Below are 144179 nucleotides of genomic sequence, written 5' to 3'. Positions count from 1 at the left end.
GGGGTGGGGTCTCCGCGTTGCCTTGGCGGACGAATAGGTACCGGCCCCGGCTCTCCCGGACGCTCCTAGCCCGAGTTACGGCATTTTATGTGCGCTGCAGTGGCAGGGGGTCCTCCACTGGGGGCGCCACCACTTTTGCATCCGTTCTGGAGCACCAGGAGTCGGTGGTCCCCGGGAATTCCCCGTGAGCAGCCCCGTTGGGGTGGTCATTTGGTCATTTTTGCACATTTGGTAATTTTTTACATCTGGGGGTCCCCCAGGGACCTGGGGGTCCCTGGGGCTCCGGGGGTCCTTGGAGGTTGTAGTTTGGCAGGCAAGGAGTGTGTGTGTAAAATCTGGCATGGATCGGGTCAACGGGTGCGGAGATATAAGCAGGGAAAAAGTGTGACGTGTGAGCACATTTGGTCATTTTTTACATCTGGGGGTCCCCCAGGGACCTGGGGGTCCCTGGGGCTCCGGGGGTCCTTAGAGGTTGTAGTTTGGCAGTCAAGGAGTGTGTGTGCAAAATTTGGCATGGATGGGGGCAACGGTTGTGGAGATATGAGCAGGGCAAAAGTGTGACTCACTGACTCACTGGAGGTATCTAACCTCTCCTAAAACTCTACATTAGTTCTTTCTCTCATGCTTTCACACAGTAACACATAAAAGCAATACTTGAGAATGACTCTTTTCAGTGTCTGTACTTATGTTTTAAAATAAAGTTGGCAGTTATTGTGACCTAGGTCGCATTTAGTATGAAAACATGCAGATCATGTCTGTCCGTCTGTCCGTGTCCTAATGTCACGCTCCACTCCTCATGCCACGTTCCATATATGGCCAAGATCCCAGATGTCATCAATATTAGGCCCATATCTGAGAATGCCCATTGCCCATATATGGACGTATAGTGTCAGTCTCATGAGAACCAGTGTGGTTGTCGCGACGCGAGTCACACTTGCAAACGAATTCCGTACTTTTCTCTATTATACCCATATGGAGATCCCTGATGTCATCAATATTAAGCCCATATCTGGGAATTCCCATAGAGGCTATATAGGCTATGGACATATTGTGTCAGTCTCTGTTGCTTCAGCTCGACCGGTCACTCCTCGCCCTGTCACCCATAGGGCGTCTTACTGGTTTTATGTTTCGATGTATGTTGCATTGTCGCCTATAGGTGTGTAATGGTGCATCGTGTGGTTTCACCTTTCTGCTGATAAAAGCCCTCTAGTGAGCAGCTACTACTGAAACAAAGAATGGTTATATATACATTTTTTTTATTTTAAAATAAAAAAAACATAATTCTGTCTCTTTTGAATAGCTTGTAGCCTATACATGATTATTGTGCAATTGACAGATTGTTAGTGACAGATTGATAGTATTGACATTCGTTCTCAGTTAATAAGGTAGGCCTATGTTTATAAATGGCAGTGGTACGGCCACTTGATCATGCATGTTTAAAATAAAAGCATGAATATATTAATCTATTATTATTGTAATAGCATATATTGAATGCACACTAACATCCTATGTTTATACACTTGAAACACAATTTTATACACAGGCCTAAATATAAAATATATTTTGTAGAAGACCCCTGGTCTACTCGTAATGGAGGTGTGCCTTTCTACAGTCTGGAAATATGTTTCCAGTCCAGACTGTCCAGTGGTTCTCAAACATCGTCATGATAAGGACCCCCCAATTAAATTGATAGGCCATGGCCATTGTGCTAGGGCCCCCTTAAGAGATTATTGTTAGACTAGACTAAATACATGATCCTGTAGGTGGCGAGGAAGCAGTGGAGTCAAGAAAGAGTGAAACCTATGATCATGTCATTCTCATACTTATTCTCATTGGGTTAACTTGCCCATGAATAATTAGTGAAATGAATTGCAGGGAGTGGATCCCCTGGAGTCTAGGACTATGTTCAATGACAAACCTGATTGCCATATCAAAATATTTGGAGAGAAATCTACACAGTATTCATTCAGTCTGTATTCATTTCAGTTGAAGGCTTGCGACACACACAGCCACACAAATGAGTATAGGATATTGAAATATTCAAAATGAATAATAGCTGCATGCATTTTGTAATTTCAAGGAAACACTTTGAGGAAGAAGCATTTCACACCACGAACCAAGTCGCAGCCATTTTGACCAGCAGGGGCCACCCATCACCACGTGATGAGGGGTATCCTCGCGTCACCAGGCTCTCCTCAGTACCCGTGGAAAGCATCGTTCCTATTTACTGCTCAGTGCTCAGATCCGGTCTAAGGTTAGGCTCTAGAGCCCGCCTACTACAGTGGTTTTCAACCAGTCCAGTGGTCCTTGAGGGGGTTCAAGGTGGTCCCCAGCTAAATGATGGAGAGTTGGTTGGTAACCAAATGGACCCTTATAGATCTTTAACTCTTGAGGGTGTAAAATGAACCTGGCACATTGCGAAAACACATAGACGCACGTACCGGTTCGGCGGTTCCGTATCCGCTCTAGACCGGATCTGCAAACCGCAGAGTGAGTTGAACGCGGTCTACGGCGAGAGGGAAGAAAGGAGAGGTGGAAAACGGAGCAATCGAACCGAGCGAGTCCGGAGAACAAGGAGCTTGTCGACATCATTCAACTCGCTTTGACTATCCTTGCTAACTTTAGCTACATGTGCCGCTGAGGACGAGGGGGGAAACCGCCGATCTCCGCCGCAACAACAATGCCGACAATTACCTTACCGCCCAAAGAGAATGCTCTCTTCAAGAGGATTCTGGTGAGATGTGACCTAACGTTGTGTAGCGGGCACGGTTAACGGTGTCCCGGTTTGAAGATCCATCGACGGCACACCGCTGCCTCGTTCTAGCACCACGGCTAGCCTAGCGGTAGCTTCCACCGTTAGCAAGATGGCATAATTGAATGAGTTAGCTAGTGTGTTTAGGCATGGTGATGTGCGCTGTCATTGTAACGGATAGCCCACTAATAGCGTCCGTGGCTTTGCTTTCTTTACTCCGGATTGCCTCCCCGCAAAGCCGGATATCGTGTGTTTTTGAGATTTATTTACACAAAATGCGGATAATGGTCAAACAACCACGGCACGCTATTGACATGGAGCCTCGGTTCCGTTAGCTAGGTTATTATGGCTAATTTATATAGGCTACTTCGTCGCACGAGGGCATCGCTCGACAAAATAACGTGATTTTCTACTGAAAAGACCTGAAATGCGGTGTTTTTTTCGAGCGACGCGCTGGTGAGATGGAAGTGGAAATGAAAAGGTGTGAAGGCCTCACGGGCTGCAGTTGTCAAACACAACCAACTGCACACTGACAAGTACAATGCCAATATAATTAAATTCACACACATCACTCTGTTGTTGGTGGTGGGAACTAAACTTTACTAAATTACATTTTTTTTTAAATGGAGTAAAAACAACGAAAGTGGTCCTAACTGCCGGTTTGTTTAGTGTTAAGTTCACAAGAGTCCACAATCGAGCATCACTGACACACAGCTCCCTAGCCAACTATTGCTAGCAAGTTGTAGTTAGCTGATTATAAGTAGCGTGATGTTAGCTAATGCAGTGGTTCTCAAACTTTGACATTCTAAGATCTCCCCTTAACGTTGACAGCTTACAAATGGAACCAAATGGACCCGTCACGGTTCCATTTGTACACTGTCAAAGTACAGACTTGTAAGGGTCAATTTAGACCCCCCATAAAGGAACTTAGTCCCTGAAATTCACTTTTGAGAACAACTGAGCTAATGTCGTTTCAAATCTTGACATGTCTTGGTAGAGAACACTGCCTGCACGTGTTCCGTGAAAGTCAACGACTTGTTTGACACCCGTGTTGCTCTACGGGGGTTTGTGTTGAAGCGAGGTGAAAGAGTAGAAGTACAGATGGGACTGTGTCAGCAAATTTGTGTGGCTAGAAATGTCAGCTGCACGGCTGCTTCAGGCCTGCCATGGTACTGCCCATCCCTCCCTGTTCAGTGTTTAAATCTTTGTGAAGCTCCCTCTGTTGTTTGCCATCTTATCCTTGACACAGTTTCAGTTTTAATGGAGAAATCTAATCTTCACAGTAGCGCCGCGATCTTTGATGGGCGTGGGGTAAACCTCAGTACAAGGTTAATTTCTCATTTTCACAGCAGGGGGAGGTCTTTAGCACCAGGCTTAAATCTGTCTGTGTCAGGTTGGTTGGGTGTCACTGTCTGCTCTGTCTTGCATTTCTGGCAGTTGGGACTCTGCATCATGAGTACAGTACAGTACAGTACTAGGCATCCATGAAGGTTTTAGAGATAAGAGCTCTATAGGCTTGGTGGTTGTTTTTGACCTTGTAGGTCTGACAGCAGTATGAACTAAAGTTGCTATAGCCTACTTGCAGCTCTTTTATACAGTCTTCTAGTAAAGTCAAAATATCATGAATGTGTTTAATACTGATTAGTTTACCCTTGTGCATTAGTTACCTGCTGCTGAGTAATTGGAAAATCAAATAATATGACATTCTTTCTGAATGAAAGCATGGACCACACCTCCCTTTATTTTTGCTTTTCCAGACAGGGAGACTAAATACACTCTTATTAGTTGGGCACTTCTCCAACAACTTCCTATTGGCAGTGGTGTCGGATGAGGTTCTTTTCTCTTTCACGGCAGGCAGTTGTATCCGAATAGTAACCAGTTGTTGAAAATGTATTGCCTTAAGCTTAATCCTTGTAATCCCTAGCTCCATTATAGGAATAGTATTTTCTGTCCTCTACTGTTAACTACACATCAACTCAACGCACTGGAATGGGTCAATTGATTAGTGACCATGAGTATGGAATAATGTACGTTTATGTTGTTGTACATGATGGGCACATTGGGCAGGAAGGCCTTTGCCCTTGTATTATAGAGCATTCCTTGAGCTTTTCTACGTCTAGTGCTAAGACAGACGACAGAGAACGGAAATACTGTTCACTTTCTGTGCTTTTGAACCAAGCGGTTGTTTCCCAACGGTTAACTGTTGCACCACAAGTCCCACTACTACACTGTTTGGCTTGCACTCCCCTCTCACTGTTGGTCAAGTTATTTTGGGTGAGGTGTAGAACATGCTGGATAAGCACAACTAGCGGTGGTGCTTGTTACTAAGGTTACATTTAAAAGTGTATTTGTGCCTCTGTGCATCATGCAATAGCCTTTTTTTTTTCTTTTTTTTGCATGGACAATTTAGATAGCTAATACTGCTTGGATCAGTCTGATCAAATGATTTTTCCATCTTTTCAAACTGTACAGGATGCTGATGGAACTGAATTGTTTTACATAGTTTGAAAACGTGCCATTTTCAAATTATGGCCAGCAGGCTAGGGCAGGCTTAGTTATCACTTGAGGTTTCCTTATTCCATACAGTGTAAGAGTATGGATTAGAAGTGGCATGGCACGTTCTGATTACTTTGTGTTGTAATGAATAATGAAGATAACATTTCATTCAGTATCAGGGTGCTCCGCAGATTAAGCCACATACCACTGACTAGTCATTTTGTTTGTAGCTCTAAACTTTACATTAACATCATGTGTTTATCCCAATCTGTCCACAGTCTTGCTTCTATTACTCCACTGCTGTCCAATAACGTAAAAATGAAGGATTTAAAATAATAATCATTCAGTATCACAACGTTAAAGTTTTTAAGTCTAGTGCTTTGGATTTGTTATTGCAGTTTGCACAAAAGGCATGGACCCAGTTTTTTCTCAGAAAATAGTCGATCTGGTATTATTAAAGGCCTAGGCAATGCCAATCAAGAGTCTACTCTTGGCAGCCTAATGTCACATCTGGATTGAAGCAAAAAAGAGAAGAACTGGCCAGAGAAAAACATATTTTCAAAAGCTTAAGTGGATAACAAGTGTTTCTGTAATGGTTGGGACTAGGACCGTAATCTCCTTTCACAGAGCAGAGGCTCATTACTTTGTCGACACATTGTTCTCCACACTCATCTTACTCGCTTGTAGTACCCGTTTTGTCTCTACGTATGGAGAGCAACAGCATCAAATCAGATGTTAAGGCTTCTCAGTGGCCATGCCATTGCATAGATAGCAACTTGACTGATTGAAGACTTTATTAGAAGTTTGCATTGGAAAAGCTACAGTTTCATGACAGTACATTTCACTGGTACAAGGTCAACTAAAAAACGCTGCAAGAAAGCTTTTGGGCTTGTTTCAATTGGGGTCCATTTTTTACTTATAACATAGAATGACAGACAAATAAAACACAGTACTAGTTTAAAGATGTATTTCCCTTTCCATACTGTAGCATAAAAAGTTGTACGACAATTGTACCCAATATTTATAAGTAACGTTATGTTTGTAAATGTGAGAGCTTATGTTTTAGGACCATTGTGTCAGCACTGCAGACCCTTGAAACTATCTGCCAGTTTCAATTAATTCTGCTTGAACAATTTGTTGAAGTTGTATTTAAAAAATCTCATTTATTTAACTGGGAAATGGGCAATGACATATTTCTGTCAAATTTGATAAATATTGTTTATCTTAAGGGCTGACATCGTTTTACTCTTCTATTGTCATCAGTGACATCTGTAGCAGGCCACTGAAATTCTATCTGCCGGCTAATTCCGCTGCAATCTCTCTCTCCAGCTCTCGCCCCGATAATACTATATCTCTCTGGGTAGGCACCGATCAGTTTTAATGGAGTGTAGAGAATGGTAGTGATTGTGCAACACTATACCGAATAATGGCTTTCAGACTACTAATGTGGAGGTAACACTTCTACAGCTCAGAGGTTTTAGACAGTAGTTTGCATGGTGTAGTATTTATTTAGCGCTTATTTGGGTCCTATGTATTATTATTATTTATTTTTGTATTTATGGTAATTCATGAACACAAATGCCTAAATGCACCAATTATTTTTTTTATGTTGCAGCAACATAATTCATGACTCATGCATACTAGAATCCCATGTTTGTACAGCACAATTGCGTTGTAAATGTGCTTTATAAATAAAGATGTATTTGATTTGATGTTAAAGCAGTTAGAGGACCAGGTTTGGGGATCCTGCTACATCATAAATCCAGATCATTTTTGCTTAATATTTTAAACCTTAATATTGTTTATCGGCCTTCTGGCCTTGTAGTTGGGGTGTCAACACTGAGATAAGTGTTTGGGTTTGGGTGTTAAATATACTGAAGAGGGAAGACTATAAAAGAGGTAGCCATTAGCCATTGTTTCCCTGCTTGACACTCTGCATGGAGTGTTGGATTGGGGGTAAGTCTTTGTGATATACTAGCATCATGTCCAGGGAGTGTACTTGTACATCAAGCTACCTCATGCTGATGAAACAGGAGTTAGGCTCCTCCTGACCTCCAGGCCACATGGCTGCCAAGGTTACTTATTGTTGTTAATCACTAAATATATAGATTTATGCTCATTGTTCTTACCGGTCGCGTATCTTTACCAATCGTATGCCATGTGGCCTCTGATATTAATGTGCCTCTTTCAGCCTAATGGATTGGGAGATGTACAATGTTCTGGTTATTAGTCTGGTTTTTAATAGTGAGGAATTGGAGGGAAAGGTGCAACAGCTGACCAAATAAGGAATTACATGCCAAGTTTAAAAGTTACATAAATTGTAATTATATAAATTGTAGTTATTTGTCATATTTGCCCTGTCCAATCTTTATTTTCAAATTCTAAAAGCCAAACAGAAATGTTTTTTTTTTAATTATTTTTTTATGTTCCAGTGTTGAATGAAAAAAAACAATTAAATTATTAATTGCAATTATTTAATGGCGATTAATCGTTAAGTAAAATGTATTTTATGATCGAACCTGCATCCTACTCCAAGAAGCTTAAAACATAGTCACCCTGATGAAGGTAGTGTTGCTGCAACATGTAGGTGTTTATGTTCTTGCCATAATGCAATAGCTGAAAAACAATTAAAAGCTTTTAAACCTTTTTTCCACAAGAGTGCCTTGGTATCATCCTTGTGTGCATCAATTCTGTCACCTAGTTGTACCCAAGAGCACCTTGTTGGAGATTTTTACACCAGCCAAACAGATGCGCTCCTTCTCTTTTTAGATTAAAAGATTAAAATATAGTCTTAGAAATATTTAAAGTTAAATCGGGTTTGATTCAGACAGCTTGCTGGCCTTTTTCTCTCCCCATGCTGGGTTTGGAATTAGTCGTACTACATGCTGTCATTAATGCTCCAACTGTTCTCTCTCTCATCCTTTTCTATTTTTTCTGAAATACCATTTCTTTCTTTGCTCTAATGTGCTTCCTCTCACTCTCTACACAGCGATGTTACGAACACAAACAGTACAGAAACGGACTCAAGTTCTGCAAACAGATCCTGTCCAACCCCAAGTTTGCTGAACATGGAGGTAAGGAATATGATGTAGGCCTGGTCTTAGCTCTGGTCCAGATCGTTAGCGAGTTCTCTCTATCGCTCTGCCAGGCACGGTGCTATTCCCATAGACAGAAACGTCTATTAACGTGCTCCAATTGTAGTATAAAATAAAGAATGTGATTTCGATACGCACTGAAACAAATTTATTTTATTAATGTTGAAAGTCTATTCTCTGCAGTGGGAAATGTCTCAGGACCCCACCTTTTGTGTAAAATCCACTTTTTGGGCAGAGGTTTTTCGGCACACAGCCAAGTATAAATTAGGCATTACGATGCCATCAAGGCCTGCCAAAATAAAAATTTGTGGATTTAGTCAACCGTAGATTTAGATTTAGTCTATTCGTGTAAAAGTTCGTGTAATATACAAAGTTCTCTGTAACTTTGTAAATAACCTTATACTGCTGTGCTGCCTCTGGGCAACTGATTCTCCCCCTTGGGATAATAAAGGTATCTATCATCTAATATTTAGTCAACTAAAACTAGACTGAAAGTAAAACATTTCAGATGACTACGATATCACTAACACTTTATTCAAAAGACCATGTCTAAACCTAAATCAAAATCTTTCGTCAAAATGAGAACCGCTCACTTTATAACTGTCCGTCTTTTCCTTCCTCTTTGTGCTCCCTTCCTCCCTGCAGAGACCCTGGCGATGAAGGGGTTAACTCTGAACTGTCTGGGGAAGAAGGAGGAGGCCTACGAGCTGGTGAGAAGAGGCCTACGCAATGACCTCAAGAGTCATGTCTGTATCCTTTCACAAAGTTGGTTTTCAGGGGTTCTTTTGGACACTAAGGCACATTATGTAGAATTTGCATGGCCTGGCTATATGGAGACAGTGGTAAGCGTTCCTACAGTACAACATGCACCTTTACGCAGGTGGGTGATGCAAATATGGACTGACATTTCCACCAGATAAAACCTTTGCAGTGTTATCTCATCCCAAAGTCTTAACACTTCTTGGTTTCTCATAGGCCTGGGCAATAGAATGATGTCGGTTTGCAGAGATACTTGGCATATATATTGACAAGTGATAATTGGCTGTGGATGTGGGGGAAATCATTTATACATTTTAACACGCTATGCCCTTCCAAAAAAACCTGAACGTTCACTGGCTTTATATGTCAAATACAGATTGCCAGCAACGTTAGATATTTGATACTTTTGGTCAGATCAGTGCATCAAATATAATGTATACATTGGATAAATCCATTGCATGAATATCACAGGTGCAGAGGCTATGTGAGCTGTTATGATTGACAAATATGTAGTGAGGTGCTGTGCTGAACAAAAGTTGATCCAAATTGCACTTCAGCCAATTCCTCCATATGTTTAACATTTGTCCAAAACGGCACCAGGTAATACTATTTGGAAATGCATCCTATTTAAGGAACGTCAAGAAGCAAGCCCATATGACAGCGATGCTACAGAGCAGTGCCCACAGATATAAAAAGCTAGATACCTCCTCCGCCGCTGCAGTTCATTAGCGCGACTGGTCAAACACCTCTGGCGGAAGTGCATAACTGTGGAACTGCGGAAGGCATTCTGCCCCTCCAATGGGAAAGAGGGAGTCCTGCCAGTCCTGCATCTGATTGGACTACCGAGCTTCCCATTCTGTGACGCACAAGGAAGCGTCCTTCAGAATTCCCAAGAGCCCCGCCTCAGAATTCTGGAGGCTTGCATAGAGTTATTGGGAGGCTTGCCAGGAGTCTTGGACCAGCACCCCCCAGCCGGAAGAGGCGTCTACCTTTCTATGTCTGTGGCAGTGCCAACCAAGGGTGCTAAGGAAAATTTGCAAAGTTGTTGCGCTACTTTTCAGCACCGGTATGATAATTAGTTTATTAAAACAGGTCAGCCCTGTCTTTTTAATGTTTGTAGTTGAATGTTTCCACACGGATACTACAAAATATGCGTTTCAACCATGATGTAGCTTGCTTTGAGCCTACTCCTTCCTAACAGTGTATACAGCTGACCACCTCAGAGATTTAAAAACCCTTGAAAACAATTGAATCCGTCCATGTTTATTCATTGCCATCCGATTGTATAGCAGATGAGTGTCTATGCTCCTCAACTCCTCCCCCAGGCTGGCATGTGTACGGCCTGCTACAGCGCTCCGACAAGAAGTACGACGAGGCCATCAAGTGTTACCGCAACGCCCTCAAGTGGGACAAGGACAACCTGCAGATCCTCCGTGACCTTTCCCTGCTCCAGATCCAGATGAGAGACCTGGAGGGTTACAGGGTGAGGACAGCAGATGGAGAGTAGATAAAAAGTAGTAAAAAAGTGCTTTCTCTGCCTAGGGCTGTCACGATTATGACATTTTACATGACGATTAATTGTCACTCAAATAATTTACGATTTGATTGTGTATTTGTCGTTGACAATTACATTTCTGTTTGGCTTTTAGGCTTTGAAGTTGAACATGGCAATCATGACACATAACTTAAATATCAAAAGAAATGACTGACTATTTGACAATTTTAGCCAAATAGCCGATCTACAAACCGATCTGAGCTTGTAGATCTGCTATTTCCACTACTTTTTGAAAGTGTTTGAAACTATATTAACATTTCTCAACATGAAATGGATGGACGATTATGACGATTATACAAAATAATTGCGATTAGACGATTATGTAATAATTGTGACAGCCCTACTCTCTGCCTACTGATATGTCTGGTGACATCTGAATTCAATGAATTGGCTAAAACTGAGTAGAAACAATCCAGAGATTTAGAAACTTAACAGCATCGCAGAGCCAGTGCAAATACTTAAGGGCGGGCACATCATATTGGAACGGTCTCTTATTGGGTTTCAATGGAGTGGGTGTAGGTCTGTTAGCGGTGTGGGTCTGTTGGTGCTTAGCGGTGTGGGTTCCTTTAGGGCTGTTGGTGCATATTCGAGGCTCAATTGATTTATTTGGCAGCCCTACAAACTGGCGGGGTTCAATCTGGTCCGCAGAATGATTTTGCGGAGAAGAAGAAAATAAAGATTTATTATGCATCTGAACGGCAGCTACTCATGTTCTCTTGCTGCAATCTCTCTTGTAGGGCTGTGACGATTGTGACATTTTAGGATTAATTGGCATACAGGTAATTGCAATTAACAATTTAATTGTGTTTTTGGCATTGAAAATTAGAGCATATATGAATAAACATTACATTTCTGTTTGCTTTTTAGGATTTGCAAACAAAATCCACAGGACAGACGTGACATAAGATGTAAAGAAATAAACACATTTAATTATAATACAAAATATTATTTTCCGTTACTTGGAAAATGTTTGAACATGTATTACGATTTTTCAACATGGAAATCATTATGAAGATTATGACCGTTATGCAAAAAAAAAGGTGATTATCTCAAATAATAGTGATCAGGCGATTATGTAATAATTGTGACAATTCTAACTTTCTACTGCTGTCTGTAGCCTGCTGCTGCACTGGCAGCTGGTGTGTAGCCGGGGAAACAATTGACAGCAGTTAACCACCCACTGTGTCACAACTCGTCTGCTCCCAACTGCCATCAACGCGGCTGGAGTAAATGTTGTTCGCCATTGTGGTGTTTGCCAGTGTGTTTAATGTTAATATGCAAGGCCGCAACGGAGTCGTTAGCGGAATACAACAGCATTCCTGCCTTTCAAATTAAATTAGGTCTGTGGGAGATGCAGCTATCCTGGAGTAACCCCGCTCATTTCCCCTCTTTGCAGTCTGTGCGTGTCGTGACCTAAAATGAGTTTAACACCCCTGTCCTCCTAGAGAGATGCAGGGTGAGGTGGGGACAGAGTGTGGAAGAAGGTGAGGGGGAGCAAGAGAAATTGGGGCTGAAGGAAAACGAACATAGGCCGATTTTGAAACGTGAGGTTCAAGGACAGAATTACTGAAAGCAAGTAGGCACTTCTAAAATACATTAGGCCTTGCAGCTCGGCTCCAGAGTGAGCAAAATATATCGTCGTCGTCAGGTGGAAACCTTGTATATCCAAAAACCTATGTATTTATCATTTTTAAAATGATTTAAACTAGTGAAAACAGCCGATCTACAAGCACAGTGTGCTGTTTTCACCACTTTTGTGTGATGGCCTTGTACGATGAAGCAGTGCTTTACTTTGCGAAGAAATGTACACATTTGAAACTTGGAGACACAAGGTTTCTGCCCGACAGTGACAATAAGCTATAGCGTAACGGCATGACCCACTCCCACACACCCACACAACACACGTTCTCTCTCTTGCGCTCTCACTTTGTCTTGCTCTTTCTGTCCCGCTCCACTCCCTGGCCCAGGGTATTGCAAGGCAGGGAGAGGGGACTGTATGGGGGATGTCATGTTGCAGTCGGCCTCCTCGATGTAGCACAGCTCTCCTGGGATACAGTCTTGGATTTCAGATACAGCTTTTTATGAGAAATTTCAAATGGAAAGATAAAAGACTAGCCTTGGAAGTATTAGAAACTGCCTCTGTGTGTGTGTGTACCTGCGCACTTTCCCCCCTCCTAGTCTCTCTCTGCCAGGTAACATCGAGACAATGAGTCAGCAAAAACACCCACCAGCTTCTTCCCCATGCCAGTGGTCCATTCTGCTTCTGCTTCCTTTTCTTCCCCCCTCATTCACATTTAAAATTTCGCAACTTTGCAAGAACTGGAACACACACGCATTATGCTAAATTGTCTGCTAGGTTTATTCTCTCTTTGTACATTGATCTGACGCAGGCCGTCTCCATCTCTCTCTCTCTCTCCAGGAGACACGGTATCAGCTACTGCAGCTGCGTCCGGCTCAGCGAGCCTCATGGATAGGCTACGCCATCGCCTACCACCTCCTGGAGGACTATGAGATGGCTGCCAAGATTATTGAAGAGTTCAGGAAAACGCAACAGGTTGGCTTCCGTCTTCCTGTCTGTTGAGTGAATTGTGACTGATTGGTTTCAAATAATGTAAATTGCATCTCTGAAATGCACATTATTGGTTGTCAGATGATGCAAACGGCTCACTTTCTTTCTACCTGGTTAGATCTGTCTCTGAGTGAGCCTCAATGTGAGGGGTGCAAAAGATAAGACATAGGCTTTAGTCTCTTTTTATTCACAGTTTTTCTTAATTAAACATCCTTTTTAGTGAAAAAGAAATGATGACAGATTCTTATGAGTTTCTTCTCACCAGCTCATGTACAGACATAAACATCTGGTGATCTAGCCGGGGGATCCAATTACAACTCCGTTTGATAGCAACAAGTCATCACATTGAAATAGGAAGTAGTTATGAGAGAAGCCATAGTCGGTAGGCATCTGTTAGGGTAATTTATTATGTCACTTTCTGAGGAAAAGCTCCATTGCCTTTAATCCACCTAACATCTAGTTTGATCACTATTTTAGGCTCGGTATACACACCGTTCAGCCACAGCCTTGTAAATATGGGCTCAATATGTTTGGTGTTAAAGTCAGTCTCAACTACAATAGAGCACTCTCTGGCCTGTTCCAGATAAGGCCAGCTTGTTTCCTGTCTTTATTATGCCATGCCTAAGTAATATATCAAGCTAGGCCAAGTAGGCCAACAACGCGCACACAGGAATAATGTGGTGCTGCCTTTTATTTACAATTTAGGACAATTTAGGTAGAATTTTATCCAATTGGTTCATTTGTTTATTTCTCTTGTTCTCCACTGTGACATCATTGATTATGCACTTAACTCTCTCTCTCTCTCTCTGTGTGTGTGTGTGTGTGTGTGTGTGTGTGTGTGTGTGTGTGTGTGTGTGTGTGTGTGTGTGTGTGTGTGTGTACTTTTGTGGTTGTGTCCAGACATCTCCAGACAAGGTGGACTATGAGTACAGCGAACTGCTGCTATACCAGAACCAGGTGCTGAGGGAGGCGGGTCTGTACAAGGAGGCCCTAGAGCATCTCACCAGCTATGAGAAACAGATCTGTGATAAACTGGCTGTGGAGGAGATGCGAGGTGGGTTTGTCTCTTGGATCAGCATGACTTGTATCCTGTGTGGCTCTGCAGGAAGCTAGCCGCCTATAAGAGGATTGGTATGTGTCCGTGTATGTGCCCGGATGCAATCTCGATAACTGCTGGATCAATCTGCCCCAAACCTTTTCTTCGCGTTTCATGTTTAATTTTATAATGGAAGTCACTGGCTGGCTCCATGAAGTCTGAGATTCACATTGGAGTCATGCTATTCCCATGTGGATCCTGAGTGACTTGAGATCCACATGATTAGATTTTTTGATTACTTGTACATTCATGTTTAATATAATTTCAGCCGTTTACGATGTCACACTACCCAATCTAAAGCAAAAAAATTGTGTGGGATTCATGGCACATTGAACACATTCCCATGACACCACATCACATCATCTCACCATTGGATACTTGCCGTCTCTGTAGGAGAGCTGCTGTTGGACCTGGAGCGTCTGGAGGAGGCCACCGAGGTCTACCAGCGCCTACAGGAAAGGAACCCAGAGAACTGGTCCTACTACCGCGGCCTGGAGAGGGCCTTAAAACCTGGTACCCCCAATTCAATGACACTTTTGTTTAGTTTCTTTGTTTCTATGTTTCCAAAATTGGCCAAATTAAAATAATTTAAATAATGCTCTTCAAAAGGCTTACTTGTTGTTCGTTCTTTTTTTCCTTTTTTAGGCAGCGTTGAGGAGAGACAGAAGATTTATGAGGATTCCTGGGAGAAGTTCCCCAGGGGTCTGGTTCCTCGAAGGCTGCCCCTCAATTTCCTGTCTGGTGCGTCCAGTCATATATTTACACTCTCCTAACTGAAGTTGGGCATTGTGTCTCTGTCATAGAAGTAGACTTGCGTTAGTCTTAATCTTTCAACTTTGAGGTTCTTGATTTCAGGTCATGAAAATCTGTTAATTAAAAGTCATACGGCTGCTCTATGGAAAGTTATCAACTCTTAAGGTGTTGAGCTAAAGCTCGTCTCCTTGTTTAAACAATATTGATCCACACAGCAATTCCCGATTACATAAATTCCAAATTAATTTGTAATTGAAGCAAGGCCAACATAGAGCCTGGGATTGTCAAAGCGGTACTTGAGAGGATGGTGTGAGAGACAACTTGAAATTGTACAGTGACATTACTGGTTCTAGAAATGTATCTTTTGTTTATGAAATATTTGTGAAAAATGGATGGCATCTTTTCCTTCTCTAGGTGAGAAGTTCCGTGAGGTTCTAGACCGGTATCTGAGGATGAACTTCAGTAAAGGCTGTCCACCTGTTTTCACCACCCTCAAGTCACTGTATCACGACAAAGAAAAGGTACTACTGCCAGGGATACCCTCTGAACATTATTTTCTCTTTCTGATCATTTGTCCTTGGCATCAAACACTAGGAAGGATTCTGGGCATTCAGAGCACACTCATAGACCTTAGACGAGCCAAGAATGTCATTACTGTGCACTTCATATAGTAGGATAACCTTGTTTGTGTCTCTCTGCAGGTGTCAATAATAGAAGAGTTAGTTGTTGGTTATGAAACATCGTTAAAATGCTGCAGAATGTTCAACCAGAATGGTGAGTGACACTTTTATTCACAATTATTATTATAAACTGTCTGTTGTATGGATACTGATGTGTTTTCTGTTTGGTTTTAGGTCACTGTGTGACATGTATTTAGACCAAAATAAGTATTGCTTCCTCCTTGTACCCAAAAACGTGTTATTGGCTCTCGTTTATCAATCAATCCTGGAATATGGTTGGCTTTTGCAGATGATGGAAAGGAGGAGCCACCAACCACATTGCTCTGGGTGCAGTACTTCCTGGCACAGCATTACGACATGGTTGATCAACAGACACTGGCCCTTGAATACATCAATACAGCCATCGAGAGCACGCCTACGCTCATTGAGCTATTCCTCATAAAAGCAAAGATATACAAGGTAGCGCATGAGTTCATGAATCATCACAAATATGAAGGACCATGCAGTAATGTTCCATGTTTACCCCGTTGACTAATACAGCAACTGGTATACATTAATTTACTTAAAAAAGCATGCCATAAGAATATTTATCTCATGCCATTTTGTTTAATTCAAACTTTCATATAATTTAAAAACCCACCATGATATTCTCAGTCATGGATTTATGATTTAATTCATGAAACCATCTTTTCTCCAGGGTCTATTTTTGACTACACTTTCAATTCACACGTCTACAGTAAAATGCAACAAAAACATCACATTAGCAAAAGTTGAACACCCTAACTCGTAGTCAAAGGGTTAAACATGCTATGCCAATGCTATGGTACTTTTAGCACGTGATTTGTATCAAGGCACAGTCCTATCAAGGCACAGTCCTATTAAAGTATTTAGTATTTAGACTTGGCATACCAGATATGGGAAAGCAGTGTTGGTGACTGAGCTGTTGACATTTGCCCAACTGCAGCATGCTGGGAACATTAAAGAGGCAGCCCAGTGGATGGACGAGGCCCAGGCTCTGGACACCGCTGACAGATTCATCAACTCAAAGTGTGCCAAGTACATGTTGAAGGCTGGGATGATCAAAGAGGCAGAGGAGATGTGCTCCAAATTTACACGGGTGAGCTGTGTGTGCGTTTGTATACTGTGTGGTCAAACACGCTGAATGAGATGTTATTTCTTAGTAGCCTCGCAACAGCCAGACTCTCCCAGGGGAGAGTCTGGGAGTCCTCCATAGACAACGCATTACGCAATGACGTAGTTACTCACTTTGACCGACAGGTCCAGTAAGTAGACACCAGCGCATCAAAACATCGTCGGCAGAACAGCAAATATGTCTTTTCCAGACATAAATTCCAAAGGTGCAAACTGTTGTTTGTTTTTAAGTTATGAGATGCCGTTGATTTCATATAAAACTTCGCTTAATGCAGCTTTTATTTGCGATTTGTGAACTCGCGTCGGACATGGGGTCCGCCATGTTTGTTTACAAAAAAAAAGCATGATCTTATCACACAAAGATTTAACGGCCCCCCTGTATTAACTCTGAGGACTCCCTAGGGGTCCCGGACCCCCTGTTGAAGATCCCTGTCTTAGTGCATTTTGGGGGAGGCCGTAGCCATGTGCACATCTGTGAACATCTGTGTCGGCTTTTGGCTCAACCCTTTTAGTTATGGTTGGGATATTGTGAGTATTTCCAATGACTGTGTAAACTTTACACAGTCATTGGAAATACTCAGGAAAAACAAAAGACATGATAGCCTCTGGTTTAAGGTGTAAAAGGCATGCATGTTCAAATAAGGTGACCAAACAAATCAGATGAGCTCCTCTTTGGAATGTATGTTTGAATGTGTCTTACTCCCCCTAGTGTAGGTTTGCAGCAGTGAACATGAATAAGTGCCTTAAAGAGTGTGCATTAACTCTTTCACTCTGTGTGTTTTCTCCAGGAGGGGGCATCAGCAGTAGAGAACCTGAATGAGATGCAGTGCATGTGGTTCCAGACTGAGTGTGCGCTATCCTACAAGTCCATGAACAAGTTTGGGGAGGCCCTCAAGAAATGCCATGAGATTGAGAGGGTGAGCTTTCTGTCATACTTTTATTTTTTAAGGTCCAAAATACACATTCTTTGTAAAAAACAGGTACATTTTTACACCCTCAAACGTACATTAACTGAGGATTTTACAGTGTATAATTGAGACGGATCATTGCCAATTACTCAGTCTCTTCTTCAGGTCTAATACTGTATATTTCAAAATACTTAAAATTCCTTCGCTTCTTCCACTATGATCCCACGTAGACACTCTGAAATCACAAAGTGTTTAAAATCAGGATTGTAAACAAACACACACACTCACAGCATGCAAATCCATCTCACGCCATCCACACCTCTCCTCTCCCTCCAGCATTTTGTGGAAATCACAGACGACCAGTTTGACTTCCACACCTACTGCATGCGGAAGATGACGCTGCGCTCGTACGTGGATCTGCTGAAGCTGGAGGACGTGCTGCGCATGCACCCCTTCTACTACAAGGCTGCCCACACCGCCATCAACATCTACCTGAGCCTCCATGACAACCCCCTCACTGACGATAACAAGGAGCTGCAGGCGGACACAGGTGAGGGTTTGGGTACTGCTGTGTGTGCCAGCCTTCTTTAAACCCATTAAGACCTGGACTTATTTTATACTTTAGCTATTTTTGAAAAATTGTGAAAATGTTTGAATATATATTTTTCAAAGCAAACTTCTGTAACTCAAATCTCTGCTTCTGGGAATCCCTGGAACAACATATTTTGAGATGGAGGTCTGCGGACAAATTCCTGTAATTTGGGGGTCCTTGACATGAAAACGTTTGAGTACCACTCATTTAGAAGGATTTAGAAGACCACCATTTTTCTAAAATAGTAGATCAACAAGCTCGCAGCACGTGCTGTGAGTTGTATATCTGCTATTTTTCAATAGTTAAAGCATAAAATAATGGTTAAAATCTAAAGCGACAAAGACATGTTCCCGGCCTTAATGGGTAAAAAGAAAATCTTACAAATGTATCCACTTAGATAAGGGACAGACTGCTTGATCGTTGAACTGCTGTTCCTGAGAGGTGATATTAACATGAACATAAATCCTGTTGGTCTTATCCAATGTATGTATCAAATATCCAATGTCGCTGGCATCCACAAAATCTATAACATTAACAGCTAAACAAACGGCTTGCTAAGGGGGAAATTATCTCTTTGTATTCGGCATACAGTATAAAGGCCCATTCCCACTGGGCCAGATAACAGATAAAAAAATCTCTTTCTCCAGATATTTTTCCATTCAAAGTGGATGGTAGATACAGATAAAAAGAATATTTGCCACATTTAAAAGTATTTGTGGCAAATATCTGTGGTAGATATCTTTTTTTATCTGTATCTACCATCCACTTTGAATGGAAAAATATCTGGAGAAAGAGATTTTTTTATCTATCTGGCCCAGTGGGAATAGGCCTTAAACCTGGTAAGTTTCACTTCCGTTTTTAATGCCTTGGTTTAAAAACATAAACACAAGACTTTGAGCTGAAACCATAGCTGATGTAGGAAGAGACATGTAGGAAACTATGCAGCATTGGAAAACATTTCCAGAAAGACACATTTCTATTTAACTTTATGAGGACACAGTTCTTCACCTTGTCATCTCTGTCTGTATAATGAGACAGTGAGATGGCTTTGTTCGCTGCATTCAAGTACTTCTAAAATCAGTTCAGTTGTTCTACATACAGTATGACACAGTTGCTGTGTCCAATGCTCCTTATTCCATTAAATAAACCATTATTTTCCTCTCTTTCTCCTTCCTAGCCAATCTTTCAGACAAGGAGTTGAAAAAGTTGCGGAACAAGCAGCGGCGAGCCCAGAAAAAGGCCCAGCTGGAGGAAGAGAAGAAGATTGCTGAGAAAGAGAAGCAGCTAAAGAACCAGAAGAAGAAGAAGGAAGATGATGATGAGGAGATCGGCGGCCCAAAGGAGGAACTCATTCCCGACAAACTGGCCAAGGTTTGTGTGATTGAAGTGAATAGTGTGTGTTTGTGTGTGTGGTGAATTAATATAAAAATATTCCAAGTTGTAGATGTTCCTGACAATGTTGCTGGTAGGTAGAGTATGTAAATTTGGTAACAACAGTACATCTAGGTCCTGTGATTGCCTCCCTCCTTGCTCTGTTTATCTTGTATGGTCATCTCACCTCCATAATGTGCTTGCAGGTAGAAAATCCACTGGAAGAAGCTGTCAAGTTCCTGACACCCCTCAAACATCTGGTCAAAGACAAAATAGACACACATCTTCTGGCCTTTGAGATCTACTTCAGGAAAGGTACACATAACCCTCTCTGATAATGACTATTTATTTTATCCGAGATCCATCTAGACATGTACCAGTCTGTTGATTATCTTCTGACCCTTTCTTCCATTTTGTCCTCCATCACACCACAAACTTTCCCTGCCTGTTCTTCAGGGAAGTTCCTGTTGATGCTCCAGTCAGTGAAGAGAGCATTTCCCCTAGACCCAGACCACCCGTGGCTCCACCAATGTCTAGTACGCTTCTTCAAAGCAGGTGAGGGTTGCATTGTACTGATGTTTATTTCAGTGTCAGGTGAAACGTGATGTTTATAAGATGACTTACAGCTAACATTTCAACAACAAACCCAAGTATCATACAACGTTCCACCTCCTTTCCATCTCTCCCCATCCTCACATTGCACAACATCTCTAATCATTTGTTCCACTCGTCCCTTCCATATTTCCTTCTTACCATTCTCATCCATTCCATATTCATCCAGTGTCGGAGAGTAGAGACTTGCCAGAGGCATTGGAGACAGTCCTGAAGCAGGAGATTGCGCGACTGTTCGGAGACAGCAACGCCAAGAGTTTCAACCAGGCCTTCCTCACTAAGCATGCTGACTCTATACCACACAGATTGGCTGGTAGGCCTCTGTCGTACACATGCAGATTTCACACATACTTTGATAAGAGAATGTCATCTGTACTGTTGTTGAGTTCATATTTTATTAATTGTTCTGTTTCTGTCTTTATTCCATCTGGCAGCTGCTAAGATGATGGTGTATCTGGACTCATCGACGGAAACGAAGGCTGCAGAACTGGCCACCGCGTTAGACGAGTCACTCAACAATAGAACCATACAAGTATGTGTGCTTGCTTAGCACTATGCAGTCTGACTGCCATTTCAATTACTCACAGTAATGACCTGATATGGCTATAATTCCAATGAAACATTCCAAGTAGAAGATATTGCATCATTTACTATTTACCCGATTGCTAATGAATCGGAATTTCAGGAAACTGGAGTATATTAAATGCCTATAATGTACATGGATGCCTGATGTCTTCTCATCCTTTCAGATCTGCACAGATGTCCTGGAGAATCTTCGGAACGGCACGTTGGGCGACAGTAAGGAGCGCATGGAGTCGTACCGTGCAGAGTGTCACAAGCTTTACCCTTATACATTAGCTTTCATGCCCCCCGGATATGAGGAAAACACAAAGATCGTCAACGGAGACCTCTCTGTGGAGACGGAGGAGCTAGCCAATGAGATGTGAGGTGCAGAGGTTGAGCAGCTGTGGAGAAGAAACGGAAGCAGGCCGAGCACAGAACCTTGGGAAAATGCCCGGTGGCCATTTTGTAGAGCACAGACACAAGAGAAGCAAAAGAGGAGTTTTTGTTCTTTGGCTGAGCTCCATATGGTCTGGCCTGGCATGGCTTGGCTCTGTCCCACATGGAGAAAATCAGGACTGTGTGTGTGTGCTTACGTGCGTGTGTGTGTGTGTGTGTGTGCGCGCGTGTGTGTGGAAGAGGGAAGGGGGGGAAGAGGAAGATGACATAATGGCCATTGTTTTTTTTTTATGACAAAATACTACGCTAAATTTGAAAATAAACTATTGTTATTGACAATAAACTGTTCTTAGAGACTAAGACAGTCGGACAAATGACAGTCCGTTTCCTTGGAGATAACGAACAACAATGACAGCAGCCACTTGGGGGTCTGGCTCCGTACTGCTCTGACGTGCACACGAACTGCAGCATCATGTGTTCTGACTAGCGTTCTCCAGGTTTTAAAACAAGAAAATGTACATTAAAAGAAAAGGGGATACGTCGTCACTGCAGAATGGAGATCTTAGCTGACTGGATCTCTGTCTGATCTGTAGGAAGCTAGATGCATACAAAAGACCCACATTTCAAACAAAGACAACACACATGGGTGTCTTTATCTTTAATTGCTGTAGCAAAGGTTCTGACACCCTCAGTTTTATCAGCATTCTAAAAGATTTCATCTGTGTGTGATAGTCGCACTGTAGAAAAGGTTGATTAACAAGATTTTCATCTATGGTACTCTGTTTTTTTCACAGATTACAGATTCTGTTTCAGATTTTGCTCATGCTTCCTTGCTGGCTCTAAAGTTTAAAATGTGGTAAAATATCCTAGCTCTGTGGTATTATTTTGGGGAGCCTTGCCTTGGAGCGTAAACATGTGTCTTAAATGCAGCACAGGTTAAACTGTAAAAGGTTGTATGTTGTGCTCAATTCCAATTATCCTGCGATTCCTAAACATGTTTTTTCTGTAGCTCTGAAAGAGTTGGGTAGCTCTAAGCAATACTGTAGACACCGTCTAGTCCATAAAGAAATGACAGGGCACATAAACTCATTATTGATGCTAATCATTTCTTGATCCACGTGTTTGGGAATAGATTGGGCCTCTGCAGAATGACTTGTATTATAATTGTCACTGTCATCAAATGGTTTCATCTGCATGAATTACCCAGGGCTTTTTCTAAGCAGTCGAAGTGGAAATGAGCCTCCACTACATCCTATTTGCGCCAAGAGAGCTCTTCTCGGCCAGTCAGAATAGTTTGTCAAAGGTCTGAGTTAGAGCCACCTGTTGCCCATGGTGACAGATGTTACAAGGTAAACAGCATAAGCATCAGGTTTGTCGGTTTTGCTTTTTTCTTTTCTCCACCTTCCAGTTTCTTTTCAGCTCTTTTGATCCCTGCTCTCCCTTTTTCCCCTCTAATTTGGGTTCTAATGTGAAAGATGGAATATGAGATGCTGATGTATATCTGAATTTTTGTATTAAAACTAAAAGGAATAATAGATTTTGGCATCAGTATTTCTCCAGTTTGGTTGGTAGTGAAGTCGCATACAAATTGTGCAACAGCTGACGTTTATTGGTGAAGAGCAGGAATTTATACTAAATTGGACTGGGTTTTGGTGACATGCAGTCTAGGAAACCATTCGGTAGAAACGTATTTGTTTTTGGGGCAATTTGTACTGTAGAAACTGTTTGGCTCCTCCCCATTCTTAGTCCACTTCCTCCCACCCAGGTGCTTCTGTTTATTCCTACTAACAACACTACATGTTTAGGACAGTGGTGTTGACTTGAGTGATTAGGTGCCTCTCGTGGTGCAGCTCAATAGCATACAGATGGTGAAGTCACCTGGCAATAAGAGCAGCCAATAGCAAATGGCTGTTCAGTGGCACTTAAATACCCTGATTTCACCAATTGATGTCAGGCTTCACATCCCCAAATGATATTCTTGTGGCAGCTAGGCTAGGGAGAGCTCAGGACCTGTCAATTGAGTAGTTAATGTCTTATTATTCAATTCACTTTCAATAGTTAATATTGCAATATAACATTAATGAATGACTATTGTTTAAATATCACCACTATAAATCCATTTCTCAGTTTTAGATTATTTAATTTAAACCATATCAAAGTAATCAAACGTCAAAATACAGGTTTCCTAATAGAATTATTTGCAATGTTAGACCATTTTAGAATTTTGATTCAATTAAATTAAAAATGCAGTTGTAATGTCTAAATCCCTTAAAGAGGCGAGAGCAATATACATAAAATATACTTTTGCTTCATACCGTGTTTTGGTGGTAATACAGTAGTATCATAGGCTACTTTGTTGCCCTATAGGCCTAACTATCTGAGATCTGACTGTAACCTATGTCAGGCAAGTTTTCTTCCAGTAGTATGATTCTACCTTAAAACTCTTGGGCTGGTTTATTTCTGGTCTGATCGTGCATCTGTTCTGTGTGTGTTTGGACACAATCTCCTCCCTCCATCAGCCCACCCCACCCACTTCCAGACTGTCAATGTGTCAAATGCAAATGAAGCCGCGGGGCCGTCAGGGGCCCAAACACCAAACAGTTGTTTGTTCAGTCTTTCTGTCTTGTCTGTCTGGCATCGGCAGTGTCTCAGACTGTCTGCACTCATTCAGCAGTGAGCATCAGTCGGATTCTCCTTTTGGGATGCTAGACATTATGAATGAAAAACCCGTGTAAAGAATACATACTGTCAAAGTAGTGCATTGTTCCGAGTCACGTAGCCTAGGCTACTTGTGGAACCTTGACATTGTAAATTGGGATCGATCTGTTTAACACGCCTAGAGTTCCTCCATTGTAACAAAGGGCAGCCATGGACTCATCGCTGGAGTTCTCGAACTCCCTGGGCAGCAGCATGTCATCGTTGCCAGCTCGGTGTCGGACCTTTAAAGTAATCGTGGTCGGAGACTCCGGCGTCGGGAAGACTTGCCTCTCACACCGCTTCTGTGCCGGAGAGTTCCCCAGCAGAACGGAGGCCACCATCGGCGTGGATTTTCGTGAGAGATCAGTCGATGTCGATGGGGAGAAAATTAAGGTAACGATCGAAACGGTTGTATATTACTCTTTAAAGCTCAACGCTCACCAAATCTTTGGATACAATATGCTTTACGCACGTTCGTGCGTAAAATAGATATACAGACATTACGCATCGCCGCATGTGTTGGTTTTACCGTTGTGGTCGATCGATCCGTTTATTTTGTGGGTGAAGTTTTTGGAGAAGTGGCACAATAAATTAAAAGAAACAGCCTGGTTGTGTTGCAGGCACGCCTACACTGGTAACATTATACAAATCATCAAATAATTTGTTACTGGAAAAGAAACCATCAGACCAAAAGACAAACAACTAACCTAATTAAGCACAGTAGAAAACAAAAACGCTACCCACTCCTACCAAGAAAGCACCCCTATAAAAACACAAGACTTAAACATTTACATTGTGTAACATTGGCCAGTCTTGCTGGAAGTGGAGAGAGGAAAGGAAACTCCACAGTAAGATTCTATGTTGATTCCAAACTATCTGGAAACCATTATTGCATTCCGACACGATCAGAGCAGAGCAGAGCACTATTCTATCATTTTTGGAGCGGTGAAACGCTCCCAATAGACAGGTATGTCCGTGGGTATGTGGCTGGCTGGCTGGCTGGCTGGGTGGGTGGGTGGGTGGCTGGCTGGCCCTGTCCGTAGCCTGGGCAATACCTTGAGTGGCCACACACAACACACTAGTTAAAGTTGTACTATGTAACTTTTTTTATAAAACAAATCTTAAAATTCTCCTAACTATTAAATCACAAAAGTTTTAGAAGATCCGCGCCGTGAATTTCAGCCTGTAAAGCCTTCTCTGTATGTAAACTGAGATCCTTGCCGTGGACCGGATCTCGCGCCAAAATTGCGTCATCACACTACCGGCCAATCACAGCGAGGGTTATACAACTGCCGGCCAATCACAGCGCATCTTGAAGTGGGGTCGCTATGGCAGCCATATTTGTTGTCGCCCGTTTGTACCATCCCTTCTCTAGGTAATTTCGCCTACCAGGCAGGGTGAAGGAGTCGTATCTCTGGAATTACTGAACGCACAGGAACAAGGGACCCCTTAAAAGATAGATCTCAGCGAGGTGGAGGCAGACGCGGGGGTCTGAAGGTACGAAAAACGTCCGAAAGACGCGGACGCGACCGCGGTTTGCTATAGGGCTAATGACCACTAGTTGGGCATCTTACACAGTATGGCTTTAAAGGAGGGGCGCTGTTTTGTGCAGGCCAGGCACACTCACCACTCACTCACAGGCACAGTTTACAGTTTACAGTTTAGGCATTTCACTCACTCACTCACATAGGGTACAGCTGCTCAAATTCACCGCTCCACTTCGAACCGAGGTTTGATTTTTATGGGATTAAAGGGATATTCCACTTTCAAAAAAACTTTTTGTCGTTGTATGGTCTAATCAGGCTTGTATGAACACCCTGAACAGTTTTTAATTTTCTTCATTCAGTATTTAGATATTTGATGTAAATGTTACTAGGCCCTCCGGCAGGCCCAGGCCCCAGGGCCCACACACACTCATTGTAACTTCAAACTCCATTTTAACCATGATAGATTAATTAAAAACACCCATTATTTTTTCTGGTGACTCATACTACCCTCCTAATACGTGAGCAGGCCGTGTTTTTTCCATAACGTTTTTCGTGTATTTTTAATAATTCTTTGGGAAAATGGAAACAATTAAATGCAATACAAATATATAAAAAATACATGAAAAACGTTATGGAAAAAACACGGTCTGCTCACGTATTAGGAGGGTAGTATGAGTCAGCAGAAAAAATAATGGGTGTTTTTAATGAATCTATCATGGTTAAAATGGAGTTTGAAGTTACAATGAGTGTGTGTGGGGAGAGGCCCTTGGCCTGGAGGGCCTGGTAACATTTACATCAAATATCTAAATACTGAATGAAGAAAATTAAACAAAAAGTTTTTTTGAAAGTGGAATATCCCTTTAAGTGCCTACCATTCGTGATTGTCAGTCAGGTATTTCCACGTTAGTTGACCAGTTCTTCTTTCCATGACATTGGATAACCACATGATAAAGGAAGCGTTAACTTGAATACTAAGGCTTTGTTTACAGGTTACAGTTAAAGTCGGAAGAATTTAAATCAGAATGTAAGAAAAGTTTCATTTTGTTGTTAGTAAAGGAAACAATATAAATCATTTTGTTAGTAGGCCTATACGTTTCTGTTTCCAACTCTACTGAACCATAATAATTAAATCATTTATACAATTACATGTTTTGCCATTTAGAGTGGGTTTGTGTCATGGTTTGCAAACAATCTATTCTATGGATTATGAAGGTCCAGTCACTCATCTGGATATAGGCTATAGTTGAATCATTAACAAATTAAGCTAAACATTCATACATAGACCTAGAGTAGGCCTACTTCTCTGCCAGTGTGTTTGTTACATTGAGTAAATTGGCTTTAATAGATTCGGGTGGATAATGATATATATTTTCTATTAAGCACAAGATAAGATCTCATAATAATCTCTTGTATTCCTTATTCCACAAGGAGTCCTGTTATAGACTTGTGACTTTCTAGAGGAGACTAAACAGTCATGGTTTTTGTGTTAGTCATGGTGTGTGTGTGTGGTTGGGGTGTCAGTGTTGCAATACTTCTTTTTTTACCCCCTGCCATATGCCTTCATATGTTTAACTTCCTCTCTGATTGTTTTGCTTGAAAACCTACTTTCTCTCCCTTTACCAATCCACTCATCACCCCTCAGCGCTAGATGTGACGAAGTGTCTATGTCCCTGGCTGAACTCCCCTAAGTTTGATTTTATCTATCCGATTTTATCTATATCTGTACCTTTTTTGGACTGATTTAGAATGTTTTTTTAGTTGAAACTGTGTTATTTTCGGAGATGACCGATTATTATTTTGGCCTTACTCTCTCTGTTTCTTTTACCCCACTCCTCCCCTTCCCCCATCAGCTCCAGTTGTGGGACACTGCTGGCCAGGAGCGCTTTCGCAAATCTATGATACAGCACTACTACCGTAATGTTCATGCTGTCCTCTTCGTCTATGATGTCGCCCATCCTGCCAGCTTCAGTGGCCTGTCAGCGTGGGTAGAAGAATGCAGGCAGAATTCTCTGGGCCAGGACATACCCAGGTAAATACAACGCCTCGCAAAGAGTGCCATGACAGAACATTTGTTTCTGGGGTCAACAGCAGGAACCTCAGCACATTACAGTTTCAGGGTGACGTCATCATAAGAAAAGACAAAATTGGCAGGATAAGAAATCATATTGGTTGTCTGTCTGAGCTTTATCATTTTAGCCAGGCGTAGGTGCGTGATTAAGAATTCAGAATAAAAAAAAAATGCTACACCATCTTAACTCTTTGAGTGCCAATCCCGAACTAGTTCGGCTTTATTAGCGTATCGTAGAGTGCCGATCCCGAACAAGTTCGGCTTTTTTTTTTTTTTTTTTTTTTTAAATTGAATTTTTTTTTTTTGAAATTTTGTTTTTGTTTTTTTGGACCCCATCAAATCTGGTGAACATGATTTCAATCGCGATTTTGCATGTTCCACCCCCATACAACCCCATCTAACATACAGGGCAGCCATTTTTGTTTACATTACATGTAAAACATAATGGCGATTATCTCAAGAATGCCTGAACGGATTTCCAATCGGATTTTTTTGTTTGAAAGCTGTGAACAAACTGCACAAATCCACTCCAATGCAATCCAGGATTGCATTGGATTTTTTAGAGCTCATTCTTCTCTGTTTTTTTCCCATGCATGAGGTGTGCAAGGTTTAATCATGGCTAAGTTGACGAAAATAAGGCTTCTAAAATGCTTGGTAGCCAATAGCTAACTTCAAGCTAACTTCATCCTCTTCCTGTACATGCACAAAGGAAAGTGTTCAGGCAAGTCATGGCTCCAGGGCTTGGGCATGCATTACCAGCATATCTCTATTATTCTCTGGTCACTGGGCGCCCTCTAGTGGTGATAGGCTGGCACTCAATGAGTTAAAACTTCAGAGAAAATTAGAGAAAAGATTAGAGAAAAGAAAAGATGGGTGTTAAAATGTTTTCATTTACTGCTTTCTATTGCATGCCCCCAGGTTGCAAATCAAAATCGTTAAAATCACTAAAATGATAGAAAGAAGTAAATGAAAACATTTTAACACTCATCTTTTCTTTATATCTAAAATATTGTTGTAAAAAAACAAAGTTGTCCTTTAAACTGATAATAGGCCGGGCATGTCCCCCAATATGTTCCCACCCTTTACTTGTTTTTTGTCCTCTCCCAGGTTCCTGGTGGGCAATAAGAGTGACCTTCGTGAGCACGGTGCTATTAGGTTGGATGGGCAGGTGAACTGGGAGTGGGCCCATACGTTTGCAGAGGCCCACGGCATGACACTGTTTGAGACTTCTGCCAAAAGCCCTCCAGACAGAGGGATGAACGGAAGAGGAGGGGACAAGAAGCCGATGCCATGCCATCAGGATAAGGTGGAGACCATTGTCATGGCTGTAGCTGCCAGGCTGGCTGCCAAGAGGAGGAGAACACCCTCAGTACTGTGCAGCAGAGCTTACAGCGGGTCTTTTAAATTACCAACAAAGAAGAAAGCAGAGAAAGACATGTGGGCCTGCACTTGCTGAGAATGATACCAGCGTACCCTTTCCCTTGAGTGAGTGAGAGTGTCTGTCTGACTGTGTGTGAGAGAGAGAGACTGTTTAGCTTGAACATACATACACAATGTACTGTGCATTCATTTATGACCAAATACAGCCATGAAGAATTTAACCCTTTTAAAGTTGAAATACATTTGATAATTGTTTTTGTACCTGAATAGCCAAATATAAAACCAATGTTCTTCATGGAACCATTTCAAATTTCCTTTCCTCTGATTCTACTTTGTATTTGTTAGAAATATTGTGTATATTTGTGATTTTATTGGTTGATGATGATCTGTGTCAAATAAAATAATGTTAATGTACTGTAACATGGCGGTAGGGATGGTTTTATCTGAAGCACCTTTCCTGTATCATGGGTGCCATCTTTTTTGCATGTCTGCTCGCAGTGGGAATCAAACCACAAACCTTAGCAGTGGTGGTATTTGGAATTTCATCATACTCTGGAAAGGTGGCTCCTTGCTGTTGCAGCCAGGTAGGTGCTGTTGTCTTAAGCATCATAGCACTCAATTTTTAAGTAATAATTTCGGTGGTTTGAAGAGTCATCCAGCCTCTTCAACTTTTCGAAGGCCGTTCAAATTCATAATCTGTATATACATACATACTGTACACATCCATCTAAGATTGCATACATAAAATGTGTTTCAGATAGTTTTTTATTATAGGGCATTTAGAAGCAGAGGCATAAACTGAGAGGTTAACATTCATTAACTCTAGCCAATAGCGATTTCTCGCTTAACAACCATGTCCAGATGATGGTTAACACATCAGAGCAGTCATCCTGCATACATTTTGTGCATGAGAAATGTGAGCACTGGAGAGTATATCACGTGTATTAATGGCTGTGTTTGTGTCTAACCGATGATTCAGGGGCCATCACATGACAGGCGCAAACTTGCCTTCTGCCTAATGTTCCACCCAGACAATGCCCTGGCAATACACCAGTACTAATGGCATGGTGTGTGTGCAGTGCACGTGTGAGGCTGCCGCGGCATGTTGGTGCAACATTCACCAGCCAGCTGGTAGATCTCTGCAGTCACATCTGTCACAGCTCTTTTTATTTACCTTCATTCTTTTAGTACAGAGAAGACTGACGACCCCCATCACAAAAGATTGTTTTAGTGTCAAGTATGGCAGCCAGTGGTTGTCAAGGACCCCCCCACATTAATATGTATTTAACTGTGGACTCCAATCTGAAAATACTTCGGCCCAGGAACCCCCATACAAGATTTGTGTTAAAACATTTTGAAAATATTTCACATTTCAATTTAATAAAGAAATAGCACATATAGCTCACAATGCTTTATTAACTTATTTTGCTGGGTAGCCTGGCCCTAACTGGGCTGGCCCGAGGCCCCATCTGGCCTTACTAATTAGCATGCATTTTACACCCTCCCCCCAATTTTAGCCCATATCTGGGAATGCCCATATATGGACATATTGTGTCAGTCTCGGCTTAGGGGGTGCCAAGCGGTGCCAAGCCTTCACCAGGGAGGCTAAAGCCCCCTCCAACCCCCCTGGAGCCGCCCCTGATGGCCACATTTTGTCCAACTTGAACAACCAGGTCTGTGCATTGTTTTGGTCAAAGTTGATGCTAATTAAAGCGCCCGTGCTCGCCCAGCAGTCTGCTGTCACCCAGGTGGATGCGTGCATGTGCCCATGTGTGCGTTCACAACTCGCCCTTAGGGCGTCTTACTGGTAATGTAACTATCTGGAATTTATATAGTGTTTTTCTAGGTACACTACATGATGTGTGATGGGGCCAGCGAGGGGAGAGGAGGGGAAAGGGAACAAGGAACAATACTTACTCAATTTAAAAATACTGTTCAAACAGTGATTCACTGGGGCCCAGTGTTGAGGGAACTGGGTAAGTTCCCTTGGTAAAAGAGTGACCCCAGCTGGAATGTAAGTGTAGGTGCCTGAATAGTTTAGAGTGCGTCTAAAAGTAAAACATAACAAAGTAGCTCCCCATCATGATTGGGATAATTTAGATATTCAGATATTTAACATAATGTACATGCACTTGTGAAATGTATTGCTTCTGAGCTAAACCTACAAAGTACCAGCCTACATTTCATAAAACAGGGTGTGTGTGATTAGGCCCACAGACAGACAGGTCGTTCAGGATATCAAGTAAAGCCGCCAGGGGTCTCTCTCTCATTCTTCTGATCTGTGTTTCTTGTTTCTAGATTCTCTCTCTCCCTCTCTCGTCGTTCATGCGCTACGTACGTACGGTCATATGTGAAAGTCACGTCAAGCACATGGATGTGAGTTTACAACCTATGGCGGTGGATTATGCAATCCAATGACAGTGTAGGTTGTAGGCTATTAAGCAACAATCTTCCAAAAGGTGCATGCAGTGCCTAAATCCACTTATGCTGTTAAACAGTGTTCAGACAACTCTTCCACTTGTTCTGTGTTGTTGTAGTCAGACAGACATGTATATGATATGTTGAATAAAGTGGCAAAACTGAGTTAATAAAGTTCCAGAGCTAAATTAATTGATCAAATGGAGAAGCTGCAGAAATGCATTTGAAGTCTTCAGATCTTATTAGAGAAGGGCCCCTAAACCCAGGCTCTTTATTGCATTGGTTCTCAAAGTGGGGTCCGGGGACCCCCAGGGATCCTTGAGGGTGTTCCAAGGGGTCCTCAGCTAAATGATGATAGTCCAAATGGACCTGGTTCCATTTGTAGGCTACATTCTCTGAGTAAAATTAACATTGCTTTTACAATAGATTCATTAGATTGGGGTCGTAGAAATGCCATTAAATGGGGGTCCGTAGCCTAATGCATGTCAAACTGGGGGTCCTTGAAATGAAAATGAGTTTCCATTGTCATGCACCCCCCCCCTCCTTTCCAAAGCCAAAGGACACATGTTATTCGCACACGTGGGACGTGACGTAACGCATGAAGGGGTGTGTGATGTGATCTCTCTGCAGTGAATGTGCTCACAAACACTAGATGCTCACCTCTTCAGTCATCTGGGAAGCCTGTCCGACGCACATCTTTCATTTATTGTTTGTAGGCTACTGTGACCTGATCCAAGATGTTCTGTAGACGGGCATGGCAGAAACTTGGGCCCCTGGCACGGTTGGCAGTCAAACCATCATCATGCAATGGTGAGTTACTGTCTCCCGTTGAGCTTTAGACTGTGTTTGGATATACACATTAAACCATCATAATTACTGTGCTAGGTTTGTGCAATGTGCACGTGCCCGTCAATTAGCTGTCCAGTTAGGCCTAGTTGTGCAAATCAGGTTACCCTGCCAATTAAGTTTACTTTTTTCTTTTCGTGGACTCACTGTCCCATTGTCCATGTCCAATAGTTCCTGTGCAATAAATTATAACGATTTTAACGTCCTGTTGTACAACGGGTAGTCGATCTAGTATTTATATTTACTGCATTGCCTTTGCTAAATGATAAAACCAGTGATAAAATGTACTTTTATCGCCATGTGGTCGGTTGTGAATGGCTTCCAACCTTTGTATGGGGGAGGTGTGTCTCTCTTTGGGAACACGCAGTTCTGCACAGTTTGTTATGGAACAGCGCATCGCAGCCACAAAGGAACAAAGATGAAACATTTATGTAACTGGTCTGCATCCAATACATTGGTAAAACATTTTGTATTTCTAACTAACTACGCTCTAAATGCGATTGTTGTCATTAGGGTCTGGCGATGGGGACAATAAGGAACAGGCCCGGCCCCTATACATTGAACAGAGGCGTTCGTAACATGAACTTGAGCGTCGAATGTGGTTGTCTGAAAGCATATGCATAGCGAGATTTCAGTACAAACCATATTTTTTATTCTTCTACAAAAACCAATTCAGAGCCAATTTATGTATTAACGTACATTTATACCTTTTCACATAGTTATGGCATGAAGGCTTTATTAAAATACATCGGCACACTCGGTCTAAAACATGTTACAGTCTGACTTCCAAAGTTTGGAATTGTAAACTTGTAGGTAGACACAGCATCATCTTTGTCTGCAGAGGCAGCTTGTAGTTTTGCTGACTTGACTTAAAGATAGTGGAGAGAAAGTAGTCAGGTGGTTCTGAGGCCTGGTTTGGGCCTTGTTGTCTGTCTGTAATGCACAGCAACATAGCCTGTAAGGAAACACTGGTAGCCTTTAGCCTACAAGGTGGGTGGGTTTTATGTGTGTGTACACTTGCATACCAATGGGAAAGAAAATGGCCTCTGTCCAGCAGAATGAACAGGCATAGCACTTGCATAACATAATATAGACAGTGGCACAGACACTGTCCATAGCCTATGGATAAGAGGGTCTAACTAACTTTGCAAATGCAAAGTTGTGCTGCCAGTCTGTAAATCATCATCCTGAATCCTGATGTTGCTATGCTATCTCACTGTAAGCACATACCAGTCCTCCATGCATGTGCATGGCTCTTGCATACATGTGCACAAACCAATGTCAAATCACCACACATGTTTGGCAGCCATCTTGGCTGTTTGTGTTATTTGGTGCCAAGCGTGCCCATTTATTTTTGACAGGCCTTAACTCCTATGCAGGGATTATCTGATTAGTTTATAAATACTTGGCTTGGTGATCCACATGCTGCTGTGTCATGGGTATTAGAAGAAGAGCTAAGGAGCATCCATGACTATGCACTATTCATCTCTGGTGGACATTACACTTGGATTTATAATGTTTGTAGTCTCTACAAGCTACATCGCATATCGTGAGCTTGTAGGCCTGCTATTTTTTTAAAGCCTTAGTATAAATTAGGGCCTAATTGGTTAATGGAGGTATTGTTATGCATGATAGTGAGGCCCTTAAATGAGAGGCCTTAAAGACATGTTTGGACAGATATTGCCTTTCAAACGAGAACGGTTACGTTTTATAATGCAATTATTATTATTTTATTATAGGGGGTCAGACCAGGTCTTTGGTTTCGGGACGAAAAGCTCCTTAAATTGTGAAAATACTCTAAAATAATCAGTGATATTGATTGAGCAAATTGGCCATTGGATACATGGTCAATACTTCTTATCTTTATATAGATAGGAAATGTGTGCTCTCAGAAAGGGCACGGGATGAAATGTGATTCCCTTAGCATGTGGACAGAGTAAAGAGAAGGAAAGGGGAGGGGTTGAGCGAAGGGGGAGGGAGGCTGGCTGCTGTACATTGTGTTCCCACACTGCTCTGACTAGGCTAGCCTAGCCGTTTAAAGGATATAATATGCCTATCATGAAATACACAGACCTGCATTACTGTGCGTGTAGGTAGGACGTTTTGTTAGCTTGAAAATCAGCTCTTGTCGGCAAGCAACACCGTCACACTACAGACGGTGTATAAATTAGGCTCAGTTCATGAGTTAACGCATCAATCACATATAGAAAATCACTGGAACTGGAACCACACTCCTCCCAACCTTTGCTTTGTAATAAAATGTTGAACTTGAACCCAGGTCACCAATTCTCTGTTCTCAACTGTGTACAGTATACATATATCTTTCTATCTGCAGGGAGCAATTCAGTTAAATATAACGGATGCAAGAACAGAGAGGGAGATGTATCTTGCTACAGAGAGTCCGGCAGTGTTCGGGAGGATGGTTTTATTTATGCCATCCCCTAATGCACCACTGGAAATCCTCTAAACACCACACACAATCCTTTTCCTGGAGGGCAGTCAGTGCACAAGTAGCACGTCACTACTGCTCTCTCTACCAAATCAACAGCCTATTTAAGCCTCTTAACAGCCTATTAAGCAATTGATGTACTTGGCAGATCCTTTGGTTTGTCATGTTAACTCTTACTGTATGTGATGAGTTAAGGTATGTTGTTGAAGATGCCAATAAATTAGCAAAAGGTCACATTCGATTACTCGGATCACACTTTTTAATGGACGATGTATTCTATTATGTCTCAATTGAAAGGTTTTGCGCACACATACACATTGTAAGGGTCAATATTGAAATTGCTCGATAAAATATGATAACGTGGATAAAATTCCATTGGGCAGCTACTTATATAAACAGTATTTAACATCACTGTTAAAATCCTAGACACAGGTCGGGAATTTATGCAATTGTGTTTAGTTTTGTCACTAGTACTACTGTACATATCTATCCAACCACTGCTAAATAACTAACTCTGTAGAGTCCTTTGTAATTTAAGGGAGAAAGGTACATTGTCACTGCAAGTTTGGGGACAATCTCCTGAACAAAACCATTACTTTTGACACCCCACACATTCTGATTTAAATATCTGAATGCTAATCTAAATTGTCTTGTACAATATAAGAACTCCCTTTGCCCTAACACATTTCCTCTTGTAATGTATCAATAATTTGAATTGCAAAGGGTCAACTACTATGGAAAATAAAATGAACGTGGGCAAATAAACACAATAATATATACAGTGTTAAATTAACACATGGGTGGTTTTGGTTCCATTTTACTCTGCGTTAAATAAGTAATGCAAATTATATATATATTTTTTCTAAAGGAACATTGTTTTTACCTTGAACATTGTTGTTCCTTCTCAGCAGTTCCTGTACGACAGATGGCTTATGGGATCCCAGGTGGAACCAACATGACATACGTTCTTCTGGGTGGAGGTGGTCTCACAGCTGCAGTGATCTACGTGAGTATCCCACTTAACCATCTCATTTTCTGTTTAATTTCCCAACTGGGGACCTCCATGTTTGTTTCATCGTTCGGTCTTCCTTCGAAATCGAAATCCCATACTAGCAGACAAATCCTTAAAGTAAAATACTCCTATTTTCTATTTAAAAGCATGTCCCTGTCCTATGAAACAATTAATATATGAATGGGCGTGGATGGCAGTTGTGGACATGCTGAATACTATCATAAGATAGAAAGACAGGCATCCCATAATTAATAAAGGGTGTGTGAAACCAAGAAGCTTTAAGGATCTGTTCTCAGATGACCTTCACACAATAGACCCACACTAGTAGTTGTCTCCCAAGCGCATCTTCCTTAGGGACTGGGCTGCCATTTTGTGCCTAAGCTGTGATCCCAGCTACATGCACCCCCTTGACTGGATGTGGTAACTGTTGTCCTGGAACAGACATTACCACAGTGTATGGAATGGAAGGCATATAAAAGAGCATTGTTGTGTTCTGAAGACACTGCTTGTTAGGATAGACCAGTGGTTCTCAAATTATGGGTTGAGAGTTGAGACCCAAAGTGGGGTTGCACATTGGCAACCAAAGAAAAAGAAGGGGGGGGGGGGGGGGGTTGATGGGGTCTCATAATATGGGGTTGTTGTATAAAATAGTTTGAGAACCCTTGGGAAACAAACATCTTTGTATTATACAAATTATACAAATGTCTCAAGAATCTGTTCTGCATGGATGCACAGTACATTGAATGTACACAAACGAGAGGAATTGGGTAAGCATGCAATGCAAGGTGGCTATGTTGAACTTCTGCTATGCCTTCCACAGGCCTACAAGACATTAAATGGTGACAGTGCTCCCAAAGAGGGTGAGTATTTGAACTACTGTAATGCATACAGCAACACAAGTTCGGGGCTCCACATGCACCCAAATATCTGACCAGTGCAACAAAAATAAATTGTTTTGCCAGTACTATACCTGGACAATAAATATCTTAATGTCATAATAAGATTTCAGGTGCACCCACATACATAGATATATGGGTGCATCTAAATTATTTGCTGGTGCGCCTTGAATGCTATTCGGTCACAGTTTAGTCTGAGAAACATCACATCATGTCTCCGTCCGGACGGACATCTGTCCATGTACGCTTTTAATGGTCTATGGGTTTGACACTCTGACATCATGCGCTGACATCACTGTAATGTCAGGGGAACCTCACTAACAGAATCCCTTTTATGCCTGTATATGGAGATCCTTGATGTCATCAATATTAAGCCCATATCTAACAGGACTTCATATGGGAATGCCCATATATGGATGAAGACAGCCCATATCTGTGTGGCTGGTTCTACAGACAGGGATCTCCATATAGGCATAAAGGGATTGTATGCATGGTGTCGGGCAGTTTTGCCTAAAACGTATTCGCCGAAACACATAATGGTCCTTTCGCCTGGCTCTTTCACCGTGGAGGCGAGTCTTTTCACTGCCGTTGAAGAGCCATTTCGCCATATAGACTACCCAGGTTTTGTTTTCATCATAACTTTTCATCACAACTTTACAGAGGTTCAGTACTGCTGTCAGACTGTCCATGTTTGCATATTATCCCTTTGTCATTAAATATTACAGTGACTGACAGTGGTGTTACCTGTCAATTTGACCATTATGCACTCCATAGTATCCAAAAACATTGATGTGCACTGCGCAAATAGGTCAAGTCCCGATATACATCATAGCATTTGATTTGGAAGACTATCAAGTGTGTAAAATATATAGGCTATGCAGCAAAATTGTTCTGGTGGGAGGCGTGCAGATCCAAACTTTCCGTGTCTGGTTCTGATGCGCTCTCCTCTGCTCTGTGCCAAATTCTGTCTGTCTGCCCACAGCGTGGCAGCCCGGCCAGGGCGCAGCAGCGCGTGTCATCGTTACCTAGTTAAAGACACCCGACATTTTAAGGACAATTAAGGCGAAATGGATTAAAAAAAAGACGGACCTAGAACATTTAGGCGAAATGGCTCTTCAACGGCGGTTCTTCAACGGCGGTGAAAAGACTATCTCCACGGCAAAAGTGCCAGGCGAAAGGACCAAATGTGTTTAGGTGAATACGTTTTAGGCGAAAGTGCTGGCGTATGGATGATATTAGATGTCATAGATGTCATAGGACTTTCACATAACGAATAACTGAGTAAGCATGTTTGGGGTCTCACAGCATATCTCCATATACAGTACATGGATCTCCATATATGGGTCCGATATACATCACTGGCCAGATAAAGGGCGAGGTCGCTGGTATATATATTAGACATTTATTTAGAGATGCACCGATCAGGTTTTTTGGGGCCGATACCGATCACCGATCAGCTGGAATCAATATCTGCCGATACCGATATTACCGATCGATCAAAGCACCGATATTACCACCGATATTACCGATCGATCACAGCGTGAAATCCATAAATTCTTCTATTGTGTCACTGTCGGAGCATTTATATATTTAATGATTCCTCTTACACAACATTGACATTGTATATATTAATTCAATTCAACTTTATATTTTAAGGTCATGATTTGATTCGATTCTCAATATGATATATTATCGTAAATCATTTTAGTCCTAGGAAAATTCCTCCTCAAGAAAAACAAAACAAAAAGGTTTTCTCATAAAGACAGTGGCAATATTGTCTATCCTTCATTATTTTCAAGGTTATTTGGCTATAATGGTTAATAGCAACAATAATAGGCCAAATAGGCCCTTAAGATTTTCTGTACACTATATACATATTTGGGGTCCTTGCTCTTGGCATGAAAATGTTTGAGAACCACTGTTCTTAAACAATATCAGACAACAACATTTCTGTTTGACTGACCTTCCCAGTTTTTTATTTTTATAGACCTGTTTGCTGGAAAAAACAGGATATGGCAACACTTTTTATAGACCTGTTTGCTTGTTTCTGTCGCAGAAACTAAATGGCAACGCGTCATCCTCCTTACATCTAGTGCTAACGGTTAGCACCTGTGGAAATGACTGTTTTAAACTATATAAGGGAACTACAAACGTTATCCTTAGATCGACAACAACTACCTCCAACTGTTGTCCTCCAATGACTTTGGAATTATGTTTTTTGGAATTAAGTTTAACATCAACGTTACAGCCTCTCTCTCTTCTCTCACGTCGCAGAGAGAGAGAGAGAGAGAGAGAGAGAGAGAGAGAGAGAGAGAGAGAGAGAGAGAGAGAGAGAGAGAGAGAGAGAGAGAGAGAGAGAGAGAGAGAGAGAGAGAGAGAGAGAGAGAGAGAGAGAGAGACGAGCGTAGCCTCGTTAACCCAAAGAGAGAGAGAGAGAGAGAGAGAGACGAGCGTAGCCTCGTTAACCCAAAGAGAGAGAGAGAGAGAGAGACACGAGCGGAGCCTCGTTAACCCAAAGAGAGAGAGAGAGAGACACGAGCGGAGCCTCGTTAACCCAACACAGCTGAAAACGCATTCATCTGATCACTCAAATCGTGGATTTTACTTTGAGAAGTCAACACCTACAAAGGTAGAAGTAGGCTACTATTCCAATGGTGTATCCAATATGTTTAAAACAAACAACTTTCATCTCACTCTGTCCCCCTTTCTTCGGTGCATGTCTGTGTGTGGTGTGGGAGGAGGGGGGGGATTAAGTGGCTCACAGACAGAAGTGAACATGGAGCCACACACACACACACACACACACACACACACACACACACACACACACACACACACACACACACACACACACACACACAAGAGAAGAGAGAACAGAGCTCTCCTTCGTCAGAAGCACGCATGCGCACGTGAATCGAACGTCAACGTCCCTTTTGCTTCAATCCCTTGATCGGCTCGCTTTGATCCAATTATGGAAACACCGATCAAAACCGATATGGCCTTGATCGGCCGATCTGATATCGGAACCGATCAATCGGTTCACCTCTACATTTATTCTATGAAAAGGTCAGTTTGGAGCCCTGAAACTGCTTATTGTAGCCTTCAATGACTCACAGTAACTAAATTAATACAAAAGGAAATGTCCGTAGGCGATAGGGATGCTCTCCCGTCCTTTATTTTATTTTTCAACCAAACAACGTTTCGCCTGGCAGGGCTTTATCAAGTTCCTTGATAAAGCCCACGTTGTTTGATTGAAAAATAAAATAAAAGACGAGAGAGCATCCTTATCGCGTGCGGACATTTCCTTTTATATTCATTTAGTTACTGTAAGTCATAACGTTTTTTTAGATCCAGCACTGTGTATAAAGCTGTGGGGATGTGCATATCCTAGTCTCTGGTCACAGTAACTAAACAGCATTTTAGTTGTAATTTTTGTCAGTTCTGTGCAGTTGTCAGCTAGTGGAGGAATGTCACACAAACCCCCATAATATTCAGTTCTCTAGCATAGCTGACTCGACTGCTGGCAGACGGGAATCTTGTTTGCATGGCTTTTGCCAAAGCATGGAGTAGCACAGAAAATCTGAGAATGGAACACATGCTTTGGCAGGGTTTGGCGGTGCCACCCAAATAATGAACATGGTAGAGTGGTCATTCTCAATGCATTAATCTGGCTTGTCCAGTCGGATTTCTGTCTGTTATTTTGTCTACAGAGGTACCCCGGGGGGATGGCTGTACGCCCAGACTAGCCAACTAGTCTGTTATAGGACTAAGCTTCTGCTTTCATTGGTTCACCTGGGTACAGTCCACTTACAGCTGGACAAAAAATAAAACTCGAAGCCTGTGGTAGTTTTGACTACCTGTGTTTATCACTCTGTGGAACTCGTGTTAACCTCAAATATCTACTTGCATTAATTTAAGTTGTATTTTTAAGATCCAAAGATGATTGTACACTATATTCTCTACTGATGAATGAAGACTGAATTTGGTTAACTTCTATCATTTGTTACTAAGCAAACATAATATATATGTGTATATATAAAATATATGATGTATTTATCTATGGTCATTTTTGGGGACAGCCCTGCAAAAATCCTGCTGTTTCATGCGATCAAATGGTGTTTCAAATCCTTGATTAAATTGCTTTCAAGCAATCACGGTAGCCCATCTAGAGTGTTATGATGACTAGGGTTTAAGAGTTTAGAGCATGGTATTAGTTGCTCATGGCAGGCAAAGTTGTTCAGGCCAGTTGTAAGTGAGAGGATTAAAAAGGTGGGGTATGTGTATGTCCTGTCCTGGGTCACCCAGGGTCACCAGTAGCTGATCACTGTGCATGGTGACTGACATGTTGCTTATATTGGTGCAAAAGCGAATCTTTGTTTTCACTTTCCCTAATCCGCCGTTTATCTTTGTCCACAATCGGCAGCTCCAGCAGCAGCGGCTGTCGTTGCCCCAGCTGAACCCGCCCCCGTGGAGGCCGTCGCAGAGTCTGTCGCCGCTCCTGTAGAAGCTGCTGCCCCAGCAGCAGAACCTGTAGCGGAGCCCGCTGCCGAGCCTGTCGCAGAGGCCGTCGCAGCCCCAGCTGCTGAAGAGCCCGCAGCTGCAGTGGAAGCACCAGCACCCGTCGCGGAGGAGGCCGCAGCACCCGCTGTGGTAGAGGCCGTCGCTGAGGAGGCCCCAGCACCCGTTGTTGAGGAGGCCGCAGCACCCGTTGCTGAGGCAGCGCCCGTTGCTGAGGCAGCGCCCGTTGCTGAGGCAGCGCCCGTTGCTGAGGTGGCCGCAGAACCCGTTGCGGTAGAGGCCGTCGCGGAGGTGGCTGCAGCACCCGCTGCTGAGGAGGCTGCTGCACCGGCAGTAGAGGCTGTCGCTGAGGTGGCGGCAGTGCCCGCTGTGGAGGAGGCCGCAGCACCTGTTGCAGTAGAGGCCGTTGCCGAGGCAGCTCCTGTTGCTGCTGTGGAAGAAGCCGCCGGTACGCCAGTAGTAGAGGAGGTCGCTCCACCTGCTGAGACGGCCCCTGCAGCCCCTGAGGCTGCCCCGGCCGCTGCTGAGGTGGCAGCATAAGGTTTCGAAAGTTCTAGGTTCACCCTGAGGGGAAGGGTATGGGTTAACTCTGGGTAACCCATACCCTCTCCTTTGGGCCTGGACAAAATGGATTGGTGACCCTATTTAAAGTCTCATGAAGTCCATTGCAAACACCATGGATGTTCACTCTGTTAACGCATACGAAATAGGGGGTCCTTCGTTCCAGTTTATTGGTTGACCTTAACCACAATCCACCCCACCCAGACAATATTACAACGTTTGACAATAAGTTGCAAAGTTAGACCGTGCTATTGTGGACAGTACTTCTGCTTAGTATTCAGTTCCTGCCAGTTCTTTTTTCTTTTTTACTATCCACAGTTGCATGGTAGAGTTGAATTTGGGGTATAAGGAGTAGATCTAAGGGATTGAACTAAGAGATGATGAATGTAAATAATGTTATCCTGATCCCTGAATATGAAACCAACTGTAAAAAGACAAAAATATGTTCTAAGTGCCCCTTAAATAAGGATGCAACTGCACCTTGCTCATTCACTTTTGTCTGAATGCTTTCGCTAGCTTTTCATGTAGCTGCTTGGTGTGTTAATAACTTTCAACAGATTTGAATAGTCTCAGCCAGGTCCACAACTCCTAGATTCAGATAGACATAAGGGAATGCCCAACAACTGTTTAGCACTAGAGAAGGATTATGGAGGTTATGCAAATATAATAATATATTGGATATGGTAGAGAGGATTGTGCTTGTTTCTGGCTTTTCCAGAGAGCTTATTGTGAAATGTGACCAAAGGTCTGCTAGATCCTCCCCTACTCTTGTCTCTTTGTCCTCAAAGGTGCTGTTCTTCCAACCTTTCCTAGAAATGAGAAGGATTAAGTGGTGGTCATAATTGGGCAGGTTCATGATGGTGACATTATTTTAAAAAATTATTTAAGTTATTATATACTACCTGCATTCCAGAAGTCAAGCAGCCCCTATTTGTTTTCTCGATGACATGGTCACCATCTTAATCCTTCTTTATTCCAGAATAGTGCTCCAGGTACAAGTCAGACCCCATTTCACAAGCACAAATTGAGGTTTCCCAATCTCAACACTGCGCTGAACCCATTTGCAAACTGATATCCAACCTGTGCTGAAGGAGGGGTGTGACTTGAACAAAACATCCTTACAAATACCAGTTGGTTGTGGCCAGTCTAAGCCGGTTTCAAACTAGTAAACATGCCTTACAGCTTGTGAATACTACATTCTAAACTTCATTGTTATAGATTAACATTGGTTTATGTTAAGGCTGCTTACAACATTCGGTTATAATCCACCTGATCAATACAAATGTATACAATATTTCTCATACAGTTGACAAATATTCACTTCGGTCAATGGTAGGTAATCATTTGTTTCCCTGTTCTTGACTAGCCTTTTCCTCAAAAACAAAGCCATTTTCTTTTTCTTATGAGCCGATACTGTTCTGGTGTGTCTTGATATTTTGTGTGAAATTAAGATGTTTATGACAACACTCTAGGAACCACATTCATGCACCTATATCTCCTGGCATTGGATGTTGTGTACTTATGTCACTGCTGTTGAGAAATGTGTGAGAATGTTTGAGAATCATAAGGGAAGTTGAAGTTCAATAAAGAGATTGTTATACATTTTGGTCCTATATTGCATTACTTTTCCTGACACACTTAAAATGTAATCTGGCATCTGGCTTTGTCTGCGCCCCCAAAAATGTCTGGATTCAGAAGCATACATCTGGCCTAGATATGGCATACATCTTGGCACAAACATCTTTCTTTTGAATTGGTTGAGAATAAATAACTTGTGTGAAGGTAGCAATCGTCACAATATTTACCACACCAAACTGGCAACTTTTCTTTGTAGGATCCCTCCTGCTCCATTCCTTAATGTGTATCTCTTGTTAAGATCACATTAATAGTTGCTTTAGAGATAGTGGATGTGTTTGACCCAAATCCTCAAATGTTATTTCCTATATAGTTTAGATGCTCCCTGGTGCCTTGTGGACAAAGCAATGCTCAAATTGATTGTAAAGTATGTCTCTTAGTCTGCACATTATTCTGTCCACCAGAGGGTACTGAATATGTGTCTAAGGTTTACTATGCTACTTTGAGTTGAATATGTTTGTCTTGATTATCATGTGTGTGCCTATTGGCCATTTTAACCCCTGAAATCAAATGAGGTTCACCTATATTGATAGGGTTGTGTTTTGGCCTGTATTAAGCTAGAGAGTTTAATGTTGGCTATGACTGTTAAATGTACAATATTTTGCCAGACAGAAGATAGCTGCCTGCAGGCATTAACCAGGTAAACAACCTACAAGATTGTGGGACCTGTTCAACAAGTTGAGGAAGTTAATTAAAAGCAAGCTGCAGGAACATTAATTATATTCATTGACTAGGATGTTAAATACAAGGGTAAGCCCTAAACATCTGTATTTCTATTAAGCTTTTTTGAAACATTTGTCATACAAGTATTTCCTAATTTTGCTTTTAATTGTTTGGAGTTTCTTCACACTCTTGGGTGTATGATAAAAGGGGAGGGGATTTTATGATCATGTCATTAAATCTGTTTTTTGACTCGGAGGCTTTCAGCTTTCAGAAAGTAACCAAAAATACACAGGGAAGGCAAATTTGCATATAACCCCAATCGGTGGTCTATTAGATTAATGTCAACTCCATAGACACATACAAAATAGAAAAAGTACAAAACTATGGCACCACCTCTTTAAGGATCCCATTAGTTTATGCTGTAGGAGAGACTATATTCTTCCAGGGGTACAGGAAAAAACATCAAAATACAAATCACAAAATGCAGTACAGCATGTTCAATGTTAGTCCCCATTGACTAACATTGAACATGTCCTGTCCTCTGAATGTTTCGCCAGTAGAAGGACTCAACATTTCTCCAGGGGCTATCATTGTATCAATACAATGTTTAGACTTTGTTCAAGGACTCAGGGATCATAAACTACTTATTCCTTCTGTACAATCCTATAATTCTCAATACCAAAATGACTATTTGTGAGTTTGTGGTAGAGGTCTGAAGGTAAGTGGAATGGTCAATTCAAGACGGCACAGCACTTCGCAAAGACTGTCACTTTCTAATAATACACTATACCCTGCGGTACTGTTACGTTATACATATTGTAACACTAACAGGTGCATGCTTTATTAACCTGCTGTATTTTGCTACACGTGGCAGATTATGCAATTAGAATGCATGGCCATTCTGCTAGAGAGCAAAAATTGGAAACGGAGAATAATAATATACCAATGGCATTATTTGCCTGATATAAGGCACAATAGATCAATATTAACTGCCCCATATCTCTGTTTTTTCTTCTAGAGTCTATATTGGATGCTGTCCAGCAAATGGAAGAAGATGGGAACAACCCTGAAGCCTCAGAATCAACAAAGGAGATTTTAGAAGCTGTTGCTGTTGCAATTGAAGAGGAGGAGGCACCTGTTGTTGATGTTCCTACAAAGGAAGAGGGTGACACAGCAAATGTAGTGGAGGTTCTAGCTTACAAAGCTGTGAATGCAGAAGGAGAGTCTGCAGCAGAGGAAGGAGTAGAACCTGAAGCTGAGGTTCCAGCTGTTAAGGATGGCACTGCACCAGTTGAGGAGGTTGCTTCTATCGAGGTTGCTTCTACTGAGGGTGCAACCATGGAAGAGGCTGCTCCCACTGAGGATGCTGCTGCAACTGAGAGTGGCCCTGGTGCTGAATCAGCAGTGCAGGAAGACAAAGCAGCAGTTGAAGCCCAAGCAGAGGAAGTACCAGAGGCTGAGGAAGCAGAACCAGATGTGGACATGACCCAGCAGGCAGTGGAATCAGAGGCATCAGTAGAAGCCATGCACAGCCACTCTGCATCCCTGGCAGAAGAGGAGGTGGCACCACCTTCTGCCTTGGCAGAAGAAGTACACAGAGAGGTCCAAATGGCCAGCGAGGGAGCCGATTTAGCAGATGTGTCCCCTGTGGAAGAACAAAGTAAGACCATAGTGGAACACTATGTGACTTGGGTGACTATTATTTGCTTGGGTGTTGTTGTATTCTCCTGTTTTGATGTAATCTAAAAATACTCAAACTAGTAGGCCTACAACAGAGAGACACTATAAGGCACAGAACGGCTACACAATGATTAGGCTACTTCATGTTCCATGCTTGACCATATTTGGCCCTGACTAGATATGACCTCTGCCTTATGTATGTCCACAGCAGAGTCAAATATGTCTCTCTGTTCAGCAAAAACCTGCTCAGTAAATGTAAAAGTAGCCTATACAGTGGAAAAGGAAAAGATTGAGTGATTACCATAGAGTGTAAGGGCCATTACACTGCAGATGATAGTCATCCCTAGAACTACATACATCCTTGAAACAAGCTCTATGATGTTCCACATGACAAGGCTAGTCATATTTAATATAAATTCAGCTTCTGGCTGTAATTGACTGAATGCTGTGGGTGGGTGGACAAGTCAATGTGAAGGCTTCATAAAACTTTAACATAAAGTCTATTCTATACTTATTCAAATTGTACGATAAGACGATATTATCCCCTAAAACTTTGAGTATGTAGGCCTAATACAGTATGTCAAACAAGGCTTGTATTTGTTTGCTTCGACCACAGAGACTATGGTGGTGGTGACAGCCCAGTCGTGAAATGATGACGGACAGATGTGCCTTCTGGAACTTTGATTTTCCATCCATCAAGTCAGGATGACCAATTCAGAGAACATTCAAAGAAGAATCAACAATACAAATAACTACATAATGTTCCTATTCCTTTCTTTGTCCATCCAATATGTATATCATAACAGGCTTTCTACGATTTCATATAGTACTGTACCTCCAACTTCATTGCAGTATTTGAAATGCATTCCATGAATGTACCGAACAGTACATGCCAATTTTGCCATGCTATTCATGACCAGAGATCCATAGTGGACGCCCTATATATGCTCCAAGGGGGCAAAGGAGATTAAGTCAAGTTCATGACCAGTTCAATGCAATGTAAGTTACTTGATAGGTGCTGTAAAATAGGTTTAGATAGGTGTTTACTTTTTATTTCTCTATATGTGAAAATACAAGGTGGATTTCATTGTTTTACATCATTCATAGGTGGATATTTGCTTACTCATATCACAAACTAAGACTTAAAAATAGTATCAAATATAATCTATTATGTATTGTTCAGCAGCCTGAGGGCCATGCCCAAGAGTATTGGTATAAGGCAAGGTATGTGTTTGAATTTATGTTGTGTGAAGAATAGTAGGCTATGTCTATATTTTGCAGGTTTTACAAAGAAACTAGTCCAAACTTGCTATATTCCTTATAATCTATAAACTACACAATAATACAATTCAGACTATGCATCAGTTATTTTGATAAATGCAGCCCAATGTTTGATGTTAAATAATTATAATGAGCCCTTGTTCATCAAATTTGTGAATCGTTGTACTATTGTCGGATAAGTAAAGAGGTATTTGAATAAATGCTTTTCTTTATTTTTTGAATCCATGATTGTGGTGCTCAAGTTTAATAGGTCTAACTCAATGGTTCTCAAATGGATTCTGTGGGTTCCTTTAGGGGGGGTCTAAATTGACCCATACAAGTCTGTAACTCTGACAGTGTACAAATGGAACCAAATGAACCCTCACGGGTTCATTTGGTTCCATTTGTACACTGTCAGAGTTAAGGAACGTTTGAGAAACACTGGTCTAACTAAATTTAAACCCAACAGTTTAGTGGCACTGGATCACTAGAGGTGCAGTGATTCAGTGAATAGGCCTATTCGTTTTTTGTCCATTAGGTGGAGACAAATACTTAATTCTTAGTGAACTTAATTTTCTTTGGGTCTCAACATTAACAGCTTTGAGAGAGACTGGGCCTGGGGGGGCGACATTTAACCTCAAAATGTCATAATTTGTGGAGCAGTGTTTAATAGTCTTCCTGATCAAGACTATCTCATGGATGTATTTAATCGAGTCTCGTGACTTTTGCTTGATTTGAAAGAGAAAGTCAGACTCGATAAATACATCTATGATAGTCTTGATCCAAGGCAAGGCCAGAACAAAAACAACAAAAGTGGCCAAGTGTGTGTAACCAAAACATATAACTTGTATTATTTAGGATTATACTCCATCGTACAAGGGTTGAAAACAAATAATCGTGTTGTACGCCGTGACGTCACGGGTGTCATTGGTAGAACAAGCAGCCAAGCAAGCAGCGAGTAGAGATGGGATTTATGGCTCTTTGAAGTGAGCTAGATCCCTCGGATCCGTTCATTTCAAAGAGCCGTTAAAAAGACTGGCTCAAAGACTGGCTAATTTTTTTTTTTTTTTTACTAGTTTAATACTTGATTATAATTACAAAGCACTTCAACCCTATATTGATTACATTTCGGCCATAAACTTTTCCACCATTTGAAAATAGCCGATCTACAAGCTCACAATGCGTCGCTTAGATCTGCTATTTTCAAATGTTTTCTCTACATTTTATTCATAAGAAATTGTGGAAATTGGAAAAAGTACAAAAAAGTAAAAAGTTTCTACTATTGGTAGATAAATAAATAAAATAAATAAATAAAACGTTTGTGCTTTTACTTGAGTACATTTTAATTCCGAACTTCTACTTAGCAGCAGAGTATTTCCACATTGCAGAAGCATTGATACTTTTACATGAGTAAATAAGAATTTGAGTAGCTACTTTTTCCACCACTGTGTTCATTAGTAAGGAACGGCTCCCTACTGCGAACCGGATCCCATCGTTAATTTTAAAGAGCCGTTCAAAAGACTCGATTCGTTCGCCAACGTCCCACTTCTAGCAGCGAGTAAAGTGACAAGTGTCTTTCACCTGGATCTAATGTGTGATAGTGGGGGACCTTTTTTTTTACTACTTTATTCACATATTAACGACGAGTTTATCCCTTGTTATAATAACAGAGGCAACGGGCGCGTTTGTAGACACGCCTTCCGTCATTACGAATGAAGAAAGAAGAGCAAAAGCAGCAGCTAGCGTTCAGTTAGCAGCCAGCTAGCTCTGTTAGCTTCAGGACTGACAACAAAACCTTACGGAGAGCTTACTGGATGTCACACACACATCACATCACATCACATAAACACATCACATACACACGCACATGTGTGTGTAGTATTCACATAAACAACTCAACGCACGTTAGCCAGCCCCGCTAACATCAACTCAACGGAAAACTAAAAGTTAAGTGCATCCACCCAGCCATCCATCATCTGGTGAAAAGAAGAGGTGGTGTAAGGTCAGGTGAGGAAAAACACAGTCATGTTTAATAGCGTTACAGTCATGTTAGTGTAACAGTAATGTTCATTTACCCCTAGGCCTAGTGTAGTATGTTGCACTGTAATGTTCATGCTCATGTCATGCAAACTGTTCACAATACTAAATACTTACGAGCTAATGCTCATAACTTACAGCAGTGGTTCTCACGCTTTGAAATGTGAAGGTCTCCCCTTAACTTTGACAGTGTACAAATGGACCCATTTGTACACTGTCAAAGTTACAGACTTGTAAGGGTCTAGACTCCCATAAAGGAACCTAGAGAGTCCCTGTCTGAAATCCACTTTGAGAACCACTGCCTTACAGTAGTGGTTCTCAAGCCTTTTCAAAGGACCCCCACTGCCCACATAATTATGTATTCATCTGCGGACCCCAATGCCCAATCTGAAAATATTTTGTGCCAGAGACCCCATACAAAATTAATGTTGTTATATTCCAAATTTGTCAAGATTATTATAATTTGTTTTATTTTTCCAAATAGACAATGTATGTAGTTGAAGTTGTTGTTCAACTGGTTTTGATGCTCTATTAACATGTTTTGCTGGGGACCCCCTGGAACCCCCCCAAGTACCCCTGGGGGTCCCTGGACCCCACTTTGAGAACCACTGTCTTACAGTAATCTTTTCCACATAACAACTCAAAGATATATTAATGACATAGTTCAATATTGAAAATGGGTGGTTCTCCCCTTTAATATGTTGCCATAATGTTAATGTTCATACAGACTAACATTCTTGTTAATAGCTAAGCCACTTTTGTTCAAGTGTTTGTTTGTCAAATGTGTCTGATACTCCTTTTGCCATAAGCTAGTATGAGTTGTTTTAGCAATTAAACAAAAGCCATTTCAGCTGGGAAGCAGCCAGATAGTTTGTGTGTTTTTGTCCGTATTTGCACTGTACGGTACTGTACATCCATCTAACATGATGTGAGTTGTTATTACATTACAGCTGGAGATTTATTGAGTGTGACTCTATTGTAGAAAAATGTATTGTGGCAATGCTGAACATGCGTGTAAGTGTATCATATGCCAAGCCAGCTGCCTTGATTTTCATTTGCGGTTGACCCACAGGCATACTGTTCAGGTCTAAGATAATATTGTCCCACTTTGTGTGGAAAAATTGTGCACGTTTGTACTGCTTTTCACCCTCCCTTATCCGTCTTTGTCTTCCCATTTAGTTAATTTTGTGTGTAATTGTTTGCAAATATTACATTAAACTATTAAATGCTATAACAACATTATGTGATATGACAGTGACTAAAATATGACCAAAGAGAAAGGTCAGGCCATTTATTTCTATTTTCTATATAAGAAGAATATATTTTGATGTATTTAATATAATAATGTTTGGCTCACTATAATCACTATATTATCCTCTTAGCCAAATTACTGTACTGTAAAGTGTTTCACTGGAGTTTTGCTGCTCTACAGCTGCTGCAGCATTGCTTGAATGTTTTTGTGTTTGAGTTAGAGAGAGAGAGAGAGAGAGAGAGAGAGAGAGAGAGAGAGAGAGAGAGAGAGAGAGAGAGAGAGAGAGAGAGAGAGAGAGAGAGAGAGAGAGAGGCCTGTAGGGCAAAGACAGGCACAGAACACGAGGGATGTGTTGCCATGGTGATGAGATGAAAGGCGGACCGGGGAGGTTGGAGAGAGTGTTGATAAAGACACAGAGGGAGTGTTAGGTTTACTTATCAAACAGTAGGGCGGTTGTTAATCGTGTGAGGAGTGGAAGAGAAGCAGAGGCTATTACTCAGAACACTGTAATTGAGATGGGGGATTAATGTCTCATTTTGTATAGCACAGAATTCCTATTTTAATCAGCCTGGTTCCTTGTGTTTGGTTTTGATTGAGACAGCATCACATTTTGATGGTAAGGACTCTGAGAAATCATTCGTGTTGATTAGACAGACATCCACTGTAGAACCTGAAATGTTCATTGCTACCATGTCACCACCACCTGTGTGTGTGTGTGTGTGTGTGTGCGTGCGTGCGTGCGAGTGCGTGTTAAGGGCCGGGCACAAGGCAGGGTGTTGTATCGTTAGCAACAGCTCTGGTCACTTAGAACAAAAGCTCTGCTGTTGAAGAATCATGTGATGGGGTGTGTGTGTATGTGTGTGTTTGAGTCAATGTGTGTGTGTGTGTGTGTGTGTGTGTGAGTGTGATTGTGAGTGTGTGTGTGTTCTACCCTTGTCATGTGATCTGGGGGCAGGGCTGGGGCTGTGAAGTGCTGAGTCGCTCTGAGAGGTTCCTTCCACGACCACATGGAACAGACAGAGAGACACGGTAGCATACAGACAGAGGCGTTAAGATGGATGGAACAGAGAAAGGTGACATGCCAGACAGATGGGATGAGAGAGTGAGAAAGAGAGAGAGGGACAAGTCTCGACTCGGAAGCATTCTCTGTCTACTGAACAGCCAGACTCTTGCATTTCTGTCATTCTTTCACTCTCCGCCTCTCTTCCATCCACTATTGTGGATTTTTAAACGGCAACCAAATGGAAGATGGAAGTCTACTTTGTGGATGTCACAGGCTCTTGATGGACAAGGCAGGTTTGGAAGGATCCTCTTGTGTTGGGGATTCCATGGAGGGAAAGCTGGCCTGTCGGAATGAATCTGCAGTATTCTGAGCGGTCATGAGACTGTGAGTCATTCACCGGTCGGAGTCATGATGGCTGTGTTGGAGTTGTGCGTCCCTTCCTTTTTGACCCCGGTAAGGTTAGAGTTACAGGCTGCTTCAGTTCAGTGTGTCCATTATTGATAAGCGTCAACGCAATCACTGGCGGCGCTTGGCCTCTTCGTTGCCGGGTTCTTCCTCTTGGAATCTGTAAAGTGGAACTAACTGTAAAAGTTGCTTGAGAGTTGTAAATGAAACTGAAAATGTCCAAAGTTTATTGTGAATGTTTAACTGCTTTCGTATTTCCAAGCTTTGCTTAACTTGTCAGCCACACACATGCAGTGTTCTAGTAGGTCCTGTAATACCAGTTTGTATGTATAACTTGCAAGTCTGGTTTTCAAGTAACAAAAGTTAAAAGATCCTGTTCTTGTGTTGTTGACCCATTTCTGTGTTCTTCGTGAACTATGCATAAGAATTCTAGGGGGATTGAATAAGTGTGTGTGTGTGTGTGTTCAGGGGTAAGTTGTTATTAAGATGAATCGAGTTAGTTGATTATAAAAAAGAAAAAAGCTAGATTCGTTGATATATACGAAAAGCTACTACTTGGCTATTTGATCAACCTGGTTATTGGTTCTAAATGCCAGGTTTGATATATTTTTGGTTAATTGTCCAGCCCTAGGCTATATATCATTATCTAGACGGGATACTAATTAAATAAATGAACATAATGAGAGAGAAAACATTTGCCCGCCATTAAGATGTTTAGAGAGGGATAGGTCAGACAATAGCAAGATTAGTAATTGACTGCCCCAAACCGATTAAAAAGGTTGGAATAGGAAGATCTAGTTGCACGACAGAATCGCTCGTTTACCAGTAATGTTAAAATGTTTTGGGCACTGCCACGTCTGCTGCAAGGTGCATTGAGTGATACTGTTTCTCTCTCTCTCACAAAGACGCACGCACGCGCGCGCACTCTCTCACTCACACACACACACACACACACACACACACACACACACACACACACACACACACACACACACACACACACACACACACACAACTGTTGTATTTGAAGCAGTCAAACAAAGCTGATAATGTAAGAGCAGAAAGAGAGGAAGTTGGCTGTATTTTCCTATGGTAGTGTACTTACTGTTAGTTTATTGTTTATTTTTTTGTAACTACAGTAGCTTCGGAAAATACAGTTCACTCAATGTTATGCTGCTAGCCCATTTAGACATGTTGCTACTAGCTATACGTTGATATAAGTTTCATGCAGGGAGCACGTCTGTCATTTTAGATGTTGCTGTATACTATAGTATACTATATAGTATTTATGTATCTCTGTAGCAGACACTAGCCTGGAAAGCAAATGGAACTGCCAGTGCAAAAAAGAAGGGAAAACAAACAATTGCGACCAAAGGTCGCAGTTTACCATGAGAAATATCACAGCTTGTCCGTGTGTAGACGTGTGTGTACACGTTCTACAGTCTATGGGTTGGTTCCCTTGACACATCACTGACATCACAGGTGATATCACAGGTGATAACACCTATGTAAAAGTCCATATATGGGTATTCCCCAGAATCCCTTTTATGCCCATATATGAAGATCCCTGATGTCATAGATATATATCACTGGCCAGATGGCCAAGACATGGCCCATATCTGTGTGGCTGGTTCAGATAAGGCATACAATGTATGCATGCATGGACACATAAAAGATATTGTATGTTGTGATGTCATGGGAACCACTCTAACAGAATCCCTTTTATGCCCATATATGGAGATCCCTGATGTCATCAATATTAAGCCCATATCTAACATGACTTCATATGGGAATGCCCATATATGAAGGATGACAGCCCATATCTGTGCGGCTGGTTCAGACAGGGATCTCCCTGTATGGGCATAAAAGGGATGTTCTATATACAGTACATGGATCCCCATATACTGTATGGGTAAATGGTCCGATTAACATCACTGGCCAGATATCCAAGAATTGGCACGACCTGGCGAGGTTGCATGTCGCCCTGAGGAGTCTTACTAGTAATAATAGCCCTCAGCAGATTTGGTCTGGTTCCATGCCATGACAGGCTAGACTGACATGATCAAGATGAGAAACAAAGTTTCGGCTATCAGCCTTCTTCAGTGTATCTGAAAAAAAAGAAAAAAAAGAAGCAACTCTTGCCATCGTGTGCGATCCATCCTCCTATGAATACATGTTGATCTAAAAGGACACTGCACCAGTCAAGTCAGAGCGCGGTGGTAACCAAAAAGTCTAGACTGACATGATGAAATAAAAAGCATTTGAGAGCATACAGCGTACTGGAAATTACATCCATTCATATAATTCATTAATAATCATAAAAAATCAATTGAATAACACAGCAAAACAATATAAATACTATAAATCTCTTGTCCTTTTTTCCAATAATTCTATATATATATATATGTTTTTAAATATAAATTAAATTTGTATGTAGACACGCAGTCTTCTTTTGGAACTGTACAGGCAGTGTGACGGGCACTGTTTAGACAATGTTAAAGAAATGGATGAAAAAAAAAAGAAAGATAGATAGATACCTTTATTATCCCAAGGGGGAAAATTTGTTGCCCAGAGGCAGCACAGCAGTATAAGGTTAACAAAGTTACAGAGAAGTATGAAAAAGATAAAAAGAAAAAACAAGAACAGAGTACAGTAAGTACAGTAAGAGCAAGGTACAACAGGAAAGGGAACGAATAATATATATACATAAAGTGTCTTAAAGCACGACTATCAAAATAATACAGTGCCCAAATCAAAGTGACCATAGGAGGCTAGCTGTCAGTGTGGGAGGATATGCCTGACATTGGGGTTGACAAATACCTTATGTCCACACTGAAACTCTGAAGTGACCTTTCATCTTCCAAATGGAGTGTACAGTTCATAGATCAATGTCTTCTTTGTTATGTTGTTGAATAATTTAACTTGGGAGCTCCATTGACTTTGATTCCATTGTCTGTACCAGGGGGCACCAGCTCCAGCCTAGCCTCGGAAACCCCAGGCTTTTATAAGTACCAAGTGAGGACATATTTCATTGGCAGTTAGCCGCATCGGATTCATAAAAAATGCACAATAGTCAACAACATTCAATGGACCAGAAAATGCTTGGGTTTACATTTACTTTATCTCAGAACTGAGCGAATTGTATCCAAAGTTTCACATTATGGTAAAATGTATGGGTGCATGCAACCTTTTGTGCTCTCCCGACATGACGGCACATCCACATTTTAAGAGGATGAAAAGGATAATCTGCTTCCTTCAAGTTGCTGCAGAATAGCAGGAGTTGGGACCCAGATAGATTGTGTTTCAGCGTTCTTTTATCTATTCTATTCAAATTACAGGGTTGGATTATTGAATCGGGATGTAGTGTGTTTGTGCAAGTCAGAGCAACAGGACTCCACAACTCTGCAGCGGGCCTATTATATGACATGAATGCAGATTGATGCAGATTTGATTCAGAACAGGTTTGGTGTACAGTATTTGTACAATGCCTCAAGAAGATAATATGTCAAAGGAGGGCAACCTGTCTGTATCTTTCTGTGGGAGGATGTAAGATTCTATATTTTATCACTATAAAAACACTCAAGATCATTATATTGTGGTGAATTTGCATTATTGGGATAATCACTCTCTCACTCTCTAGTCTAGGCCACAAGGCTAGCAGTAGGCCTACTGTTTGATGACAGAAAAATGCCAGGGGGACCTTGTGATTACATTTAAAGATTATTGTTTACGGTGAGCTAACCTCGCTCTGTTACCTGTGTACACTGCCAGAAGGCCAAAGAAATGCCTCCACAAAAAAAATGTCTCGGATTATGTCAGCCATATTGTTTTGGTGTCAGCGATGTAAACAATACTAGTCTGTATGCTCTTATCCTCCCCCTATCATGGAGAGTGGCCTTGAGTAGGATAGGGCCCATTTGTTATTTACAACTGTTGCTATGGCTGTAGCTGTCCCTCTTCCATTGGATACTGTACACTGCACGCTCATGTGTGTGACAGAGTTGGCTTCCTGTTGGAGCTCCAGCTTCCTGTCTTGGCAGACAGTTACTTCCTGCAGGCCAATGTCATGGAGTGAAGATATGAAGGGTTGTTTGGGGGGGTTAAAATAACTTGAACGAGGCCTTGGATTTGAGCAATAGGTTTACTACAGGACAACAAGGGAGGTTGTTGTATTGTCTAATTAAAAAGGAAGCTTAGAAGGTTGGAGAAATACAGCTATTACATTTCTTTCTCACAGTTCATTTGAAGCATCTTACCATTTGTTTTGCTGTTGAGGAATCAGAAGCCTACAAAAAGGAATGTCAATAAGATAAATGATGTCCACGACAATCATTATCTTAGCTTCATGCGGCATGGGCTTTCACTGTCAATGATATGCAGAATGAATGTGCAATTTGGTTGTCCCTCCTGTCTGGGGTTTCAATCAACAGTTGATCAAACTAATAAATGTAATCAATTATAAAAATAAATGATAATCGAAATACCGATATTATTGCCGATATTTTTCCCTGACACCATTGTACGACAAAGTATCAAACAGAGCTTAAATAGCTTAAAATAGAATAATTGATCTAGTTGACTATAAAAAAATTAAAGCACATTTTTCCTGTTGATTCGTTTACATTACATTTTTTTGGTCGCTAAAACGTATCAACTGTTGAATCCCTACTCCCGTCCTTTCTTTAGGGTAGACTGCTTACTGAGGAGGTGGAACCGCTCCCCCTCCCCTCCACCACAGAGTCGCTGTGGCGAGGCCCTGGCTGTGAGTGCTGCTCCCAGAGGAGCATGAGTCATGACGTCGGTGGTTCTGGTTGACAGCGGGGGCTCAGTGGTGGAATATGTCACCGCTGAGGAGGACTCAGGCCAGGTGACTGACACACACACACACACACACACACACACACACACACACACACACACACACACACACACACACACACACACACACACACACACTTGCTCATGGCAGTCATCACTTGCTCATGGCAGTCATTGTCGATGATGACTTCATATCTCAAAATTTGGGTGTACACCGAAATTTAGGGAAGTCTCGACATTTATCATTTCAACTTGACTTTGACGTTGGCGTAGAGTAGGATCAAATCTCACGTCAAGTCCAGAGGTGGTGTAAGTCCAGAGGTGGTGTAGGATTCATCCTACACCACTTTGTTCCATTGTAGACGTGCGGAGCAGCATTGTCTAACTATTTGACAGGCAATGGACACATGTATCCACTCGAAAATGTATATCCAACACAATAATAAATAATCCTGTGAAAATATAACATTTTATAAAAGCATATTATAGCCAGCTACATCATGGACATGCACACCGATTTTATTTCCAAGTTACAATGACAAGCAATTAAAATCTAGCAACATGGCAGCAATCTACTGTTAACTCTTCTAGTGCCAAAACCGAATAAATTCGGTTTATTAAAACGTATTAAGGAGTGCCAAAACCGAATAAATTCGTTTTTTTTTTTTTTTGAAAAAAAAATTTTTTTTTAATTTTTTTTTTGATTTTTTTTTTTTGGACCCCATCAAAACTAGTGAACATGATTTCAATCGCGATTTTGCATGTTCCAACCCCATACAACCCCATCTAACATACAGGGCAGCCATTTTTGTTTACATAACAACATAACATAATGGCTATTATCTCAAGAATGCCTGAACGGAATCGGATTTTTTTGTTTGAAAGCTGTGAACAAACTGCACAAAACCACAACAATGCAATCCAGGATTGCATTGGATTTTTTAGAGCTCATTCTTCTCTGTTTTTTTCCCATGCATGAGGTGTGCAAGGTTTAATTGTGGCTAAATTGCCGAAAATAGATCTTCTAAAATGCTTGGTAGCCAATAGCTAACTTCAAGCTAACTTCATCCTCTTCCTGTAAATGCACAAAGGAAAGTGTTCTGGCAAGTCATGGCTCCAGGGCTTGGGCATGCATTACCAGCATATCTCTATTATTCTCTGGCCACTGGGATGCCCTCTAGTGGTGATAGGCTGGCATTAAATGAGTTAAGTGCTTTAACAGTCTAAATCTTAAGATTGCAGACCTGGCTCAGAACAAGCACATTATAGCCTACGAACGCATGCGAGAGCATTTTCAGGACCAGCGCGGCGCCGCTGTGATCTTACATTACCGTGAGGCGTGAGCCTCCAATTTATACAGTGACGCGAGTCCTTTTAAATATGGATAAAACCCGAAGGTCCAAACCTGGCTGTGCCCAGCCCAGCGCATGCACGCTGCGGATGATTTATTTGGGGGTCCACGACCACGGCCCACCGGGGAGAAGACCAGCCTGTGCGGGAACGGTACATGATTGCAAGTTCAAGCACTCAAACGCGCATTGCGCTCGTCGCCGAAATTGGGTTAAATTAATATCCAAAACTTAACCGTGGGGTCTCTCAATTTATACAGTAGCTATACTGTACACTATGCTGGAGTTAATGATGAAACCCGGCGTGGCGAGTGTGCGAGTTCATGGCCATGGGATGCTTGTAAGTAACCAAATGAACGCGCTCTATTTGCGCACGGCACGGCACGGGTAGGCTATGGTTTAAATTAATATTCAAAAGTATTTGTGGCAGTGACTTGTGTCATTCATGTCGGCTGCAGTGCTATAGCCTCGTCAAAGATTGTACCGTTGGTTAATCCCACATTCCCACTGTCAAAGACTGCTGTGTAAACCAAAATGCTGCTGTTCCAAGTAGCCTATAGTTGCGTGAGTGGGTGTGTGTGTGCGTGCGTGCGTTATGTGTGTGTGGTCTGTGTGAGACGCGGACATGGTAGTGAACTTGAAGCGTGCGGAGTAAACTCTCTTCTATTGGCTTTCCTCTCGTTGTTAGGTCGTATTCAGGTTGTTCTAGTCGTAAAATCGGGGCGTTTCAAGAATAATTAAGGGTGTGTTATTTAAATTTCAGCCTGCGCATTTATCAACGCTGGGATCAAATGTACGCCAGGTGTGTCTGTTTAGGACGTGTTCGTAAATGCCACGCAAACATTGCCCTACGCAAAATTTTGTGAAAAAAATAGACCAGTTTTTACACTCCATTGATAAATGAGGGCCACTCACTCTCTCTCACACACACACACACACACACACACAAACACACACACACACACACACACACACACACACACACACACACACTGATTAAACTGTACCTTTGCACTAAATAATGCCTTCTCTCCTTCATCCCCCACCCCTTTACCCTCTTTACCAATACCTCATTCCGCCGTCGTCTCGCACATCGTCCTCCCCCCGCCACTCTGCGCGGCTCTCCCCGGCAGGAAGGAGAGTGTGATGTGGACTTAGAGTTAGAGGGGGAGGCAGAGGGGGAGTGTGAGGCTGAGGATGCCTATGAGGACTTGCAAGATGGAGAGGAGGTGGAGGAGTACGCACCGGTGATCGTAGACGAGGTACCCAGCACCAGCTTCTCCGCCCAGGTGTTGGTGTTTGATGATGAGGCATACCTGGTTCAGGATGTGGGCGACGAACAGGAAGTGGAGACCCAGGCAGAGGCAGGTGAGCGGGAATATCCTTCTTTTAATTCTATTCTATTCTTTTAATATGTCCCTGTACCTGCTGTGTTATGTAGTTTATCTTGGCTGGTACTGAACTTGTGACATTTATGGTTCATGCTCTGCTGAGATCCACAGTTCTGAGAGCAATGGATCTGTGAAGCTCTGGTACATGCTCATCCAGCAGATAAACACCTCGCATAAGTGAGACTGAGAGTGAAGGGCCATTCGCAACAAGCACTAAAACTATAAAGATATAGTTTTAAAAAGCGTTCTAATTCCAGACCTGCCAACCTTGGGATTTTTTTTTTGAGTACACAGCGCCTGCAGGACCCACGCCGCAAATGTTGCGGTTTTCCAGCACGAAAAGCACACTGCGTATATTTTGGGGGGTCCCACATACCTTTTTGGGTGGGACCTTTACAGTTATGTTAAAGAAATTTCACACCAGAAATGTAGCACATTACATTAATAATGGAGGCAAGATGTTATAACAACCTTTTAAATAAAAATGCCATTTGGTCCAGAGAAAAAGTAATATTACCAGACAAAACAGTAATGTTGCATTGGCAATATTGTTGACAAAATAACATATACTAACTGCACTCAGAGTTAGTTAACAATAGACTAGCAAAACAGTCTATCACCAGTGACTTTATGAATGAACATACATCAATATAATCATGTTATTCAAATTGCAAAATAGCTTTTCATTGTCAAGTAGGCTATTTACATAAACATGTGTCTTTGTTAAACATTATTAATTGAGCAGCCTAATTAAAATCACATTTCTGTGCATGATTTGCATGAAGTTGAAAGTTTCAACTCATGTAGGTTTCTATTCCATTCATTAATTGATATATAGGCCTACATAATGTAGGCTACATTGTGTATAGATCACATACAGCCTAATCTGTATATTCATTCATATAGGCTACAGGCTACTCATTGTTGATAGACCATTAATGTCTTCATATATTCACAGGTGATATAGCAAAACGCTCCCAAGTATAACACAGGCTTCATACACAACAAGCATCGGCAGGTTAGCTACTCAGTACTCACCCCACGGAGCTTTATAAATCTAATATCGCCGACGCCGTTATGTCTGAGCGATAGTCTGTCGCTATGAGACCAAAAGCAAACGCGTGATTTCTAAACCCACCAGGATTGAGTTAAGACCCGCCTCGCGGAAACGCGAGGACTTCCAGGAGTGGCTGAAATCCCTGCCTGACACACATGGAGGGTGGATAAAGTCAGAGGCATGAAGACTTGTACTTGAGAAAAGCCTGCATTTGCACAATGCACAGCTATTAATTTCTCACTACAGTGCTCAAAATAAACAGTGCTAAAAAAACTTGAAACTGACTGTGCTTAATAAAGGGAAAACTTTGTAACTTTGCTAAAGAGAAAAACGTACTGAGAAAGCTATTAATTTGTCACTACTGTGCTCAAAATAAAAACTCTTACTGATTACCAGTTAAATTGTTATGGTTTGGATATGGCTTTGGGCCTATTATGCTGCGTGTATTATTGTAATGGATCAGTAGGTAGTAGGTACTTTGCACTTGAGCGAGCAGCACTAACGTTCATGGGCACTTTCATACTTAAGATTATCAAGAGGAGGCGGGTCTTAAATCAATCCTGGTGGGTTTAGGAATCACGCAAAGCAAACAGACTCCGCGGCTCCGCCATTCAATTCTTCTGCCGAAAAAAACGAGCATAACTTCCGTTCTAGTGCTCCCCAGCGCCATGCGCCCCATTCACACACCATTCATGTGGTGCCTGGGAGGAACTACAATTCAATTCAAAGGAGCTTTATTGGCATGAGAAAATATACGTTTACATTGCCAAAGCAGGGAGCAAAACATTTCCACCTCAGTCTGAGCCACAACACATGTGCGCTAAATCGCGTAGTAATGAGAGTAATTAGCGTACATGCGTAGAGAGAGTTAAAAATGCGTGCTTTGTACGCAAAATGCGTGCAGGTTGGCAGGTCTGTAATTCAAATGGATAGTTATAGTTAGGGATGGCCAAATGGAGATTTTTTCTTAACCGATAACCGAAAGGCCTTATCAGTTAATTAACCGTTAACCGTTAAGGAAATGTGTTCAAAAATGCGCTATTTTTGCGATTTAAAAAAAAAGGAAAATACACCCGTTTTTCCCCATAATAAAGTGCCATATTTACACATTACAAACAATAAAACTAGGAGAAACAAGAATACAAATGTTTTCTAAAAGAAATGTGTTTTTGCAAAGAAACCGTGGGATTGAAATTGATCAATCTGTAATGTGATGCGCTTTCGCCAGGCACGTGCGCACATACAGCAAAGGGGGCTGGAGCCCTTAACTTTTATCAACAGAATTGTCCACCAAAAGGCCCTTCAGCCCATGCCTCTCTAACATTCTGTGCACTGACTGCACTCCCTGGCTATCGCCTAACAAAACAGCCACAGCGAGATGCTCGCATGTAGAGCAATAACTTTCAATCGTATGACATTTGGAATGGTTGAATCGGCTAAACGTGATGTCCATTTCATTCATTTTCTTCTCTCTCGACCGTGTTTTGTGTGTGCTGATGCAGCGATCATTGAATTTGCGACTCTGAGCTGTGAGCATAGGCGCCGGAGCAGTGTCCGTTTGGTCCGGACTGTCCCCCCACTTTTCATGCTATCGACCTATTTTTCTTTATTTTTGTCTGTCTTTTTTTCCCCAATCGGCGCTGTGGTCCCAACGTTCCCATTGTGTTGCTGGAGTCGCGACCGGCGACCCTCTAGACATGCTAATTGCAAGTATCTGTGCCAAACATGTTGAACCGGTTCTAATTACTCAAGCCAAGGCTTACATTTTGAACATGGGATTTCTAAAAGAGTATTTCTACTTTTACTTAAGGAAAACATGTGAGTACTTTTTTCATCACTGACGGCCTTGCTGATCGTGCCTCGATCGGCTTGCTCACTCTCAGTGCGATGCAGCAGCAGAGCAGTTGAGTTCTAACTTCATCTAACTTTCACTATAGGCTACAGTAAGCTGGAATTTTCCTTACTTTATTAACTTAAACTTTTATAATTTATTTTCTTGAAAATACATTGAGCGCAGAGCCCTCATTTTCAATGATGCAGAGATTGCAGAAGGCATATAGGCTTATAATTAATATTGAAATAAGAACAGCAGGATAACAAGTAGACTATTGTGAAATTTACATTTGAAAGTTGAATTAAATGATTTATCCGGATCCTTTAGGCCTACATTGTCATCTAACAACACATTAAAGTGCTTATAAAGTCCGAGCTGATGTGTACGTTTGATTACGGTCATGACGTCACCGGCTGGCCACGCCCACAACATCGCCCCCTCACTATTTTACCCCTGCCGGCGCCCCTGGCTGTGAGCTGTGTTATTTTCGCATATCCTAGGCTACTCTGTAACCAAGACGACTTTAGCGTTCCTCACCTCGTCAACATGTAACATTAGAAAGTTGTGTTTTAAGCTCTTCTTAACGGGATTCAATGTGACGGGGGTCTGTTTTGTAAAATCCAATCGACGACGGAGCATTTGTTGAACAAGTCAGCGTGTACGACTCCAAAATCAAGCAGCGTCGCAGACTCGCAGTTGCGTGAATGCATGTTACACAGACATTGGTGTCCCAGAAATGTGTGACCACAGCGCGTATAGTTGCATGGTTGATGACTTGATGTTGCGTAGATATTGGTGTACGGGGCTTTTGGTGTGACACATGGGTTGATTTCCTTTTTCTTTTATTTTTTATCGGTCAAAATTGACCGTTAGTGCTTACCGGTAACCAATTTCTTATCGGTTTAACGGTAACGGTTAACCGTTGGCCATCCCTTTATAGTACTTGTGAGGCAGAGGATTGGGAAGGCTATCAGCTGACCAACTTTTATACTTGTTTTTGTTTTAACAACTGCAAAGGACCTTATATTCATACCAGCAATTTGGGGCGTCCGGTGGCCTACTGGTCAAGGCGCATACCACATAGGCATGGTTGCCGCAGCGTCGCCGGTTCGATTCCCAATCCGGACGACCTTTGCCGCATGTTACTCCCCATCTCTCTCTCTCTCCCCATTTCCTGTCAGTCTACTGTATACTATCAATAAAGGCATAAAAGCAAAAAAAAATAATAATAATAATAACAGCAATTGATGCACTTGCCACAAACAATAACGCACATAACACTGACCTTCATGAAATAAATTATTAATTGAAAATCTAGGTATGCTGAGATCTTTTTCAGCAACCGCCCCTACACACACACACACACACACACACACACACACACACACACACACACACACACACACACACACACACATTAAAACCTGGGTACTGGCCATTACAACCACAGTATTATACTTAGCAATCAGGTGTTCCTCAGTAGTGTTGGTGAGAGGATGGGTTGTGGCGATTCGCTACTCAGCTTTTTCCTGCCGGTCCGGGGGATCGAACCGTGAACCTTTCGGTCACAACAATCTCCTCTAACCTTTAGGCCACCCCCCAATAATGCAATTATTAATCGGAGCATGTTGGCACAGTAGTAGTACAACTTAACTCGCCTAAGTGACGTTCTGTCTGTCTGTCTGTCTATTGACCTCAGATCTCTGCTCCGTTTCAGTAACCTTAACCTATCCAATGTTTTACTGACACAATAATACCAAAATTGAGGCATATCTGTATCCTTATCTGGTATTGGAACTATACTGTCTGACCTCAACTGCAAGCAATGCAACGGGTTATGTGACCAGCTAAGAGCATCAGCGGATGTGAAATGAGAGAGAGGGCCCCATCTTTCCTTGCCCCTTATGCCTAAACCTTTTTTTTTGTTCCCATACATTTTTAAATAGTTTAAATAGCCGATCTACATCAACATATGCTCATGGCGGCTATTTGAACTTTTAAGAAATGTTTTTCAAAATAGTAAGAAATGTCTAAAACCTTTAGGCATAAGGGGTAAGATAGGGCCCATAATACCCCCTGCCCCATGTTAGTGCTGCCCAGCTAGTGAGAACTTCTCTTACCAGTTTCGCACCAAGTATAATTGAAATGCAAAAGAAAAAGGAGTGCAGAGGGAACAAACTGGGTCCATCTTGCTGTGAAGCAAGTTTCAGAGAACAAGAAATTGGTTCTGGGCCTAAAAGCTGCCTAGAGCTTACATAATAATGATGTCTGTTTGTTCATGACTAATGAATCCATTAGTATGAAGGGTTATATATAATGTAGAATTTTCATGAACAAAGAGTTATGGAAATTAATTATGCCGGTTTTCACACTGTTATGATTAATTACAGATGAAACTTTCCCTGTTACATATGTCTGATTATTTTTCTATCTATCTATCTATCCATATCTATTTGTATAGATATATATTTATATAGATATAGATATATAGGGTTAGGGTTAGGGTATATTTTATTTTATTGCATACATTTCATGAAAATAAAAAAATAAATCATGGAGTCTGTTGCCTCCATATGTGCCAGAGGGTAGACACTGCCACCTTGTGGAAACCCTTGCATATTAAATACTCATTACTGAACAGTCACTGTATTGTGTAAAATGAATTCCTACTCAGAATTATGTAGATAGAGATGGTTTAACATTTTGAAATATTTAACTTAACAGAAATGTATTTAAAATACAATATAAATATTTGTAATAATTGTGTATAACTTGGATTCAAATACTGCAAAACTCCTGCTGTTCCAGGTGCAGGTGTTATAGTTTAAGTCGAGACCAGTTTAACGCGAGACGGCATCAGTCTTCGTCCTAGTAACAGGCTGAGGAGACCGTGCCATTGCTGAAAAATATGGATTTACACATTCCGAAGAGCTTCCTATGGATAGATAACACTTGGAGCAAGAAGGGAGCACCTTATATTTTGCATTTGTGCATGTTTAGAGCAGTAAGGGGATCAAATGGGCTCACCGACCGGCCATGGGCTAAGTTAATAAATAAATAAATAAATACAACATGCACAAATGCAAAATATAAGGTGCTCCAAGTGTAATCTATCCATCAGGAAGCTCTCCGGAATGTGTAAATCCATAGACGGGTTTCTGGTCCACGTCACACTGATGGGTCGGTACCAAAATTAGCCAATACATAGAAACCATGCAGCGCTCCCCAAAACAACAGGTTTGGGGATTGGTGGGAATTGATTACATGATACATTCAGCTGTGCATTTAGTCTCAATGTTTGTAAACAAGAAACCGGTCTATATTTTTCAGCGATGGCACGGTCTCCTCAGCCTGTTACTAGGACGACGACTGGTCTCGAGTTAAACTGGTCTCGACTTAAACGATGTTGTACTAGAATGTATTTGTTTTGCTTAATCTGTATTAAGCCATACATTATACATATACTGTATCAAGTGAGTTGGACCCAATTATGGAATGTAGACTATACATAATTAGTTATTGGTTTAATGGTTTTAATTTTATGCTATTACTTTTTTCTGTCAAATTTGTCTTGGATATTTGTTATGCACAATTATCTATCAGTTCTGAATTAACTAAGTATATTAATTATTTGACAAATATAAATTAAATTACTCAAATAAATTAACTTGATGCAATTAACAATTAACTTGATACATACAGCACACTAAATTTAAATTTGCAATGCAATTCTGGTTACGAAAATTGCCACTACACTTTACGAATCACTGTTTTTTTTCCCACTAAAAGAGCTAAATAATGAGAGCGTCTGTCTGAATTTTTAGTTTAAAACAATTACACAAGTACAAATATAACATTCGCCAGGTAGACTGGCGAATGTGGGCTAGGCTGGCGAGTCGTTCTCTTCCTGTGTTTTTGTTGACGTCCTTTCTACGCAAGAGCCCGGAGGATTTCCTGTGTGTAGCAGCGGAAGCATAATATGTCCGCCGCTGTTGTGTGTGTGAGAGCTTGAATTTGAGGAGCTTTCCTTTAAGCGGCGGAGTGATCTGAACTAGTAGCTCCCTATGCAATTCAGTCAATGTGAATCTGCAGCAAGGGGGAGAACATGGCGACTTCACTGCATGAGGGGCCCGCAAATCAACTCGATCTGCTCATCAGAGCAGGTAACGCACCGGAACGTACGAACCACCGCGATTCGGGAGGAATCGATTGCCGCGTCCCGGGTGTTTTTCCGCGGGGGGTCCGCCGTGGCCCGGTCCGCTAAAGTAGTTTAGTGAAGTAATGGAGGGCAATCAGGAAGTGATCACCTTGGTAGCAACCTGCATGGCGTCGCTACACGGCTTTCTACAAATCCGATTTAAAATGTTTAAAAGTTCCGTTGGGCTCGCGAGGCTGCAGGTTCAGGTGCTATTCTGCATGAAGTGTGATCTGCATAATGCAATAGTCATGTCCCGCGTCGGTGTTTTCCAAGATAACGGTTCGCAGCTCGGCTCTGCCGAACCAGGAAGTGTACAGATGTTGTCTTTCCTACGTCTTTGCCACGCTGTCTGTGTCGGAAGGACATGTGGATGTATTTTTATCAACAAGATTCCGCAGTGCGATGTCAAACAAATCACGTTACTTTTACTATTAATCAGTATTAATGGTCGTTATTAGTTGTATTGTTTTCCCTATGGTGTCATTGATTTCTTTCCGCCGTTAGGATTAATATCCAAGTAGCATTACTATTCATGCATGAATATGCATGAATAACAACTCGGGAACAGCCCTCGTATTGACTTGTGCTTTTACGCGTCACGTAGTTGTGGATGTGAATTTCAGATGTTTGGCATTTGGATGTGTTTGTGTTGTGTCAGGTTACATGTGTGTTGTAAGTAAGCCCGGTGCGGCTTGGACGTGGGACGGACGGCCTGGCTGGCAGCCTCTTTCTCTCCCATGAAGGGAGTTGTTGGAACTGGAAGGAAGAAGCGTTTCAGCTTTCGATGTATCGACCAGCACTTTGACGTTTAGTCGATTTCACGTGGCTTGGGTTATTTATATAATTGATATAGTGGTTTTATATTGCCTGTGCGTGTTCTTAACCCCATTTTCTTTCTCTTTTACTGTGTTAATGCAGTTTTCCAGTCTTTCTTTTTTATTTTTTATTGCCGAAGTCGATGGCGGAAGCATTGTTATGCGTACGGGCGGGTGCTTGTTTGATTGACGGGTATTAATAGTCCAATGACGGGCTTAAGGTGTTAGAAGCGCTGCCTGGGACCTATCAGAGTTCACCGGGGGTTGGCCCGGATCGGCGAATCAGCCAATAATGCACGGGGCGGGTGTTGAGTGACGGGAGGGGATTTGTATTTGTCTTCGAAGAGAACTGGAGGGAAAGGATCGAGTGTAAACACGGAAGTCAAAAGAGACGGCACTACTTTTTGCCCGTCTTTCTGCTATCCTTGGTACTAGATTCTTTACTTTATTATCCCTCAGTTTTATTGATGCAGGAGAGGGAGAATGCCAATGAACATCTTGAACATATTGTATATTTAAATTCATAATTACCCCCAACAGTATAATTATTATACGGTACTATAATAAAAATGCATAGTATTTATATATATATATATATAGGCCTATTTACTATATATAGGTCAATACAATCTGAAACTCTGACCTTTCGCCCTTTAGTGTGCTTGCTACAGCACTGCCTGGTATCAAGGGCAACTCGGCAGCCTATAGGTTCTTTGCTCTGGTGTCTTCTAGTGTGACATAGTGTTTGTATGGTGGTCGCTGAATGAGTGGGATAGTCTAAAGATAGACCTCTCCTCTTCCCTATGTTATGCCTGTTGCCTCTGTCTGATAGCCAAACATGGACAGAGTAGGGTGTAACAGGATCTAATGTCTACCACCAGTGATTGACAGCAACAGCAGATGCCCAGCGTGCCAAATGGCCTGCGTAGCATTTTCTCTATTCTCTCTGTTCAGTCGGTTGACTGAATACTATTTTGGTTTTAAAAGTAGTGAATATAATACATTCCATTCTGATTAATTGCATCCAACCTTTTCTTGACACAGCTGGTCACTTCCTCTAGGATAAAAGCGTAAATGTATGCTCAATAGATGCTTCTCTTGTCTGGCCCTGACAGTTTATATCTGATGTTGTCGAACAGCTGTAGGCTAAGTTCACACTTTTTCCCTGACAACATGGAGCCAATGAGATGCTTCATTGGCTCCAACTTTTAGACTAGTTTTTGTTACGGCTTGGATGCAGAATTTGTCCCCAAACTCCCCACATGTTTGATGTTTTGCAATGTTTCTATTAACTGAACCAACACCACACACATTAATTTAATATTAACATTCAAAAGAATGACACCATTCAAAATGTGTAATTCTGTTGTAAGAAAGTATAACTTTCTTCTCAATCTGTCTCATTGATTGTTTGCTTTTGAAACAAGAATTAAACTGATTGCTAGGGGGCGCCAAATGACCTGTTCCTGTGTGCTGATGTTTGCTTTGTTACTGTTAGTGGAGGTGTGAAAGAAACGGGCCTGTGAAATGTTTTATTTATAATTTTGGTGTAAATGCGTTCTAAACTGTTTCTCATTTGAACCAGAGTATCAGTGTTTTTGATTGTCCCATCACTCCCATGTTGATTTGTGTGTTGTTCCTTCAGTGGAGGCTTCTGTTCATGGCACCAGTATGCATTGCTCTGACAAGACCATCGAGGCTGCGGAGGCTCTATTACACATGGACTCACGCAGTCCAGGTATAGTCTAACAATTATAATACTGACACTAGTAACGTAATAATTATAGTAGTCTTTAAAGTCAGATTAATGATAATAATAATCAAATGTTAAGTATTAAAAAAATATATATTTATTTTTGCTGCTTCAGATGTGTTTGTTCCACCTTGCGTCTCGACGCCGGACTTCCTACATGCGGCAATGCGCCCAGACGTGATGACTGAGACGGTGGTGGAGGTGTCAACAGAGGACTGCTGTGAGGAGGATGAGGAGATGATGGTCACACTGATGGAGGAACCTGAAGCCGAGCCCGACCATGAGCCCATCAAGAAGAAGAAAGGTATGCAGGAGAAGAGTGGCTCCAGTTTTTGTTTACTGGGTTGTTGATTAAATGCTTCCTGTGCAAATTGGTGGAAAATCTGGGAACTGCAAAAATGGAGAGAGAGACAGAGACAGACCTTTATTATCCCAAGGGGGAAAATCAGTCACCCAGAGGCAGCACTGCAGTTTAAGGATAACAAAGTTACAGAGAAGTATGAAAAAGAAAAAGTACTGTTGTCGACAGTGTAAAAAAAAGTCACAATAAAAGAAGAATATATACATAAAGGGTAAAAAAGCTTTTTTAAACATAAAGCACAACTTAACAATGCCGTGCCAAACAAAAGTGTTCATAACAGTCGATGCTACTCAGTGCTACACAAGTATCTCATTTCCATGTCAAACACAGCAATAGTACTCAATACTACCAACACAACCCAATGGTGCAGGGCCAAACAATAAGTGTCCGTTTGTCAGTGCAAATAAAACATGAGAAAGTGTGAGAGATGATATAAACACATAACCGAAGACACACTGAACTAACAAGCTGGATCATCACTCATCAGGAGGTTGAAACTATATTGCCAGCTAGAAACTGACCCAGGCCCATAGCAAAAACCAGTAGCTCAACAGTAGTGCCTTTATGGCAACCTATTGGCACCATCTAGTGGTTTACTTACAGTCATGATTCCTGGATGGACCAGGGTTCAGTTAGGTTCTTGTAAAGGAGCGCTTGTTTTTGGTGGAGATACCAGAGGCATGCATGCAGTCTCACACGACCTTGAGCCACGTGAGACACTTCCGAGCGAGTCGCTGCGTCGAGCGTTGCGATGGTCGAATGAGCAGACTCAGCACCTTCCGAGTTATGTCACAATATGGACAGAATAGTAAATCTTCATCTCTCTGACTTTCGGCACCTCTGCGCGGTCCAGGTGAACACAAGGGAGCGCTCCCTACCTCCGGTTCAGCCAATCAGAAGCTTCCGTGGGGCGGGTCTTATCTGTACCCTGGTGAAGTGAAGATACACGCACTTGCAGCCCATGGGCTAAGTCTGTCACTCATGCTCATCAGCCTTGATTTGTCTCACTTGTAGCTGGACGAAAGCCAAAGACACACCAGTCAGCAGTGTCCAATGGCTCGCCAGATGTGGCCATCAAGAAGAAGCCCAGAGAAGGAAAAGGTATAGAGCACATTCACCATTAGACTCTTTATTTTCTCATGACAAACCAGTGTATAACGAGTAGATAAAAACACATAATAATTGTAATGGTTATTAAAGGGATATACAAGCAGTATACACAGTTACATCCTCAGTGTGTATTTTATCCATTTAGAATAAAAATCCATTTGGCTACATTACGCTGAAGATTTATTTTACTGTTTACTAAAGTAGTGTGTTTGTGTTTTCCAGCCGGTAGCACTACATACCTGTGGGAGTTCCTACTGGACCTCCTCCAGGACAAGAACACTTGTCCCAGGTACATCAAGTGGACCCAGAGAGAGAAGGGCATCTTCAAACTGGTTGACTCCAAGGCTGTGTCCAAGCTGTGGGGCAAACACAAGAACAAGCCTGACATGAACTATGAGACAATGGGACGGGCTCTCAGGTGAGAACAAGATTTCATTTTCGTTATTCTCCATATCCATTCTGTGACTTTTATTTTAGTTGCAGCATTTTTCAAAGTGGGGATTCTACAGAGAGGATTTAAAGAATAGAAATAATACTATAAAAGATCTAACATTGTAAAGATGTGCTGCCAACTGCTCTCCCCCTCCTGTCCACCAGGTATTACTACCAGCGTGGCATCTTGGCTAAGGTAGAAGGCCAGAGACTGGTCTACCAGTTCAAAGAGATGCCCAAAAACATTGTCATCATTGACGATGACAAAGCAGATGTCCCCAGCCCTGACGACCTGATGGTCTCAGAGACTGCCATCTCCTACGAGCGAGTGCCGCCACCATCAGACATGCTGCTCCAAGTGTCTGAGATGACACACTCCAAGAGGCCCAACATCCTGAGGGGCGGCGGGAACAGAACCCCCAAAGGCAACAAGCCAGTGGTAGGAGGTGGCACAGTGATGTCAGCAGGGATGCCGAGGATTGTGACCGTTTCTGCTGCGCCAGATGGGAGCCATACGCCGCATTCTCACACAACCATCATCTCCACAGCCTCTGGGCCCAGGTTAGACAAATTTACAGTATATAAATACAATACATGGATTAGGCCCTGGTGTGAACAGCAAACTGTACATTATGATGTGATATCGATGGCTAACCGCATTTCCTGGTTTGCAGGACAGTACGTGTCGCTATGCAAGTGCCAGTAGTCATGACAACATCACTGGGCCAAAAGATCTCCACAGTCGCCATGCCGCAGGCAACACACAGCCACGCAACACTCCTTGCCAACACCTCCCCCATCAACACGGCAAGTCAAAGTGGCACCGGCAACTCCCAGCAGAAGGTGTATAAAATATTGATCGGTTCATGGCTTTGCTCAGAGTAATGTCCAATCTTGATCAATATTCAGATAATACACTGTTGGCTGTCTTTAAATACTTGTATTTCCCCAGGTTGTAATCCAGACCATCCCCACCATGGTCCCTGCCACAGCAGAGAATGGAGACAAGATCACTGTCCAGCTGGCCAAGATCATCACCATCCCTGCTCACCAGTTGGCTCAGTGTCAGCTCCAGACCACTACAGGTGCAGCCGGCTCCGCCAAGCCCAGGTTTGGGACATCCCCAGCAGGCATTAGCCTGCTTGGAGGGCCCCTGACGGTCAGGGCCCTGGCCCCGGGAACACAGGTGATGAGACTGGCTGTGCCGGCTCATCAGCAACAGCAGACCAAACAGACTCTGGTGGTGTCACAGCCAGGCTGCGGGCCCGGAGTGGTTACAGCAACCTCAGCCAATCAGACCGTGACCAGGCAACCTCATATCATCAGTGGCATCTTCAAGGGCTCAGAGCTGCTGATAGGTGGGATGGCACCCTCAGCTGGGGCCGGGGCAGAGAGTGTGAAAGCGGCTACCGTCCAGGTCCAAGCTGTCCAAGTGCCCGTGTCAATGACACTCCAGCAGAGCCAACCACAGCTCCAAACTGTACAAATCCAGAGCCGTTCAGATACAGTGGTAGCTAACAGATCAGCGGAGAGTGAGGTCATACCTGTCCTCAAAACTGAGGAGCCCGTCATCATCAAAATTGAGGAGCCAGAGTGTTGAAACATGCAGAAGTTAGTTTGTATGTGTGTGTGTGGACACACACACTCCTATACCCATGTTAGCCTCCACCTCTATGTTGGAGAGGCTTAGTTTGTACAGCCTTGATGTCAAGTTTTCCTTTTATTCTAACCAGCAACAGTCTGATAGACTTTAAAGACTTCTAAAGTCCCCTTCTTTTAAGCCCCTTCATCTGACACCCTTCCGAACAGAACCTCGCTGAACTCAAACTCACAGAAGAGCCTCTTGTGACAGAACCGTAATGCACACATAGCTTCAGTCATACAGATCCCTGCCACATACTCTGAAATGACTGCTTCAGAAGAACTAAAGGGACCAACCTTGAATCACTACATTCTTATCCTCCCAATAGAGCGCCGTCACTGACTCGCACTTTTCAAAATGGACAACTTTGGGGTGAAAAGAACTTATCTGAAACACTACAGAACAAGGCAAATCATTAGAACCAACCAAAATGTGAACTGACAAATAAATAAAATGTAAAAAAAAAAAAAGATATATATATGAATTTGGGATGCAAGGAAGCATAGCTTTTTGTATAAAACATTGTTTCATTTTTAAACCAGCAACTTGTTTCTGACTATCACTGTGCAGATCTAGGTATTGCCGGTGGCCGGTGCTATTCGAATCCTACATGTCAAGAAAACATAATCATGAGGAGAAAGTGGAGCTGGCAACGAGTTAACATATGAAAAGGGACTTGTGTGTGTATATATAAATATATATCTACTATACAGTTTATGGAGCTAAATATAACACAACAGCCTTAGATTTTAAGTTTTACTTAATTTTTTCCTGTAATGTCTGTACAGTTAAGCTGATATTTTTGTTTTGATACCTTGTACCAAGCACAGTATTATTGAAAATAGGGCATCTCTACTCATGTTTGTATTGTAGTTTCCTTGCCTCGCTTATTGAACCCTTAAATTGTCATTTGAATCTAATCTCATAGATCTTAGGATCTGGAGTTTTTCCTCATCAAGTTGTTATGAGAAATTCCAGGCATCTGAATGTCAGATTTATTTCACAAGTGAAGGCTTGGTTGACATTTCTTACACCTCCTTTCCCTTTTCCCCCTGAAGTGTGCTCTCTTCACGATCTTAAATGGGCTGACTGCATACAGAAGTAACAGAATGCATGTCTGAGCACATGCATGCAGCAATGTCCCTTTTTGAGTCCATTTAAGATTATGGATGCATGTAAACTTAAAACACTTTCAACCTCGCGTCTGTATTTTGGGTATGTCATAGGAAATTTGTTTGCAAAAATAGCATATCTGCCAGCTCTATGTGCACAATGCGACGTGAGTGTGTAGAGGGGCTGTTTTCACCACACAACATCATTCGATAAAGTAAAAATACGGTTTATTTAGAATGAAAATTATGCAAGCCTGTAGTTACCACTTCATTTTAATTATGACATTGTTACTGTCACTGTGGGTTTGAACTCCCATTTCTTGTGAATAGTAACGAGTCAATTGACTGGTAAAGACAATTTTGACTTTGCTCATACATTTCCTTTTACACTTTGCTTTTTCTTGGTAATCTAAAAAGAGGAATATATAGGTTTGTGTTCAGACTGAACTGTTTGTATATTCAACATTTGAAGTATATTCTATTTTGTTGTACTCTTGTTTCAAAGTGTATTCGAGTAGATTTTACCGAAATATAAAATGACATTTGAAACCTAATGACTGTTCTTCCTATTACTTCAAGAAATGTTTGTTCATAACCCAAACCAGGGTAGTAAAGTATGCTCTCTGAAAACAATGGCAGATAGTCAAGCCTCTGATCCCAGATTGGACACACAATATTGTAATACATTAATTACACAGCTCATTTCTCAAACTGGCAAGTCAATCTCGTCAATGTTTCATTGATCCCTAAAGAAAAGCATAGTTGAGATGAGACTTAATTAATATAAATGGCAACTATTTCATATAGGTTAATTCTCTTTAATTATTTAATTAATTGAATGAGGTTGCAATCCACCACTGCCTTCAAATAACTACATCAATTAACCCCAAGCTAATAATTGTGTTTAATGGTAAAGGATCTATCCAATACTGTTAGTTTTTACAATACTACCTAACATGAAATGGATTATGCCTCAACAGGAAGGAAGAACATATAATACTGTATTAAAAAATCCAGCTGTTCAGGCCACTACAGTTTCATCAAAAGAAGCACTAAACTGCAATCTCACTACACTATTGTGCTTTGTTTAGCACAGAATTCTGAACACTGTCCCGTCGACTGCTTGTTGTGGAGGTTCTAATCTTAACCAGGAGGGAATCCCAGACATTTATGGCCAGTTCACAGCTGTGCAAACATGTTGCGGACCTAACTAAGAACTACTGTCTAGATCATAACCTGTGAACTCACGATTTCATGTTCACAATAAATCCCACAAACCCTGCATCAAAACAATTCTGTGAATGTTTTAGAAAACATTTAGCAGTGGAGGGTAATGACATTTAAAGTATCAAAACCCACCCTTACAAAGCTACTGATTGTAAATGACAGATCAGCACAATGTGTGAAATATAAATGAAACACTGAACATCAATCAAGTAAAAACTTTAATGAATGAATAATCGTAAAAAATCTTAACACAAATAAACAAAACAATTATAATGAATGTAGTCTTCATACAAATTCTTTAACAGCAGCATACAAAAATCTGCAGCATAGTGAACTAAGTGTGGTATTTGTACAATAGATCTTGACCTTTTTATGATATTGTTTTCGCTTTTTCTGCCTTTACTGATAGATTACAGTAGATTGACAGGAAATGTGGGGGGTGACACGCAGCAAAGGTCGTCGAGATCGGGAGTTGGACCCTTGACACGCTGTCAGGCTGTGTGTGCCTTCAGGAGCCACGGTGCCTGGACCGCTATGCCAGAGGGCCAGGCCAAAAGCTGCACATAATCACTATCATGGGTCAAATGTAGTGCCATACTGTCTGTTCATATACACAATGCCAAAATGGGAGGTAGGATTAAGTTGCATCAGTGTGGTGGTCCTGCTAGTTCTTTCCACCTAGCTTGTCATCCACCCTGTCTTTCCCTAATCTTGGACGTGGATTTCTTCCCATCTCAACAACTCGGGGAGATCTGGCAACCCCACTCTTCTTTGTCTCCATGTATGTGCGCTGCCTTACGCTTAATTTATAATCTTATGACAGTTGCTCGCCAAAAATAGCAGATCTACAATACTCACAAAGCTAGATTGTAGATCGGTTCTTTTCAGCAAGCGGCACTGACGTGTAATTAAGCATTACTTTTCATTCTTTCTCCTTAAAGGAAAGGTCGCACACTAGAGAAAGGTGATCGGATGGATAGTTGTAGGACGGAAGCCTGTTTGGTCCAATCTGTTCCTCTGAGGGGATGTTCAAAACTGCTTCCACACTCAACTTGTGCGGAGTGTACCAGATATAGTCCAGTGTGCTACAGCACTCTCCTGTAGGCCTGATCTTCCATGTTGTGTACTCTGGTTCGGTCAAACCGTCTCGGCTGAGTTTCTTATAGGCCGAGTCCAAACCAAGAGGAGACCGAGAAAAATGCTGATAAACCTCCTCTGTTGGGATGGCATTTAAATCGCCACAAATGAGGAGAGGGGTGTCCGAAGGACCTGTAGATCCACTGCACTTTTTGCGAATTAGGTTCTGAAGTTGTCGCAGGAGGTCGGAACCCTGGGAGCTGCGGATCTGCTCCCAGCCACTACGGGCCTTCAGGTGGGTCACCGCCACACACACACTTCTCCCTGTGAGTCTGCACCGTAGCATTGCCACCACAGCAACCTGAGAACCAGGAAGAAAGGTCTCAAAAGTTAGAATTCTGTGTGAATTTCAGCAGTGGTGGAGACAAAAGTAACTTCGATTAGAAAAGAATAAAGAATTGAGATGGAATTTGTGATCAAATTTCTTGCCAAACTAAAAAAATCACAAACAAAAGCATTTGTAAATACACCATGTATGTATATTTAGGCCTTTTACACACACCTGATTGGTTGGAATCAGCAGTGCAGAGAGACGTATGTTCACGCTATCCAGTAGCTCAAAGCGTGATTGGTCAAAGAATAGTGCGCAGCCATCCGGACCATTGTTGCCGTCTACAGCCAAACACAGTGACCAGGGCTTAGGGCAGAATATGCCACAGTAGCCCAGGCCAGCCAGGATTGGCTGGAAGGTGTCATAGAAATGATCCACTTCCTGCAGACACAGGATATGAGGTCGGTAGGTGAGAATCTCCTCCAAGATGAGATATTTCCTCTGCGACCAACGCAGAGCTTCCAGAGGACAACAGACAAAGCTGTCCAAGCCCTCGCCCAGTGCTGAAGGAGAGGAGACACAGGGAGTTACTTTGTGCTTGGTAGAGCCTCTGGGAATCAGAAGGCCCCCGGTTCGCTGTGTCCCTGAACAAGACACTTAGGACTGTATTTTGATTGTCTTATGCCTTAACTAAAAGGACTGTCCATACTGTCTCCAACCACCAAAATCTTCGTCTGAGAGTTCAGACTTTTCGACGTGCAGCTTTCCGTACTCTGATTCGGGGTAATGCTTTTCAGAATATGCGAGTGACGTCATTTTGTAGTTGAACCGGACCTTTCCAACAAAAGGTTTGGTGGTCGGAGACAGTATGGACAGGACTTTAAGTTAAGGCATACTTGATGACATCACACATTGTACTTTACAATACAAACCCCAAAATCAATCCTCCAGTTCTAGGCAACACAGAAGGGGGGGAACTTTTTTTCTATTTCCACACAACTCCTCTAAGGTATATTAATGACATATTTCAATATTGAAAATGGGTGGTCTTCCCCTTTAAGACAATCAAAATAGAGCCCTCAAACCCTAATGGCTCTTAAACTGTACATACAGTAACACAGACATACAATATATACCGTTACATGCTTGAACAGAGCTGAATGTAATCTGAGCATTAAATGGTCTACCTTGGGCCAGAGTGTTCCATTGCATCACCCTAATGGAGCTGTTGGGTGCAACATCTCGGTCGCCACAATGGATGAAGTTCCTTTTGAAGCGAGGTGGTCTGTCCATCAGGGCCTCCTTGCATTCTCGGAGCAGGTCCAAAGGGTCTAGGGGGCACAGTGACGTCCCCTGATGCTCCTGCAAGGGAGAAATACTGTTATTTGCAGTGCCTTAACATTTAAACATACTGACTTATAAGCATATATACCAAACAAAACATTATGAAACAAGCGCAATAAACCAAGAGTAAAACATGAACACGGTAAAGTATTTTGTACTTAAATACATTGCTAAAGGGTAGTTTAAGAAAGTATGTAAAAAAGTTTTAAGAGACTTAAATGCAGAAATGTACTACCTATAACCTTATCTCCTCAGGTTGCCAAGGTCAGACTTTCGATTCTGAAGCCAGATGCTACGGTTTGATTGTTGTAGTTTTAGAACGATCAAACAGCAGCGTCTGAGGATTGTAGAGGACACGCCAGAAGATAATAGACTCAAGGAAAAGGTCAGATAAGTAGCTCTAGAGTAGACCATTTTGTGATTTAGATGTAATATGAATCAATACAATCAATACAAAGTTGATTATAAAACTCACTGGACGCCAATGGAGGATTGGTGTTTTTGTTTTTTTTGAGTAATCTGAAGGATGGTGAGATACTTTTTGCAAACTAGAAATACTGTTCCTTCGAAACAGTGTGGGCTCGCTTCCACCCAAAAAATTATAGTAAAAGGTGTCAAGGTCCCAGGCAATGTTCTCTTTCATTTTACTGACGGGCCCAGTCCGGCCTGTTCGAAGTGGAGCGGTGAATCTGAGCAGCTATACCCTGTGTGTGTATGTACTGTACTGTACTGTACTGTACTGTACTGTACTGTACTGTACTGTACTGTACTGTACTGTACTGTACCGTACCTTGCTGTACTGTACTGTACTTTTTACTGTGCTGTGCTGTACTGTACCTTACTGTGCTGTACTGTACCCTACCTTACTGTACTTTACCTTACTGTACTGCACTTCGCTGTACTCTACTGTACCTTATTGTACTGTACTTGACTGTACACTACTGTACCTTACTGTACTGTACCTTACTGTACTGTACTCTACTGCCCCCCCCCCCCCCCCCCCCCCCTTCCCTCTTGTAACCTGAGACTTTGGTGATGATTATGACACTTCGCTCTACAGAAGATTGCACAATAGGTATACAGACAGACAGAGTGGAACAGTTATTGTGAGATTATGACACATGTGGGCACATGTGGACTGGGATAAAGTTGATGTTGGGCAAGCTAGATGTGTTGTTGATTTTTGTATTGTGTTTTTTAGACAATTGAACAACTGCTGAACGTGGAGTTACAGATGGACAAACATACAAACAAACAAACACAAAATTAAAAGTAACAAATAACTAAAGCTAATTGTAGCGGAGTAGAAGTAATAAAAATGAAAAGCATGTCAACTGATCTCCCTGACAACAAACAACAACCAACACAATGACTGACTGTCCCCTAAGGCCACTGGGACCTACAGTAAAATCCTTAAATTCTATAGCCTGAAGGGACAGTGCGCCATTCCACTGGTTGCCGCCGGTTGCCAGGGACATATCACAACCAATCAGGATCCTAAAACTTTCTTCTTTTCTAGGTTAAATTTCTCTAAAACTACAAAACATTTCAAAATGAAAAATACAAGCACACGTGTCCACACAAAGCTGAACACATAACCATTTGAATGGTGTTGAAAGGTGTAATTGTGTAGGAGGTGAATCACGCCAAAGTTTTGAGGAGATACTGACTGACTGACTGACTATAAATAATGAAGATAACATACGTGGCTCGCCTTCCAGGCGAGCCCACAATGAGTATTAACCTGAAAGAACACTGGTTCCAGATCGTCATCTAGGTGTTGGTCATGATCTGGGTTGGTCTGGGTCAGAGTGCCAAACAGTCCACCCATTGGATACCCTGCAGAAGGATACAGAGAGTGCAGGTGAGAACAAGATGTGAGGAGACATTCGTTTAATTTGAAAGGGATCCCTAGAGATTGATTGATTGCATTTTTTATTAGACAAAAATTAACTACAGCACAAGTATAGTCAAAACAAAATGTAGTTCAGTACAAGTACAGTTAAACAACCAGCCTAAAAGGAACACCCCAAATAAGCCCTTTACGGTTTTGTTTACACACTATCCTTCCAGCAAGCAAGACAGTCTCCAGATGAACAATTTAAAACGATACATTCTCTTTAGGAGGAGTGAAAAGCAAGCTGTTACATGACCAAAATGCCAGCCCCCCCCCCCCCCCCACACACTCCTGTTACAATGGGACCATCTGTTTGATGGTCAACAAAAGGTCTCATTTCAATCTCTACAGTTCTTGATAGACTTGAGTAAAAGAGTTGGGGTAAGTGTAGATAATATGCAGAGACAACAATAGCTGTTGAAAGCCCCTCAGCAGACAGTATAGAATGCAAATATAAGGTAACACCTATTCTCAATCTGGCCCCTTTTTTGTTGTTGCAATAATACATTATGGACAATGGACATGGAGCTAAGGTAATGCAAAGCAAGGAAATGGAAGGGAGACAAGTAAGAGAGAGGTTACTTTGGAAAGGTTTGAGTCCATCCAAGTGATAGAATCCACAGACAAATCGCCTGCCACCTCCCAAGCATGATTTAATTACAATTACTTTCACTTTTGTGATCATCAACTTTATGCAGTTTAAAAAGTGGTGGACAAAACGCAAACCTTAAGGCCCATTCCCACTGGGCCAGATAACAGATAAAAAAATCTCTTTCTCCAGATATTTTCCATTCAAAGTGGATGGTAGATACAGATAAAAACAATATCTACCACAGATATTTGCCACAGATACTTTTATCTGTGGCAAATATATATATATATTTTTATCTGTATCTACCATCCACTTTGAATGGAAAAATATCTGGAGAAAGAGATTTTTTTATCTGTTATCTGGCCCAGTGGGAATGGGCCTTAGACCTTCATATTGACTATGTTACTATGCTGACAGCTAGGTGGTGCCCTATTACAAGGAACAACATTTCCAGTCTAGTCACAGGGCCTCTTAAGTCTGTGTGCATTACCAAGATGAAAATAAAGTATGAATTGATTTGACGCCATTCTTAATTTCTATTTTTTAGCACAAGCAGTAAATAATGGTGCAGGGTCGAATAAAAACTCTGCCTTTTAACTGTTCTGCTTGGATATTTGCTCTTCTGTCAAATAGCCAAACTGCAGCATGCTTCGTCCCCTCCTATCCCCAAACCACAGCATTTTCATTCATAGTTAGATATTGAGCAAGGGACCAAAAGTCACAATTCGCAAATAGTCTACCAGGAAACTGTTTGTTTGCTTTTTCATCCAAAAATACCGTTTTGCATTATAAGTCACACTATGTTTGAACTGTTGGGCAAACAAAACAGCTGCTTTTCTTAGAATGCACAATATCTGGCCTGGCTTGTAGAACAAATATAGACCTATATTAAAAAATGTTGTTCAGTCTATATATTTTATTAGTAGTTAAAGCTTGATAGGCCTATATAATTATGCTTTTCCTGGATTCAGAGAATCACGTTTTTGACCAAAAAAGTTGCAATTTTAGTTGTTTACTTTGTGGCTGCTCACAGAAAACGCATGCAACTGCATGCAACACAGTACAAAAGAACCACAATGTAAACAAGCCATTGTGCTTTCTTGTGGTTTAAATCCAGTAGACCTTAATCTGAACTGTAGGCCTATATTGTCATGTAATTTTCTTATGCGAACTTCTAATAAAGTATTCAATCAATCAATCGATCGATCGATCGATCAAAAAACATGTTTAAGTTAACACCACATTTATTTTGGGTCCCAAGAAGGAGTGAATTAGGCCGAAGCACACCTCTCCCCAAACACTCAGATTCACAGATTCTGGTCTCTGTCTACGAAAGAGCCATAAAATATAAGGCTATGATCACTGGAGAGCCGAGGTCATGCCTCAAAATAAAAACACGCTAATATGTCAACACTCAACCGCGCAATTAAGGTCAAATAGCGCAATTAGGTCAAACGTGTAGCAGTTGTAATTGCCAAGTAAACTGAAAGTACTGCAAGTTATGTTCTGAGTAAGTTTCGAAGCCTTCATAATTTGTCAAGGTGACATAACTTTCGTTTTATAACGTGGAGATGTGAGTATTTTTAAATGACATCAAAGTAGCACAATCATGAGGGATGAAAAATAAAGAGTAATTATCTTACCGATCGTCTCCATCTCTGTGACTCTGTCCAGTTCTCAAAGCTACGGTAATTAGTGGATCGTTTACTACACTTGTAACACACTAGTAACACTCTGTCGGGAGAGGTTGTGTGTACTACTGTACTCAGTCTGAAGCAAATGGCAGATATGTTTTGCCTCATAGTGGGCGGGGCGGGGCGGGGATTAGCAACCAGTCATGACATGTCATCAGACCAAATAGGGAAGATGCTCTGATTTCTTACATGAAGTTCAGAAGTTATTAAAGGACGACTTCACCACTGACCTATCTTCATATAACTGGTCCTCACTAAAATGTTCAAGATAAAATAGCTCAATCTTTCCACTTGGTCTGTGTCTATTTTAGGAGGGCTGTGAGCAGTTCAGAAACCCGTACCAGTGACATAATCGATCGGGAATCCAAGCTCATAGCAACTGCAGGCTTTTTATTCCTTAAAAGTTACTATGCTATAAGCCAGGGGTCGGCAATTAGATTTGGCCTCGGGCCAATTTTTTTCTAAACTTGAGATGGGGGGCCAGAACATATAATGAAAGGCTAATTTAAGAAAGTCATAGTTAAACAATGTTACTGGAACTCCAAGACAGAAGACTGCCTTACAAGACATATAAGCATCTGTGATAAAAAGAAAAGAATATGTGGAAAAACAAGCGGTTTTCCCCCCTTTTTATTTGCAAATATTGATGGACTGATGTGGTGAAGCCTTTAATAATTGTAATGATTAGCCTACATACTTTTATGTTAATAATTATTATTTCCTTCTTCTCTGCTGCCAGTCGTAGGCTACAACATCACATAAATATAATCATGAATCATGATTCATGCACATCTCACAATTCTGTGCAGCACGTTGTGAGTTTGTAGATTCAATATACTGTGCGCAAGTTGCGCAACACCGCTGCACGTTGACAAATTGGTCGTTATAGTGAAGTGATCGCAGCTGCTTGGCAGAAAGAAGAAAGACTGCTAGAACGCTAAACATCAGCCTTATCTGCTTCAAATAGGCAAGCTAGAGAAATGACACATGAACCAAAAGCATAAAGAAGAGGAAACAAGTGGAAAGGGGCGTTTATAGAGGAATATGGACAGAAAATGTATGCGCTGTTTATCCTACCTGGACTTGTCAAAGCAAAGCCCCTTTAGAAGCGCAACAGCTTTGCTGTGACATTGTTGGCTGCTTGAAAGGAAATAATTTTAGACAGCACCAAGAAGATGAAGCATGGGCACCTCCAAAGTTAGATTCCACGCACTCTGACCACAGGTAAAAGCTCACAGCAGCAGCAAGCAGCAGCACCGCCACTCAGTCAATTTCAATTCAATTCAAAGGAGCTTCAGTCACTACTGTAGGCCTACACACGGCTGCTGCGCTGCTCCCTCTGCCTATTCACTCGGCATGATTATGTTGAATATTAAAAGCATGTGGGAATGCGTTCTCTGTTTGGACATTATAGCCTAGCTACGATAGCGTATGTGGGACTGTCAGTCCGGTATCGTATAACAAATAAAATAATAATAATAATAAAAAAAATAAAAACAATTCTCAAAATAATCTGGGGGGCCAGAAATAATTTCCAAGGGGCCAGTTTTGGCCCGCGGGCCGCCTATTGCCTACCCCAGTATAAGCCATATTGTTCTCGCGATAATAAAAATCAAAATATATATTTTTTAAATCTTATTTAAAAAAGAAAATCTGCCTAAAGATGTTATCACTGGGAGGCCTTATGCGGGTTTCTGAACTCCCCACAGCCCTAAGAGACTAAAAAACTAAAAATATATAGAGTCATGGAGTAGAAGTCCCTAAAATGTATGAAATGTCCCCAACTTGAGAAAATTTGAAATTGTGAAACAATATAGGCCTATGCAACTTCTACTGTAGCACTGCATTTTTCTCTGCACTATTGCTGAACTACTAGGCCTACTTCCATCCATAGCTGGATGAGGGAAACCAAGCTTCCCATTTTGATGCTCAATATTATCCTCAAGAGTTGATATCATTTAACATTTGGTCGCAGAGTCAAGTTGTAGGCTACTACATGCAGCATTTCGCACCACCTGCTCTATCTGCATCGTATTGCCTACATGGGATTCAGTCATTGCAAATATTTTGGATTGTGAAAATATGAGGATGACCTTGCTAAATGAAGTAGCTAACTATAGAAATGGGAAATTGCAAGTGTGGTTGCACTGATGCGAGTCACAAGGAATCCACTGGGAAATGAATTCCATCTTACCCATAGAGTATATAATCTTACCATTACCATGATCTTACCATTTAATATATATTGTGATGTCAAGTGAAGCATGACCAATGACAAAGGCATGACCAATCCTGTCTGAATGGACATTATATTGTCCAAGATCTGTGATCTTACAACCCAGATAACATCAGTTCAAAGGTTAATAAAAAACAGGTTCACTTTAGCTGGCATAAAAGTTCTCGGACCTAGAACAATAGTGTGTTGCCTAAAGCAAACACACTAATTAGCTAGCTGGAGAGTCACCTAGCTTAAATTCCATTTGGTGTAACAGAGCCTGTCCAGTAGCCTACAATAATAATAATAATAATAATAATAAAGCTTTATTTGTATATAGCAGTACCCAGGGCCTATAGCAGCACCCAGGGCCTTAAAACTCATTTAGTGCCCATGAAATTAACGGATTATAAAGTCCACAATGCCAGTCTCAGGTTGGCATCACCCCCGTTATCTTATTTTGAAGGCCAGAAGTCCACAGCGCAAACACTTCCGGTCTGACGTCATCGCGTCCTGCGCCGGAACCGATCGTTGTCCACGTGGAGTTGTGTAGTCTCGCGTGTAGTCTGTTGCCTCCGCGATTTGGTCAAATGCTCCGGGAGCTTTTATACATGTGTAACATAAGCGAGCATCTGCCTCCATCCTAGCTTCTAAAGTGTAGTTTTGAGATAATGGACATTAAAGATGAGATCCCCCGTCCACCTCAATGTTATGGATGGGACTATTTTGTGCTCGTGGAGCCGTGATGATGCGAAATCAGCGACGGATTTTGTCTCCGGACCTCCGGCCATTGTTCTCGGTAATGTATCCGCCGTTACAGTAATATATTACTTTTCACGAGTATACTCGGGATTGGCACCATGTGATACTCAAGTATTTTTCACGAGTCTTCTCGGGATTGGCACTATATGAGTTAATTAGTATACACTGATACACTTAGTATACTGTAACTGGGAACAATTATGGTTATTATGCAAACAGCCTAATGCCTCATTCACATACAGAAAAGCCAAGCTAATGGTTTGCTTGGTAATTCAATGTATTCTCTATGCAAACCAAATTTTCCATGCTGGAAAAAAAGCTTGGAAAATGTTAAAGCTGGTTTGCATAGAGAATACATTGAATTACCAAGCAAACCATTAGCTTGGCTTCTCTCAGTGTGAATGCAGCATAAGACTATTGTATGTATACAACATATTTACTATACAAGGGTTATGCTGAGACACTGAGAGAAGCCAAGCTAATGGTTGGCTTGGTAATTCAATGTAATATCTATGCAAACCAGCTTTAAACATTTCCAAGCTTTTTTTCCAGCTTGGAAATTTGAAAAGCTGGTTTGCATAAAGATTACATTGAATTACCAAGCCAACCATTAGCTTGGCTTTTCTGTATGTGAGGCATTAGGGTTGGATCTAAATCTTTGTATCGTCTGTGGTAAACACTTAGAAAAGGTTAATAAACAAGATATGCCAAAAGGCCACAGCAACACATACTAAATGTTGCTCAACAGAGAGATGATGATGTTTATAAAACCCTGGCTCCATCCATGTACAGATGATATCTTTCAAAATAAAGTAGGCTATCATGTATATCATGTGGAGCAAACTACTTCAGTAAGACCAGCATCAGTGAGCAACAATTTGAAAATGTTGAGAGTGAGAGCATACTGTACGTACTGAGTAGGGTTGATACAACGTTGTTTAAAATACAATGAGATTGTTTAATTTGTGGGAAGGCCAGTACACGACTGTCAGGTTCTGGTACTGGCCTTCCCACCAACAGCCTCTCTCTTCGTATGTTAAACAACATTGTACTTCTTGCCAAGACTGGTGCAGGTACAGTATGCTTTCACTCTCAACATTTGCTACTTGTTGCTTGTTGGTCTTACTGGATAGTTTGCTCATATGATACATAATATACTTTCCTTCAACATAAAGGAATCTTGCCTTATGTTGAAGGAAAGCATATCATCTGTATATTATGGAGCAAGGGTTTTATGAAGATCATCTCTCTGTTGAGGAGCATGAACATTTAGTATGCACTGAAGGCCTTCTGTTGTGTGCTTTTTGACATATGAATCTTCTTTTTTTCCTTTATATAGAGCAGGTGGAGCCAAATACCTGCCAAATACTGTGGAGCCAAATACTGTAGTTTAACTTGACAGTAACAAACTGTGTTAAATGATCAACTCTACAGAATTGAATGACTTGCTATTATGCGGATAACATTTATCAAATGGGTGGCAGGGCAGGTCATTAAGGCTTGTCCTGCTGTCCGGGACAAGTAATACATCCTTATGGACAAGTTCATAAAAAATGTATTTGTCCGTTGGACACGTGGCTCTTCACCTTTTCTGTGATGCTCCTAGCAGCTTTGTGCTGTATGCAGACTATGGACTGCCGATACTATGGAGTGGAGGGGGCCAAGGGGGATCGGCTACAAAGGGCTAATTTTTACCCAGACACGTGACTTTTGTGCCTGGACAGGTGAACGGGAAATGTATTTGTCCAAAGGACATGTACCTCAAAAAGTTAACTTCAAGCCCTGGGTGGAGTTTGGTGGAGGTTGGTTTCCCCTTATCCAATTCTGCTAAATATTTTTTAGGAGTTCTACTTTAGCCCTGCGTTTTTCTCTGCGCTATTGTTGAAGTTGCATATATTTCTTCACAATTTCTCAAGTTTGGGACATTTCATACATTTTAGGGACTTCTTTTTTTCCACCCTTGATGAGTGAAGTAAAAATAAAACAAATCTGTGTGACACATCGGGCGGCAGTGGCGAACAGTAGAGCAGCCACTTGGGAACAGTTCAATCCCGGGCTTAGTGTCAAAGAGTTAGTGTCGAAGTGTCCTTGAGCAAGACGCTGAACCCCTAATTGCTCCCGATGAGCAAGTTGATGCCTTGCAAGGTTTCTTTCGCCATCAGTGTATGCATGTGTGTGATAGAGAATGGGTGAATGTAATGCACAATGGATAAAGATGCTATATGCACCATTTACACAGTGGATTTCATAAGGACTGTTTTATCCCCACAAGAATCAATTTAATGTGTATGTGTGAGATGAGGAATGTTGTGTTTGGTCCTACCTCTGGGGTATGTTGAAAACTAAAGCCCTATTGTCTGTTTGTTATTGCCCTACACACAATTAGTAAGAGCGCAAATAGATGGAAAATAACACTATACTCTCTCTCTCTCTCTCTCTCACTCACTCACTCACTCACCCACACACACACACACACATACAGCTTTAATACAAGGATATGTAATTTTCCTGTGACGCATACATTCTAAAACCAACGTATTTTGTTGTGCTTTTATTGCAGAATGATTACAACACACATGTGTTGTTACTGTCTGTTTTGTAACAAAACGATTCATTTTCATCATCTGTAGACCAACCTTTCTGGGCATTTGACTGAAGATCCAGGAAATTGCCTGGCACTCAGCAAGTGGTGCATTCTTTCTCAAGCATGTGTATTAGAGGTTGTTTCTTACTTGCTTACTGCAAAAACAATATTAATGCACGCCTGTGTAACATATCATTGGTACGATAATAAATAAATAAGAATCTGTCTGGCAACACACTGGTGAGTAGTAGCCTGGCATTGTGCAGTGTGTGTAGCTACAGACATGATGTCAATTCGAAGAACGAGAAAGTTTGGTAGTAGGCCTACTTTGATTTGGAAGAAGATTGGAAAGTTGCATGTAGATTGTGTACAGTGAAATTGGTGTGTAAGAATTCGACTGGAACGATAATAAATCACATCAAATACAATCATCTGTCCTGGATGTGAATCTCTAGACCCATATTACATTGTTTACTGGCCGCTGCTGTGATCCCGATCGAGCTGAAATAAATCACCCAGCACATTACACAGATGACCACTGTAGACATGCTGCTGGGGTCCATTCTGCAATAAAAGAATGTATGCGTCACAGGAAAATTACATATCCTCGTATTAAAGCTGTATGTGTGTGTGAGTGAGAGAGAGAGAGAGAGAGAGAGAGAGTATAGTGTTATTTTCCATCTATTTGTGCTCTTACTAATTGTGTGTAGGGCAATAACAAACAGACAATAGGGCTTTAGTTTTCAACATACCCCAGAGGTAGGACCAAACACAACATTCCTCATCTCACTCATACACATTAAATTGATTCTTGTGGGGATAAAACAGTCCTTATGAAATCCACTGTGTAAATGGTGCATATAGCATCTTTATCCATTGTGCATTACATTCACCCATTCTCTATCACACACATGCACACTGATGGCGAAAGAAACCTTGCAAGGCATCAACTTGCTCATCGGGAGCAATTAGGGGTTCAGCGTCTTGCTCAAGGACACTTCGACACTAACTCTTTGACACTAAGCCCGGGATTGAACTGTTCCCAAGTGGCTGCTCTACCTCCTGAACCACTGCCGCCCTATGTGTCACACAGATTTGTTTTATTTTTACTTCACTCATCAAGGGTGGAAAAAAAGAAGTCCCTAAAATGTATGAAATGTCCCAAACTTGAGAAATTGTGAAGAAATATATGCAACTTCAACAATAGTGCAGAGAAAAACGCAGGGCTAAAGTAGAACTCCTAAAAAAATATTTAGCAGAAAGGACCAAACTCCACCCAGGGCTTGAAGTTAACTTTTTGAGGTACATGTCCTTTGGACAAATACATTTCCCGTTCACATGTCCAGGCACAAAAGTCACGTGTCTGGGTAAAAATTTGCCCTTTGTAGCCGATCCCCCTTGGCCCCCTCCACTCAGTAAATGAATTTGTAGGACAACCATGAGCATAAAGATATTTCTTTATAGGCCTAATAGTGAAAGTTTGGGCTGTTTTCTGTGTGTTTACTTAAACTTTTTGATCTCACCTAGATGAAGAAGGACACTATTTAACTGTCAATGAAATTAATTAGTGGGCACATCTCTGCTGCAAGCTTTATGAAAGCAATGGAATTGCCCATTAAAAGTCTGTCACTCTCTTAGTAAGTGGTTGATTTGATTTGCAAATGTAGTTTGGTTTCTAATTTAAAATCTTTAATAAGTTCTAATGAATTTCAGAATGAGTTATTTCATTAATTATTAGCTGGCCCCTGCCCTCAACACCACTCTACAGACTGTCTCCAGATGTCTACGAGCCACTCCAACAAATCAACTGCCTGTCCTCCCTGGAATCGCTCCAGCTGAAGTCAGACGAGAAGCGTGGAGAAGCAGCCACGCTGGCCTTTGCTCGGAAGGCACAGCTGAGTGAATCCCGACTCCTCCACAAGGTCGAGACACCACAGTTCACGTGCCTCAAGTCCCAGTGCCCCTATGCCACACAGGCCCAGGAACTTCTCCACACAACAGCTAACACCACCAAGCCGGCCTAATTATTGATTGTGTTATTTATTTCATTATTTTTTATCTTGAAAATGTGCAGGTCCTTGGAGTATGTAGCTATTCTTCTGATCTCAAGGCCTGGAAAGAAGCTTGGTAGCTGGGTGTCAGAGCTTCTGTCACCTAGGTGCCAGCTGACAGACATCAGCTGCGTCCCTGAAAAGAATCCAGGATCTCTTTGACATTGTAATTCAAGGTAGGAGTTATGCGGGAAAGCCTACTGTGGCAAAAACGGATTCAGTTCAGTAGGAGGCGAGTAGGCAACTAGGTCAGTAGGTCAGTAGGCAACTAGGCTCACGTGAGGAGGAGTCTGGAGGAGTTTCCCAACAAGCGCTTCCAAATTCCAATGCTTCATGCTGCTTTACGTTTTGCCACTCAGTCTAGATGAGTGGCATATGATGGATACCACTTAAAGGGATATTTCACTTTCAAAAACATTTTGGGTCATTTTATCATCTAGCCTACTCAGGCTTATGTGAACACCCCGGACAGTATTAAGTTGCTCGATTCAGTATTTAGATATTTGATATTAATTTTATCAGACACGCCCCCTTCCTATACAAATCCATTTTTTGGAGCGGTGAAAGCGCTCCCAATAGACAGGTATGTCCGTGGGTATGTGGGTGGGTGGCTGGCTGGGTGGCTGGCTGGCTGGCGATGTCCGTAGCCTGGCAATACCTTGAGTGGCCACACACAACACACTAGTTAAAGGAGGGGCGCTGTTTTGTGCAGGCCAGGCACACTCACCACTCACTCACAGGCACAGTTTACACTCACTCACTCACTCACATAGGGTACAGCTGCTCAAATTCACCGCTCCACTTCGAACCGAGGTTTGATTTTTAAAGTATGTTTTGGGGCTTTTATGCCTTTATTGATAGGACAGTAGACTGACAGGAAATGGGGAGTGACACGCAGCAAAGGTAGTTGGGATCGGGAATTGAACCAGTGACACAGTGTCAGGCTACACAGAGCCTATGTGGTATGCGCCTGGACCGGTAGGCCAGCGGGCCAAACCCATTGTAACTTTAAACTCCATGATAGATTCATTGAAAACACCCGTCCTTGATTCTGGTGACTGATATTGTCGTCCTAATACGTGAGGGGCAGTGTTTTTTCAATAACAGTTTTCATTTTATTTTTTATTATTGTATATAATAATTATTATTATTTTATTTTTTTTCATTTTCCCAAAATAATTTTCCTCCCAGTGCGGAGGAAAAAACACTAGAATGTATTCTGTGACCTGTCCTTTAAAATGTATACTCCTCTGTTTCTTTCTTGTGTAAGTGATTCCCCAAAAAGTTGTCCTCAAAACCCATGCACAGAGGGAGCTCTGATCATTGCGGGAACTCACTCTGGATCACCTCAAGAGCCTCATACACAGGATGTGTAACATGTGTAAAACAACAGGTTTGGGAATCGTTTACATGCAAGCATTCTGCGCTCATGCATTCTCAATGTTTATAATATACACATAATTGGTTTATAAGTGTAATGAGGAACTGGCACTTGTCGAATTGCGTTTTATTTAATTCTGTCAATCTCTCCATTGTCAACATTGTATAATTCTTTATGTAAGATTTTACTCTATGAACAAAACCCCTTCATATATGTTGACATAAGCGATTAGTTGAAAAATATAATTTTAGAGCCGGCATGGCACTGAAGGGTTCAGCTGTCTAGAACAGCTCACATGTGCTCATGCGTTATTAGATCCTGTCTTGTTTTACATACATAGATCGTTTCACTTTCTCTTAATAACTATCACGTTCGTAAGTATGCGTGTATGCGTGTACAATTTCTTTTGGGGTGAATATCTCATAACAACATAGTCCTTGTGAAGCAATTTATACTGACAACTAGGTAAGGAAGTTGCCAGTTTATAGTGTGTTAGGCTTGTCTCTAAATCGATATCAATGTTATAATGTTCACCAGTAAGAACAAAACAATTTCACAAGAACTACAGGATTCAAAGATTATCAGCTACATTGCAACTTTCACAAGTTGGCATTTCAGAGAAAAATTACAAGGAAATAGCGGCTTTGTAAGAGTGGATATATGGTGAGGACAATTCTCGCTATTTCTACATTATTTTGACTAAGGGTTAGGGTTAGATTTAGGCATAGTTTTACTGAGGTTTGGTTTTGGGTTAGGTTTAGGCATAGTGGATAATGTTCACCAGGTTAGCATTCACCAGCATCGGCAGGTTAGCATTCCAACAGGTTAACATTCACCCGCGTCAAACAAATGTAACGTCGAACAAATGTTATGTTGAAATATCAACACGCTCAACTCAAATGTGCATTTGATTTGTCAATGTAATGAGGGATTTATGCACTGCAACTTATAACACCACCACATTCTATAGCTGTCAACAGAATACACTTGACACAGTCTGACTCCTGCATTGACATTCTCAGTTAGCCTAGTAAACTAGATTCCTCCTGCCTTCTCCGTCACTTGAGGAAGAGTTTCTGTTTTATTTTTCCATTCACATCGCACTAATGCACGAGCATAACAGTCATCAAATGTGTGCTGTTAAGTATTGACCACAATTTCCAACGCTATTTTCTGATATCTTTCCCGTAAACTGGATGTCACTGTTCCTAATGAAATCATATCTAAGGCAGTTAAGCAGTCTCTGTGACTGAAGCTCTTGCTATCCATGCACCAATAACCCACCCTATTTCATCACTCTTGTATCTTTTTCTCTTGCCATATTGATCCAAAAGCATACAGTATCATGCTTTTCTCCTGTGTGGAAGCAGGTGTTTCTTAACTCAATTACTTAGTTCAACTCAAACTCTACCAGAAACAAACTGGAGCCTGAGTGCATAAACTCTGAGCCTTTACATTTAAAACAACAGTCATTAAGAATCTAATCTCTCAAGAACAGACTTCTAATGGACAAAACATGGCTAGACAGATTGTTAAGAATCTAAACATTGTTACAAACATAAAATATCAACACTATTTACTTAAAATATGCGATAACAGGATAAAGGTGATCAGTTGACCGATATGTTAAGATGAATCGATTGATTGAATACTTAACAGTTTGCAAAAAGTACAGAGGTAGTTACACAACAATGCTAAAAGGATAACACAAAAAAAAGTGTTTTGTGTATTCGATTCATCAAGAAAAGACATACAATCTATACAAGAAATCATCAATACTGGGAGCAGTAAAAGTATATTTACAGACAAACTGGTCATTTCTTTTGGCAAGCTAGAAGACTTGTCTAGGTAGGGAGTCACACTTTTTGATGGCTGTTGGGGCATTCCAATTTATGGTGGTATAATAATAGAAGATAAACAGGGTATGTTCACATTTCTCACACATGAATCTCTTAACTTCCATTTTCAAACCAGAAATGTTTGTCACCCCATTTTTCTGCAGGGCATTTTAAGAACTGTCTGAATAGTTCTGGATTATGATGTATTACCACTCTGAAGATAGTACATTAAATTATCCGAACTGCCTGATTAAAACACATTTTGAAAGTGTCCAAGGTGTTAATACTCTTTACCATATCATTTCAGAATTTCAAAATCAGTGTCAGCAAATGTGCAGCCTTTCTGACTCAGGGAGAGAGAGAGCTGTCTGTGGTATTGGATTGTTACTCTTTGACCTTCAAACACCTACATTCGCTATAGTCACGTGTCCTCTTCACTAGCCTTGCAATACTTGCTCCACAAACGTGACTCAGGATTCAGTGTGAAGGATTGGGTTCAGGGTATATGGGGGTTAAAGAGACTCAATGGCCACACAATACTGTACATGCATAGGCAGCACACTAGCCTACATGTATATATATGTGCATTCCAACAGTTGGTGGCTTTGGAGAGGTTGCAAACGTGTCCCCGGGCCTTCTGACTTTGTCATCAGTAATATATACATACACTTCAGTGTTGTGCAGAAGATGATTATTATTGGATTTGTTGTGTAGTAGATATTATCATGATTGATTATGTATGACGTTATTAGAGTAGATTATGTGTTCAATTGATTATATTAATATCTTTATGGTGATACTAACTTGATAGTTATGAGTCGAGAGGTCTTCAGTAGACCTCAGGAGCTATTGTTTTGGTAAAGTCTATCTTGTTATGGTACAGCTCGTCCCAGAGGCCTTGGAGCTACACAGTATAACTCTAGTGTCTGACAATGCCTCTGGGCAGAACTACTTTACCACTGTGAGTGTTAAACTGTACTTCTGTCCATGATATCATGTTACATAAAGCATAACCCCCACCACCTAATACATTGTCTTCTCTCCTCATTTTCTCATTGATTATTGATTCCTCCACAGTTGTGTACATCCTTTGATAGAGACAGACGAGATCGGGTGCACACAAGCTTAAAACAGGTAGGCTATTTTGTGTACACAACACAAAAACTATTTGCATTTTAAATCAATTGTGCATTAGAAACTGACATGGTTGCCAGAAGCTATAGCACAAACTAAACGTGGGCTATAAGCAGATCAGTGGTGGCATGCTGTAAACGTTTATACAGGAATATGTGTTTAAAATGTTTTAATATTCTGCTCCTTACCAGAATCAATGTCTGTCTGTCTTTTAGCTGCACCTGTTGAGCTGCTGCAGAGTTATCCTTAAGTGCGTGCATTGTGTTTGTATTTGACTGACTGGAGGAATGCAGTACATACAGTATACAGGTATGCAGGTATGCCTGTGATCTTTGTGATGAGGGAAGTTGCTTGGCTGTCAGACAGCTGCAGAGCAAGGTCACATCAGCACAATAGTGGGAGATCTGTGTTTTTCTGCCATCTGCTGGTTGGAGACAGTTCTTAATTCTGGGATGAAAGGAGAAAGTTACCAATATTCACTGGTTTCACAGTACACATTCACATGAGGTGTGGGTTGTTAGGACAGGGAACCAACTCTTATTTGGACCAGTGTATTAACAAAACTTAAGCACAGATCTAACAGTAATAAGTCAAAAACAGCAATGTTTTTGACTTATTACTGACTTATTACAAGATAAGTCCACCTTAGAATTGACACTTGTCAAATAATATCTTGTCTCATAGGTCCCAGGCAGCAATTAAGAATGCCATTGGTTTTGCAATTTTGTTTGTCATTCAAGCTTATATACATACAATAGTTAATATTAATGTAATATAGTAAAAAATGCATAATCACAGTACTTCTGACATCAGAGCACACAAGCTGTTTAACATCAGAGGTTGTCATGGTTGAAATAAAGTTGAATAGATGGACAGAGATAGAAGAGACAAAGTGGTAGGAAAAACACTTAGAAAAAAAGTTTAACTTTTTATTTAACTTATCAATGATATAAACCTGTTGGCTGTCACTATATGTTAACTGTTTTTTTTTTTGTTTTTTTTTAAAGAATTGTCTGTCTCTACAATCAACAGACTATAAAGTGGTTTGTAGTGTACCTGTTGTTGTCGTCACTTTACTACTAATCCATGTTTTAATTAATCTAATAAATGTAAGAGTTAGTATATTATATGAATGTGCAGTGACATTACATTGAGACTTATGACAAGTCTCATTAATCTTTCCTTTCACCTTTTGGCTGTTCACCAATTGGCAGGATTTACATGTCAAGAAATGTCCAAACCTTTAAAGACACAGACTTTAACTCATGACAAATAAATACCAAATACTTTCATTGTATTTATTTATTTATCAAGTACTCAATCCTCAACTTGTTGAAGTAGAGATGCATAATATATTGTATCAGCCAATATCCAATATTAAAATGGCTTGTCGGCTGGCATGGAAGTGGGCTTCACAAACGTAACATCACACAGCAGACACTTGGAAACAGAGTGTTTTTTTAGAAGTCTACGACCAGAATCACAGTTACTGTAAAAAGTGGTGTACAGTAACCCTACTAGAAACCTATATTGCAAAATCAGTATTGATCGATTAGACCATGCAGTTAATAATCAAGTGTGTTGGAGTAAACACGTACGCTAATCAAAGAATAAAAAACACCTGCTCACTGGCTTCACTTGCTCAATAAAGAAAAGGAAATTTCTCCAATCACTGTGATTCAAATATGTGTCTTTATTGAACAAGCAAAGACAGTGTACATGTGTTAAAAGTTTTAAGTAATTTCACACAAATACATATACATACACTTGTGTATTTATAACTGTGTTCACTTGGAGTGTTTTTTATTGTCAAGTAAACTACTAATGAATAACAAATATTGATGCAGCTGCGCATTAATGTGTCCTACTCGAAGCCTTCTGCTTTGCACTTTCTCCAATAGAAAACCTACAGATTCCAACACACCACGATCACTGCCTTGGCACTCTTCAGTAATGAAGAAGTCCTCTTTCCAAGCTTCTGGTAAGCCATTAAACAAGACATGTACTTTCTCCCTGAGCTGACAAATCTCCTGTGAGTGTCTGCTTTTATCCTTCCTGGCATTGTCAATGTCCTCTTTCATCAGCGCTATACACAGACGCAGCCTACTGTTTTCAATGTTGACCTGCTCCAGCTTTAGCCTGCTGTCGTAGATGCTCAACTCTACAGCGCTCAGGGCTGAAGCCTGCTGAGCAAGCAGGTTCATGAGACAGGCACGCATCACATTCAGTTCAGCCTTCATCTGCTCCTTGGGCTGTAGGAGGCAGATGGTGTTTTCCTTCAACCTCTGAGTAGATAGCACAAGCTGTTGTCTTTGACTTTCAAACTCAGAGGTGAGCTTTTCCAGCTTTTTGTAGGTTGACTCCTCTTCCTCAAACCGTGCCTCCACCTCCTTCAGCACCTGCTCTTTCTCTTCCACGTCTCTCGTCTTGTCTTGCCTGCTCCTATGAACATGCTCGGACAATGCAGTGTATTGGTCTATCTCTTGGTGGCATGTGTTCACTATATGATTATAGTCTAGCTCAGTCTGAATCACTTGGCTAGTCAGTGAGTCGATTGTGCCACTCATGGACTGGTGCTGCTGGAGTGTAACCCCTTCTTGTTGTAGTGCTTGGTATCGCATGCTCATGGTGGTTATGTCTGAGGAGAGTCTGGCCACATTCATCTCCTGTTGCCTCTTTACTTCCTCAAGACTCCTACTTAACCGTTGATTCTCTTCTTCAAGCAGGCCTGTGTTCTTCCTCTCTATATCCAACGTGTTATGGAGCTCCTCTAGATTTTTCTGAAACACCCCCTTATTGATGATATTGACTTCCAGGAGTTGTGTGGTCTCCTTCTCCATCTCCCCGATCTGGATGCGGAGCTTGGCTATAGAGGCTTTGCGCTCATCCATTCGCAACCTAGACTGCTCCAGACGTCGCAAAACATTGAGGTGCTCGGCTTTAGCTTTATCCTCTTCTTTGCGTTGCCTCTTGAGGCCCTCTGACACTTTAGCCAGGGAATCTAGATAAACACCTGTCACTGCCTGGCCCTTTTTGATCTCACGGTCAACCGTGATAATTTCTTCCCGGAGACGTTGGGCGTTGTTGTTAAAGGACTTCCTGAGCTCACACAGATTATTCTCCAAGGTCTCTCTCTGTAGCGACAGGTCTTGATGCTGTTGGGTCTCCTCTGCGAGCTGCTTCTCACATTGATTTTGAGAAGCTGCCAGTCTTCTTATACCACCCTCCATCTGAGCCACATGGTTAGTGAGCTCAGTGAGGTAGTTATCATTATCCACCTGCTGGTTGATGGCAATGTCAAGTTCTCTCGTCATTCTTGCATTCTCTTTCTTCTGCCCCTGAATATTCTCAATTGTCTGCTTGACCTCTCTCAAAATGGCTTCCTTGGACATGGTGAAGGTCTCTTCCTCCAGTACAATATCTTGCTGCAGCTTAATTTTGTTCTGTTCCAAAGTGCCTATGCAGGTCTTTAATTTGTTCAACTGGTCTAGAGTCTGATTCAACTGGGTCTGCCTACTGCCTTTTTGAATGATTTGGTTATTCAGAGTGGCAATGGCGTTCTCGTGTTCTGCCTTCAAATGGTCTCTTTCTGGTTTAAGTGCAGCATTCTGTCTGTAAAGTGCCTCCTGTCTTTTAAACATGACTTCCTGTCGCTGTGAGATGGTGCTTAGGTCTTTGTGTAGTTGTGCCATCTCTTCAGCATTGCACTCTCTGGCTGCTGCTACATCAGCTGTTATGTCCTGAGTGATTTGATCTTGTATGTTGTGAACACGGTGTCTCAGTTTGCTGTTTTCGATGGTTTCAATTTCCAATTGCTCGTGGACAGCACGCGTGGACCCCTCCAGTTCAGTTATGGCAGCCGTTATCTCTTGCAGATGCTGACTGGCTTCAGGGCCGAATGGCACTCCTCCTTCTCTCAGCTGCTTGTCCAACTCTGCCAAATGCTCCAAAGCAACAAACACAGCAGTAAAGTCGGGAACCAAACAAGAAGCCATTTTGCAAAAGATATTTTCTAATTTAGCCTAATATCTTCCTATATTGTTGTGGTCGATAAGAAGGTATGTCCGTGCCATAGGATCCGTGAATTTATGTCCACTGATGATTTGTGAGTGGTCGCCATGGCAACCACACTCCATCCCATTCTGAACGACGAAGAAGAAGAGGTTACTACGGCAAATCGGAGGAGCCATTCCAATTCCATCGATTTTTCACTACACTCGGCTTGCGAGACACAGCAGCAGCAGCAGCAGCACCACATCAACACCATTTAGTTACACTGACCACTGATAGACACAATGGATCTGGTAGGTAAACCCAACGGGAAATCCATGGTTTGGATGTATTTCGGCTTTCGAGCGAATGAACACGGACAGCCTCGGAGTACAGACGACCCAATCTGTCGTCTGTGCCGAAGGATAGTGCGCACGAAAGGCGGGAACACAACGAATTTAAGGGCTCACCTGCGAAGTCGGCATCAGAAAGATGTTGCGGAGCTGACCGTCACGTCGCCCCTGGAGGCTGAAGGTGTGTGAGTGTGTGTGTAGAACATAACAGCCATACAGCACGCATAGATAAGGTTGGCTAATGGCAGTGTTGCATGGGGTACCTGTTTTACCCTGAACAGTGCTAGTAAGGCACAGGTGGCATGTGTAGTGTAAACCAGTGTTTCTCAAACTTTCAAATTTCAAGGTCTCCCCTTAACTCTCTCTGACAGTGTACAAATGGAAATAAAATTGACCCGTTAGGGTCCATTTGGTTCCATTTGTTACAGCCTTGTATGGGTCCATTTAGACCCCCATAAAAGAACCCACAGAGTCCCTGGAATCCACTTTGAGAACCACTGGTGTAAACCATTGGTTCTCAAAGTGTGGTCCGGGAACCCCCAGGGGTCCCCCGCTAACCATTTGTAGGCCTACACTCTCCTCCGAGTTAAATTAACATTGATTTTACAATATAAACTGGGGTCTCAGAGATAGAAATGACATTAAATGGGACTCTGTAGCCTACATGTCATACTGGACTGGAGGTTCTTAAAATTAAAATGGTTTGAGAATCACTGCTAGAGCCATATCTTTTCAAATGGGGGTCCGTGGGCTAATAAGTGTCAATTTGGGTCCTCCTTGACATGAAAAAGTTTGAGGACCACTGGTTGAGAGAGAGAGAGAGAGAGAGAGAGAGAGAGAGAGAGAGAGAGAGAGAGAGAGAGAGAGAGAGAGAGAGAACATTTACCACATGCATATAGCAAGTTTTTTTTTTACTTGCATTATACATTATGCCCTGTGGATAACAATTTGACATGATTGAATCATGTGTTTTGAAGGTGTCAGAAGTTCAGAACTGTGTAGTTAACTTGTAGGCCAGCATGATTATTATTACACTGTTGTTAACGTGTACTAACAGCTACAATGCAAGGGCAAAAAAGTACCCCATGCTGCAGCGCTTTGCTTTGCTGTTTACACCCAAACTAGCTTCATACTTCATAGTGCCAGCATTGGTGCGCCAAACGAAGAAAACATAACCCTCATAATGGATAATCTCATATGCAAACCCAGGAGCAAGTCCGCCGTGTGGATTTATTTCGGTTTAAAGGCAGATGAAAGCGGGCGCCCTTTGAACAACGGCGAGGTTGTTTGTCGTTTATGTCGAAAGATAGTGCAAGCGAAAGGAGGGAACACAACAAATCTAAGAAGTCACTTAAAAAGTCGCCATCGCAGAGATTTCTGTGACTTCTCCTCAGTGACGTCTGTGGGTACTTTATCCGACTCTCAAGGTGACCAAATGGAAAGAAAGAAGAACATTTTAGCTGTTTTGATCGCAAGCATGAGCTGTTGTAGAGTTGAGACCCCATAGCCCAGGGTCTGCCACGCTCTATGGCTATTTGGTTGCATGGCAACCGCTGTCCATTTTCTCGTACGATTATGTAAAAACATGCCATGAAATAACACAAAATGTACAGCTAAGAGTCTACACCATATCGCCAAAATACACGTTAAATATAAACGAATGTTATTGACGTCAATAAAGAAGTCAAACGTTTCTCTCCAAATTGTCGTTAACCAGTTTGTTTTTAGACAAAATGGCCTTCTCTGCTTAATCTATAATCAATATCAAACTAGTCTAGCGTTTAGTATTGTTACCGTCTATTACAACGACACATATCGTCCCTTCAGCCTATGGGGTGTAGACTAGAGTGTCTCACTGCTGCATGAAAATGGTGGCCTCTTGGACCGAGGTTGAAATATTTATTCAGAAGCAATCGCACCTCTTGGGCGAATTGTTGGATAAAATAAAATGGATATACTGTCACTTCTAAACTCTTCCAATTTATAACAACAGACTGCTGTGAGTGAGTGTGTGGTGTTGTCGACGACAACACACTCCCTCAGACGGCTCACATCAATATGCCACAGTGAAGTGAACGTCTGGCCTGAGTGGCCTCGAGTGGGCTGTTGCTCTGTCAGTTTGCAGGATTGGGTAACACGATAGGTGGGCAGACTGGGCACCAAGGAAGAGTTGGCACCTTGGCATTTTCCCCAAAAATATTTTAGAAAAATAAAACATTTGGAAAATGTTTGTATTAAAGTATAAGTAGGTCTACATGATTAGAACAAACATTCGACAATGGAGGTGTAATATTTGAAAACATTTGGGGCATATAAACAAGTTGAAAGTCAATTAAGTCTGATAATGATGTACCATGCATGTTCACATCATGTAGTTTATACTTTACAGTAATGTTTTTTTTTTTTTTTTTTGACAAAATAGGCAAATTTACATCGAGGTGCTCATATGTCCCTATAGTGCCCAACTATCCTGAATCAGTTAGCAGCATTGTAGTCATAACCCGTGACAATATTTGTTTCCAGAACAACCAATCATTGTATAAGATCCTGCTTTCTCCAGTACTGCTAAATATTTCATAAAATATAGAAACTAGTCGTTTTCACATAATTTCATGTAATAATATTTTTATTTATATTCATGCAGCTCAAAGTGCTTTACATAATACAAAAACAACATCACGATTGCTTCACAAAAAAGGAGAAAAGCAGTAATAACAGTATAATAAAGCAAGAATAATAATAATAATAATAATAATAGCAATAACAATAATAATAATAATAATAACAAGAGCAAACAACAGTAAAGACTACATTAGCGGGCAGAACATGTAGGCACTTCTGTTTCTCTGTTGACACCGAATTCTTTTGCTTGGTGTGTCTTATTCAAGATCTCATAGAATCTAACGTGATTTACTGAATAATTGTTGACATTTTGCATCACAAAGACAATTTCTTCTTGTATTTTGGCTGTTCAGGATTCGACTTTGTCCATGAAGACATTCTTGAGGATTTCCCTTCGCTCCACGCCTCAACAAACCAAAACTACATTCCAGATGCGATGCTGCCCCTTGGGGAGCCATGGCTTCAGGGGGGACCCTCCCGTGCCATGCTGTCTTTGCCTACCTGCCTCCGTCTGTGGAGGGAACCCGTGTCTGGTAGAATGGGTGTCCATGGGCCCTCCAATGACGAGAGGGCAGGGGAATATAAAGTGTACACCAGGAATGAACTTCAGCAGGGAATAATGTTTGGACCCTTTGTTGGAGAAGTGACCAAAGGACAACTGCTCAATACTCTTAAACATGCCTGGGCTGTGAGTAGATTATTATTCTGTCACAAGCTCTGACCTGAGTTAGCTCTTTATTTGCGAGATGTTACTTGTGACCTTGTAGATCTGCTATTTTTGGCTAACGTCCCCCCCAGAATATGGATGCTGGGGTGCCAAGTAGTAACAAAGTGGCATTTTAAGCATATTTTGATTATTAATATTGATAATATTGTTAATTGCAATTATTTTGGTCACAATAATCATGACATAAAATGTTCATATTATTACCCCATCTAGTGAGTAGCTATTTTTGTTCCTTTTGTGTGACACTGTCATACAATACATTATAGAATAAGCCCTTGTTTTTGCAAACCCAAGTCTCAAAAACATAATTATAGCTTAAATATGAAGCAGGTCGAATTGGGGGTATAGAAGTCACCTAACCAAAAGTCGTATTTTTATGTTAAAATGGCTTGAGGAAAAAAATAAATACAAAAAATTAATTCTCCATACAGCCACCACCAACGCTGCTGGTGTAAGTAAGCAGCAGTGCATGTGTTTATATTGAGGTAAGGAATAGGGAAGATGCAATACAGTGTATACTTTCTTTATTATCACAGATATGTTTTTCACCCCTCTCTGTGTGTCTGTCTGCAGCTATTCTCACAAACTGCTGGGCTGATCAGCGTCAAACCTTTGTGCATGCTACTACGTTTTGACCTACTGTATAACTTTGTCTCTCTGTGGGTCGTACAATCTAAATGTCCTTTTGATCATGACACAACTCCTCAAATAGGCTATGCCTAGTATGCCCAATAGCAATTTTGCATTTTCTTCAAAAGAAACTGTTTGCTACTACTCTGTCGTGGACGTTCTTCTTTGGCCTAATGGGAGTGTGCGTGCAAAAGTTCAGAGAGATTAGCTGCTTACAGACAGACTCACACGAGTGAAAAAATAAAACCCACCCAATTTGTGAAAATGTAAATCTGAAATTTCTTTTTATCCACAGATCAGGGATGAATCTGCTTTCTACTATGTAGATGCTTCTGATGAAAACAGGTCTAACTGGATGAGGTGGGTAGTTTTCTTTTTATTCAGTTCCCTCTGTATCCCATTCCCAACCAGGATTTTCAGTCACATCTGTGGGATCGGCTCTTATCTGTGCTGTTCTACATTTTTGTCTAATAAAATATTCAATTCAATCAATCGATCTAATGTGCCGTAGCTAGCTATGTTCTCGCACAAAACATCTCACAAACATACCCACCACGACCGACAAACATGGACACTTTGTTTTGTCCAGCTTTAATTCTATTCTATACTATACATTTGCCTCTTTGGACCGTATTTATTTCAGTTGCACAACATTCCGCCTCAGGACGAACCACAATGGAAGGGAACACTGTTAGCGACAGTTAACCAAATAGTAATTAAACATTTGGCACTTACTATGTCTTTGCCGTCACTCTGGGTAATGCCCGCATTGGCCACCACAGTCACGTTAATATTTGCAGTTTTTTGCCTATGTTCTTAGCTACTTCCGCTGCTGTTTATGTATTTCCACGATATACAGTTTGTATAAAACTATTTATTTTCCGCAAGATTTATGGCCACACAGGCTGTGGTCTGACGCAATATACGTCACAATTCTGAGAACAGATCTACAAGCTAACAAAGCTATATATTTACTAGTAAGACGCCTTAGTGCGACAAGCGACCTCGCCCTAAAGGGAGAAGTCACGTCATGTCTTGGCCGTCTGGCCAGTGATGTATATTGGACCAGTTACCCATATATGGAGACCCCTGGTACCCATATGGTGATCCATGTACTGTATATGGAGATATGCTGTGAGAGCCCAAACATGCTTACTCAGTTATTCGTTACGTGAAAGTCCTATGACGTCTATGACATCTGACATACAATCAATTTTATGCACATACATGGAGATCCCTGTCTGTATAACCAGCCACACATATATGGGCTATTATTTTAGTGTGGTATGTGGCCGATGTGGCATTCCCATATGAAGTCCTGTTCGATATGGGCTTAATATTGATGACATCAGGGAACTCCATATATTGGTATAAAAGGGATTCTGATAGTGTGGTTCCCCGGGAGAGTATTTTTTGCAGGTCGTTCAGTCCGAGTGTATCAAAAAGCAACTGGGTTAAGCACCGTTGGTCCGACCGGTTTAACATTTACCAGGTTAGGCCAGGGCTCCACCATGAACGTTGCGTTGCTCTGCGTCGTGACGGCTTCATTGACGCCGTCACGTTGACGTCCGACCAGCTCCACCGCAGCGCAGCGGCTGACCATTTCCAAAACAACATGAAAATCACTTTCAAACAGGAATAAAACTATTTGCAGCAATGCACCACTGACCACATTTTTCATGATTATAGCCTGTTGTGTTTGTACTCAATTTTATCAAAGAAGACCATTGTAATAGTGTAATTACATTAAAAAAAAATCTCTAGGATTTCTGGGACATCTAGTCACCCTTGTGAATGACGTGAATGGATAGCCAACAGCAGAAAAGCACGTATATAGATTTAAATATATTACATTTAATCATAATTTACATGACTGGACTGTTGTGGACGGCGTTAGCATTCACCAGGTTAGCATTCACCAGCATCAGCAGGTTAGCATTTCACCAGATTAGCATTCACCAGCGTTAGTTTTACTGAGGTTAGGGTTAAGGTTTAGTTTAGGTGTATCTCCGTCCCCCTGACTTTCGGCACCACCGCGCAGCCAATCACAAGCTTCGGTCTGCCTTAACCCAGTTGCCTTTTTGATACACTCGGACTGAACGACCTGCAAAAAACACTCTCCCATGGTTCCCCTGACATCACAGTGATGTCAGAGCGGCAAACCCATTGACCGTAAAAAAAGTGTACACATCCTGACGGAGTCATCACCGTTTCACATACTAAACAATTATATCCAGCTATGGTTCATTGTTTTCATTTTGCTTTTTCTACCTCAGATATGTGACATATGCCAGCAGTGAAGAGGACCACAACCTCATAGTGTTCCAGTTTTACCGTCAGATTTACTACAGGGTTTCCCAGACTATCCCGGAGGGAGCAGAACTAAAGGTCTGCATCGGAAAGGATTATTCTGCCATGCTCGGCCTAGGGATGGGTGAGTTTTACTATGTCCGTAGGCCATGTTGTCATTAGGGCATTCAAGTCTAATATTCGCTTATTTTTTTATTTTATTTTTTTATTGTTTTCTCTTTAAAAATATATATAGTTTATAATAATAATAATAATAATAAAGCTTTATTTGTATAGCACCTTTCATGACATGAAATGCAGCTCAAAGTGCTTTACAGAGCAGAAAATGAAGCACAAGTGCTTAACAGAAAAAAAAAATACACATGAATACAATAAAGCAGAAAAATAAAAACATAAAACATTGAAGAACAATTTCAGAACAGTGTGGACGTCAATAGCATCAAAGAGATTAAAAAAATTCAGCTAAAAGCAAGAGTAAAGAAATAGGTCTTGAGCTGTGCTTTAAAGCTATCCACAGAGGCTGCCTGTCTTAGGTGTAGTGGGAGTTTATTCCAAACTGTCGGTCCGTAGAAGCAGAAAGCTGCTTCACCATATTTTTTATATTTCATTTTAGGCACATCGAGTAGGTCAGCACTAGAAGACCTGAGTGGGCGGTTTGGAACGTATCTATGCAGGCAGTCATAGAGGTACGAAGGTGCCAGACCATTTAGAGCTTTATAAACAAGTAAAAGAATTTTAAAATCAATCCTAAAAACAACCGGGAGCCAGTGTAGCGACGCTAAGACTGGAGTAATATGTTCTCTCATCTTAGCTTTAGTTAAAACTCTGGCTGCCGCATTTTGAACAAGTTGTAAACTGTCAATTGTTTTCTTTGGCAGACCAGAGAGAAGTGCGTTGCAGTAATCAAGCCGAGAGAAAACAAAAGCGTGGATCAGCGTTTTTGCATCGTCCAATGTCAGATAGGCTCTAATTCGCGCAATATTTCTAAGGTGAAAGAAGGCAATCTTGGTGACATGATTAATGTGTGTATTAAAATTCAATTCAGCGTCAATGATCACTCCCAGGTTCTTTACAGAAGTGTTAGTTTCTTTAGACAGGTTACCAAGTCTACTTATTATTGATTCTCTCTGCGCAGTAGAACCAATTATGAGAACTTCTGTCTTGTCCTCATTTAGCTTGAGAAGGTTCTCACTCATCCAGCATTTTATGCTAGACAAAATCAAGGGAATGCAATAACTGTAAGAAACTCATAGCAGTAACATCTGTAACAATATCCACATGTAAATTTGCATCGCCAGCAATCAAGGTTCTCTCATAGTCAGTGGAACAGATAGATAAAAGTTCTGATATTTCTGTAAGAAATAAGGCTTTGCTACATTTTGGTGGGCGATATATGGTAATCATTAGAACAGAGGATCTACTCTCAAGCTTGGCTAGATAGGAAGTCATAAGAATGAGTTGTCAATGCCCCTGGTGGATGAATTTGTTAATGCTCTATACCAGGGGTTCTCAAACCTGTTTAGGCTGTGACCCCCCCCCCAAAAAAAAATTGAACTGGGGACCCCCACCCTGACAAGCACTTGGAATTGTAGGTATTACATTTAATGTGACTCTGTTCCGCAGATAAATATTGTGAAAATAGCTGATCTTGCGAGGCGTTGTGAGCATGTAGATCGGCTATTTTCACAATGTTCGCCTCTTGCTTAATTAATATTTGATAGTTTGGCCAGTCCTGTCGAATATTCGACTATTCAAATACTTTGAGGTACAAAAAAATCACTATTCGTGAATGCCCTAGTTGTCATGTTCACATTTCTTAGTTGTGCATTGTCTGTAAATAATGTACATTTATGCCCTGTGTTAGATTGACACCGGGTGGGTCATGATGTCACAGAATCATGTCCTGGTTCGGTTAGGGTGATTAGCCACACATAGGTCACTGACAATCTCTGAGAGACACTCCTACAGAGGAGTGTGATATCACCATCTCACATAAATATATGTGAGATGGTGATATCATTGCTATAAGACACTTCCTGATGAAGTTCCAGTGGGACCGAAAGGTCTGTTAATTGAAATAAAAGCAGAGTGCTGCTGAGCAAGAGCAGTGTGCAGGATTTATTGTTCATGAATTAAGTTTTTGCTTCCATTTTCACTGAACGCACCTGCATCCGAATGGAATGGATGTGCGAATACTTCCTTTACATAGCCATGTAGTAAAATGACATTATGTCTGCAAGTCCTTCAGAAAGTGTTAATAATATCAAATTGAATTATCAAAATACAAGTGAAATGGAAATGGTTGATGAGGCTTACTTTCAGTGCTGCTTATCTAGCGAGATTTCAGCATGGACATGTAGGTTTACATACAGACACCCTGCTTATCTCCCTCTGTCTATTTCTTTGGGCCATTCAGATGAGAATGAGAGGTGTGATGTTACAGACAAGGAGATGATGCTGCGCAACCTCCAGGATATCCAAGTGGTCACTCTCCCAGACGCCAATGTCTCCTCCCTTTGGTCAGACAACAGCCAATCACAGAGCCCCATGCCTCTGATCAGCGAGGTGGCCAGCATGTTGCAACCAGACAAGGTCGTTGACTCGGCCACTGCTTCCACCTCCGTCCCCACCTCCTCTTGCATTGGATCACTCGCACTGCCCACCTTTCATTTGGAGAGGTACGACTTTATCCCTGGAGCTGAAAAGCTGCTGAACCACCCGCATGCCACCCAGAACAGGGCCTGGTACTTCTTTGGGTTTGAGCCAGACCCTACTGGACGACCCCTGGACCGGAACAAGGTGGTGTGTAAGCTTTGTGGGGAGCAGGTCAGCTGTGGAGGTGGGACAATAAACATCCAGAACCACCTGACACAGAAGCACCACATCAAACCACGTGATGTTGCCAAGGACCTCAGAGATCTGTGGCCCCAGACAACTGGTAATTATTTGCATAATCTCCAGTTTGATGTTATTTTAACTTTTTTTGACTTTCAATGGACCACAATGGAAACAAGCCCCCTGGGCCTTTTTGTGTTCATCATTATAGCATAACCAGGGGTGAGATGCCGTGGGCTCGGTTGGGCTCGGCGAGCCCAGACTTATTTAGCTGCACGCACGCTCGCCTCACATGCACGTCACAAATTTAGAGGGGCACCACTTCTAAAATCCATATCACACCACTGAGCATAACCTTAGCCTGACTCCTCATTTCGTTTCACTCCATTATTCAGTCTGAAAGTCCTCTCAATGCAGCCGTTTTCTGAGATTGGGGCTTGCCAAAGTGGGACTCTCTGGCTTTTGGTTCATACTGTATTAACCCGATCCCAATTGGGCCGGGTCGCCGGTTAGATTTTCTTTCTTTTCAAATCTTTTTATTAAATTTTCAAATGGAAATAACCCAGAGGCGGGTAGACAATCTCACATCAATGAATATATCATCTGTAGATATCAATGTACGCCGGTTAGATTTTCAACCGAGAAACCCCCCTCTTCTACATTGTCACCAGACCCTAAATGCAAGAGTTGAAGCTGAAGCTTGCGCGATTCAGGGCCAGGCTAGCATAACCTTTGAATTTACTACCTGTACTGTTAACAATCTTGCTAATAAAGTATTCAATAAATCAATCAAAAGAAGGAAAAAAGCTTGATAACAAGGGTCTCTCAGTGCCAAGATATATTTTTTAAGGGGGGAGGCAGGGGCATTTTTCTTTCATGTTTCATTTTGAGCTATTCTTAAAACAAACAACAGAAACAAATGTCAAATTCATTTCTCAACAGGTCAGAAGTCCCAGCTACTGGCCCCCACAAGCATTCTGGACATGATGACCGCTACACCCTCGTCAAAACCGCTTGGAACCCTCCCACAGATCATGGCTACTCAAATGACTGATGCCATCTCAAATTTCCTGATCAGGGACCTCCACCCTCCAGCCCTGGTGGAAGGGGAGGGCTTCAAACGACTGATCCATACTTTGCTGCCATCCTGCAAGATGCTGCCCTCAGCTTGTCTGATCGAGGATATATTGAAGGACCTCCACACCAAAAGCAAGAAGAACCTGTTCCATCAGATGAAGACCAATACAGGGACTGAGGACAGCGAGGACAATTTGAACTACACTGCTCCCATCGAGTTTGAGGAAAAGAGGCGAGGTCGACCTCGTAGTTCTCAGACGGAGCTCCCGCACATTGTCACTTTGAGCGTGGATGTCTGGTTCCATGATTGGCAGGGCAACACTGAAAGATACGCCACCCTCTGGGCACATTACATTGATGCAAACTTTAGATTTCACAACCTAGCCATAACCACACAAAGACTGACAGAGAATGTGGCCGGTGACTACAGCCTGGGAACATTGCAAGGCCAAGTGAAAGTTATGGCCCAGGAGTGGGGAATTTCTCAGCCTAATCTAGTCTTGCTAGGAGGGGAGGGAAGTGAAAAGCTGAGGTTGGGATTAAAGAAGAGGGAGAGAACTGGAGAGCCAACAGGAAGTGGTCCTTGCCCTAACTCTACAACGTTTCTTGAGAGGGAGGACTCTGTGTCTTCCGATGAACTACGCGGTTTAGAAAGCCGCTACTCTTCCAGTGAAGGTCCCCCATCCATTCCTTGTTTCTTCAGTGCGGTTCAGGGCTGCATAGAAGAAGTGATGTCCCACCCTGTCATCTCCAAGACCCTCAGTCACTTCCAGATCTTTCTCTCATCCCTTTTCCCACTGCACACTCCAAAGAAAAGCTCATCTCAGCTACAAACTGAGAGCTTGCTGCTAACCATGCCCAGGAAGGATCAGGCTCAGTTGAAGTCCTGGGCTCACAGCAGACCGAGCTGGAACAAGCTGTACACTCTGTGCAACACCCTCCTCAGACATCAGAACCTGGTAGGCGATATGATAAGGGAGCTAAGAGGTGAGAACCCAACCAGCGGGGATTCCACCGATCCCACTACCTCAGAGTCCGCAGCAGCTGACAACTCTTATACAAACTCCACCTCCAGTGCATCGTCATCATCATCATCAGGCACCATCTTTGCCCCCAAACGTTCCGAATGGAAGGTTCTAGAGGAGCTCTGCTCAGTCCTCAAACCGCTGGATGTGGCGTGTCATACCTTGGCTAAGGACCCCTTCCCTCGCCTCTCCTTGATTAAACCCATCCTCACCGGCCTGCTGTCGCGCCACCTCGTCACGCGCCCAGGAGAGTCCTCGGCCATCTTGAAAGAAGTGAAGAGAATGATGAAGCGGAACTTGGCCAGCTGCTATGACAGCCCTGTTGTCAACAGGGCTCTGTGTGTGGCATGTTCTCTCGACCCGCAGTTTCATGGCATGGGATTCATGGAACTGAAAGTAAGTCACAGGGCAGTAACTGAAACAGGGAAAACACACTCAATTTATTTTGGGGGGTCCCCAGATGATTAACTTAATGTGCAACATTGTTATCTCACTCAACAGTAAAGTTGTGTAGTGAGGGTAAATGCACATTTCTAAAGTGACAATTGAAGGACTTTTTAATACCTCTAAAATGACAAATTAAACATTGGCCAAATTGTCAAATATTAGAGGCAGAAATTGTAAAAATAGCCGATCTACACGCCCACAACGCCTCGCAATGCGAGGCATTGTGAGCATGTAGATCTGCTATTTTCACAATATAACCGTGTTATACATAATGTAATGCCTCAACTGTTAGTGATCGTCAGGGTGGGTCCCCAGTTAAAATATGATTATTTTGGGTTTCGCGGCCTGAAAAGGTTGAGAACCACTGTTGTAACGGTCACACGAGAACCGTCTCTAGAAAAACCTGTCAAACCATTGTTTTCCTATGGTACAGTGCAGAGTGTATTCTTTTGCGCTGTGCTTTTGTAACCCTTTTTCCTATTGTAGGTGCACATAACTTTTTATATTTTACACTGCTCAGCAATGTAACCTTTTGGGCCACTCAGTCAGTCAAATCAAACAAAAGGCAGGCATTAGTTCTCACAACTCCTTGCTGTATTGATCACATTCCCACCTGCTGCCCAGTTGCTCCGAGTTGTTTAGTCTGTCTACAAAGCATCTTTTCAGCTGCCGCATCTGTGCAACACTTCTCGGTGATCGCCACTTACTGTTAAACATGGCCAGAATTCATATCACATGATTCCTGTGAAAACGGTTGTAAGGGATAATTATGTCTACCTTGGATACTGCCTCAAAGGAGGAAGGTTTTGGGGAGGGGGACCGGACCTCTTAAAAAATTAAAAAGCTTCACATTTGGTTCTCTTACAAATATATATTTTTTTCCTTTTCAAGGAGCAGGCAGCCACTTTTGATTGGCTGAAGAAGGAGGCAGTCCGGATAGTGAAGGAGGACAAGAGGCGGAGTCAAGCTAAAAGACAAGGCCAGATGAAGAGAAGCTCCTCCCCTCTGTCATCTGAGACGGAGGCGGTGAGGCGGCGAGACGGCGACAGCTCGCGAAGGCGGAGCAAGCGGCTGAAAGAGGCGCCTCAGTACAACTTCAGAGAGAACGAGGAGTCGGGAGACGAGAGCGACATGGAGGAGAACGAGTCGGCCGAACCGGGCTCCCAGGGAGGGCTGTCCGGCATGGAGTTCTTACTGGGGGATTTGTTTGGCTCTGTCCCTCAAGGCACGCATAGCTCCGTGGAAGAGTCTGTGGACAGGGAGATGTCGGTGTACCGAGCGGACAAAGGGGCCTCCATGGGAGTGGAACCGTTGCAGTGGTGGAGAACCAAAGCCGGGCAGTTTCCTCTCCTGGCCACGGTGGCGCGGGCATACCTGGCTGCGCCGGCGGTGGCAGGCAGTGCCGCGCAGGGCTTCCTCCAGGAAGGGGGAGGAGCCACGTGCAGAAAGAGAGTCAACATTCCACCAGAGAGCCTGGATGACATGTTGTTCCTGCATTATAACCACACTCTCATGGGCACGCCTGTTAAGAAAGAAGAGAAGTTCTAACAGTGGGATAGAGAAGGTCCCTGTCTTTTTACACCTGGCATCAACATGCTTTCATTTCTGATATTTGAGCCGATATCCCAAATCGACTGATGGGTTGTTCAGAAATGTATTTGGCCTCATTCACCAAGTGTCATTGTAATAGAATCTTCAAGCATCAGTTATATATGATTTGTTATAGTACAAAGAAAATCACATTTTCCAATTTCACATTTTCCAATTTAAAAGTCCAACTATTAGAATCTTCAAAGACAACCCTTCTTCAACAATTCACAAATGACCAGCTGCAACGCCACTTAGTGGTGCAATTGAGTTTCATTACACAACATGAAAATACTGGAAGGGCAGAACCAGTTAATTCCAAATGGGAGCATGCTTTCTCTGCCATTTTCTTCTCCTTGTCTGTAAATTCAATGCATGGGCTTGAATAGCAGAGAAAACCAATCAGTGCTAACAAATCTGTGAAACTGAAGTGAATATGATGGACTGCCCTAAAGTCTTTGCTTTGGCGCTGCAATGCTCTTAAAAGATATATGTTTATTTCCTAATTGTTGCCACCCATTCATTGAATTGAGGTGTCGCCAGATGTTTCAGTTGGTGGATAGCTCTGATCGTCTGGCTATTCAATGATGCTCGATCATTGATGTTCATGATTCAAAATCGACTTGACTATTAGATTGTTGAACAAGCCTAGCATACAGTGCCTTCAAGTATCATGCTAAATTAATAAGTTTGCAGTTGAGTGGCAATGTATTTGCATTTTGCAAGGAATAGCGGAGATGAGTCGCCAAGAGACATGTTTAAAGCCCTGTGTGCATTAAATGCGTACCATTTATATATGGGTGCAAGATGCATGTTAATGCAAGGTGTAAAGGGGACCATTTACATAATCACCAATTCTTCTACTGGACATCATCTCACCAGTTGTTTTGTTTTTAATATAAGCTAACCCATATACTCTGCATACTTTGTACTTTGTACAGTATACTGCTGTCTTAGTTTAGTCTAGTAGTGTATGTGTATATACATATAGAGCACCTTGTAGTGCCCAGTGCCTTACCTCATTTATACGTATACTGTCTTAACTGTTGTGTAGGGTGATACACAGGTTGTTGTTTTTTATTTTAGGGCTAAATGTCAGTGTTAACATTGCAATGTTTATCCACAATGGTTTGAAAAGTCCTCCAGTTCTCTTATAAGGCTTAAACACAAAGTATGTGAAACACCCTGCTATGATTTAACGAGTAAAAACAAAGAGAGAGAAAGGGGTTGGAGGGGTTGTACTCTTCTCTCTCATTGACATTTTTTGGATATACAGTATACAGTGTTGTATTGGTCCGGTCACACGTGCAAGAGTCAGCAAGACGCCGTCCCGTATCCTTTTTGATCAGGATCATGCCTCTCTCACGCACGGACAGGCATCAATGTAAAACAACCCTTAAGTTCACACCTCGACAACATTTACAAACGCTGTAGTGTCACACCAGGGTGATTTAACAAAGCAACTTCCCAATTTGAATTACTCTGCAAGTCAGAAGTCACCCCAAAGTGGATGGATAGATACCATTGGGTATGGTTATGGTAACATACTTTTTGGAAAAGTATAAGAGCCCTTCCGCACATGTAATCTATAATCTATTTATGTGATGCACAATGACCCTTACAAATGAGTAAATTACTAGATAAGTCTGGCAATGAGTGTTTGTCCAGCTCTTTGGCGAGCATGAAGGAAGGTGCGCAGCAAGTTTCATGGTAATCTAACCAGTAGATTTCAGGATATCTGGTTTGGAATCAGAGATGCTTCCTAGTTATTTTGGTGACCCCATACTTGTCTTTCCTCTGGCTCTACGCCTCCACCCCTTAGGCCACACCTTCCACTTGCATACAAGATATACACATCAGCCGACAATGAGGCAATGTTTTAGCACAAAACAAGAAAATTAAATGAGGAAAGTTACCATTCAGGCAACTTCAGTCTCCTCAGCCTTTGGGGAATACCTATCGAAACAGAAGTGTTGGTCTCAAATTAATTTGTTAAGCACCCACACAAAGAGGGGGCGCTCTCCATTCCGACATGTCGCCACTCCGACATTGAATTCTTATTGTCGGAGTGGCAACACTTCCATAGAGGTTAGGTTTAGGTATAGGGTTAGTGTCGGAAAGGAGACATGTCATAATGGAGACATGCAACCCACACAAAGTGATCCTCATAGTGATGAGACCTGACATGAAACGACCTTGTGTTGCATGTCACACTCTTCACTTTACTGGCCTGTCTATCTAAAACTTCAGCACCCACTGTCCTTGTTGTCTCTGAATATACTGTAATGTAAGATTTGCATGAGATTTGTAGAATGTCTGCATGTTATATGGTAAAGATGTTCAAGTTTTGTTCTGTCCTCTTGCTCTTTTTATTGAAATAAAAATGTATTCAATGAAAATGTCTATAAATGGTGACCACAAGGCCAATTCCCTGTTTTGGGTCATACCCAGCTATGTATACTGTATCTGTGAATGTCTGGAATACATGGTTGAAGAACATTGTTAACATGATGGAGTAACTTGTCATAGAGGATGCATTGAGAATGTATGGAATAGAACCTCCTTGCACTGTCCCAGTAAAACCAAGACACCATGTGTAATGGTAGGATAACAGTCTGCTAGTCTTCTTCCTTCCCAGACCAATTGGGGGTTGGCATTTGGGATAAAATGAAAATAATGAACAGTTGTATTACTATGGGATGACTGACAGGATTACTATGGGGTGATTTCTTTTAAACAACAGAAACCTGTATGCCGCTGAAATATTTCACTTAATATGCACAATGAATCTACAATATAGGCTATAATATTAGCCAATATGAAAGTTTCACTTTTCAAATTATATTCACAGAGCTTTTCCACACTATTATTTTTTTAGATGCTTGGTGCATCTGTAGGCCTATATAAACCCTCCTGAATCGGGCAGGAGTCTCCTGAATTTTGACCCCATCTCCGTCTGCGGACAACATCAACACTGATTGGACACTTATTTCCTCGATTCGTCGATTCCTCCTCTGTGGAAAGCCTGTGCCATTTCCTCCGAGGAGGCAAAACTGGTGGATTTGTTCAACTTGGCCAGGTTTGAACGAGGATGCTGCATTCAATACCTCTGTCCTCTGCCCACCAGATGGCGATCGTCGCCGTCCATTCCTCATGCAAATGAGGTCCAAGTCAGCCTCTGCGTCGCCTTTTTCACACACAAAAAACAGCTGTTACCATGCCAACGGACGGACGCCGCAGGCGAAACCCCTGGAAAACTTTGCGTTGTCCGCACACGGAAATGTTTTGGGTATTTGATTTTGGGACTCACTTTTTTGTTGGTGTTTCGCCTTTATTTTTTAAATGATTCAAGTCGCTAGGTTAAAGTATGAAGGAACAGCGAGGTGCCAACGTTTTCAGATGAATGTTTTAAAAGTTAAACATCTCCCAAACTACAAAACATTTCAAAGTAAAATCACACTTGAAAAATTGTACCTTGGGCATGTTGGGACTAGAACCTGTCCAACCTGCCTGTAGCAGGGACCAGGGTCTAGGGACCACCACTTAAGCAATCACACCATTGAGCCAATGCACCTTTTGGCCCTCAACAGACCGTATCACCAGGTGCTTTAGAGTTTTCTCTTGTATTTAGCCTTGAAAAGATCAAAGTTCTCAAGCAATGAACTGAGATTTGAACATGGAACCTCTAAACTGAGAGTGTGATTGTTAGACCACTAGTCCACTACCATAAAGCATGTCCAGTGAGATTCACTGGAGATACTTTTTAAGGTGCTTTTGAATAATTATAATCCTCATTTCAATTTTACTCTCCTTCAAATGGCCATTGACATTGACATTGCATTGAGCGCTTAAAGCTAAATATTTCAAAAACTACAAATTATTTCAAAGTAAAAACTCCTTCACTGCAAAACTAAACACAAACTCACCCCAACTTTATTGTCACATCACAGGTTTACAAGTTTAAAAAGTGGGTTAAAATCTTTGTTATACAAGCTAAATCAGTTGCAGTTTGAAGAAAGGTAGAAAGCGATAGAGAAACAGAAACTTACATATTGTATATACAGTATATTTAAGGTTATGAATATGCAATGATACTGTTAGATTTCAGTACATGTAATGGGGGCAATAAAATACCCAATAGTGTAGGCCAATAAAATATGACAATTTAAATCATTTTTCTAAAAATGTAAAAAGAAAAGGAAAACAAAGAACAAGTGTTACATAGAGTATTTAATTATTACAAAAACATTATTTTAACATTACTGTGTATATCCATGATGACACAACATTATATGTCATGGTTTATTCAACCGACATTGGCCAATTTCACATTTCCATTGCTAGTTCAATCTACCTTTATGAAAGAAAGGAAACAGAAATGTGACTGTTACAATACCATTGTACAAAATGTCATCTTTTTTGTGCATTACAATCTATTATAGCATTCACACAGATTGAATTACATTGAATCATACATTTTAAAAGTTTCCATCAAAGGAACACAACTTGCTGAAACCAATAAAAAACATTTGTGTAGTACTTCATGCTTGTTTGAACCCCACTCGTTCAACTGAGGGAAAAAGCAATTTTGTAAAAGCAACATTCAGTGGGTTGCTTGCTGTAATTGTATTAAATTGTACAGATTATGGTAAATGTCAGATGTATTCTGAAATAGAGCTTTGTTGACCAGGGAATCACATTTGCATGTTTAACTTTGCATTAAAAACATATACAATCCTAAAGTGGTTGTAATAATGTAGTTAGGTTAAAGTGTCAGAATACATTAACTCGATATACTGTATGCACACAAGTGCGCACACACACACACACACACACACACACACACACACACACACACACACACACACACACACACACACACACACACACACACACACACACACACACACACACACACACACACACACACACACACACTTGATTTAAGGTTACAGGGTTCCCACTCAAAACATATTTTCAGTCTCCAAAGGACTTAAAGAACTACAATCTAGAACCTAGATGACCCAATCCTACAATTTCGCAAACTTGCTCTACTGCACAACGAGCAGCCTGATATGTGGTCTCTCTCCAACATCATCTCGTGCCTAAAGCTGGAGACCTTTCGAAAGGCCCAGATCTTGGTGCTAAGGAGAATAATCGAGGTGAAAAAAACAACTGTGTTTCATCAATTAAAAGCACAGAGGCACGATGATGAAAATCCTTAAGGCCTACAGTGTCTCCCCAAACCTACTCTGGGCAATAGAGACCATATGGGTCCCATTTTCGTCCATGCCTTACCCCTTATCACTATTTGCAATTTTTTTGAAAAACATTTTTAAATATTTCAAATAGCTGATCTACAAGCTCACAACGTGTCGATGTAGATCGGCTATTTGAAGGTTTTTCAAAATAGTAAATAAAGGCAAAGTAGTTTAGGGATAAGGGTTAAGGCATGGACGAAAATATAGCTCCATGTACGCAGGCACTCGGGCCAATGTGGTGACCCTGGATGACAACAGTGAGGAGGAGTTTGACATCCTGGTTTGGGTAATGCAAAGGGACACCCAAGCCCCCTTCCTCTTCATCATAGTCCTGGACTATGCGCTCAGGAAGGCCATCAGTGGATCATGAGAGCAGGATCTTGGCTTCACTCTCAACACCACCCCACAGTATAGTCCAGACCCCTGACAGACCTGGACTACACAGACGACATCAGCCTGCTCTCTGACCACATGGAACAAGCACAGGAGCTCCTGAACAGAGGGGAGTCGGTGTGTTAAGGTTGCCCTTCAGCTAAATGCCAAGAAAACCAAGGTTATCACCATAACATCCTGTCAGAACATCCACCTGTCCTATAACAACAGGAGGTACTGCTCTAAAAGAAGTCAAGGACTTCAAATACCCGGGCTCATGGGTCAACTCAGCCGAGCAAGATCTGAAAGTGAGGAAGGCACTTGCATGGAGGGCCTTGAATGGCATGGCCTGTGTGGAACTCCAACCTCCCCAGACAAATCCATTCTTAGCTGGTGTAGTGGTCAGAATTGGTCGAAACCAACCATAACCATGCTTGCCGACCTTCAGGGCTCTATGTGGGAGCATCTTATCCAATCATATAATAATGTGTGGTACTTATTCTCTGGTTTTGCTCAGAGAACTGCATGACTACTACCCTGTCTGTTGCACTTCTCAAGCAATAGACTAAGAAATACCGTCTCCCCGACTGTATCTGCCTCAGCATACAGTTACACAAAACTCTTATATCATTAACTATAGTAACTAGCAATGACTAATGAATTAAATTGTCTACCGTTTCTTTTTTTATTTTTAGTCACACATTTCTCAATTATAAAAATGAACCAATTTAGGAACAAAAGCTGATCTTGGGTCACAGTTTTCCAACACCAAGTAATTGCAAAACTGATACTAGATCAAATGGCTCCCAGACAAGACAAGACTATGCAAATAGCAATGGTAGATGGATGCGTTTCACTAGCTGTGCGGACAATACCATAATAAAAGACATTTGGGGAATAGCAATGTTCAGAAAAGGAGAAAATTATCCCCTTACTTTTTTTTAAATGTTACATTTGAGATTATTCATGGATATAACAGAATCCTTTTCAGTTAGATTCCATGATGTGTGGCAGCCCCTGAATCTACCAGTGACATACCTACATACATAAAATACTAAAAGTAAAACAAAAATAACTGATCTACAAGGTCACAACACATTGCGTTGCTACACATGTGCACACTGACGAAGGCTGGATAGCTGAAACGTTTATCCTTTGTAGCTTAAGACATGGAGAAGAAATAATAATATAAATTCTATTCTGAATGCAACCTATCATTTTTGTAATATGATATTGGTTTAAGAGGATATCGCACCAGAGGAGTCAGAGAGCAGTGGTAAAAAAAAGCTTGTAGATCTGCTATTTTTTAGAGAAAAAAGTTAAAAAAATTATTATTATCATTATTTTCATGCCCAAATTGGCATGCCAGAGTTAAAGCCGTTAAGAGATCCAACAGTACATGGAAAGGAAAGCCTCTTAAATGCAACATATTTTCCTCTTTTAACACAAGTGCGTCTTCATGTGCCTTTCGAGGTGGGAGGTCCTGGAGAAGCGGCGGTAGCAGATGGGGCAGGTGAACGGCCTGAAGCCTGTGTGCAGCAGCTTGTGGCGCAACAGATGACTCCTTCGGATGAAGCTCTTCCCACACTGTTCGCAGTGCTGCGTCCTCTCTCCTGTGTGTGTGACCGCGTGCCGCTTCAGCTCGCTCTGATAGGAGAAACCCTTGCCACAAAACTCACAAACCACCTTGCACGGCGCAAGGTGGCCGTCGTTGTTCCTCGTTTGGTGGCCAAAGTGACCGGAGATGCCGTCCTCTGAGGCGTGTCTCCTCAGCAGAGACAGGTCGGGGATGTCACACGCTCCATAGTCGGGGTACATTTGGCTCACAGCTCCTGGGTGGAGCTGGAAGGGCAGATGTGCTGATGGATCCTGGTCCAGGGACGGAGGTTCAAGGTCTACACTTTCTGTCTCCCTCTTGATGTGGATGCCCACGTCACCCAGCTGGTCGAGACAAGCAGCGATGTTGAGCTGCTGCTGCGCTTCCATGGACTGTTGGTTGTCTGCATGGTGCTCTTTGCTCCCCTCCGGAGGCGGAATGTGGAACGGCCACTCTGCAGGGGAGCCCATGCTCAGCTCAGCTGGGTGCTGTTGCTGGGATACCAGAGGAGAGGAACAGGATGGTGCTGCAGAGAGAGAGATTACAGTGATCAGGATCATGGCCATTATGACAATAGTATGATGATGATGGTCAGTAATGCGAATTACGGGATAACAAGCTGAAACTATTTTTGAATTGGCTCTTCTTCTCCTTTCACACCTTTCCCCGCTGACTCGTCTCCAGGAGTCGCCTCGCCACGGAGTCGCTCATTTTTGATGGTTCCCACTTCAGTTTTATAGTCTGACGATGTCAAACTTTCCTGTGGAACAAGATCATGCACAATTTAGCGAAAATCTTCATTCATTATGCTCATAGGTAACCCCTCATTTTGATATTCATAACATATACATGTCATAAATAAATAACTGTACATACATCGTCTTCTGTCTCCTCTTCAGTTTGTGTTGCTGCTACTGCCTTATTGCGCCACCCAGCAGGGGGACAACGTGACAAAACTGCTAGTCCTGCTTCGTTGTTTCCTACAATAGTGATTTTTTTTTAGATTGATTGAATACTTCATTAACAGTTTGCAATTTGTACAGAGGTACAATGATTGCTAAAAGGATAACAAACGAAAAACCTAGGGGCTTGTTTCCTTTGTGGTCCTGTGTATTCAATCCATTAAGAAAGACAGGAGTCTTTTTGTAAGCCAACCCATTGAAGTTACGCTGCCAGGATTCCAACCACAGATTTCCAATGGCATATGAAATGATAGTTTCACCATACACAATTACACATCATGTTGTAACATTCAGAGTTGAAATTAAACAAGTATAAGCAACAAAACGTGAAATTATCCTGTGCTATATCATAACCACTTTGAATATCCTGCAAAATAGCTTTGGAAATCTGAGGAAATGGCATGATGTTGGCCAACTTCACACGTTAAAATAGACTTTAATCTCTCACTGTCAGGGCAGATGACAGGTACTGAACTCTGTCCTGGCTATTGACTGTCCCATGGTTCAGATCTATGGTCGGGATGGTCATGTTTGTTTGTTTTTTTGACCAATCTCTCTTCCCCCCCCTCCTCCTGTTCTTCCCTTTCTTTTTTTCTTCAACGGAAATAACAAAAACTTGCAAACTTGCACACAAACTAATTATGTACTTCTGTAAACCTGTGATGTGACAATAGAATTCAGACATAATTAGCTCACATCACATTGTACTTAACATTGAAGTTCTCTACAGCTGTCCACACATCTCAAAAAGATGAGAGAAGACAAAATCAGACTAGGGTCAAGAAAGCTCTGTCGTTGTGTATCTGACTCACTGTATGTTATCTACATCAGTGGTTCCAAAATTGGTGTCATGGGGGATCCCCAAGATCCTTGAGGGGGAACCAGCAAAAGGATCCACCTGATTTTTAAGCAAAATTAACTAATTTAGCTGGGAATCCCCTCAAGGATCCTGGGGATCCCCAATGGGGTGCGTAGGGTTGTTCCGACGTGTCATTAGTCCGACGGTGCTTAACCTAACCTAAACCCGAGCCAGCCACATGTGTTAATTTAGCATTAAAATCAGTTTAACCACTTCTTTAAACCTATATATTGAACATAGGGGATTTTAAAATAGCCCCAACAGTGCACCAATATATGACATTGACAAGTAATAGTTAGAGCTAGCCTTGGACATAGATGTATTTGATCGAGTCTGACTTTTGCTTTATTCAGACTGACATGACATTCCCTTCCCACCGTTGTTTCATGGCTAGTAGTCAGACAATACATATCTTAGGTAGTCTTGATCCAAGGCTATTTGTTCATAATAATCACAGCAGAAAAACACAGTCAATATGAACATCATCACAAAGACGTGTCCTTTGCATTTGCTGTTTGCTCTTATAGCCAGGCTCGCTACACAGTGTTTAATATTATGTATTCATATTTACCAATCGCGTTCCTCTGCGACTCTTCATTGGCAGGTTGATGCACAGAATGGTATCTGTTCTTCAGTTGATCCTTCAGGATGACAGCGGCACAGTAATCACTGACCAGTTTGTTGATCTCCTGCACGGCGGAGATGACCAGCTTCTCCATGATGGAGTTCAGCTGGGAGTGAAATATGAGCGTTTCTGACATTGTACAAATACAATGAGCCGAGAGAGAAATGACGGAATAACAGAATAACAGAAAATAACGCTAGTTCAGGGTTAAAACAGGATGAGGCCTGTAAGGTAAACACAGTCAGTCTGCTCTGCTCTCTGCCAGACAGTCTGCTGCTGAAAATGGTTTCTTCTTCTTTTCTTTGGAGTTTTAGTATCGGTTCAACCATAGAGTAGGGTTCAACTGAACAAACCGCTTGACAAACCAGTTAGATGTGCATTATCGCCACCAAATGGCTGGAATGCTCGTGTGGAAAAGACAGACAGACAGACAGACAGGCAGACAGACAGACAGACAGACAGACAGACAGACAGACAGACAGACAGACAGACAGACAGACAGACAGACATAAATGAATCCATGACCCATACACATACATCCATAAGCTATAACCATGACTGACCTGATACTAGTAGCCTGATTGACTCATAAACAAAGTGTCGATCAGCACCACATGTACCCCCCAACATCAATGTAAGAATCTTTCTGCATTTTGGTAATAAATGCAGACTTTGAGATCAAAAAGAAGTAGGCTAAATCTTCACAATTATGACAAAAATAGTTTGATTTCTGTAAAAAGTATACCATTTAAAAAGGTTGATTGAAACAGATATTTTAGCAAATAAAGATATGACCACACTGTCTTAAACTTCTATATATATAAACCATACTTGCAAAATATCAATCAAAAACAAATCATCACAAAATATTAGACAGTAAATAAAATGTTTAATTGTTTCTCCCTCTCTTGTGCAAGAGTTTTTATAAAAATACAATTATCTTGCATAATAAAAAATATATTTCCTCAATCAGGTTGATTGAAACAGATATTTTAGCAAATAAAGATATGACCACACTGTCTTAAACGTCTATATATATAAACCATACTTGCAAAATATCAATCAAAAACAAATCATCACAAAATATTAGACAGTAAAGAAAATGTTTAATTGTTTCTCCCTCTCTTGTGCAAGAGTTTTTATAAAAATACAATTATCTTGCATAATAAAAAATATATTTCCTCAATCAACTTGTATCAAAACAAACAAGCAGATACATCCAGAATTATTCACACCCTTTCGTAATGATAAACCAAAGACTGTCTAACAAAAAAAAAAAAAAAAAATGCATGATTAATTAATAAGCAATACTCTTCATTATTTCCACAGTGTGGTGACAGTTAAGATTAAATGCTGCATATATAAAAAAGGATTGCTTTCACAACAATTACTTTTTATTTGATCACAGCTTAATTTAAATGAAAAAAATATCACGTTTTCTCTTGTTTGGTACATTTCCTGCGTGTCATTCTGAGCTCAGCAGCATCAAATACGTCTTTCTTCCTGATTTCTTTGCTCCCACTCCATCGCACTCAGTGGTGGAAAGTAACTAAGTACATTAAGTACAGTACTGTACTGTATACTTTTACTTCTACTCCACTAAATCTCAGAGGCAAATATTGTATTTTTACTCCACTGCAATTATTTGAAGACTTGAGTTTAGTCTTACTTTGTAGATTCAAATTATTATTACAAAACATACATTAACTTCTTCAGCCCTATTTAAACTTTGGCTTTTTGAAAATGGCCAATCTGGCCTGTCCAGGCACCTACCTAGGCTGGTAATCAAGCCCTTGCAGCGTCGCAGGTTCGATTCCCGATCCTGACGACTTTTGCTGTTTGTCACACCCCCCCCCCCCATCTCTCTCCCTGTTTCCCTGTCAGCCTACTGTACACCTATCAATAAAGCCAGAAAATGATACCTTGTAAAACAGAACATTCTGCATAATTGTGTAACGGAACATTCTGCATAATGAGTCCTTTTACTTTTGGTACTTTAAGTATATAATGATGCCACTACCTTTGTACTTTAACTGAAGTCAATTTTGATTACCAGACTTTTACTTGTAACAGAGTGTTTCTTACAGTATTGATACTTTTCCACCACTGATCCTACTCTCCTCCTCCAACTGTCAGATCTTCTCCTCTTCCTTCCTCCCTCTCTCTCTCCCCCTCCCTCACCTCATGCCAGTGGGCATCCCTACGTCTCCGACGACGATGCCCCCTGGCCCCACCCCTTCTGGCTCTGGGCGAATCAGAACCCTGGGACCCGTCATCGTGCCCGTTTGCCGCGTCTCTCTCGTCCTCCCACTCTCGTCTCCTTCCTCGTTCAAACTCCCCGTCGTCTTCATCAGTGTCCTCCTCGCTGAGGCTGTCTTCAGAGTCAGGCTCATCAGAGTCTTCCTCTTCCAGGTAGCGGTAACCTTTGACCTTTGGAAACAAAATTATCAAGACTGTCACGTTCATGAAACGTTACATTGTGTTTTTGGCATTGATATAATTGTTATTACCTCAATAATTACGATTAGGCAATTAAGTAATAATTATGACAGGCCTACAAATAACATGAATGTATGAGACAGATAGGTGGTATATGGTTTTATTGTCAGGTTAAATGTGCCTGCAGTACACCATGAGAGACCATCTGGGAATCGGAGGCTCGCCGGTTCGACCCTCGGCTCGCCTCGTCTACTACGTGTCAAAGTGTCCCTGAGCACTTAACCCCTTATCAGCTCGTCTGAGCAGCCATCTGCAGGTTGCCTGGCGTTGCCAGCCTCTATCACACACTTCGTTTTGGGAAGAGAGTCTGGGATTTCAGGAAGAGCTTTCATTTCTGGGGGGCGGGCTAAAGCCTAGTGACGCGAGCCCCAAACCACGTGACCCAAGCATACAACCCTGATTGGCCTACCCTAGAAGCTGGTTGAGGAAATAGAATCTCAATGGACCGGTTCCAGACCGTACTACAACACCACTACCGCCAGGGGGTGTTGTTGTGTTCGGTCTGGTTTATTAACCAGGCAAATCTGCAGGGTGAAGCAGTAAAAGTTCCCCTCCCTTGAGGATCAGAAAATACTTCCTTTCCATTTTGTTTTCACGAGGACCCAGCTCATATGCTGAATCCTGCTCAGCACATGAGCTGGACTCCTCCACCATATTTACAGTGCAAAACACAAATACAATCTGTTGCCACCAAAAGTGTGTGACTGTGTATGTCCTTTTCTGTTAAGCACTTGTGCTTCACTTTTGCTCTGTTAAGCACTTTGAGCTGCATTTCATGTCATGAAAGGTGCAATACAAATAAAGTTTATTAGTATTAAAAGTTCCATCCTTGTTGTTTGAGATACCTTGTGCCGTGGGCGAGGGATACGAGGCAGTCTGAACTTCAAACTCCCGGCTAGGCGACGTTCCATCACCCAATAGCAGTAGCAGGCCAGCAACAGAGTGACCAATAGGATGGAGAGTTTTGCCTAAGGAGGTGGGGCAAGAGCAAAGAGCAATGACACCTATATTCTCAGACACATTGTAAACACACACAAAATATCTATTTTTCAATTTGTATATAAATTGGGCCATGTGGCCCTCACAAGCATCATAATAAAAGTGTACGCACGTACGCACGCACACACGCGCACGCACACACACTTACCCTCATGGGCATTCCGGACCACAGGTAGACTATGAAGATGGCGATGGCCTGAAACCAGTGGTAGATGGTGTAGACGAAGTCCAGGCGCTCCTTATCCTCATACAGCATACCTAACAAGACTAAACAACAGCACGAGTACAGGTGTTTAGATAAAGGATAAACTGTGTACGTGTGTGTGTTATAAAGCAGCGGTTCTCAACCTGTGGGTCGGGACCCCCAGAGGGGTCGCCAAATTATTTTGAGGGGTCCCCAGATGATTAGCTCAATGTGCAACATTGTTTTCTCACTCAACAGTAAACAAACCAACATAAAGTTTATAGAGGTGTCTGCACATATCTAAAGTGACAATTTAAGGACTTATAATACCTCTAAAATGCCAATTAAACATTGGCCAAATTGTCAATTATTAGAGGCAGAAATTGTGAAAATAACCAATCTACATGCTCACAACGCCTTGCAACATGAGGCGTTGTGAGCATGTAGATCTGCTATTTTCACAATAGAACCGTGTTATACAAAATGTAATGCCTCAACTCTTCGTGCTCGTCAGGGTAGGGGGGGTCCCCAGTTAAAATATGAAATATTTTGGGGGGTCGCGGCCTGAAAAGGTTGAGAACCACAGTTATAAAAGTACTTACTACTGATGCCAGTCTTGTTCAGGGCCGAGCCGAGCCCCCAGAGCACGGAGACGACCAGCAGAGGGCCCAGGAGGTGCGGTGAGCGGGGGGCTGGAGACCACCACAGCAGCACCACCAGCAGCACCAGGTGCACGGCGGCGCCCGCCAGCAGACCTGTGCCACGGGGCAGACGCAGCAGGGAGAGCGACAGGGAGGAGAAGACAGACGACGACAGGCCATACACCAGAACCAGGAGCCACAGGTTCTCCAGGCCCAGCACACACACACCATAGGACTGAATGAGAGAGAGAGAAATAAAGAAAGAGAAGAGAACAGAAGAAAATAAATATATATATAATATATATGTGGATACCGTATACCAGGGGTCTTCAACAGGGGGTCCGGGACCCCTAGGGGTTCCTCAGAGTTACTACAGGGGGTCCTCCAAATCTTTGTGTGATAGAAGGAAAAAAAATCTCTCCTTTTGTATATTAACCACTTGAACCCTCACGTCCATATTCGGAGAACTTTAGCCAAAAATAGCAGATCTACAAGTTCACAACGCCTCGCAGAGCACGAGGCGCAGAGCACGAGAGCTTGTAGATCAGCTATTTTCGACAAAGAGCTTTGGTGTAGAGAGGGAAAAGAGCAGACTAAGTACAGAGTGAAAGGTCAAGTTTATTAAGTATTGACGGTTCAAGTGGTTAAATATCTGAAAACACAAATTGACATGAATCCAAAAATACATTGATGACTGTGCTGTCAAACGATGGAAAACTATGAAGACCCCTACTGTATACTGTACTGACATTTTAACTTCAATCAGAGCAGCTATTGTTTTTTTTTCTTTCTGTAAAATGGAACATGGAACTTTCTAAGAAGGTCAATGATAGGTTCATATATTACCAGGGAGAATCCAGTGACAGCAAAGATCAGTTCAAAGCCACTGTAGATAAAGAATGGGACGAGCAAGCGAAGACGGTAGTCTCTCAGATGTTTAAATGGCAGCTGGAAGATGTTTCCCCAACCAATGCTGCGCAGGTCTATCTCTTCTGTTGGCCGGTAAGCAGCGCCACACAAGAACAGAAACTATGGAGAGAGAGCCACAACAAAACAACTCAGCACAATGACCTGATCGTCACAATCACTGCTTTGGCTACATTTTAAATCATCCCTTTGGATATCCTCTAATATTCTACTTTAAAACAGGATGAACATTCTATCAACCAGCATCTATTCGATATTCACTGTGTAAACCTTTGCTTTCATTTAGCCCAATATCCTACCAATTCAAAAAATAGCACCATTGTTTAATTCATATATTTTTTCTTGTAACACTAGGAACAGAAATGTGTCTCTCACTAAAAATAGCTGATCAGTTATTTTCAGTGAGTGACATGGTCACACTAACAAAGTATACAGTAGCCATTAGCAGTAGATAACAACAGACAACACTTCGCAGTTCAGCATCACATTGTACAACAGAGACGGCTGTCAATTGAGTCTTACGATGATCATAGCCAGGTAGGCGAAGCCCATGAGGACGCTCTCCACCTTGATGAGCAGCATGGACCGTGGCAGTCTGGTCAGCACTGTGATGTTAAATCCTGGGATCACTCCAGAGACCGTCGCACCTTACAGGGAAGAGATTTAGTAAAGAGACAAAAGTCTGTCTTTGTTTAGATTCAGAGCACGGAGACTTGAAGCAGAGGGTAAGATGTGGGGAACAACATGAAACACCGTCCGTAATCAAACCTTTGATGCAACAATTATATGTTCGACACATTATCCCGTAATCCACCAAGGTTTGGAGGTTTTAAGATATTGTTGTCGGTGGAGTTTACGCTGGAAACTTCTCTTTACAGGGCTGACTTAAGTTTCTTGTTTTATACAATGGAAATTGCATTGAGATTTCGTTTATTTTCCTTCAAGCTCGCCATGCCTGTAAAGTTCTAAACATTGCAACTTAGAAAATGGCAGATCTACAAGCTCATAGTGACGCGCAATGAGCTTGTATATCTGCATTGTTTTACTAGTCAAAGTATAAAATAATGTTTAAAGTAGTTTTAGTTCTATTGAACAAAGGGGGAACCTTACACTGCAGGGGAACTGGTTATAAAACACTCCTTAGCTCCTTCCTCCATTTAGTTTCAAGTTCTAAGTTCTATTCTTTCAGTCTCCACTAGGTGTCACTGAGTGGGTGAGTGTCCTTACCACAGCTCTTGACCTGAAACAGTGTGTGGTTGTAGTCGTACAGGTAATCCTGGAGGAAGAGGCGCATGGGGAACTCCGCAAAAACAAAGCTCAGCTGTATGAGGAAAACCAGAGCAGAGATCATTCTCATGACATTTTATTGATTTATTTTCAGATACAACAGGGACAATCTCAAAAGTATTCGAATCGCAGCCCAGCCCACACACCTGCCCACTCAACAGGGCAGCCGTGCATTTTCCGGGCACCAGTGGTGTAAAGTAGCACAAAGTACATGGTGGTGTCGAGAGCTCACTCGTGTATAGGTTATAGGTAATATAATAGGCCTACATGCGATGTTTCATATAATATATGAAACATTATTTCTTGTGTTATATTATAACACAAGAAATAATCATAACACCTTATAAACATTCTATATTTATAAGGTCAAGTATTCTACTTAATAATTGGGACTTACAAAATCATTATCATAGTTATAATAGACCTACATTTACAGTAGTTTAGGCATTTTGGTTTGATAAGGTTGTGGGCAGAACAATTTGTCCTTGTTATTTGACTATTTTTACTTTAATTATAATTAAAGACACTTCATAGTGAATTAGATTGTGTTTATAATATAACGCCGGCGCGCCTCCGTCATCTCCACCGAAAACAAGTGCTCCGCCCTTGTTCCATTGTTAGAACCGGGATGTTGTTTTGATACACGCCATTGTGAGCTTGTAGATCTGCTATCTGCAAACCCCCCTCCCGTCACCCCATGAAAACAATAGCAAGAATTTGCATCCCTATGAGCGAGTTGATTAACTGGCTGCCTACCCGTGAATGGACAAGGAACTGGTTGATCAATTTTTTTTTCGGAAGCTGGGCTGTTATTCAAGGCCCTCTCCATATTATACTGTCCAGTCAGGACTTTACACGATGGAAATAGAGAGTTTTTCTATTTAGACAGATCACATGAGGTAGGTGCCTCACAGATCACATGAGGTAGGTGGCGGCCTACTCCGCCTACCGCTGAATACGCCACTGGTATAAACAACACAACCTAACAGAACCTAGTGTTAGGGTTCAGCCATATACTCACGTTGAAGATGATGTAGAAAACGGACTGGAACACGATGACGTAGCTGTAACTGGCCCCTTCAGGCAGCTTCTTCTGCTCCTGAACTTGCTCGTCCTTGTAGTTGGCAAACTCATAGTATTGTTGTGCCATCCTTTGTGTGTTATTTGCATTGTGTTCAAGAAAGAGACACACTTGTCAATTAATTGTTTATTACATGCGATCAACGTAGGATGTTAAAATGTGTACAGAGCTCTGTACCATTAAAAGCATCTCTCTCTCCTCACCTTGTGATATAGTGCCCCAAAGAGGACCAGAGAGGCACAATGGCCACGCCAATAGCGACAGCCGATGGAACAAGGGTGTAGTACCGCTCCCAGTAATTGGTAGATACAAAAAGTGCGTAGACACCAGAAGCCAAGAACATCATCCACTTAGTACCTAAGAATCTGAGAGAGAGAGAGAGAGAGAGAGTGAGAGAGAGAGAGAGAGAGAGAGAGAGAGAGAGAGAGAGAGGGGTGTCAGGGAAAGACGGGCTTGATGAGAGGACTATTGTCACTGTCAGGCAGAAACGTCCAAAACTGTCACTTTTCAGGAAATAGAAAAAAAATTGCTTTTCATTGGTTCAATCTAGGCCTATTTATAAACGCAACACACACACTTGACCACTTTTAGTTTCACTTGAAAAATCAAAATAGCCAAAATATCAGATCTGTGTACGCTCACAACATGTCACATACATCGTGACACTTTGTGAGCTTAAACAAAAACATAAAAAGTTTGAATATGGAGAAGGTTTCTGCCCGACAGCAACAATATAATGCATTGTTTCTCAAAGTGGATTCCAGGGACTCTGTGGATTCCTTTAGGGGGGTCTAAATTGACTTTAAACAAGAGAATACCAGCACTCATGGATCTGTCAGGTTTAAGGCACTTTTATTTAAGTATATATAAGTTGGTGTGGGTCTAAATTGACCCATACAAGTCTGGAACCAAATGGAACCAAATGAACCCGATTTGTACACTTGTCGGAGTTAAGGGGAGACCTTGAAAATCTAAAGTTTGAGAAACCCTGATATAATGTGTGTGAGTCTACCTGATGAGTACAGGGGTGTACAACAGGCCGATGATAGGCGTGACGTTGATACCCATCATCATCTTCCGGTCAATGTCCTCCAGGCCCATGTTGCTGTACTTAACCTCTCTGTAGGTGATGTCATAGTGCAGGATCAGCTGCATCTGCAACAGGCCTGGCACACACACACACACACACACACACACACACACACACACACACACACACACACACACACACACACACACACACACACACACACGGACGGACATAAAAACAACAGTCAGTCTATCCGTCTGCAAGTCCTTATCCTCAATCTACCCCTCTAAACTTGCTCTCATTACACACATACACACACGCACGCACGCACAGACTTCCTCCAACGCACCCATATATATGCTGTACACCAGCATGCCTCCCACACTAGCTGCCAAAACGTTCTTTATGACTTCCAGCTTCTTCCTCCTGTAGTAACGCCTCTCCTCCTCCTCCTCATCGTACTCTGCCTGGGGGCCCAGGAACTCCTCCATCTGACACACAGGAGAGGATGAGGGGAAAGGAAGGCCGGAAGGAGGGGAGGGAAGACACCGAGGATTAGTTGATTAGACATTGCTGAGGCTAGAGGAGGAAAGCACTTAGAGATTTGCAAGAATGTTAAGTGTGTTAAATAAAATGCATTATTACTCGTAAGACGCCAAGGGCGCTTTTCTAACCTATAGACTATACATGTCAGTCTAACCAGTGTGGCTGGTTCTACAGACAGGGATCTCCATATATGGGCATAAAAGGGATTGTATGTGGCCGCTGTGGCCTCCATATATGGGCAATCCCATATGAAGTCCTGTTAGGGGAACCACACTAACATAATCCCTTTTATGCCCATATATGGAGATCCCTGTCTGTAGAACCAGCCACACTGGTTAGACTGACATGTATATATTGGCATTCACAGATATGGGCTTAATATTGATGACAACAGGGATCTCCATATATGGGCATAAAAGGGATTATGTTAGTGTGGTTCCCCTGACATCACAGTGATGTCAGGGCGTGACAGTCAATCAACAATAAAAGACAAGCGTTACCCAGACAGATACGGTCAAGATGTGACGGTTCTGATACTTAACGGCGACCTACGGTCAAATTATTATTATTAAGAGTAAAGTGCAGCATAACAGACACATAACAGAGTCTTCAAATGCAGTGATTCTCAAACTAATTTCAAGGACCCTTATTCATGTATATTACTCTGTATAAGTATAACTCTGAGAGTGTATACATTTAATCAAATAGACCTCATTGGGTTCCTATTAACTATCAATAATTTAACAGGGGACCCCACCTTGAGAACCACTGTTCTAATGCATAATAAATGAGCAGCGCTTACCCGTTCCTCTACATTCCCCTCTGGATCCACGTTGATCAGTTGGGCATCAGGCTGGTCCACCTCTTGGACTATCTCCTCTTCGTCACCTCCCTCCATCTGACAGCCAGAAGGAGTACACTGAGTTCACTGACTTAAACACTTAAATATAAAACCATATACTACTGTAGTGTGTGCTACAGCTGACATTTATGCTTCCAATTGGAAGGGTGCCTACTTGATGAACAGCCAGGATCTGTACATACAGCACTGCTTTTACATAATTGACTGTTATAACAGTAATCATAGATAACATCCTTACATCCTGCATGGGTCATTTAGGGCTCCAACCTCTACCAGGAGGCATTAATAGTGCTGACATTTTGTGGTTGCCTTTTAATGTCTTTTACTATATAATCAGCCATTGGTATGGTTTAACTTGGGGGATAAATAATGCTAAAAATGAATCTTCTAGACATCCCAGCCATGTTAAAACAAGGTAGGGATAGATACTGCAGTTAGTTAGCTAGATGCATTAGTATCTGGGCTGGCCCCAGGCTAGCATGAAACTAGTCTAGTCTACACTCTAAGAAAGAATTCTGTGACCGAGTAAATAGCACTATTAGAAAAAGTTATATTTACTCAATAAAATCACTGAATATCATGTATGTGATTGTTTGAGTAGGTCACACCAAACAAAATGAGTAAAAATCCAACTGTTCTTTTTGAGTTAGATGTACATATATTATTTGAGTTAATTTCATGAGAATAAATTAGTATTTGACCAACTGATTTTATTCATGAATTATACTCAATTTGTTTTGGTAATTTTCCTTCATAATATTTGGGTATGGAGTACTTATATGGATCAATTTAAAAAGACACTTAATTATTATTCATTCCAACTTAATAATCTTTCATCTCTCACAACAACTTAAACAATTGAGTAGATATGACTAAGATTCAAAATTGTACACAAGGGTTCATGGGAAAGTTCTACTGGAACATTCTGTCAACAAACAGCAGCAGCACACATCTTCTTCAACAAGAAACCTGGAGAGTGTTTGCAAATATTGGTAAGTAGATTTACTGTATCTTTGTGCATATAGGCTACACAAATGTATTGGGTATAACTTATGTTCTTTACAAAGGTTTGCAGCTAGTTAAGGTTACAGTGAGGGGAATGTGCAAGCCCTCTAGTCATTGTGACTTTTTGCATTTATTACAAGCTATGCAAGCTGCATACAATGGTGTGTACAATGAAGATACAATGCACAGGTATAGGCCTACATTATTATCTACATGTCTTCTTTTTTACTCTCTTCCCCTCATCTCTGTCTTCCAGGTTAGTGCAAAGTTCAGGATGATCACCACACTGAATCTTGAGCCAAAATGTATGGCAATGTTGGACTTCTATACCCCCAAACTACTGTCCATGTTCCAGTCCAAGAAGGGCAGTTTGGGCACAAATGAGTATTGTACTTCAGGTATGAAACTTTCATTTACTCTAACTGCTTTAATTATATTTCACCTGGCTAATGACAATAATTACTATATTAATTTATGCTAAACTCATCTGTATCCCCTGCAACTCTCTCTCCTGATTATTCATTTCTAAATGTATGTCTTAATAGCTACTAAGGACAGTCTCCCAGCTTCCGTTGCTAAAACTGGGTTGTGGAAACAATTGTATTGCCAAAGTTTATGTTAGTTATGAAAGTGCAGTCATACTTTTTCTTTATTGTTCAAATAATTATTTTTCTATTCTGCAGAGAGGAATCCCCAATCAACGAACACGAGAGGTCATCATCCGATGTCTCATCGACCATCTGGAAGAAGATAGTGTCAAGATCAAGGACTTTCAAGTTAGTAAAATAAATGTTTTGACGTTTTAATGTCATCGTGGATGAGACCATCACATGCAAAGGAACAGCATAGTGATGTCCAGAGAATGAGGTTGTGACATTGGCTGAATGGCTGTTGCATCCGTTGCATGTCTGGTCCAACTGATTCAAGATTATGCCCAGGGCTGCATGTGTGGAGACAGCTAGGATTGCTCAATGTGTGTCTGTGTGTCTTGTAACATTTAGCCTGAAAGTGAGCTCTAAACAATTATCTTCACAATGTGTGCAGGAAGGAAGCTGCTGGTGCACCTGTCAGAGTAGAAGAGAAGTTGACAGAGGAGGTGATGATGAAGATGAAGATCTACCTGCTGCAGAACCAAGAGGACTCAATGAATGAACCTACTGATGTAGGTATTGTGATTAAGGGCATCACTGCCCTCAACAATCTTGGGGGTCTGCTGCTATCTGTTGGGACTGTTCTATGCCTTTAATCTGAGATACCCCAAGAACCTCAGATATGGTCTTGAGATGTTCCAAAAAGTACTAGTTGAGATGGATCCTGGACACCTTTCAGCCAAAGTTCAGAGACTGAAAAAATGTCTGCTTGCCGACTACTGTTCAGCAAGATGCTCTCAGAAAGTGGGTATAACCTACTGAAAGTGGATTTATTGTCAAAACAGCATTTTTGCAATGGTATTTGTTGCTGATAGTAATTAGTTAATGTAAAGTGTTTGTTTCTGGTGCATTCGAGTCATAATGCAAACAGGTCAGTTTAGCATATAGACATTACACATGTGCATAGTCAATATGTTTAAATGTTGAGCTACTGTAAATGCTTATTTATTATTTATTATTCCAAGTTGTGATTTTCTTTCATGCCAAATGGCCTCTGACTGTCTTCTTTAATGTATTTTGTGGTTATGACTTACTGTTCATTTGATGGGCTCATAAGAACTATGGTGCATAATGTTTGACAGACTGTTTACTTACAGTATGCACAGTTCAATTAGAGGTACTTATATACAGTATTGTGAACACACACTGCTCTTTAGTAAACAGAACATTTTAAAAGTGTCAGGGATACTACCCCTTTCCTGATCATTATCTTTAAACATATTGTTTTTGCAGGCATTGTTGCTTGTCATTTACATACTAAAGTAAGTTGAATGTACATACTTGATGTGGTGTTACACTGGTCAAAATTAGTTGATTAAAACATAATTATCTGCATAATTATTTCATGTGTATTCATTTGACATCATGTACTCCTGGAGTAAAAGGTAAAGTAAATGAAAGGGGTAAATGGTACTATATGAATTAAATCAATAAAAGTAAATGAATAGAGTAAATGTGACATATTTGTTTTGTTAAATCATACTCTAATATTCAATTAGATCTACTTAATATTTCAATGTATTTACTTGTAGTCTTTTGTGGCATTGACTGAATAATTTAATTATATCTACTCAATTTCTTTAGGTCATTGTACTCAATTTTAGTTGTTAATAAGTACGTAAAAGTTTTGGTTACTTTTACTCAAATTAATTGAGTATCATCTACCTGATTTCATAACAGTAATATTTACTCAATATTTTTGAGTGTAAAAATGTTTCACCAATAAAATTGAGTAGAGCCTAGTTTTTGTTTTTAGAGTGTATAGCATGTCAAGTTAAAATCTTTACATGGTATTAAACCATATGGCAGAATGATGTTTATTTTCTGAACTAGAACTTTATTTCCTCCCTCTTTCACATGGGGGGGGGGGGGGGGGGTGTCACTCCTTCCTTATTTCCATTTTACAAACCTGATTTTCAGTTAACCTACACTGCATGAAAAGTAGGCCTAACTGAATACACGAATGACACAATCTGTGGCAATAACATTTTGAGTGAATGAAAATAGTCTAAACAAGTCGAAATTGGTTAAAGATGAATTCAAATAACTGACATGAAAGTCACAAGTCGTGACGAGTTAGGATTTATTTTGGGTGATTTTTGTTTTTGGTAAACATCTTTTGTTATGGTAGGCTAAATGATAAATATAATCCAAAAATATCCAGCAATATTAAAGGTGACAATATACGTATAGACTACATTGGATGAAATTGTAGGTCAGCCATTTGTGAGCAAGAAACTGAGATTTAATAAAAACATATGCCATTTGGTTTAGTCCATAATTGCGTAATGTTGTGGTAAAACTCAATAAACATTTTGAGCAATATTATTAATAAAAACTACCGGTAATTAATCCCTCTCGTGCGTAAATCATATGCCATTTAGAAATTTAAGATAGGTGCATCCTTACATACTCTATTCAAAGTTAGTATTGAGTGAATGAGTGTATAAGCATGGAGACAGTGGACCCTTTAAATAGCAGACGTGTTTACGGGTAAAACGAAACTAAAATATAGCCTACTACTGTTAACTTTCATTAGTTGATGTTACTGGATGTTATGTGCCAGTTTATCTGCACTGTCCATACGGAGTAACACAAATACAACAGTTATTAACCTTCACCTGTTAATTAATACAAACTAAAGAATACGACTTGGACTTACCATATTTGCTGGTACGCGCTGCCTCCTGGATCATACAGAGGTGGAACTGGGTTTCTAGTTTAATGTTTTGTTCACGTCTGGTCTCATAGAAGCACACGCTTCATGATCCTTTGGAACACTTCCCCTTTCTCATGTAAAAGTGAAGCATAAATAAATCTCCGGCGGTGGAAATGAAACCTGTTCGTCTTCACTTCCCCAGAGAGCCAAGGGGCTCTGCATGCCGTCTGTCTGAACTTCCCCAACTTGACTGTCAGGACACACACAGGCTATTATGTTCTTAAAGCTACAGTACAGAGCCCACATTTTAACTTAAGTGCATGGTTCTCCAACTTTTTAACGCAGTCGCGGACCCCCATCTGAACATATTTGTGACAGGGACCCCAATACAAGATGTGGGTTGTTTACATTTCAAAATTGTTCCAAGATTTTTTGAAAATAAAAACAGCATGTCATTTTGGATTTTTGCATTGGCTATTTAAAAATAGCAGATAATACACAAGCTCACAGTGCGTTCGTGCCACAATGCGAGCTTGTACATCTGTTTAAAAAATCTTCTAAGTGTGAGAACTACTGATTTAGAAGGCACATCTGTTTAAAAAATCTTCTAAGTGTGAGAACTACTGATTTAGAAGGCATTTGTGGAATCGACCCCAGGACATAATGGATTAACTCACCTGACCCCCTCGGGCCCCCTCAAGGACCCCTGGGAGTCACCAGACCCCACTTTGAGAAACACTGTTCTAACTCGCCTTTTCCATTAAATAGCAAAATGACACAGATGAACATTTATTACACACATTTTGTGCAGTTGTAACAATAACGCACATTAAATACGGCAGCACATTAGAGTCCAACTTAACAATTCCGTTTATATGGCAATGTTGTAAGGGACGATAAGGGAAACCAGTGCAATGCCACTCCAAAAACATGGTCCACATTATTTGCTATGTAATGATGCAGTCAATACAACCATAAAATATTTGATTGCACTCAGGCCATGATAACCAAAGCAAATGAATGACACATTTTTAAACTAAATACCGTACATGTAAAACATAAAACAAAAAAAAATAGACATACATTGTCATATTAGCACAGAATAGACTGATAGACTAAATTAAGTAGTCTCTTGTATAAAATAAATTGTTTTTGCTGAACAGTATTTCTTGTGGGTCCATGCTCAGCTTCACCCCTCCACTCAAGAGCTTTTCCAAATAGTTTCTAGACTTGTTTTACCTGCTTGGGGAGGGGAAGGGAGGTTGAGGAGGGGGGTCAATACGATGGGTAGGCAAACTAGGCATGGTTTTAAGACAATCCCAGGTGTTTGAATGTCTGTTGACATCTTTGAGCAGTGGCTCCCAACCCTGGACTCTCAGGTACAGGTGAATGCAATTACCCAGAATTGTGAAGAAAAGCAACTGCACCAGACATCCCTGAGGAGGACCACGGTTGGTCCGTTTCACCACCCTTACCCAGTCCTACAATGAATCACAACCTTCTCCAAGCATGTCCTCCGTCATGGCAGCGACAACTGTTTCTCTCGCTCTCGTCAGCATGGATATAACTTAAAAGATTTGTACCCCAGTGTCCACCCTTCTCTCATTTAGACCACGGTTACTCAACGTCAAGTCCAGGGACCACCAGGAGTCCATATGGGTCAATGCTAACTCTTTGGGACCCCACTCTACATTGTACAATCCTCAGAGTGTTTAATTGCAATTATGCAACTCTTGATGGGGTACAAATGGAACCAGGTGGACCCTCTCTGAGTTACCTATAAGACCTGTAAGCGTCCATTTGGTCTCCTACTGGTCCTGCTGACCTCACGTTGAGAACCAGTGATTTAGACCAGTGGTTCTCAAAGTGGATTTCAGGGACTCTGTGGGTTCCTTTAGGGGTGTCTAAATGGACCCATACAAGTCTGTAACTCTGACAGTGTACAAAAGGAACCAAATGAACCCTAACGGGTCCATTTGGTTCCATTTGTCCACTGTCAGAGTTAAGGGGAGACCTTGAAATTTGAACGTTTGAGAACCAATGATTTAGACAATCGAATTCAGATGTTATTAACCCTTTCTTTCCATCCCGCCCCTCAAAATGACCCCATCTCCCTCAGACTCTAGCCACTGCCCACGGCTGCCTTCCTCATCATCTCCTCGTCCTGGACGGACAGCTCGGTGAGTTTGCGCCCCAGTCTCTCGTGCAGGTCCAGGTACTTGGCCACGCAGCGGTCCAGGCACACAGACTCGCCCTTTGTCAGCTCTGCCTCCTTGTAGTGCGGGGGAACACATTTCCGGTGGCACGCATTGGTCATCCTGGCATAGGGGACATTATGGCAGTCAGTTTTGGAAGCACAAGACGCCTGCAAAAACAAAGTCTAACACACATTTCTAGTCACTGATAGCATACTTTAACAGAGCAAGAGAGGCGAGAAGGTTGTTTGTTATGTTGATTATTAAAAGGGTTTTGTATTAATTGAATACTTTATTAGAGGTTTGCATAGGAAAAGCACAGCACAGTAAAGTTCAGATACAAGGTCAACTAATAGGATTTAAACCCAAGAAAGCCAATGGCTTGTTTACATTGGGGACCTTTTGTACTCAGTGTGTGTGTGTGTGTGTGTGTGTGTGTGAGTGAGTGAGTGAGTGAGTGAGTGAGTGAGTGAGTGAGTGAGTGAGTGAGTGAGTGAGTGAGTGAGTGAGTGAGTGAGTGAGTGAGTGAGTGAGTGAGTGAGAGAGAGAGAGAGAGAGAGAGAGAGAGAGAGAGTGTGTGTGTGTGTGTGTGTGTGTGTGTGTGTGTGTGTGTGTGAGAGAGAGAGTGTGTGTGAGAGAAACACACACCCACACACTCTAAACAGGTCGGGGGGGGGGGGATTATTATATTCACACAAGAAATATGAATAAAGCCATGCACACTTTGACATGCAAGCAACGTTACCAGTAATGCTGCATTCACACTGAGAGAAGCCAAGCTAGTGGTTTGCTTGGTAATTCAATGTTATCTCAATGGAAACCAGCTTTAAGATGCTCGAGATGCTCAGAACAAAGCTCGGAAACTTTAAAAGCTGGTTTCCATTGAGATTACATTGAATTACCAAGCAAACCATTAGCTTTGCTGCTTACAGTGTGAATGAGGCATAAGACTCCCTAATCGGGACTGTCAGGTAGCATACACCAACTTTAGAAGGCAATTGTAGCCAATCAGGAGGGAATATGGGAAATGGGACAGATACATGTTTAATGCCTCATTCACACTACAGATATAGTTGAACGTTTTGCTTGGTAATTCAATGTAATCTCAATGGAAACCAGCTTTAAAGATGCAGGAGATGCTCAGAACAAAGCTTTGAAAGCTTTAAAGCTGGTTTCCATTGAGATTACATTGAATTACCAAGCTAAACGTTCAACTATATATCTGTAGTGTGAATGAGGCATAAGACATGACTTTAGAGATACTGTGTACCGCTTTGCTTGATTTTTGGGAAAAATCTGTGGGAGCAGTGTCCAAAAATGTGAGAAATCAGGGCTGGAGGTTGTGGTTTGCCAGCCAAGGAGTGTGTGTGCAAAGTTTGGCATGGATAGGGGCAACAGTGCCGGGGATAGAGTAGGGCCAAAAGTGTGACGTGACAGACGGTGGAGCTTTTCATAGTGACTTGCGACTTGACGGTCGCAATTATGCAACATATTGTCAGTCAATAACGACACCTGGTGTAGTGGAGTAAAAGTACAATATTTGGATCCGACATCATCCGAGTTGTAGTGGAGTAGAAGAAGTAAAATACTCAAGTAAAGTACAAATACCTAAAAATTGTACTGAAGTTCAATACTTGAGTAAATGTACTTAGTTACTTTAAACCACTGCCTGCTGCAACAACTAGCATGTGACAGATCCGTCTAAAAATGCCGGCTGTCCTATCAATGGTCAATTCATTCAACAAAAACATGCACAAATGTGAATTAAACGTCGGGGAACACTGCAGCGCGTGTGCATTAAGATGCATGGAATCCTGGAAGAGTATAGTAGAGCCACCGGTTATTAGCCAGCTTGCTACAATAGCATTTAAATCCTTATTTACCTATTGTACATATCCGCCATCATTTCTACTTCCAACTCCGCCGCCAACTGCTGTGCTTTCATGGGATCCATGTTGTCTTGGTATGGTGAAGATCCAACAACCACCGAACACGGACCGGGTCACGTTCTGCTGCTTGTGTCCAACAGTACAGAATACAGATCTGATCTGTCCCGTTTTTACTGTAACCTTCAAATCCTCTGTACACACGTGCGCCTTGTTTCACCCGGTCCGCAGGAGAGCGCACACACTTCCGCTAACAATAAAGTTGTATGATTCAAACAGCTGAGGGAGGGCTCGTCACCTTGAAAAAGCAAGTACCAAAATTGGTAGGCCTACTTGCTTTTTCCTGTATTCTGTATTTTTCAGCAATGTAGAAATAAATACTATGTTAAAATTAAACGTCCGAAATTAAAAAATAATAATAATACTTGAGTAAAAGTACAAAAGTATTGGTATCAAAGTGTACATAAAGTACCAAAAGTAAAAGTAATAGGCCATATACATATTATATTTAATATAGCCTAATCAAGATCTACAAAGTAAATAGTAGCCTAACTTAAGTTTTCAAATAATTGTAGCGCAATATTTGGTTAGTGGGGTAGTTCACCCCCAAAATGTTTTTTTTTTCTTTTTGTATTTGTCACATTCCTAAATGCGATTATAGAAAATTTACCCACATTGATTCTGGATGGAGACCCAAATGCATGGCCCTGGATGGGGACCCAAATGCGGATGGGGAAACCGTTAGGGTAAGTTTACTATAATCAATTTTTTAGGAATGCGACAAAAAAAAAGTCTCACGCCAAGTCTCCATGGCGTGAGAAACCAATAGAAAAAAAGCAATTTTGGGGGTGAACTACTCCTTTAAGTACTTGCCTGGATACTTAGTTTACACCATTGTCTGTCAGTACTAGGAAAAATAACACCAATGTTGGTATTTAAGTCAGACATTTTAATAATAATAATAAAAGAAAATGTATTACAAATCCAGACAGGTGCAAAATACATTAGTACATACATTAGCATTATGTATACAATATATTTTTAGAGTCAAAAGATATAAGTGCTTGTTTATCTGAAGCCCAATTCACTGTGTAAGAACTCCTGTGAGCCAGATTGTTTGGCTCAGACATAATTTTAAACTTCTCAAAGGCTGTGACTCACTCACACCATTGCCATAAAGGCACAGCAAGGACAACATTTCAGTAAGCCAATACAATTGAGTATACATTCCCAGCTATAATGAGCCATGGCTTGTCTCACACATTATGAATCCAACTTTAGTCTGACTTGTGGTTTTCTCATTTCACTTCCTTTGTAGAAATGGCAGCAAAAGTAAATAGTAAATGCAGATTTACTAGACCAGGGTAACTTAACTCTGTTTGGTCTGCGTCGTCTCCCCCCCCCCCCCCCCCCCCATACACACACACACACCAGGGTTCAAGTTCAACAAAGGTTATAGTTGCTACGAGGGAACAAAATGAAACCGCTCTGGGCGAATACAAGAACGGTCGCCCTAAAACACGCTTGCCACGGGGGAATGTGTCGACCTCGGAGTGGTAGCCACTAGGTATTCCTAAATGTAAAATCAGTAAAAATATGCTAAAACCTAACCTTATTCCTAAACCTAACCTCAGTAAAACTATGCCTAACCCTAAACTTATTCCTAAACTTAACCTCAGTAAAACTCTGCCTAACTCTAAACGTATTCCTAACCTTAACCTCAGTAAAACTATGCCTAACCCTAAACTTATTCCTAACCTTAACCTCAGTAAAACAAATAGAAGAACCACCGCTGGGGGGGGGGGGGGGGGGGGGGGAAATGAACTTAACTGTTTATGCTGGATATGGATATCTTACTGGAAATAAAAGCAAAAAAAGAACGACAATATTTCAACGTTACAATTGGCAAACTGATGAATGATAGTGTTGAATGAGTATGAGTATTTCTTCATTTAAGTGTAGTGGTTCAGATTAATTTATTCTGCCACCAACAGTAACACCAATAACATCCACCTCAGTCAATTTGTCATCTGTTTCCTCTTCATATGCAGACGACAACGTCATGCCCCAACTCTCGATGATGTGCCCTCTACAGTGTTTGAGGGTTTGTCTCACTGACAGCAGACAGTTCGATTTCCTGAAGCATAAGGATGTTGCAATCAATGTAGACCTCTGTAGCGTCTGCAGGCTGTTCTGTGTCAGACTCTCTAGTCCTGCTGCACACTTCCAGAGCTATATGAGGGAAAGGAGGAAGTTAGACGAAGCTCCTCATTTATCATAATCTCAGTCAACCTATCAGTAAACCAATCTGGTGAGCAAGCATATAGAGCAAAATGTGAAATAATGGGATTTGCTGAATGATGGAATAGTGGGAAAATCGCGCTCTTTTGAACGACCATCATTTCGACCGGAGGGTTAGCGACTCACTCCACGGAGGTTAGGGTTAGGGTGGGGGTTAAAGTCGGGTGTCGAAAAGATAACATGTAGTAAAGCAACACGCTCCCGTAATATTAGCTATACATGCAACTAAAAGCTGATATAAAACAACATATTTGAATGTTTAACTTTCCCATTTACTATTTATATGAGCAGCATAACCTCAGAATATCTCAAGCAACTCACAATACTTCAAAGTAAATTAATTTACCTTCATCAGGATCATCCTGCAAATGTCCCATTTCTCCTTCATCTGCCATTTTGTCCACCTTTAACAAATTAATCTCCTCCTCTTCCGTTCTTCTTTCCTCTGTAGTGGCAAAACAAGGTAATGGATGGTTCTGGAATGGCAATTCTGTTTGTTCAATTGCTTTTGCTTTCATTTTCTCATTGTGCCTATCCTCTTTTCCACAAAGCTGGTGACTCTCCATTTCATCTGGCATTACTTGTTGGAAGTAATTATGTTCCGATGGTACATAATTTACCACTGCCTCCTTGGATTTAAACACACAAGTGCTGGACTCTTCCCCTTCTTTTTCTGTCACAGTTTCACTCAATGTCTTGTTTTTAGTTTGGCTCTGTCCCTGTAGCTTTTTCTCATGCATGTGCTGTGTGCTTTTGTCAGCTTCTTGTGATCCACAATTCTTAGCTATGATGATCCTGTGGGGGTTCTGAACAAATGGTAAACCGTGTATGGAATCACGTGTTTTAACCTCACTTTTGCCTTGAAACTGTGCACTCTCTTGTTCCATTTCTGATTCCTTGGCAAATTCTTCATGACTGCTGTCTGTTCCACAACTAACCTCTCCTTGACTTTCAACACCATCATTTGACTTTTTTGATTCCCTGGTCCTCCCGTGTCTGTGTTTTATAAGCTCTTGAAACTGTTTGAGAGTCACTGAGGGAGGCCGTTTAGTTGTGATGACTTGAGCCCCTTCGGTGTGCTCTGGAGTGGAGTTCTGCTCCAGAGTCGACTTTATCTTACTGGAATCAGAAGAGGGAGCAACACAGAACATATGCTCCTGTGTTTTGATCTTACGGGGTCTCCCACGTTTCCTCTTTGGGGGCATTACGTCTACACTCTGAATTGTTCTGACCATGGTGCTGGGACCCGAGTGTGTTTGGCTGTTATAGCTGGTCGTTGACTTCATCTTTTTTATTGCTGGTGGTTTCTTTGATTTCCCAGCATTTTCCAAAGGCATTCTGCAAGATGTGTTGGCCATTTCCCTTTCCTTGGCCATGACATTGTTCCTTGACAGACTGACTGAACAAACACCCAAATGGATTATACTCCGACCTTGCTCACAGATCTTTAAAGTTTTGCGTGCCAAATTATGACCAATGGTATCTATTGAATAATTTATGCATTTTGGATTTGTTTCTCTAGATGCTTGGCTACTGCCACTATTACGATTTCTCTTCAAACCTCCAGGGACATTTTGGCTAGTATTGAAGAACCTCGTCCATTTGCTCCCATCTTCTACCCGACTCCCAATAGGTACTTCATTGGTGCTTGGCCCACTCTCGTTACAGCATTGCACACAGCGACTGCCACTATTACCACGTTGTTTGCATTTTCTCTTCAAACCTCCAGTGACATTTTGGCTAGTATTTAAGAACCTTGTCCTTCTGCTCTCATCTTCTACCACACTCCCAATGGCTACTTCAGTGGTTCTTGGCCCACTGTCGTTACAACGTTTCACAAAGCGACCATGTTGGTTGTGTTTTCTCTTCAAACCTCCAGTGACATTTTGGCTAGTAGTAAAGAACCCCCTTCCTTTGCTCCTGGTGCTTGGCCCACTGTCGTTACAAGGTTTCACAAAGCGATTTGAGTTACAAGCATAATTTCTAACTTGATGTAGGGATGGGTTAGTCATGGTGCTGAGAGGAAACAGTAATACTCCTGGCTTCATCATCTGCCAAGATTGCACCTCTTGACGTGATTGCTGAAATGTATTACCATGGTTTGTGGGGTGGTTGAAGGATGGTTGGTGGTGTTTAGCCATATTAGTACATGGCTCTGATGGAGGGAGATGTCTACGCAGGAGCACATCCTCCATACATGCAAAAGAGTCAGGTTGGGAAGACTGACAAGCTGCGTAATGTCGTTTCTGTTGACAGGAAGTTTGACCATGGGGGGACAGAGCACTCTGGGTGACTGGTGTGTTCTGAAAGCTCCTTTCATCCATTTGGTCAGGGTATCTCAGAGAGTGGACTGTGGAGGAACGGCAGGTTTTGGAGAGGCAACACTGTGGGGCTTTAGGGAGTTGGGTGAAATCTGGGTAAGGCTCAGGCGGGTGCTTTGCAGGAACAAAATGAGAATTGCAAGCAGAGTGGAAGCCTAGGAAGTGGAAAGATGGAAATGGCCGTGAGAAAACACTGTAAAGTGCTGGTAAT

At 41.6% G+C, this 144179-nt stretch overlaps 9 protein-coding genes across 13 annotated transcripts; 5 read left to right on the top strand and 4 right to left on the bottom strand.

The window, feature by feature from the left end:
* The first annotated feature begins 2605 nt into the window (after positions 1–2605).
* Positions 2606–22850, top strand: naa15b (N-alpha-acetyltransferase 15, NatA auxiliary subunit b). Its single transcript, XM_080721515.1, has 20 exons — positions 2606–2734; positions 8238–8322; positions 8989–9093; positions 10428–10585; positions 13077–13211; positions 14127–14280; positions 14716–14835; positions 14968–15063; positions 15490–15596; positions 15777–15849; positions 16045–16214; positions 16720–16872; positions 17696–17824; positions 18152–18365; positions 19585–19778; positions 19985–20093; positions 20235–20333; positions 20560–20703; positions 20825–20922; positions 21140–22850. Exons 1-20 carry the CDS (start codon positions 2681–2683, stop codon positions 21335–21337), a joined length of 2595 nt encoding a protein of 864 aa, XP_080577641.1. The 5' UTR covers positions 2606–2680; the 3' UTR covers positions 21338–22850.
* A 1368-nt stretch (positions 22851–24218) lies between these two features.
* LOC308282232 (ras-related protein Rab-33B-like) lies at positions 24219–29058 on the top strand (the record flags this gene model as incomplete). Its single annotated transcript, XM_080722577.1, has 3 exons — positions 24219–24440; positions 27385–27563; positions 28710–29058. 3 exons carry the CDS (start codon positions 24219–24221, stop codon positions 29056–29058), a joined length of 750 nt encoding a protein of 249 aa, XP_080578703.1.
* Positions 29059–32063: 3005 nt separating this feature from the next.
* LOC308281404 (uncharacterized protein) lies at positions 32064–43282 on the top strand. 2 transcript variants are annotated; one of them, XM_080721573.1, is made up of 4 exons: positions 32064–32210; positions 35607–35701; positions 36528–36567; positions 41027–43282. In XM_080721573.1, exons 1-4 carry the CDS (start codon positions 32138–32140, stop codon positions 41659–41661), a joined length of 843 nt encoding a protein of 280 aa, XP_080577699.1. In that variant the 5' UTR covers positions 32064–32137; the 3' UTR covers positions 41662–43282. The 2 variants fall into 2 exon arrangements, with proteins under 2 accessions (XP_080577699.1, XP_080577698.1); XM_080721572.1 differs by having other exon boundaries at positions 35604–35701.
* Positions 43283–48482: 5200 nt separating this feature from the next.
* Positions 48483–73925, top strand: LOC308281065 (ETS-related transcription factor Elf-2-like). Of its 4 annotated transcripts, none has more exons than XM_080721146.1 (10): positions 48483–48927; positions 56309–56484; positions 58918–59152; positions 68725–68817; positions 68948–69136; positions 70208–70294; positions 70526–70721; positions 70901–71296; positions 71410–71578; positions 71688–73925. In XM_080721146.1, exons 2-10 carry the CDS (start codon positions 56410–56412, stop codon positions 72333–72335), a joined length of 2088 nt encoding a protein of 695 aa, XP_080577272.1. In that variant the 5' UTR covers positions 48483–48927; positions 56309–56409; the 3' UTR covers positions 72336–73925. The 4 variants fall into 4 exon arrangements, with proteins under 4 accessions (XP_080577272.1, XP_080577273.1, XP_080577271.1 ...); XM_080721147.1 differs by having other exon boundaries at positions 56304–56484; positions 71410–71542; XM_080721145.1 differs by having other exon boundaries at positions 56304–56484.
* Positions 73926–74917: 992 nt separating this feature from the next.
* Positions 74918–81724, bottom strand: LOC308281201 (nocturnin-like). Its single transcript, XM_080721321.1, has 5 exons — positions 81601–81724; positions 79213–79307; positions 77312–77486; positions 76356–76687; positions 74918–76154 (listed from the first exon to the last, which is right to left on the bottom strand). The coding sequence occupies exons 1-5, from the start codon at positions 81611–81613 to the stop codon at positions 75639–75641; spliced, it is 1131 nt and encodes a 376-aa protein (XP_080577447.1). The 5' UTR covers positions 81614–81724; the 3' UTR covers positions 74918–75638.
* A 16187-nt stretch (positions 81725–97911) lies between these two features.
* LOC308282231 (E3 SUMO-protein ligase ZBED1-like) lies at positions 97912–113549 on the top strand (the record flags this gene model as incomplete). The annotated part of the gene is made up of 7 exons (XM_080722576.1): positions 97912–98140; positions 100935–101269; positions 102234–102298; positions 104215–104372; positions 106665–107186; positions 108026–109581; positions 110524–113549. The coding sequence occupies 7 exons, from the start codon at positions 97912–97914 to the stop codon at positions 111178–111180; spliced, it is 3522 nt and encodes a 1173-aa protein (XP_080578702.1). The 3' UTR covers positions 111181–113549.
* Positions 113550–115204: 1655 nt separating this feature from the next.
* Positions 115205–121124, bottom strand: LOC308281173 (uncharacterized protein). Its single transcript, XM_080721289.1, has 4 exons — positions 120842–121124; positions 119326–119429; positions 119110–119209; positions 115205–118975 (listed from the first exon to the last, which is right to left on the bottom strand). Exons 1-4 carry the CDS (start codon positions 121029–121031, stop codon positions 118293–118295), a joined length of 1077 nt encoding a protein of 358 aa, XP_080577415.1. The 5' UTR covers positions 121032–121124; the 3' UTR covers positions 115205–118292.
* A 675-nt stretch (positions 121125–121799) lies between these two features.
* Positions 121800–135501, bottom strand: unc93b1 (unc-93 homolog B1, TLR signaling regulator). The gene is made up of 13 exons (XM_080721508.1): positions 135269–135501; positions 130892–130987; positions 129893–130034; positions 129526–129679; positions 128717–128878; positions 128454–128583; positions 127373–127466; positions 126668–126792; positions 126065–126247; positions 125180–125453; positions 124542–124660; positions 124240–124362; positions 121800–123325 (listed from the first exon to the last, which is right to left on the bottom strand). The coding sequence occupies exons 1-13, from the start codon at positions 135269–135271 to the stop codon at positions 123008–123010; spliced, it is 1923 nt and encodes a 640-aa protein (XP_080577634.1). The 5' UTR covers positions 135272–135501; the 3' UTR covers positions 121800–123007.
* A 1881-nt stretch (positions 135502–137382) lies between these two features.
* Positions 137383–139516, bottom strand: LOC308281408 (mitochondrial import inner membrane translocase subunit Tim10). The gene is made up of 2 exons (XM_080721579.1): positions 139344–139516; positions 137383–137583 (listed from the first exon to the last, which is right to left on the bottom strand). Exons 1-2 carry the CDS (start codon positions 139412–139414, stop codon positions 137388–137390), a joined length of 267 nt encoding a protein of 88 aa, XP_080577705.1. The 5' UTR covers positions 139415–139516; the 3' UTR covers positions 137383–137387.
* Positions 139517–144179: the final 4663 nt, after the last annotated feature.

Source organism: Nannobrachium achirus (genome assembly GCF_963921795.1).
Source record: "Nannobrachium achirus genome assembly, chromosome: 3".
NCBI lineage: Eukaryota > Metazoa > Chordata > Actinopteri > Myctophiformes > Myctophidae > Nannobrachium > Nannobrachium achirus.
Note: the sequence above shows the minus strand (reverse complement) of the source record. Positions and strands in the feature narration are given on the sequence as shown.

Excerpts from the sequence above, each read along its gene's own strand:
- naa15b (XM_080721515.1), top strand. The coding sequence starts at position 2,681 with ATGCCGACAATTACCTTACCGCCCAAAGAGAATGCTCTCTTCAAGAGG. Across the intron at positions 9,094-10,427 it reads TGACCTCAAGAGTCATGTCT|GCTGGCATGTGTACGGCCTG; the intron begins GTATCCTTTCAC and ends CTCCTCCCCCAG. Across the intron at positions 16,873-17,695 it reads TGTGCTCCAAATTTACACGG|GAGGGGGCATCAGCAGTAGA; the intron begins GTGAGCTGTGTG and ends TGTTTTCTCCAG.
- LOC308281404 (XM_080721572.1), top strand. The coding sequence starts at position 32,138 with ATGTTCTGTAGACGGGCATGGCAGAAACTTGGGCCCCTGGCACGGTTG. Across the intron at positions 32,211-35,603 it reads CAAACCATCATCATGCAATG|CAGTTCCTGTACGACAGATG; the intron begins GTGAGTTACTGT and ends GTTCCTTCTCAG. Across the intron at positions 36,568-41,026 it reads TGACAGTGCTCCCAAAGAGG|CTCCAGCAGCAGCGGCTGTC; the intron begins GTGAGTATTTGA and ends CACAATCGGCAG.
- LOC308281065 (XM_080721146.1), top strand. The coding sequence starts at position 56,410 with ATGACGTCGGTGGTTCTGGTTGACAGCGGGGGCTCAGTGGTGGAATAT. Across the intron at positions 68,818-68,947 it reads CATGGACTCACGCAGTCCAG|ATGTGTTTGTTCCACCTTGC; the intron begins GTATAGTCTAAC and ends TTGCTGCTTCAG. Across the intron at positions 69,137-70,207 it reads GCCCATCAAGAAGAAGAAAG|CTGGACGAAAGCCAAAGACA; the intron begins GTATGCAGGAGA and ends TCTCACTTGTAG.
- LOC308281201 (XM_080721321.1), bottom strand. Across the intron at positions 76,688-77,311 it reads ATGGAACACTCTGGCCCAAG|CACTGGGCGAGGGCTTGGAC; the intron begins GTAGACCATTTA and ends CCTCTCCTTCAG. Across the intron at positions 76,155-76,355 it reads TGCTGATTCCAACCAATCAG|GTTGCTGTGGTGGCAATGCT; the intron begins GTGTGTGTAAAA and ends CCTGGTTCTCAG.
- LOC308281173 (XM_080721289.1), bottom strand. The coding sequence starts at position 121,031 with ATGTCAGAAACGCTCATATTTCACTCCCAGCTGAACTCCATCATGGAG. Across the intron at positions 119,210-119,325 it reads AAGAGGAGACAGAAGACGAT|GAAAGTTTGACATCGTCAGA; the intron begins GTATGTACAGTT and ends CTTGTTCCACAG. Across the intron at positions 118,976-119,109 it reads AGACGAGTCAGCGGGGAAAG|CACCATCCTGTTCCTCTCCT; the intron begins GTGTGAAAGGAG and ends CTCTCTCTGCAG.
- unc93b1 (XM_080721508.1), bottom strand. Across the intron at positions 128,879-129,525 it reads TACACCCCTGTACTCATCAG|ATTCTTAGGTACTAAGTGGA; the intron begins GTAGACTCACAC and ends TCTCTCTCTCAG. Across the intron at positions 125,454-126,064 it reads CTGTCACTGGATTCTCCCTG|TCCTATGGTGTGTGTGTGCT; the intron begins GTAATATATGAA and ends TCTCTCATTCAG.
- LOC308281408 (XM_080721579.1), bottom strand. The coding sequence starts at position 139,414 with ATGGATCCCATGAAAGCACAGCAGTTGGCGGCGGAGTTGGAAGTAGAA. Across the intron at positions 137,584-139,343 it reads ATGGCGGATATGTACAATAG|GATGACCAATGCGTGCCACC; the intron begins GTAAATAAGGAT and ends CCCCTATGCCAG.